At 52.3% G+C, this 139176-nt stretch overlaps 1 protein-coding gene and 1 non-coding gene across 5 annotated transcripts; one reads left to right on the top strand and one right to left on the bottom strand.

Annotated features, from left to right (window-relative positions):
- Positions 1-13244: 13244 nt before the first annotated feature.
- Positions 13245-13350, top strand: LOC130830702 (U6 spliceosomal RNA). The gene has a single exon (XR_009047869.1). It is a non-coding gene; the product is annotated as a U6 spliceosomal RNA (small nuclear RNA).
- Positions 13351-42064: 28714 nt separating this feature from the next.
- On the bottom strand, positions 42065-135062 carry PDE9A (phosphodiesterase 9A). 4 transcript variants are annotated; one of them, XM_057697916.1, is made up of 19 exons: positions 134955-135062; positions 106284-106354; positions 104691-104768; positions 98254-98297; positions 73888-73942; positions 72764-72834; positions 65488-65572; positions 59518-59599; positions 57925-57999; positions 53751-53837; positions 52847-52951; positions 52468-52550; positions 51126-51282; positions 47922-48035; positions 46957-47061; positions 46353-46481; positions 44518-44613; positions 42995-43067; positions 42065-42235 (listed from the first exon to the last, which is right to left on the bottom strand). In XM_057697916.1, the coding sequence occupies exons 1-19, from the start codon at positions 135021-135023 to the stop codon at positions 42222-42224; spliced, it is 1593 nt and encodes a 530-aa protein (XP_057553899.1). In that variant the 5' UTR covers positions 135024-135062; the 3' UTR covers positions 42065-42221. The 4 variants fall into 4 exon arrangements, with proteins under 4 accessions (XP_057553899.1, XP_057553901.1, XP_057553900.1 ...); XM_057697918.1 differs by having other exon boundaries at positions 42065-42232; positions 134955-135047; XM_057697917.1 differs by having other exon boundaries at positions 42995-43064; positions 134955-135047.
- Between the last annotated feature and the right edge of the window lie 4114 nt (positions 135063-139176).

Genomic DNA, 139176 nt, shown 5'->3' with positions numbered 1-139176 from the left:
ACGTCTGCGCCTTTTATGAAATATTCCGGCGACAGTGAACATGCCAGGGACGCGGTTCTAGGACACGGCAGACGCACTGCCTCATCCTGGGCACGGGCGGCTTGTTCTGCACAGCACACGGGGCAGACGGTGCCCTTGGCTTAGGATCACGTGACGATTTACCGCAGTTCTACAGCTTTCTCAGTCTGACCCCAAGAGCAGACGTAGCAGCCCTCCCCCCGCTGGCCCCGCACCCATGAATCCTGCCGGGTTCAGTCTGGCTGTGCAGCCCCCTGTGGTCAGGGCCCCTCTGCAGGGGAGCCCTGGTGTGAAGCTTGCTTTGAACCCTAACAAAGTTCAACATTCAAGAGACCCCCAAGCCACCAGCACAGCGGGGAGCAGACTTTTCTCTCGTAGGTTCTTGTTGGAAAGCGTGTCACTGTATGTGGTTAAATGAGAACATACGTTAGAAATAAATACACATGAGAACGTTGTTAAGGAACTACCCCAGAAACGCCCCAGGCCCAGACATGCACAGGGAATCCTGCGAAACTTCAGGGACCAGGCGGTCCCAGGGCACCGTAAAGTGTTCCAGTGTAGGAAAGGAAGGAGGCCTTCCTAACTCCTCTAATGAAGCTAGCATAGCATCGGATACTTAAACCAGGTAAAGACAGTATAAGGGGAAAAACCTGTATACCAGTATCACTCATGAATATCGGTGCAAAAGTACGAAGTATTAGCAGCTGTAATCTAACACAAAAATAATACGATAACATTACAAAAACAATACATCATGACTGAATGGGATTTATTTTAAGAATGTAAGGTTTGTTCAATATTAGGAACTCTATTAGTATCATACGTCACATTTTAACACCTCTAAGGAATAAAAAATTCATACTTCTCTCCCTGGATGTGTCTCGTACAAAATTCAGTATCATGATAAGAGAATAGGAATTGAGGGAAACTTTCTTTTTAAAAACATTGTGGTGAAATATACAGTACCTACAATATGCCAATTTAGCCATTTTTAAGTGTAGAGTGCAGCGGCATTAAGTACATTCACAGTTTACAGCCACCTGACGTGGTTCTCCTCAGTCCTAAAGCCAGTACTTTACGTTATGAAAAGACTAGAGGAATTTCCTGTTTTCAGATCAGGAACAAGGCACTGACGCCCGCTACCTTTTCTACTACCCTGCACGTATGAGACAAGAGTCAGAGGCATAACAATTGGTAAAGAGGTAAAACCATCTCTGCAGATGACATGGTAGTATATCTGGAAAGCCCTAGGGGATCGATGATTTGAAGAAAAAAAACAGTGAAGTAGCTGGATACAAAATTAACATTAGAAAGTCAATAGTCTTCTGGGACTTCCCTGGTGGTCCAGGGGTTAAGACTCAGTGCTTCCACTGCAGGGGGTATGGATTTGATCTCTGGTTGGGGAACTAAGATCCTGCATGCCAAGCAGTGCAGCCAAAGGAAAAAAAAAAAGTCAATAGCCTTCCTAGATGTGAACAATAAGAGACAATAGAGAAAAATTCCATTTACAATTACAGCAAAATTTGCTCAGGAATAAATTTAACCAGAAACATGCAAACATCTATAATGAACATTTAAAAGCAGTCTGGAAAGATACAAAAGTAGGCTTGAAGAAATGGAAAGACAGCTCTCCTTTTGGATGGGATGACTCAGCTTTACAAAGATGTCAGGTCCCCCAACTCTATAAATTCAAAGCAATCTGAGTAAATTAGCTATTTTACGGAGTTAGGCAAGTTGATCCTGAAGTTCATATGCAAAAGTAAACAAAAATGGCCAGAAAAACGTGGAAAAACTATGAGGGGGCTGACCCAACCAACATTAACACTCACCAGCAAGCCTCTATCATCAAGACTGTATTTAAAAAAACAAACAAAAACAAAAAACAAAAAACCCCCCAAGACTGCGGGGCAGGTGCATGAATAGAGTGCAGAAGAGGCAAGAAAGTGCACAATTAGCCCCAAGTATATGTGAAAGCTGAGCATGTGACGGGGGTACCTCAAATCACTCGGCAAAGATGAATTTTTTAGAAAATGTGCTGGGACAAATGGGTTGCCATTTGGAAAAAAGATAAAATTAGATCTACATCTCACTCCATACACAAGAGTGAAATCCAAATAGATCAGGAAGTGAAAAATGAAACCACACAAGTAATGGAAGAAAATACAGGTTGATTTCTTGTTATTCTTGGTGTAGGGAGGGTCTAACTGTGACTCAAAATCCAGAGGCAATAAAAGAAAATGGTTGATACATTTGACTATGTAGAAATAAAAAAATATGCATGACAGAGAACACCATAAACCAAATAAAACCTGAACTGACAAACTGGGAGAAAATGTTTGCAACGCAGACCAAAGAGCTGTCTCTTTGTCTATCCTTTTATAATATTACCCTCTAATGCATCAAGAGCTCTTTAAAAAACTGAGTGACAAAGGACTAAAAACCAGATGGAGAAATGGGATAAAGACATGCCCAAACAATTTACAAAAGATTAAAAAAAAATGACTCTCAAACATGAAAAAAAAATGTTCAAACTTACTCATAACTAGAGAAATGCAAATCAAAACGACAGATACTATTTCTCACTTACCAGATTGCCAAAAACTTAAATAAAATGAAGACACACTCAGTTGGTGAGGCTCTGGGGAGACGCCCTCTTGTACGTTGCTAGAAGGAGTGCAGATGGGCACAACCCTTTTGGAGGGAAATTTAGCAATAACTAGCAGAACCACACACTTGCACTCATGTTCTTCTCCTCCCACTTCTTGGGACCTACCCTGAGGATATGTGTCCAACAATATGAAAATACACACCCAAGGTTGTTTGTGGAGCATGAGTTGTCACTGCAAAATGTTGGAACCAGTGCAAATGCTCACATAGGGAGGGTTTAATAAACAGGGGACACCCACACAGTGGAGCCTGTGCAGCTGTACTCATGAATGAAGAGGATCTCTATGGACAGATGCAGAGCGATTACCAGGACATACTGTTACGTGTAAGGACAGCGTGCACAAGTGTGTCTGTAGCATGCTCCCTTCATGTAAGAAAGATGGGGACAGAAGAAAAGGCACAGGCACCTGCCCATTTATGCAGAAGAACTACAGGATAAACCAGCAACTGAAGGGGGTGGTTGGTTACCTACAGGAGGGGAGTGGGAGCAAACTTTGTCCAAGGATACTTTTGTTCTGGCCACCCCATATGGCATGTGGGATCTTAGTTCCTGGACCAGGGATCGAACCCATGCCCTCTGCAGTGGAAGCACAGACTCCTAATCACTGGACCGCCAGGGAACTGGATACTTTTTTTTTTTTTTTAAAGCTCCCATTCTTAGAACCATAGTAGTGCACATCCAAATAAACAATGAAAACCAGCAGCAATGTGTGTGTAGCGGGATGAATACAAACAGTAACAGATGAAACCGATGCTATTACAGTGAGTAATGAACCCCTGTGAAGGAGGTGGCAAAGGAAAGAACCAATGGAAGTCACTTTGGAGAAGAGTGTTTTGACAGGATAGATAGTGTTAAGTCTAAAAACAAAAAGGATACTGTTACGTCTGAAGGCAAAAAGAACTGGACAGAATACTGCCCTGTAGGCAGGAAATTTGTTTCACCCAGGGCTATGGGTTAGTAATGCTGAAATTACTCTATGTGTCAGAAAATACCTAGTGACAAAGGAAAATGAAAACAAATTTACAAATCCTGTGGGATGATGCAAGAGCAGTTCTAAGAGGGAAGTTCATGGCAATATAGGCCGTCCCCCAGAAACAAGAAAAATGTCAAATAAACAACCTAACCTACCACCTAAATGAATTACAAAACGAAGAACAAACGAAGTCAGCGGAAGGAAAAAAATACTAAAGGTCAGAGAGGAAATAAATAAAATAGAGGTGAAAATAATATAAAAGATTAATAAAACTAAGAGCATTTTTTTTTTAAGATAAAAGTGACAAACCTCTAGCAAGGTTCACCAAGAAGAAAAGAGAGAGGACCCAAATAAGCAAAATAAGAAATGAAAGAGGAGAAATAATAACTATCACAGAAAGACAAAAAATCATGAGAACACTATAAACAACAAATTGGACAACCTAGAAGAAATGGACAGGTTTCTAGAAACATACAGCCCACCAAAACCAAGTCAAGAAGAAACAGATAATTTGAACAGACTGATCACTAGAAATGAAATAGAATCTGTTCAAAACAAAACAAAACAAACAAACCCCTCCCCCCAAACTCCCTGCAAACAAGATCCAGGACCTGATGGCTTCACTGGGGAATTCTACCAAACTTACAAAGAAGAACTTATACTTATCCTTCTAAAACTATTCCCAAAATTTGAAGGGGAGGGAACACTCCCAAATTAATCCTATGAGGCCACAATTACCCTGATACCAAAACCAGAAAAAGACACTACAAAAAAAGAAAATTGCAGGCCAATATCTTTGATGAATATAGAAACAAAAATCCTCAACAAAATATTAGCAAAGCAAATTCAACAACACATCAAAAGGATTGTACACTGTGATCAAGTTGGATTTATTCCAGGTCACAAGGATGGTTCAATATATGCAAAATCAATGTAATACATCACATTAGCAAAAGTAAAGACAAAAACCACATGATCATCTCAATAGATGCAGAAAAAGCATTTGACAAAATTCAGCATCCATTCATGATAAAAACTCTCACCAAAGTGGGGTATAGAGGGAACATATCTCAACATAATAAAGGCCATTTATGATATACCCACAGGCAACATAATACTCAATGATGAAAACATTCCTGCTAAACTCAGAAACAAGACAAAGATGCCCAGCTCATCACTTCTTTTCAACATAGTATTGGAATTCCTAGCGACAGCAATCAGACAAGAAAAAGAAATAAAAGGTATCCAAATTGGAAGGGAAGAGGTAAAACTGTCACTATTTGTAGATGACATGATACTTTATATTGAAAACCCTAAAGTCTCCACACAAAACTACTATAACTAATAAATGAATTCAGCAAGGTAGTAGAATATAAGATTAATACACAGAAATCTGTTGTGTTTCTTTACACTATTAATGAAATATCAGAAAGTAAAAAAGAAAAGTCTTGTTTAAAAGTCGCATTAGGACTCCCCTCGTGGTGCAGTGGTTAAAAATCTGCCTGCCAATGCAGGGGACATGAGTTTGAGCCCTAGTCCAGGAAGATTCCACATGCCATGGAGCAACTAAGCCCATGAGCCACAACTACTGAGCCTGTGCTCTAGAGCCTGTGAGCCACAACTATTGAGCCTGCATGCTGCAACTACTGAAGCCTGTGCGCCTAGAGCCTATGCTTTGCAACAAGAGAAGCCACTGCAATGAGAAGCTCATGCACTGCAACAAAGAGTAGCCCCCACTCACTGCAACTAGAGAAAGCCTGTGCACATCAATAAAGACCCAACGCAGCCAATAAATAAATAAATAAAGAAATAAAGAAATAGATAAAATAAAATAAATTAAATAAAAATTACATTAGAATATACCTAAGAATAAACTTAACCAAAGAGGTGAAAGATCTATATGCTAAAAACTATAAAACATTGATAAAGGAGGGACTTCCCTGGTCATTAGTGGTTAAGACTCCATGCTTCCAATGCAGGGGGTGCAGGTTCAATCCCTGGTCAGAACCCACATGCTGTGAGACAAAAACAACAACAGAAAAAAAAAAAAAACAAACACAACCAAAAACATTGATAAAGGAAATTGAAGATGATTCAAAGAAATGGAAAGATATCCCATGCTCTTAGAATAAAAGAATTAATGTTGTTAAAATGATCATACTACCCAAAGCAATCTACAGATTTAATGCAATGTTTGTCAAATTACCCATGACATTTTTCATAGAACTAGAAAAAAATAATCCTGAAGTTTATATGTAAACACAAAAGACCCAGAATTGCCAAAGCAATCATGAAGAAAAAGAACAAAGCTGGAGATATAACCCTTCCAGACTTCAGACTATACTGCAAAGCTACAATAATCAAACCAGCCTGGTATAGGCACAAAAACAGACACATAGATCAATGGAACAGAATAGAGGGCCCAGAAATAAGCCCACACACATACAGTCAACTAATCTATGACAAAAGAGGCAAGAATATAAAATGGAGAAAAGACAGTCTCTTCATCAAGTGGTGTTGGGAAAACTGGACAGCTACATGTAAATCAATGAAATTAGAGCATTTCCTCACACCATATATAACAACAAACTTGAAACAGTTTAAAGACCTAAATATAAAACATGATACCATAAAACTCTTAGAAGAGAACATTGGCAAAATCTTCTTAAACAAAAATCGTAGCAATATTTTCTTAGATTCGTCTCCCAAGGCAAAAGAAATAAAAGCAAAAATAAACAAATGGGACCTAATCAAACTTACAAGATTTTACACAGCAACAGAAACCATCAACAACACGAATAGACAACCTATGGAATGGGAGAAAATATTTGCAAACAATGCAACTGACAAGGGGTCAATATCCAACATATACAAACACCTCATACAACTCAACAGCAAAAAAACAAACAACCCAATAAAAAAATGGGCATAAGACCTAAATAGACATTTTTTTTTCTGAAGAAGACAGGTGGCCAACAGGAACATGAAAATATGCTTAACATCACTAATTATTAGAGAAATGCAATCAAAACCACAATGAGGGGGGAAAAGCTGGGGGGGATGGGGTGGGATGAACTGGGAGATTGGGATTGCCATATATGCATTACTAATAAGAAAAAAAATCAAATTATACACTTTAAATATATGCAGTTCATTGTATGTCAATTATATCTCGATAAAAGTTATGCAAAAAAAAAAGCATAAAATAAAATAAAATAGATCGTAAAAAAAAAACCCAAAAAAACAGAAAAAACCACACTGAGGTATCAGTGCACTCTGGTCAGAATGGCCATCATCAAAAATTCTATAAATAATAAAAGCTGGAGAGGGTGTGAACAAAAGAGAACCCTTGTACACTGTTGGTTGGAATGTAATTGGTGTAGCCATTATGGAAACAGTATGGAGCTTCCTTAAAAAACTAAAAAAAAAAAGAGCTATCATATGAACCAGCAATCCCACGCCCGGGAAAAAAATGAAAACTATTTTGAAAAGATACATGTACCCCAATGTTCAAAGCATCATTATTCACAATAGCCAAGACATGGAAACAACCTAAATGTCCATCGACAGACGAATGGATAAAGAAGCTGTGATATATTTACACAACAGAATACTACTCAGCCATAAAAAAGAATGAGGTAATGCCATTTGCAGCAACATGGATGGACCTAGAGGTTATCATACTAAGTGAAGTAAGTCAGACAGAGAAAGACAAATACTGTATGATATCATTTGTATGTGTAATCTAAAAAATAATACAAATAAATGTATATACAAAACAGAAACAGACTCACAGACATAGAAAACAAACTTATGGTTACGAAAGGGGAGAAGGAGGGGAGAGGGACAAATTAGGAGTTTGGGATTAACAGATACAAACAGATACAAACATACATAAAAGAGATAAACAACAAGGATATATTGTATAGCACAGGGGATTATATTCAATATCTTGTAAAAAATTACTCCATGTGCACATTAGGACTGAATAGATAATTAAATACATGGTGGATAAGGAGGCCAGGATTCTCACTGTTGGAGGAAGACATTACAAATAAGGCAAGGGGAGCCCTTCAGGGAACTGGGTGGTGTTGGACTGTAATCTGAGAAATCGGTGTGGATCTATGGTTTTTAATATATGTGTATGTAGATATGTAGACACACAAATGCAGAGTGTACATATGCTTGGGTTAGCACATATACATGTCTTGTAGCTCTCATTGCTCAAAGGACAATGACATCTCAGTCACAGTGAGCTCACCTGGCCCCCAAATCTTGGTGTTTAAGCACCATTCTCCAATATAAGGAACCAAGGATTCTTGGAAAACTGGTTGATTCCAGGACTGCGGCAGGGAAATACAAGCTGAGCCTGAAACATCTTGTGGAACGAGAAAATAAGGAATGGTTTGAAAAAGAGGGTATTTTTTGGAAGGACACAGGAACCAACCACAGGAGTTCCCAATGACCAAAGCTAGGATAATCCAAACAAGTAAAGAAATGGCAATTGAGCTGGGTTATAACCCACAGCATAAAATAGATATCCACAAAGTCATATAAAGTACTAACTAACTAACTAACTAACTAAATGGTGGAGGAGAGACAGTTCTTCTTGCAGAAGAGTTCCAGTGAATAAATGTAAAAGGAAGGACTGACATTCAAAGTCACCACTAGGCACATGCCAGCAAGACCCACTAATAGATGCTCAGTTCAGAGGGCAAAAGTTCGGGGAGCAACAGAATAGTTGCACAGTTTCAAAGTACCTGGTCCTTCAAGGTATTTATTCATTACAAAGGGAAACTATACCTTTACAATGGGAAACCACAGCAGACACCCCCTAGCCTGGGGATCAAGGTCAGCCCCCCCTGTAATCAGGCATGCAGACACCTGCTGGTCTGATGCACTAAGAAAGACCTGACGTCACAGCTGCGGGGCCCCTGCCAACATGAGTAACCCGTGAAACAACATCAGACAAGACCTCACGGGAGGACGGTCTCCAGGACTCATCCTTCAAAGGCGTCCAGTAAGTTCAGACAGACCAGGTACAGCCTCAGCCTGGAGGTGACTGGGGACCCAGCAACTCTGGCAGTGTGGGGCCTGGCTTAGATCCTGAAACAGGAAGAGGACGTTAGTGGGGACACGTTTTAAACGTTAGTGGGGGCGGGGGTACTTGGACTGTGTGTGTTTCTGAGAATCAGCGGGCAGAGACGGGGCCGTTGATGAGAGGGGAGGGCCGAGGAGGGTGTCCATGGGAAGGAGAGCTGGTAGGACCCGTGGCTGCCTTTCCTGCCTTTGTGAGGTTGGTTGCGCTTTGGGGAGGGGGTTAATTTACACACAGAAAGATGGAGAGCTCCGAGATGCTGTTGCATGGGCACTGACAGTCCTGTACACCACATACCATCATTCTAACCAGGCGGAGCACTTCCGTCCCTGGAGACTTACCTTGGGCCCCAGCACTATGCTTGAACCAGGGCACGCGGGACCTTGTGCCTCAGAGGTGAGCTGACAGGTTTAGCAAATAAAAACACTTTGGGAATGCTTCCCAGGAGCCCCGCACCTTGAAGTGCCTCCCTTGGAATTTTCCCAGTCCCTCTCAGGCGTAGCTGAGCCTCCTCTTTTTTTTTTTTTTAAAATGAAATATGTTGCTCATTATTACTTTTTTTTAACATCGTATTTTATTTATTTATTTATTCATGTATTTTATTTTTGCCAGTGTTTGGTCTTCATTGCTGCGCACGGGCTTTCTCTAGTTGTGAGTGGGGGCTCCTCTTCGCTGCGGTGCGCGGGCTTCTCACTGCGGTGGCTTCTCTTGCTGTGGGGCACGGGCTCCAGGTGCACGGGCTTCAGTAGTTGTGGCGCACGGGCTTTGTTGCTCCGTGGCATGTGGGAATCTTCCTGGCCCAGGGATCAAACTCATGTCCTTTGCATTGGGAGGCTGATTCTTAACCACTGCGCCACCATGGAAGCCCCATCTTTCCCCCTTGGAGCACTCCCTGATCCTCTATATTCCCCACCTCCCGGGATCAACCAGTGCATCGCTCACCCATGGGCTGCAGCCGTGTGTGTGCGCGCACGCATGTGTGTCTGCAGGCCCAGCTTCTGCTCTCCCTTCCATGTTCCACCTCTCATGCAAAGCACCCAAGGGTGGCGGGACGGTGGGCGCCTCCTTTGCCCGGTGGGCCCCCATGGCTCTCAGCAGGCAGTCCTGGGAGTGGCCATGCCCATCTCCCCCGAGGGCTGTGAGACCCCTGCTCCCACACCTTTATCCTTTTGGCCTCCTATCCAGGTGATGATGTCAGGCTCACCCTGCGGGAAAAGGGATGGACCTTCCTTGTGCAGATGGGCCTCTCTTCTGGCTTCACCCTGGCCCTTTCCTGCCTCCCGCTGGTGGCGGCGTGGCGGGCAGGGGTGTGGCAACAATGAGAGAGTTCTGGGAGAGCAGTGATCACAGCTGAGGGGTGGGCAGCTGGAGACCAGGCTGGAAGACGCCTTGTCCTACATGAAATTCCCAGCAGTAAATCCACCATGGCCAGCAAACAAACCATCATTCACATTTGCATCTGTGGTCACCATCAACCACCGCCTGAGAGCCCTCCGGTGGCAGTGTGCATGGCGGAGTGATGGGTGGTACAACGCCCTGAGTGCTAGGGAAGCCAGTGTGAAGTAAGTGGCCTTAGGCAACTGGGCGGCAGAGAGATCTAGATTGTTTCCATGAAAACACATTCCCAAGAGCCACTGCACTGTGAGTAATGAGGGCACTGGTCCCATTCATGGGGGCTCCACCCCTCACGCCCTAATCACCCCAAAGGCCCCACCCCCTAGCACCATCACATCAGGCGTTAAGATGTCAACATACGAATTGTGGGCAGACACAGACATTCAGTCCATAACAGAAGGCTTCGATGAAATGCCAACCGATCGTGGGCGAGTTACATAACTCACCTCTGCCACAGTCTCATCCGTACAGGGAGGGCAATAGGAATACCCACATGCAAGAGCTGTGAAAACTACATGTATTAGAAGAAACGATGTATATTCATCTGTGTCTTGCTTAGAGCAGGGCTTGGCACATAATAAGCCCTTAATAAATGTTAGCTCATTAGATACAGAGTAAGAAATATGTGTGTTGCATGTATTGCTATATGTAAAATTGCAAACTGGAGAAAACTATATGAAATCACTGAAAATACAATCACTGAGCTCCCACTGTGTGCCAGCCTCTGAGGACACAAAGCTGGTCAGGAATACAAGCTTTTGTGTCCTTACTGCAACTCTAAGCCAGCTCTTACTCTACGTGCACTGAGGGAAGGGAGGTATAGGTCACAGGAAGTCGTCAAGCGGGGCCACGGACCTGCAGCAGCAGCGCCCCACTTGGACAGACCGCCCTGCCTCTTTCTCTGACCTTCTCTTGCTGAGCGTCGGGTTGGGGAGCGAGGTGGGGGATGCCCGGGTGACCACGGCAAACCTGCAGTGGGGAGGACAGTGATGCAGAGCTCAGACGTCACTCTGCTGAGCGTGCGCCGCAGTCGGGAATGGATTCTCATTTAAGGGCTGGATGTCTGGTCTACACCTGTTGTGAAGCACGTCACGCCTGTAGGACTTGTGTCTGAATCAGCCACCCGCGCCCTCGGGACTTCCCACGTCTGTGTGCCGGCTGCCTGTCCCCCCTCTAATTGTAGAGCCCGCGGGCATCCGTGGACGTCCCTCCCGGACCCTGCTGGGGCTCTGGGCAGCGAGGTTTGCTCTGGACATCCCAGCGGGTGTTCACCAGGAGTGCTGTGCTGGAATTCGGTACCGCACGCTTGGCCAAATGCTCTTGGCTTCTGGTCCAGAACAAACAGCCTGTACCCATCAAAACCTACCCCGGCTCTTTCTGTTTTTATTTTTTAACCTGAACGTGTAAGTTGGCCAGTCTTGCAGCACACGCCAAGCTCGATTTCTCATTCTCCCAACCACCCATCCAGTCCACTCCCAGTCAGCAACAGGGCACCAGCAGCAGAGAAGCCCCACCCTGGAGTCTCCTTGGGCTCACTCCCCTCCACTCACCCATAACCACAACGCTGATGCCTGACATCATATATTGCTTTTCCTTTTTGGAACTTGATGTGCATGGAATCCTTTATTATGTTCTCCATTGTGTCTGGCTTTTTCATTTTGCATCACGGCGTGCGATTCATCACATTGTTGGGGGGGGTGCCTTGCCTTGCAGCTGTGCTGGGTGGAGTGTTGGGCCATTGCAGCTGAACTGCTGTGACTGTTCCGTTCTTGTGTGTGTCCTGCCTGGTGTGTGAGTGAGGTCACGGCAAGATTGGAGGATGATTGGAGGATTGATTGAATGGATGGAGACCCGTGATTAGAATTTCAGGTTCAAATGTTTTGGAGCTTCTGTTTAGTTCCTAAGTTTTCCCTAACATTGTGCAGGTCTGGCTTGTCCCCTGGCAAGTGCAGGGCACACCTTTCCATGGGACCGCAGCAGGCCAGGGCAATCCGTTGTGAGCGGTCACTCTTTTAATTTTGAAAACGGTTTCCCCTCTGAGATCTTCAGATCTGGGGGAGAGTGAGTCTGAGGACTTTAGGGCTGTGTCCGTGGAGATGGGAAGAACATGATTTCCTGCGTGCTGACCTGCTGACTTGCTGAGCACCACGGGAGGCACTCTCAGGGGCCATTTCTATGAATTTTCACAGCAGTTACTGTCATCACCCTTTCTGGGTCAGAAGCCTGAGACTTGGGACGTGGCCAGGGTTACCCTGCTGCCAGCGCCAGAGTCAGGGGTTGCACTGGTTTTTCTGGGTCCAAAGTCCAACTTCTCCCATGTGTAGCTGTTGTCTCCCTGAGACAAGACACTGTTTTCTTCGTCTCTATGTCCCGAGCCTCATCTGTCCCCCACATGCAGGAGGCACCCAGAGTGATGTGGGAGGATTCTGGGAAGATGGCAGAGTAGGAAGCAGCAGAATCTGTCTCCCCACCTGGATCACTGCACTAGCAGGATCTGAATGATGTAACTATTTTTGAAATCTGGAGTCTGTTGAAGCCTTGCAACGTCAAGGGGGAAGGGCTGGGTGGTAAACTGCAGTTAATTTTGGTAAGATTCAGCTCTTGCACAGTAGCAGCTACCCAGCTCCCATCGCCAGCCCCTGGCAGGCAGCTTCAGTCTTGGCGCCGCCTGCGTAGACCATGGGAGTCAGGGTGGGAAATGGGACTCTGTCCTCCAGATACGGGGGAGCCGTGCTCTGGCGGCAGGTTGCTGCTTCTGATCACAGAGGTGCAGACAAAGGGGGTGGGTAGCCATAGTTGTACCTCTCCCATCGCTGCAAGTCCCTCCCCCTCAGGCTGAAGTGACTGCCAGGGGATTTAAAGGGCTGGCATCCTTCTTAATCCTCCTTTGTGTTTTGCTTTTTCCTCTTTCGGAGCCAGACGTTAAAGATTAGAACATCCGAAAACAACTGCATATATGGGGAAAACTAGAAAGTGACTGTATATATCCAGGGAAAGGCTCAGAAAAGACCCAAGAAAACTAAGTTTACACCTCAGGCACAGCATAGAGACAGCCTACAACAATTAAAAGAAACACAACACAAAAAAAAACAGTGCTCACTTCAGCAGCACATATGCTAAAATGGAAAAGATACAGGGAAGTTAGCATGGCCCCTGCACAAGGATGACACACAAATTCGTGAAGCATTCTGTATTTTTAGAGTGGACATATGTATACACGTGCCTGATTCAATTTGCTGTACAGTAGAAACTAACACAACATCGTAAAGCAACTATACTCCAATTAAAAAAAAAACCCAAGTATAGAAATCAACAACAAAACCCAGCAAATCTTGAGAAAGAGGGGAGAATCTGATTTTCAGAGCTACCACATTATTAGATTCAAATGTCCCAGTTTTCAAAAAATTACAAGGCATTCAAGGAAACAGGGATGTATGGTGCATTCAAAGGAAAAAACAAAATCAACAGGAATAGTCTCTGAGAGACCTGAGGACATAACTGCTAGACAAAGACTTTAGAGCAACTGCCTTAAAGATGCTCAAAGAACTAGAGGAGGATGTGGAGAGAGTCAAGAAAATGATGTGCGAACAAAATGGTAATATCAATAAATAGACCTAAATAGAGACCAATAAAGAAAACCTAAAAAGAAGCCAAAAGGAAATTCTGGAGCTTACAAGTACCACTGAAATGAAAAGTTCACCAGATGAATTCAAAGGTAAGTTTGAGCAGAAGAAAGAATCAACGCTATTGTAGATAAGACAGTTGAAATTATCAAGTCTGAGGGGAAGGAAGAAAAAAGATTGAAGAAAAATGAACAGAGCCTGAGGGCCCTATGGCACATGGTGTATAAAGATGTAATTTTGTGAAATTGACAAGGGAAAGGAGTGGGGATGGAGCTGTATGGGAGCAGAGCTTTTGTATGTTATTGAAGTTAAACTGCTACAAATTCAGATTAGAGTGTTATAACTTTAGGATGCTGAACGTAATCCTCATGGTAATCACAAAGAAGATAGCTATAGGATACACACAAAAGGAGATGAGAAGGGAATTCAAACATTTCATGACAAGAAGTCAACTAAACACAAAAGAAGACAGTAATGCAGGAAATCAGGGACAAAAAAGCTATAAGGCATATAGAAAACAACTAGCAAAATGACAAAAGTCCTGCCTTATCAATAATTACTTTGAACATAGATGGAGTAAACTCTGCAATCAAAAGACAGAGCTTGCCAGGATAGATGAAAATACACAATCCAGCTATATGCTGTCTATAGGAGACTCACTTTAGATCCAAAGATACAAATAGATTGAAAGTAAAAGGGTGGAAGAAGATATTTCACGCAAATAGTGACCAAAACACAGCAGGATGGCAGTACTAATATCAGAAAAAATAAACTTTAAATAAAAGATTACAAGAGGCAAAGGAAGACATTAGCAAAATGTTCAATACAGCAAGAAGCTATAACAGCTGTAAACATTTGTATACCTAATAACAGACCAGCAAAATACACGTGGCAAAAACTGACAGAACTGAAGGGTAAAATAGACAGTTCTACAGTAGGAGAGACTTCAACCCCCGACTCTCAATAGTGGATGGAACAACTAGATACAAGATAAGTAAGGAAATAGAGAACAATGCAGTAAATCAAGTAGATCTAACAGGCATATACAGAACACTCCACCCAACAACAGAATACACATTCTTCAAGCACACATGGGACATTCTCCAGGACAGACCATACGTGAGGCCACAAATTGTCTCAGTAGATATGAAAAGATAAAGAGTCACACAAAGACTCTTCTTTGACAGCAACAGGATGATGTTAGAAATTAATAACAGAAAAAAACTGTTAAACACCACAAAATTGTGGAAATTCAGCAGCACCCTTAATCAATGGATCAAAGAAGCCACAAGGGAAATTAGAATGTAACTAGAGACGAATGAAAACAAAACCATAACATACCAAAACTTATGGGACGCGGCAAAAGCCAAGGAGGAAATGTATAGCTATAAATGCTTACATGAAACAGCAAGAAAGAGCTCAAGCCCACACATTAGAAAGCCTAACTTTCTAACTTAAGGAACTAGAAAAAAGAACAAACTAAACCCAAAGCTACCAGAAGGAAGAAAATAATAAAGATTAGAGCAGGGATAAACAAAATAGAGAATAAAAAACAGTAAAGAAAATTCATTATACCAAGAGCTGGTTCTTCAAAAAGATCAACAAAATTGACAAACCTGGGCTTCCTAGGTGGCGCAGTGGTTGAGAATCCGCCTGCCAATGTAGGGGACACGGATTCGATCCCTACTCCAGGAAGATCCCACATGCCGTGGAGCAACTAAGCCCGTGTGCCACAGCTATTGAGCCCATGTGCTGCAACTACTGAAGCCCACATGCCTAGAGCCCATGCTCTGCAACAAGAGAAGCCATGGCAATGAGAAGCCCGCACACCACAACAAAGAGTAGCCCCCACTCACCCGCAACTAAAAAGAAAGCCCGCGCACAGCAAAGAAGACCCAACACAACCAATAAAATAAATAAATAAATTAATTTATTAAAAAAATTGACAAACCTTTAGCTTGGTAGACTAAGAAAAAGAGATAGAAGACTCAAATTACTAAAAGCAGAAATGAAAGTGTGGACTTGATTACCAATTCTACAGACATAAAAAGGATTATAAGAGAGCACTGTGAATAATTGTATGCCAACAAATTGGATAATTTAGGTGAAATAGGCAAATTCGTAGAAACACAAAACCTGGCAAGACTAAATCACAAAAGAAATAGAAAATCTGAATAGACCTATAACTAGTAAGGAGTTTGAATCAGTAATCAAAAATCTCCCAACAGTGAAAAACCTTGGACCCAATGGGTTAACTGGTGAATTCTACTAAACATTCAAAGAAATAATGTCAGTCCTCAAGGTTGTCCCAAAAAACTGAAGAGGAGGGAACACTTCCTAACTCATTGTGTGACACCAGAATCACCCTGATGCCAAAGCCAGAAAAGGAAACTGGAAGCAAAGAAAACAACAGACCAATATCCCTTTTGGACATTGATGCAAAAATCCTCCACAAAATACTACAAGACTGAATCCAGCAGCATATTAAAGGGATTATACACCATGACCAAGTGGGATTTATTCCTGGAATGCAAGATGGTTGAACATATGAAAATTGACCGATGTAATATGCTACACTAACAGAATGAAGAACCCCCCCTCATCATCTCAATGCAGAAAAAACATTTGATAAAATTAAACAGTCTTTTATGATAAAACACTCAACAAACTAGGTGTGGAGCAAAACTACCTCAACATAATAAAAGCCTTATATGAAAAACCCATGATAAACATCGTACTCAATGGTAAAAGACTGAAAGCTTTTCCTCTAAGATCAGAAACAGGCAAGAGTGCCCACTTTTGCCACTGTTATTTGACTAGTACTGGAAGTTCTGAACAGAGCAATTAGGCAAGAAAAAGAAATAAAAGTTATTCAAGTTGGAAAGGAAGAAGTAAAATTTTCTCTATTTGCAGATATATGGTGCTGTATTATAAGTAGAAAAACCTGAAGATTCCACAAAAAAAACCCAAACCCCACAACTGTTGGAACTAATAAATGAATTCAGCAAAGTAGCAGGATACAAAGTCAACACAAAAAAATTAGCCACATTTCTATACACTAACAATGAACAACCTGAAAAGGAAATGACAAAAACAATTCCATTTACAGTAGCATCAGACAGAATAAAATACTTGGGAATTAACTTAACCCAGGTGAGAGCCTTGTACAGTGAAAACTACAAAACATGTCTGAAAGAAATTAAAGAAGATATAAATAAATGGAAACACATTCCATGTTCATGGATTGGAACACTGAATATTGTTAAGATGTCAATAACTACCCAAAGTGACAGATTCAATAACTAGCAAAATCCCAATGGCGTTTTTTGCATACACAGAAAAACTCATTGTAAAATTCACATGGAATCTCAGGGGACCCTGATTAGCTGAAACAATCTCAAAGAACAGAGCCAGAGGACTCACGCTCCCTTATTACAAAGCTACAGAAATAAAAAATATTATGGTACAGGCATAAAGACAGACATATAGACTAATGGAATAGAATAACCCAGAAATAAACACTTGCATATATGGTCAAATGATTTTGATAAGGATGCCAAGACCATTGGACAGTCTTTTCAACAAGTGGATTTAGGAAAACAGGATGTCCACATGCAAAAGAATGAAGTTGGACTCTTACCTAAACCATATATAAAAATCAACCCAATATGAATGAAAGATCTAGATGTAAGACCTAAAACAATGAGACTCTTAGAAGGAAGCACAGGGGTAAAATTTCATGACGTTAGATTTGGCAATGATCTCTTGGATGTGACACCAGCAATAAGAGAAAAGGCATAGGGCAACAAAAGAAAACAGACAAAATTGACTTCACAAAAATTTTAAAAATTTGTTCTTCAAAAGACACTCTCAATAGAGTAAAAAGGCAATTACAGAATGGGAGAAAATATTTGCCAATCAAATATGTGATAAGAGATTAATATAAAACAAACAACATGATTCAAAAATAGGTGAAGGACTTGAATAGACATTTCTCTAAAGATACGTAAAGCTAACAAGCACATGAAAAGATGCTCAGCATCACTAATCGTTAAGGAAATGCACATCACAACTGCAGTAAGATACCACCTCACAGCCATTAGGATGGCTCTACAAGCAAAACAAAATGAACAAAGAAAACTGGTGTTGGTGAGGACATGGAGAAATTCAACTTGTCCCTGATTTGGCCAAAGAGAGCCTTCAACCTGGCTCCTGCGTCAATTTTTTTTTTGGTCATGTCCCATCATTCTTTGAGCACTCTCTTACTTTCTGGTACAAAAAGATGTCAGGCTTATCTTGTGCCTTCCCTCCCAAGCCCTAGCATCAGCCATTTCCCCAAGGAGCCCTGGTTCCATATATTGGAGAATGGCATTTAGAAACCAAGATCTGGGCACAGGGTGTGCTCCTCACTGTGGTGGCCTAGGCCCTCACAGGCGACAGAACAAGGAAACAGGTGCGTGGATACACACACCTGTACATGGATATATTTCTACATCTCTACATGTTGCAGACATGAGCTCACACGGTTCCTCCAGTCTAGTGCCACAGAGTTCATTCTCCTTTCCTCCCTTTCCACATTTGCGACTCCCTTTTCCAACAGTGAGAAATCTGGCTCCCACCATGTTACATATATTAACTATTGGATCAGTCCCCTGTCCCTACTGGGTCTCCCATGGATGACACCACCCCCAGTGTGGACGCCCTGCTCACCCTGCTCAGGCCCTGACACCCCGTGGGCCACCACCATTGTTCACTCCACCACCGTAAGTAAACCCTCCTCACCCCTGTCAAGGTCTGGAAGTCTGCACCAGGGTCCTACAGGGGCCAGACCCCATGACTTCCTCCTCATCTTGCTTGGGCTTCTAAACCCTGTGCCAGGTTGCTGACACCATGGGCTCACCAGCACAGACCCCTTCTTCCCCCGGCTGGTCCCTGGGTACTCTCCTGCCATCCGTGCCCCTCCTGCAGATCCCCTTAACACAAGGCTCCACCACTGCCTTGCCCAGTTGAATGGCTTTCAGACTCAATTGCTAAGGGAGGGAGGGGAAGTAACTGAGGATTTATTAATTTCGTCCTGTATTCTGGCTTCTTATACTTTGAAAACATTTACTTAGTGGCTCACAGCTTCAAGGTTTGTCTTTCCTAAGGAATTGTTGTTTTTTACTACCAAAGACTTTCATTATCCCTAGTAGTGCTCTCTGCTGCAAGGCATTTTTACTTGGTATAAACATTACAGTATCAGCTTTCTTTTGGTGAATCCTTTCTTGGTATGTTTCCCTCAACCCTTTCCTTAATCCTTTTGCTTCATTATACTCTAGGTAAGTCTCTTGTAAACAGCAGATGGCTGTGATTTTTTTCTACTCTGAGTAATCTGTCTTAAAATTGACAAGCCCAATATATTTATAAGAAATGTAATTACTGGCACCTCTGCACTGAGTTTATCCATCCTGTTTGGCGTTTTCTATTTACTGCATGTTTTTTCACTGATGCCTCCGTCCACCCCCTTTTCTTTTGGTTGATTGGCTTTTTACCTGCCCCCCCCCGCCCCTGCCCCCCATACATATACACACAATTTTCCTCACGCCACTGTTTTTGAAGTTATACATTCTATTTCTCTTCTTTCAATGCCACAATGTGATAAAACAAAGGATATTCATTACAGAAGGAAAACCGTGTTGGAAAACTACCTCTCTCTGGCAATGAGTCATCACTCAGTCAAAGATGAGGTAGACAGGTATGGCTGGGCCCAGCATCAACCAGCCTCTCCTACCAGGTGTGCCCCTCCACATGGGTGGGGGCTGGGAAAGTGTTTCTTCTGCTCTCCCTAAAGTCAGCCCTGGAAACTGAGCTGTGGCAGGTGGGATGGGCTTGTCCAGGGAGCCTGAGGCTGTGTGTGGGATGTGGACAAACACACTTGATGATTATTTCTCTGGCATAATCTCCCTGGGGAAGAAGAAACAAATGACTCAAGTGGCAAGATCTTGATAAAATGAAGATGGGAATTTGTCATTAAAGAAAAATTGCATTATTTAGTGAGATGAATGTTCAGCAGCATATAGTAAAATGAACGTTTCTCCTTGGTGATGGAATCCTGATTTAGCTGGTCGTGTTGCTGCCTAGTCAGAGGACTGAGTTTCCCAAAAGTGAGAGAAAATGTTGTGTCCTAGCCTCCTTCCTGGCATGCAGTCATGATGGCTGGTGCTCCAGCAGCCACTTTGGCCCATGAGGCACTGCACCAAGGATGGCAGAGCAGGAAGATGCTTATTTAATAAACACATATAAAAATTGTATGTCAAGTCTTGCTGTACATGTTTTACAAATATTAACTCATTTTGTCCTCATGGCAACCACACAAGGTCTGCTGTTCTCAGGTCCACTTGCCCCAGCTCCAAAGTAGCACAGCAAGCCACAGATAAGAGGAACATGACAGGCAAAAGCAATGAACATTCACCCCACACTGGCTCTCTGCTCATCACGCTGTCTCTTTCTATACCATCTTCTGTCTTTGTTTCTTTTCTGCTCCAGCCCATCCTCAGATGTGAAATTTATTTATCTATTATTTATTTATTTATTTAGCTATCTGTGCCAGATCTTAGTTGTGGCACTTGGAATCTTCGTTGCTGCATGCAGGACCTTTACTGCGGCATGTGGGATCTTTTAGTTGTGGCATGTAGGATCTAGCTCCCCGACCAGGGATCGAACCTGGGCCCCCTGCATTGGGAGCGCGGAGTCTTAGCCACTGGACCACCAGGGAAGTCCCCCAGATGTGAAATTCAAGTTCATTTCACACTTGGGTTCATCTTAAACGTCTCTTGCCTGATCTCTGCCTCACCATTCTGTTTATGGCTTTCCCGCTCGGCCCACGTGCTGATCTTAAATCATGCCAGAGAAAAGCTAAGTGGCCTGGGTGGTGATGAGGGGCTGATAGCTGATGTCTCAACAGCGCTGGAGACAGCGAGAGCATAGCAGAGCCAAGTGCTGAGAAAAAGAAATAACGGCCAACCTACGACTGTACTCTTGGCTAAATTATCTTTCACAAATTCACACAAAATAAAGACATTTTCAAACAAGTGAAAACAAAGGGAGTTTACCTTGAAAGGAGCTAGAGACAGCCAGGGGAAGAACGCTCCGATACAGGAGAGGTGAGCAGAGGATTTGGTGCATATACACAAGTATTGACTGTGGACAATAACAATAATTGGTTTCTTACAACCAGTTCTCCAACTCTGACACCAGCTGTCCTACAGTTCAATTCGGGTCTGACACCAACCAGCCGGAGTTAGGGCAGACCCCAGGGGTTAAGGGCTCAGCCCCCCGAGACAGCCCCCACTGTGGGTGGCAACCCCAAGGTGGGGGCCCCAGGTTCCCACGCTTTGTCTGACTTGGCTGCAAGTCAGGGGTCCCACAAACCCCACCTTGGGCTTGATAATTTGCAAGGACAGTTCACAGGACTCAGGGAAACACTTGACATATTTGCTGATGTATCATAAGGGATAAAGATGAATGGTCAGATGAAGAGGTACCCAGGGCAAGGTCCAGAGGGGTCCTGAGCACAGGAGCCTCTGTGCCCGGGGAGCTGAGGTGTGTCACCTTCCTGGCGTGTGGATGAGTTCAACCCGGAAGCTCTTCGAACTCCTTCGGTGGGAGTTTTTACACAGGCCTCGTTACGGAGGCCTGATTGGTTAAATCATCAGCCGTTGGTGACGAACTCTTGTTTAATCCTCACAACCAGATGGATGTAATTCTGACCCCTCCTTTGAAGCAGGGCAGCTGAGGCCTGGGAGGTTAGCAATATCGACCCTGAATTTGGACCTGGCTGCTTGGCTTCCGAGGCAAAGCCCATGGTCCCTGCTGGTCCAGCGGAAGTCACTGCCCCGTGGCTGCCTGGGTATCGGAAAGCCTGTGGCCGGTGCCATGGGACCCCATCTTTGCTGTCTTCCTCCCAAGTGCCCTCCTTATCACTACCCCTGAGGCCGCTTCTCACTCCAGGTTTCTCAATGAAATCACCACAAAGGCGGGTGAAGAAATGTGCTTTCTGGCCCTTTCCAGGTTACACAGTGATGGGGTCTCTTCCTCCCGAAGCCCTCTCTTGCCAGGTGCAGGCCGGTGTGAGCAGAGGCCTAATCCCCACTGAACTGTCAATGACATATCAACTCATCCACTTTTTAAAAAAATCTTAAAAAGCCTCCAGTCCAATATTAATTCTAAATACTCTTGCTTCCAAGTCTTCAATCAAAGCAGGACCAAGCGAGACGTTCCACCCCCTGAGGTTTTCCATTTTCCCTGTCTCCCAGGATTAGAGGCACTCTCGATTTTTTCTTTTGTAGTTTGGAAGTCACCCCTCAAAGCGTCTTCCTCCTTGCCATTTTGCATTTTAATGATAACCACTTCCTTAATGGAAAAAATAAATTTCTGGCGGAGGAACTGAAAAGAATTTTTTCTGTGGGAGGCTTGGTGCAGGAGGACCCTGTGTGGTCGCCGTGTTGGGGGGAAACTGAACTTCACTTGGGAGGGGCAGGTGGCGCTGAGCCAGGTAAGGTGCAGAGCAGAGCACACAGAACAAAACCGGAAAGCGCCCCCTGACCCCCTCGTAGCACCCGAGAAAATTGACAGCCCCGGGTAGGACAGGTGAACGCAGCGTACGTGCGCCGGTGGGTGGGTATGCGTGTGTGCGTGTGTGCACACGTGTGTTTGCAGCATCTGGACTCTTCACAGGGGAGGGAAACGCACGTAAGGGTCATTCTCGTTTCTTAAGAACTTAGGCTGCGTTGGATGGGAAGCTGCCTGCCCCGGGGGGGCTGCCGAGGAGGCTGTGACACCCCCTGTTTTGGCCCCTTTCCCCTTGTAAGGTGGTTTTTTCCCCAGTGAGGCTCGTCCTGCTTCCCTGGCTGCCAAGGGGCCCCCGTCCTAAAAGCACAGTCGGTCTCAAATGTGCAAAGGACTTATTTCCTTGCGTTTCTTCAGAATTTGGTCTCTCTCCTGAACTCAGATTTTTCAGCTTGAATTTCATTTCCTTGTTTCCAGAGGACATGAATTACCCACTTGAACGGGAGCGATTGCTGTGCAGTGGAGTCAACCTTCCAGCCCTTGGGTCCTCCCCTGAGCGTGGGGAGGACCCTCTGAGCCACAGGAAAGCCCCCAGGAGCCTTTGAAAGTCCCCTTCCCCCGCCAATCATGATGTGCTCTTGTGCTAGAACTCACTCATCGCTCTCAGGCAGTTGCTAGAAGCCAGGTCTCTGAAGAGTCAATTTGCCAAATGACCAATTCCCTGAATTTATGGTTTCTTGGAACTAATCTGTTACAGTTGAGCAGTTTTCAATTTGTGTTCATATCAGTATACTCAGATGGTTCTGTCTCTGCCTCAGTGCCCTGGGGATGGTGGGACGTGGAAGCGGGCCTTTTGAGAAGACACTGAGGAGTACATTTTAAACCTGTGACCTTGACTATGAAGAGTTCTGGTCAACCAGCTCTTTATTAATATAGAATAATTGTCATGAAACACATATTTCATATTGAAGAATACATTCAAGACTGTGCTCAGTGACGAGTTTTTCATAAATGTGACTTTTGGGTGGATTTATTCTGCCATTTTTTCAATCCAAAGGCATAGAAGAGGTTGCCAGTTGCCTGTCCTGTACCCATTCTCCATCTTCCCTTCAGCAGAAGGCCTCCTTGTGCCCAGCAAACAATCACATTTCCCTGCCTCCCTGAAGGTCGGGAAGATGGAGAAATCTAAGCAAGTGTATTTGGGAGGAACCTCATAACAAAAAGCCCTGCAAAGAGACTCACCTGGAAGGCACGCTCTTCCCCTTCTGCTTACCTTCTTTCTGCCTGGAATGTGGTCACAGTGGCTGGAACAACTGTGGCCATTTTGGGACTGTGAGGTGACCGGGATGATGTGTGCTGAGACACTGAGTGTATAAGTGGACAATGGCCAGGTGGTCTATAAAAAAAGAACTCTGACCCACAAGCTGTAGGAACCTGTCCAGGAAATCAACTCCTTATCTTATAGCCAGACTGCTTTCAGCAGACATGTAGGAATTCAGACTGCTCTCTCTAGTAACTGGTTTAGGAAGCCAAGTAGTGACCCTTGCAACAATTGGCCCATAGTGTCCAGGACTTGATTAATAACTGACAGCTTCTCTAGTTTTTGCTCCTGCTGACAACCTAAGACCAACCAGAGAAAGCCAAGTATGCACCCCTAACGAATCACACAGGACCCCCACTTCTAGTGAGCCTGCCCACAGCTTCCACACCAACGGCAAACCATCAGAGCACACCTGGAGCCTTCCTTTTTTTCCACTATGAAGCTTTCCCCCACCTCTATCTGCCTAGGAGTTCTGACCCCCTGGCTGCAGCCAGAGCTGAATAAAAAGCCTTTGCTTTCTCATTTGAGGGAGTTTCATTTATTTCCATGATGCCACATATTAAGGACGGTGAAGCAGAAACACAAAAGGACCTGGAGCTCTGATCAGAGGGGCAGCTGTTCTAGCCCTGGACGATGCTGGGGAAACAGAATGAAAGAAAAAAATCTCCCAGTCCAGAAAACATCTCCATAAAGATAGGAGAAAAAGAAAGCAATTTTATTATTGAACAAGCATTTAGCTACGATGTGTTGTGCATCCCAGATAATCTGCTACAGAGACTGCAAAGACAGGCATCTTTCTCTTGTATGTAGCTAAGTAACTACAACCCATTATTTTCGCGTTTCTAAGATGAAACTGTTCCATTTCCTCTACCTTTGTGACGGGAGGTAGGATTTGTGACATGGACTCAGGTGCCAGCTGAAGTTTGCCATCTCTCCTCCTAGGAAACTGGGAGATGGGGTATTATCCGCCTTGGTGATTGCATCTCAAAGAAACACTCCTGGGTCCTTGAGGAGTTGTGAAATTGGTAAGAGGCTTATTTCACGTTTGACCCACAACTCTGCTCTCCAGACTTCTTAATGTGATAGAAAATAAATCCCTATCATCTTTAAACCACTCATTTATAACTAGCTCAAAACGTAATACCCAACAAAAGCACAGTTTTGTACATTGTATTCCAAGTCTGGAAAATTCTCTCATCTTTGAATATTGCCTCTTCCGTGCCCTCTATTCTCTCCTTCTTAGAAAATATGTATTAGAGCTTCTTATTTTATCTTCTTTATCTAAAGTTTTCTTTAATATTTTTCAACCTTTATCTGCCTGTGTTACAGGTCTAGCTTCTGGTTCATTAACTCTCTCTTCAGCTGTATCTGGTCTACTGTATAATCCTTGTGTTAACTTTTTATTTCAATGAATCATAACAAATAGATCTAAACATTTTGTTTACTTTTTAAAAAATTCTGCTTCTTTAAAAATATTCTGTTTCCTGTGTTATGAGTGCTGTTCTCTATATGCTATCTAGAAGAAGCCATTTTAAGTATAAAGATAGATTAAAAGGATGGAAAAAAGGTATACCGTACAGATTAAAAAAAAGCTGGAGTGTCAATATTAATATCAGACAAAGTTGATTTCAGTACAAAGATTGTTACTAGGGATAAAGAGGGACATTACATAAAGATGAAGGGGTGAAGCTATCAAGAAAACATCACAGGGGCTTCCCTGGTGGCACAGTGGTTAAGGATCTGCCTGCCAATGCAGAGGACACGGCTTCGATCCCTGGGCCAGGAAGATCCCACATGCCTTGGAGCAACTAAGCCTGTGTGCCACAACTACTGAGCCTGCGCGCTAGAGCTTGAGAGCCACAACTATTGAGCCCATATGCCACAACTACTGAAGCCTGTGCCCCTAAAGCCCTCACACTGCAATGAAGAGTAGCCCCCGCTCGCTGCAACTAGAGAAAGCCCATGCACAGCAATGAAGACCAAGCGCAGCCAACAAATAAATAAATATTTATATATACATAAAAAAGACAACCTCACAGTCCTAAATGTGTGACCTAACAACAGAGCTTCAAAATAAATGAAGAAAAACCTGCAAGAACTGAACCTTGAAATAAACCACAATTACAGCTGGAGATTTCTGCCTGGTTTCTCTGGAATCAACAGAACAAGTAGCCAGAACTTCCTGGGCCTGGATGTGAGTGTAGCACTGACATAACCATGGTAACAACAAATCCAAACCAGCCAGGCTCCCGACCAGATGGTCCAGCGCCCCAAACCAAGGCCTGCAGGAGGCGAGCTACATAGTAGAAGTGTCAGTTCCTCCAACATGGGAAAACTGTTTAGAGCAATTCTTATCAAAACCTGAGCAATACTTTATATAGAAAAGTTATTCCAAAATTTATATGGGAATAGATGACTAATAAGAAAAAAACTATCAAATTGCAAAAAAAAAGTAAATAAAATTTAAATGGTAAGTTAAAAAAAACTAAATATTTTTGAAGAAAGGTAAAATGAGAGGAATCAGTCTGATTTTATGTTCCTTTTTTTTTTTTGGTGCACGGGCTTAGCTGCTCTGCAGCATGTGGGATCTTCCTGGAGCTGGGACTGAACCCATGACCGCTGCATTGGCAGGCAGATTCTTAACCACTGTGCCACCTAGGAAGCCCAGTCTGTCTGATTTTAAAACTTATTGTATTGAGACTGTGGATATCGGTGGAGGGAGAGACACAGAGATCAGAGTAGAGAACCCAGAAACAGACCCCCTCAAATATGCCCAGCTGACTTAAAAAAAAATTATTTATTTACTTTTGGCTGCATTGGGTCTTTGTTGCTGCGCAGGCTTTTCTCTAGGTGCGGTGAGTGGGGGCTGCTCTTTGTTGCGGTGCGTGGGCTTCTCATTGCAGTGGCTTCTCTTGTAGAGCATGGGCTCTAGGTGCGTGGGCTTCAGCAGTTGTGGCACATGGGCTCAATAGTTGTGGCTCGCGCGCTCTGGAGTGCAGGCTCAGTAGTTGTGGCGTAGGGGCTTAGTTGCTCCGTGGCATGTGGGATCTTCCCAGCCCAGGGACTGAACCCGTGTCCCCTGCATTGGCAGGCGGAGTCTCAATGACCGCACCACCAGGGAAGCCCACGCCCAGCTGATTTCTGACAATAGTGCAAAAGCAATTCCGTGGAGGAAGGGCAGCCTTGTCCACAAACGGTGCTGGAGCAACTGGATAAACAGAAGGAAAAAAAGTGAACCTCAACCTAAGCCTCACACTTTATGTAGAAGTTAACTCAGAATGGACCATGGATTAAAAAGTAAAACTGTAAGACTTTTAGAGAAAAAACAGAAGAAAACCTTCAGGATCGAGGGCTAGACAGAGAGTTCCTAGAATTGATGTCAAAAGCAAGATAGGTAAAAGGAAATGTTGACAAATTGGACTTCCTCAAAATTAAAGATGTTTGCTCTGTGAGAGATGATGTTAGGATGACAAGATAAGCTGCAGACTAGGAGAGAATATGTGTAAACTGCATATCTGACAGAGGACTAGTACCTAGAATATACAAAGAACTTCCAAAACGCAACAACAAAAACAATAAAACAGGCACAGGGAACTACACTCAATACTCTGTAAAGGCCTATATAGGAAAAGAATCTAAAAAAAAAAAAAAAAGGACTGGATATATGTATCAATGTACGTGTAACTGATTCACTTTGCTCAACACCTGAAACTAACACAACATTGTAAATCAGCTATACGCCAATAAAAAAAAACCCCAATGAAACAACAACCACCAAACATTTGAAAGTGGGCCAAAGACATCTTACCAATGACCATCGATAGAGCACAGCTTTTCAGATATTCACCACCTTAGCCATCATGGCCAAGCAAATTAGAGCCACAGTGGGCTCTCACAGAGTAAAACAAAACAGTGACCACACCAAATACTAGAGAAAGTGTGGAGAAACTGAATCACTTGGACCTTGCTAGTGGGGAAGTGTAGGTATAGCCATTCTGGAACATGGTTTGACTGTTTCTTATAAAAGTGAGCATACACAAAATGATGATGGTCAAAATTTAAGCTTATTTTTATTTACTACAGGCATGATAAAAACAGGTGTTAGTTACTTTTAGCGGCCTTTAAGATTAGAAATGTAGGGAGCAGTAGATTATTTGGCTAATTAGTCTCTGTTTCCATAAACTTTAAATGTATACTTATAGTCTTTAGTGGTAGCACATGGAAGGCTCAGAGGAGCTTTCCTGGATTAGGATGCACGTTGATGGGAGTAGGATGATAGGCGGCCGGGGTTGGAGGGTCTAGATCAACTATATTCTATAAGTAGTATTTGTATCATGAGTGTATTTCAATCAGTAACTACCTAGATATTTATAGAAGTAAAAATTAGAGCTCAAATTCATATAACATAAGGGGAAAAGAGAAATGTTTTTATAAGTGTTTTCTGATATTTGCATGCAAGAAAGCTCATTATAGATGACAAAGAAAGAATAAAGCAAGAGAGATGGAAGGACGGAAGAAAGAAAGGTATCTCATTTTTAAGAAACACGTAGTTTGTCTCATTTTAGAAAACATTACACACACAATTATATGTAAAAGCCTAAGTTGGGTGGATAGTAATTTGATTTTCGAAGAGAAATTAGGTTTTAGAATGTGCAATTGCTGTGTGACTGCTTTTGTAGACTATAATAAATGTTTACTATAAATAATTTACAAGTCAACCACACATTACTCTGTTGAATAGGCACTTGATAAATATTTATTGAATGAATGAAAGATTGGTACAACGGATCTTATTTCAAAGAGGATAAGTAAAATGGGAAGAAGGCTATGAAATCTATCTTACACGTTATTATCCTCATGTCCTCTCTTATCCTTCAGATAACATTTCACGAATCCTTTTATGGCAAAACAGAAATTAGATTCATTATTTTTTTAGTATTTTTACAGTAAAAAAAAGAACAGACATGGATTCCAAGTCATATCACGTTGGTTACTTAATAATAATAAAAAAGAAACCATCATATTCAACTGAAAAAAAAAAGTGCACATCCAATTGGCATATGACTTAATACATACACTCCTGTACCTTCATCCCAGAGAAGCGAGATGTCACATTCACACAACACCTGCTGTGCATGTGTGTAGCAGCTTTATTCGTAGGAGCTCAAAACTGGAATCAGCCCAGATGTCTTTCCACAGGTGAGCAAACTGTGAGCCATCCCACCGTGGAGCACCACTCAGCCATGAGGAGGAGCAGCTCCCTGAGGAGCACAGGCCATGGGTGAACCTGCAGAGAATGGTGCTCAAGTAAGGAAGCAGCCTCCGGGGGCCACATCCCGTGTGACGCCACTTACAGGGCTTTCACGCAATGGTGCAGCTAAAGAGATGGAGGACAGACTCATGATCATCAGGGCTTCAGGAGGGGTGGGGTGGAAAGAAAGGGGGTGTGGCTATCCAAGGGCAGCAGAGGACCCTCGTAGGGATGGGACCATCTGTGTCTAGCCTGATCAGTCAACAGCCGGGGGGTGATTCGGTACAGTGTCTGCACGGGGGGGATTCCAGGTAAGACTACCTGGGATCCCTCTGCGTTCTTTCTTACAACTGCATGGGAACCTGCAATTATCTCAAAATAAAAAGTTTGATTTAAAAAATGATCATTTTGGGAATTCCCTGGCGGTCCAGCGGTTAGGATTCTGCACTCTCACTGCTGAGGGCCTGGGTTCAATCCCTGGTCGGGGAACTAAGGCCCCACAAGCTGTGCAGTGGGGCCAAAAAAAAAGAGAGATCATTTTCTTGGTTGTAACATCAAAGAGACGCTAATTTCACAGAGTCCACATGATTCCCGAGCATCCCAGTGCTGGGAGAGCTCTCTCCCTGAGGCGGACCACTTCTGAATCCCTCTGGCCTCTCCGGGCACCTGCTGATGCAGTCAGGTCCTCAGCAGTCCAGGTTGGATCAGCCTGGAGCCAGACAAGCTCCCTGCAGAGAAAGCAGCTCACGTGTTGGCCCTGAAGGATGCGTCTCAAGACTTGGGAATGGGGGGGCAGCCCGTGGGCGGGGAGGGTGTCCCGGGGGGAGGACGGGCCCTCAGCTGGAGAGTGTCCTGGGGGTTTGGATGCAGCTTGTGGACTGGTTGGTCACTGAGGCCACCCCTGCCCCGGCTGTGATGACGAGGGTCTCCTTGTCGGGAATTTAAAGGCACCACAGAACATCCTGCTGGAGGGGCTGGTGGGGGCCAGGTCCACCCCGTGGAGGCGCCGAGAGCTATGGTGCTGTGTCCATAGCCTCACCTGGACCCAGGAAGGACTAGACCCAGGTGCCTCACCTTGAGTGGGGGGCTCCCTCCAGCTCCCCAGGAAGCAGCGCTTGTTGGAAGTGACCGATTATACTGGCAGCAAGGAGTCTTTCCCCGTCTGTCCTGTGGGCACAGCAGGTGACAAACGATGACTCCCAGGCCAGGCTGTGGTCATTGAGGTTGACACTGCTCAGAAATTAAGACACACAGCCTCGTGGGTTCACACCATCTCGTCCCTCTCCCCAGGGGCTTCTTGATCCCGCGGCCCCTCATTCATCAGCAGATGGGTGACAGCTGTGCAAGTGTGGTCGTGGGGTGCGTGGCGGCCTGAGCAGAGGCAGAGGAGCGTCCGCTTCTTTTAGCACCGCCTGCAGCGGCCAGGCTGCTTTTGCCACTGAGACGGCCCTTTACAAACAGCAGAAAACACCCTTTCTGATCTTTCTGCAATCACGTGTGCCTTCGTTATGTACCTTCATTTCTGAACAAAAGCAGATGTATTTTTCCTAAAGACAAACACATGGAGAATCTATGTAGCTTAAGCGGCAGACAGCTCATCACAGCAGATCGAGAAAATACAGCAAGTTTTTTTCCCAGGGGCTTTTGTAAAATCCGATCAGAATTGGGATTGCTGTATATACATTACTAATAAGGAAAAAAAATCAAACTGTACACTTTAAATATATGCAGTTTATTGTATGTCAATTATATCTCAATAAAAGTCCTTAAAAAAAAAAGACAGCATATATGTCTGTCATACAGAGTGAAGTAAGCCAGAAAGAGAAAAACAAATACTGTATGCTAACACATATATATGGAATCTGAAGAAATGGTACTGATGAACCCAGTAACAGGCAAGAGTGGAGATACAGATGTAGAGAATGGACTTGAGGACATGGGGCTGGGGTGGGGGGGAAAAGGGGAAGCTGGGACGAAGTGAGAGAGTAGCACAGACACATTTACACTACCAACTGTAAAATAGATAGCTAGTGGGACGTTGCTGTATAACAAAAGGAGATCAACTTGATGGGAGATGCCTTAGAGAGTCAGGACAGGGAGTGGGGGAGGGAGTCGCGGGAGGGAGGGGATATGGGGATATATGTATAGATACAGCTGATTCACTTTGGTGTACCTCATAAGTTGGTACAAGAGTATAAAGCAAATATATCCCAATAAAGAGTTTAAAAAAAAAGAGAGAGATGAGTGGTCTTACTTGCGGGGAGACCCATGTGCTTCCCTTCTCATTCGCTCTTCCAGGCTCCCTTTCAGTCACTTTGAACGCAATGCTAGTAGCGCTTTCAGCTGAAACTTGGGCAGTAGACGCAAGGAGTCCCTGGGTCAGCTGCATAAACAACATTCTGCCTTTTAGTTGTCCACTCATTCCCCCATCCACATGTTCATCAAGCATCCTTGAGCACCTTGCCTGCCCAGGCTGGGTACCACCAAGAAGGCGGAGGGTTTGCCTCCCTTGCACCTCCTGGTGCCCATCCTCACCCACCCTGGTTCGCTCAGGTGCTTTCTTGAGACACCCGTGAGGGCACTCACTTGCCGGAGATTAGCTTAAGAGAAAGAGGTTTTTTAAAAAGGTTCCTAATGCTTATGGGATTTTTTTTTGCAGTTCTAACGAATGTGCTGGCATGACTTGACCTAGAGGTCCCTAGTGGAATGTGGGGTCTGACACCCTTGCTTGTATCAGGCAGGTGCCGTGGAGACTCTCAAGGTCACGGGCAAGGTTAGCTTCCCAATGTGCCCAAGAGAATGAAAATACAAGGCAGTTATTTAATAAGCAAACTCAACTACCATGCTTATTCCCACAAACTCAACTTACCAGGTTCAAGTTCGTGATTGATTCTGAGTAATTAAACACCTAATTATGTACCAGCAATTCCCAATTGAATTAAGCCCTGATCTCTGCTCCCTAAGCATCATCTCATTCAGGGAGCCCCCATGTCTGCAGTCCCAGCGGGCAGCGTTAGGACTCCAGAGCCCCCGGGGTCTCCAGGGTGGGGCTACCAATGACCCAAGAGTGTAGCTGCTTTTACCTTCATGGGGGTGGGGTTTCTCTGACAATAAATGTAAAGAAAACCATTATCACCTGCTCCAAGCAGAGATGGCTTAGAGGTGCCTGGGACTAGCTAGGGCGCTGTGTACAGGGGCTGTGGTCCAACATTCCCAACTTCTCACCTGCCACCTGTCCAGCCTCTGAGCCTCAGTCATTGGTGTTGCTTTTTTGGCCAAGTTACCCCATCAAAATATAATATTGTTCATGGCTATCTGCCGATGAAAAAGTGATACACTTTCATTGTAGAAAATCAGGAAAATGTACTATTTCATCCAGGAACAACCTGTGAAATACCTGTTAACATTTTTCTTTAACAAAATTAGGATTGTAAAGTACAAACCATCTGTATCTGCCTTGCCCAATCTAACATTATTTAATGAACACTTTCTGATAAAATTAAATGTCCTGGAAACACACGGTTTTTCTGGCTGCAGCATGTCAAATCCTGTGGATGTTTCCTGGTTTATTTGAAGTTTCTCCCACCCATAAGACACTGTTATCCACCTACCTTATAGTTGCCTGAAAACCCCAAATCTTTGAACTTCTCAGAAAATGGAGGGACCCAGCCCTCCCATCATTTGAAAAGCCAAATATGACACTTTCTGTGAGCACTTAGAGGCTCAGAATAAAAGCTTGCAGTCATTTTTAAGAATCCCTTAATTACATGCTTTTGCTGCAAGGATAATGTCTAAAAATCCTTTAAACCTTTATTAGGTGCCTCTGATGGCTTGCTGCAGTAAATAAGCGTGAATAAAATCTAGTGAGGCAAACTCACACCAGATGTAGGAAAGTCATCTTTTGCCTGCTCACAAGCCTTGGTCAGCTGGGTGTAACACTCACCTGATTCCTGTGGTGGGACAAGGGAACCCATCAATACTGGGGGTGGGATGCGGGGGTGGAGGGTGTTGATAACAGAGTCTACGTGGACCTGGGGCAGCTGCTTCAAAGGACCATGGGAAGCATTCAAGAGCTTTATAAGCCGAAGCCCTTCAATGGATGTTCTAGGATCACAGCACCAGAATATGAAGATAACTTCTCAGCTGCTCTTCATAGTGTTGGCCATGTGCCTTCACATCTGAAATCAAATAACTCTTGGGAGAGTTAGAAAAACGAATGGGGTGGGGGCTTGGTTGTCAAGGAGGAAACAGGCATCCAAAGGAGACTGAAGAATGATGACAGCTGTGTTTATCACCACAGTCACCCCCACTCTGGTAGATGGCAAATGGCCATACATTCTTTGCAGCTCTGTCTGTCATGACATGGGCTCTCTTTTCCATCGCTTAAATCTAGGCTTGGCCAGGTGATTTGCTGTGGCCAATGGGACACGATGACTGTGGTGCTTGATCAGACTTGAGAAGTGCTTGGGCCCCGGGGGCTTACACTCTCTTGCTGCTGGGACCACTTTGCTACCATATGAACAAACCACATTTTATTAACCTGCCACACGACAGACACACACATGGCTGCAACTCTAGCTGATGACAAACACTGCCAGACATGTGGGCAAGGCTGTGTAGACCAACCAGCTCCAGCTGAGCTGGGCCAGACCAACTATCCTGCCCAGTCAGCCCATGAAGCCCTGAGAAATAATAAACATTGTTGTTTCAAGTCACTAAGTTTTAGGGTGTTTGTTACACAGCAAGAGCTGACTGATACACTCCCCATTCATACACAGATGGTTGAAGGCGACATTTCAGGTTGAGTTTGACCGAGCAGAGGGCCATCATTTGTTTTCCTGGATTCTAATGTCCAGACCATCCTTTTCCTTCTGTTCCATTTCTGTCATTCCTCCCTTTTTGAGTCACTTTGCATTCAGTGCCGGTCCTCTCAGAGAGACCCCGCTGGCCTGTCCCTGCCTCTGCATCTGCCCTAAGTCTGCCATTCTCCTTTCCTCACAGGTACCTGCCTTCTGCCTTCTTCAGATTCTGCTCCTTTGAGGAAGCCTGACCAAGAGAAGACACCCCCAAATAACAGAGAGACACCCCACCCCCCGCCCAGGGGATGTACATCACTGATGGCTTCCTGAAGTGATGCCTTAACCCACGGAGAGACACAGGCAGGCTCCTGAGGGTACCTGACATTGATGGAGAACTGGGTGCCAGGCCCCATGCAGAACACTTGGCATGTGCTAGTGACTCAACCCTCCCAACTAGACAGAGAGCTGGAAACAGACAGACGAGGAAGCTAAGGCTGTGAGGGCATAGGGGGTGAAATTGTGTCTAACCCCCAAAGATCGTAACCACTCGTACCTGTGACTGTGGCCTTGTTTGGAAATGGGGTCTTTGCAGGTGTCATAAACTAAGGTGAGGTCATTGGATCAGGCTGGGCCCTCATCCAATGGCTGGTGTCCTCATAAGAAGGAGGAAATGTGGGCACAGAGACCAGGGGAGAAGGTCATGTGACAGTGGAGGCAGTCACTGGGGTGATGCCCCCGTGAGCCAGGGATCACCAAGGGTCACCAAGGATTGCTGGCAGCCGCCAGTCCTGGGGAGAGGTGAGGAAGGATCCTCCCCTCGAGTCTCCAGGGGGAGCCTGGCCCTGACCACACCTTGACGTTGGCCTTCTGGCCTCCTGAACTGTGAAAGAATAGATTTCTCTTGTTTTAAGCCACCAAGGTTGGGGTACTTCGTCATGGCAGCCCCAGGACATGAATACAGGAAGTGGACCGTCCACGCAATCAGGGAGGGGAGGAATCCAGAGGGGTTGATTCCTTGCAGAACAGGCCGTGTCTGGACAATGGTCTGATAAATGGAATATTTATAAATGGAATATTTCCTGCCATATCAATAAAGGATGTCACAGTCCCCAGCGAGTGCAGCCCTCCAACGTGAGCCGGTGAGCTGAGGAGACTCAGGGCTGAAAAGAGGACCTGCCATCTAGCAGCCCTCACACTGCAGTCACTCCCTGCGGGGAGCTCCGAGGACACTCAGGATGTGAAGCTCAGGACACTGGCCCCAGATGGCTGAGGTGCGCACCAAAGCAGTGGTTTCCGTGAGCCCAGAGCTTGCATCTTCCCACACGGAGAAGAGTGCTAATTCCTTAACTTGAGATGTCTGGTTTTATTTAACAGTAATCTCTTGATGTTCCCAACTACCTTCTCTTTGTTTTGAAACGCCTGCATGACCTGACTCCTCCCCTCAGCTCCTCGCAGCCGTGTCTCAGAGCTCTCTGAAATGGGGTCTCCCAGGCTGCAGTCCTCATTCTGCCCCAAATAAAACTTAACTCACAACTCTCACACTGTGTGTGTGTATATACATGTTAAGCCAACAGCTCCATCCTGATGGCAGAAGCTGGACCAGTGCAGGAGAGAAGGAGCCGCCTGGCCTGGATGTCAGTGGAGGGGCTGCCGTTGGGGAAGCCGGTTTGGGCTTCTGGACGCCTCCCAGGGTTTCCATTCAGGATGGATGGGCTTGTCCGAGGGGAGCCGGCAACGTATAAACAGAGGAACGTTTCTGCCTGGTTCCTTCCCAACCAGTAAACTGTGGTTGGCACGGTGCATATATCAGGTCGGCAGGCAGCCTCAGCCCATGTGGCTGGCGGGCGTTTCCGCAGTGGTGGGAGCTGCGTGCCACAGTACCCGCTGCTGCCCGGGGTAAATCAGCATCGGTGATTTACACACACAGGCTCTTTAAGGGCAGGCGCCTCTGCACCTCATGGCAGCAGTGAGAACAGGCAGATCGGTCGTCGGCTACAGGCACCAACATCTCCTTCTGTTACGTTCTGATCGGCACGTCCAACACATTTTAAAGAGAACAGCAGAAATTAGTCCAGAGTTCTCATGGCCACAAATCATGGTGGGATGCCACAGGTTCAACACGCATCTCGCTGCCTTGTGAGGGCCCGCGGCCGCCTCGGCTGCCCCTCCTCACACCTGTCCCGTGTGTCCTTAACGCAGCCCAAATGTTCTCGTTTTCACTCCATTCACTGCCGGGTCTGAGAACCGCATCAAGGATGGATGCCTGCTATCTCTTCCTCTTCTGAGCATCCTTCCTCTCAGCTGGGAGTGAGGTGCACATATGCTCACAGATGTGCTCACATACACACTCACACACACACTCACACACACACTCACACCACACACACACACACTCAGACACACTCTCACATACACACTCACTCACACACTCAGACACACTCTCACACACACTCACACTCATACTCACACACTCAGACACACTCTCACACACACTCACACAACACACACACACACTCAGACACACTCTCACATACACACTCACTCACACACTCAGACACAGACACACTCTCACACACACTCACATACACACTCACACACACATTCACACTCATACTCACACATTCAGACACACACACTCACACACACTCAGGCACACACACACTCACACTCAGACACACACACTCACACACACTCACACACACTCACACAACACACACACACTCAGACACACTCTCACACACACTCACATACACACTCACACATACACATTCAGACACACACACTCACACACACACTCACACACACTCAGGCACACACACTCACACACTCAGGCACACACACACTCACACACTCAGGCACACACACACACACTCACTCACACACTCACAACACACTCAGACACACTCAGACACACACACACACTCTTTCTCTCACACACACACACTCATACTCACACACAGACACACACTCTCACACACACACTGTGCAGGATGCTTTCCCTCTTAGGGAGTCTCTAGCTTAGCGACCACAAACCCAGTTCGTTCCTCCTGTCGGTAAATGTCTGAGCCCCGACTGTGTGGTGGGCACAGGGTGGCCCCAGGGTGCCTGGGGTCCAGGGGAATCATTGTTCGCGGGGCTCTTATCTTTATAAACAGTGGGAGTCGCCCCACGTCACCAGGAGCAGCACGGGCCATGGGGCAGGCCCGGAGCCGGGAGGCCAGATGCCCCGCAGGGCCTGGTCAGCCTCGCATCCCCTCGGGGGTGATCGCAGCTGGACGTCCCCTCTGCCCCTGTTCTCACAACGGACCGCCCGTCCAGCCGGACTTAGGCCTGAACGGTCCCTCAGACCCCAGCTGCCTCTCTCCCTGGACGACGCGGCCCCAGCCTGCGTCCCTGGTGGAGCCCTGCTGCTCCCCCGCGCCCCGGAGCCCCTGCGGCCCAGGCCCCTGCCTCACCGGGGCCCCTGGTGGTCCTCTCCCCGTACCCCCTGGGCTTCCAAGCCCACAGCTTCTCCCGGCCTTGGGGCCTCTGTCATGCTGTCCCCCTGTCGTGCTGCCCCCTGTCGTGCTGTCCCCTCTGTCATGCTGTCCCCTCCGTCATGCTGTCTGTCCCCTCGTGTGGAAGCTGTGTCCCTGGCACTTCGCCTGGTTCACTGTGTTGTCACCCGGAGGACCCAGGGCTGCCTCCCCCAGAAAGCACCCAGCAAAGGCTGCGGCTCCCAGTCCACCCGGTCCGTCCGCCTGCAGGGCTCTCCCTCCCCTCCCATGCGCGCTGGCCTTGCAGGTGGTGACCCCTGCCTCCTTCCGAAGGTTCTGGGGCACCACGCGTGCCACAAGCAATGCACGGGACCCGTGGCTTCCCGACAGTCCTCCTCCCTGGTTTTCCCCGTTGGCCGGAGCTCCGAGGGGGCGGACCCCCAGCGTGGCACCAACGCCCATGGGCGCGTGGGAGAGGGTGGGGGGAGGTGCAGGTGGTGCCCGCGGTGGGTGGGGGGCTCAGGCCCGTCCTGCTGGTCCTAAGGATGTGAGGAAGGCCCGGCGTCAGCACAGGGACGGGCTCGGGCAGGAGGGCATCACATGTTTTCAAAAGAAAGAGCGTCACGTAATCCGGGAAAGGACTTTTTCCTACGTCTGAATGTGAAAGTTCGGAAAATGCAGGTTGGGTCCCCAGAGCCTGGGGGCGTCTGTGACCGCGATGATGCTGAGAGTCATGGAGCCGTGAGGCACTGGGCGTGCGCACGCGAGGCTTTGAGGTGGGAAGAGCTCACCTGCCCCCGACACCTCCCACCCCGGGCGCCCACATTTCCCCCACAGAGAGTCACGCCATTTCCACGTCCCGTTTTAAAAATAAAATAATATTTATTTATTTATTCTACTTAGAAAAGTAAAACCAGTCTCTGTGGAAAATTGGGAAACTACAGGAGAAATAAGAAGCCCCCTCCCCCCACCCCCACGTTTCAGCGGGAATCCTGACTCGGCCTCTGCAGCCGAGGGACTGAGCCTGAGGTTTGGTTTGGGTTCTTTGGCGGCAGCCGAGTCAGCCGTCCTTGGGCAGGAAGGTCTGGCAGGGTGGACACGGCCTTGACTTCCAGGCACTTCGGGAGGGCCTCCTTCCTCTCAGCGGGTCCACTCACGTCGCAGCGTCTGTCCTGATGCCGCTCAGGGTCCCTGAGTTCTGGGGGAATCCGGCAGGGGTTCCAGGGGGATGTAGTCTCTGCCGCCCCCGCCCAGGGGGACGCCTTCACCGAGGCCCCGGGAGCTGGAATGACCTCTGACCCGGGACGGGCAGCGTCCCAGAGAGAGGAGGGGCCCCTGGCCAGCTGCGGGTTCTCCTGGTGTCAGCCTGGGGGACCCCGCTCCACTCCTGTGCACCCTGGTGTGCTGGCCGCATGCTGGCCGTCCAGGGACACAGTGAAGAGGCTGCGTGAGGTCCTGGGGCAGCTGCATCACAGCCGTTGATGCTGACACGGGCTGGAGGCCGAACGTCCAAGATCCAGGTGTGAGCAGGGTTGGTCCCTCCTGGGGCCTCTGTCCTGGGTGTGCAGACGGCCGTCTCCTCCCGTGTCCTCGCATGAGTCCCTCTGTGCGTGTCTGTGTCCTAATTTCCTCTTGTACAGACACAGCCATCGTGGGTTAGGACCCACCCCAGTGACCTTATGTTAACGTAATCACCTCTTTAAAGATCCTGGCTCCAAAGACAGTCACATTCTGAGGTCCTGGAGGTGACGACTTCAAAGTAAACATTTTGGGAGACACAATGCAGCCGTGACAAGGGGCCTCACCCCCCCTCCCCCCGCCACCACCAGGACCTGGCTCCTACCTGAGGCACCCACCCACAAGCTCCCGAGACTGTGGGACCCGCTGCCCCTCCGTCTCCCCTGACACGGGCTGGAAGCCCGGCCTGAAGCTGGGAAGACCTGCCTGAACACACAGGGGACCTCGAGTCCCCACACCTCGCCGGCCCCTCTAGGCTACCGGTGGAAACAGGCCCCTCAAAATCCAGAGCCACGATTTTATCTGCCCCTCAGGGCAGCATGGGAGGAGCAGAAGCCTCTAGTCTAGGGCCCATTCCTGGGTGGGGGAGGGGAACCAGCATCCCCGCTGCCCTTGGGTGAGGTTGAATGTGGCATTTCCTGCTGCCACCAACCAGGGGGCAGCTCTGCAGGCCTGGCTCTTCTCTGCCGGAGGCAGCCTGCAAGCGGACAGTTCCCACCGATGGCTGTTTATCCAGGATTAAGTACTTAGTGTGTGTTCAACCCTCACACTGAACTGATTTTCCCGTGTGATTTGGTTAAAGATGTCGCACTGGCTTCAGATATCAGGGATGGAGGAGTGCATGGGAGGCGTCCGTGGTCTGAGACACAGTGGGCAGCATAAGTTGTGAGGTGGGGGCCTTCGGCCACGGGGACACCATCCGGACAGACATCTCCGCTTTCTTTCTTCTCAGCTGCAAGGTCAACGCTGAAGTCACAAGCAGCTGTGCTGCCTTTCTGAAGGCTCGGAGAAATTCTCGGGGAGGAAAAGCACAGAAAACAGTGCTGTCTTGTCCCCTGTATAAACACAAGGTGACGGAGGGGTGGCAGGGTGGCAGGATGGGGCTGACGTCTCGCTAGAACGCACTGCACGCGGGACAGGGCACCGCTGTGCGTCTACCGCCGTGAGGCTCGGCTCTGAGCCTTTAATCCTTCACTCTGACCTGACACTGAGATTGATGGCGGCCACCTCTGCTCCCCTCCCTCTGTCTCCTATGTGGTCCCTTAGTCAGCATGTGTGGCAACCCGGGGCAGGAGGCCTTCCAGGTCCCAGTGTGCAGGCTGACCGGGGTCGACGGGACCCTAATCTGTGGGCTCTGGGGTTGGTCTGTGCAGTGCGGGGGCGGGGCTGGCTTGTGGTTTCTCTGGAGCTTGAAGGCAGGGGCGTCCCTGTGTGAGAGGGGACTCAGGTGGGGCCTCCCGATCCCCCAGGGCTCAGCTGATGGGGTAGGAACCACCTGCACCTGCAGTGTGGAGACACTTCTGCAGCGGAAGGTTCAGGCCAGCACTCAGTGGCATCCCGTTGAGGGAAACCAGGCTGGCTACACAGGGCCCGGACGGCCACAGGCGCGGCCACAGGTGCGGCCACGGGTGTGTCCACAGGTGCTGCCAGGACGGTCTCGCCTCTTGTTTGTTGGTCTCATTGTCCCAGGACTTGGTATAACCTGACCCAGGTGTGGTAGATGTGTGTGTGTATACACGTGTACATGCGATTGCTTGGATCTGTGTGCACACATGTACACGTGTGACTGTATATGCATGTGTGTGGACACGTGTGACTATGTGTATACACAGGTGAGTACGTGCGCGGACACATGCCTATTGTCATCATGTGTTCACGCATGTGTACGCATGTGTATGTGTGACCATATGTACAGTGCACACAAGCATCGTGTGGGTGTGTGTGTGTCTGTGTGATAATCTGTGTACGGACACATGCATATGTGTGATTGTACATGTGTGCGTATGTGTGCATGTGCAGACACATGTTACATGCGTGTGGTGGCATATATAGGGAAGCATGTGTGGACACCTGTGTGGACACCTGTGTACGTGTCTGCAAGCATGTGTGTGCCTGTGTGTGATTGTGTGTATGTGCATGTACGTGTGTCTGTGCATGTGTGTGCACGGGTGTTAAATTCAATGATCACTGTGTGAGGTCTGATTGGGGGCAGGGCTCGGGGAGGCGGGCATTCAGCATAACCCGGCAGACAGAAGGCGCTGTTCAGAGTCCTCCCGCACCGACGGGGAAGGCAGGTGACAGAGCGTCTGTACGGGCTGATGTGCAGGCTGAAGGCGTGAATGTCTAAACACCTACTGAGTCTGGGGTGTATTTTAGCTAGAGCTGCAGTATGTCCTGGCTTTAGCAGGATGAAAATGAAAAACAAAAGCAAGAAGAGATGTGGAACCCACGCCCCCTCTCCAAACTGAACTGAATGCAAGAAGAGATGGAACATGTCACAACTCGAAAATGAATCATTCAAAGATAGGAAGTAACACTCTGGAATTCACCAAAAGGGAATAGATGCGCCAAGGAAACTGAACCAACACGCAAATGAAAGGTTCACAGAGCTCACGTTATGCCGACGGCCCTTAAAATCAGTTTTCAGAGCAGATGCTTTTTGGGGGGACAGAGTTGGAGCCTGCAGTCCCAAGAAGCACCGAGACGTCTAAACGCACGTGGGGAAGGGGTTCTGGGCAAGAGCTCAGGTGTGTGCGGCCTCGCAAATCTCAACGGTAACTAGCCTGGGGCTTGGGTCTCCCCTTGTGGACGCAGGGCCACCCAGAATGTCCCCAGTGCTTGTCCCTAAAACAGAGGCAGGAAGAGAGGGACAGCTTCATCCCCTGAGACGGGGACCCTGAAATGGGCTGAATAAATGCAGCTCCTTTTCCTATCTGCCGATTTAAATGTGGAATTCCCACTCTGGAGACAGGCTCCAGCCTGTGGTAGTTGATATTCCACGTGGATTTCTCGGGCTCACACAATCTGCAGTCTGACCGAGCCACCTCTGGCCCCACGTCCCCAAGCACAGCCACCAACATCCCCCTCACAGCTCACAAACAGGACACGCACGTCCCCGCACTCCGGGCACCGGTCTGACATTTAATGCTGAATTACACGGAAGCACGCAGCACATCACTCGGGCCTCTGCTCTAAGTCACGTGGGTGAGGAGAGCACAGGGTCCTTTGTCTCCATGGGAGGACGAGGGAGACGCCTGTGGTTTATCAGAAGCAGCCCGGGATACACAACGCTCCGAAGAAAAAGTACAGGACCCATTTCTGTATAAGAATATATTATTTAAAAGACAGTTTAAAAATAAAAATTCTGTACAGCATAGTGAAGTCCTTTTTTTTTGTATCAGTGAACAAAATGGTTCTTAGAAAACATGATCTCGTGGTGGCAGGTGCTCAGGACCACTTTTCTCAGCACGGACGATCCCGCAAAGCGCAGCAGCCCCGGTCCAGGACAGTGTCCCGTGCGGCTCTCTGCTTTCTTCAGGCTCGGTCTGCTTGGAGAAGGAAAAAGTTGGCTGGTTTGTGTTTGTGGGACGGGAAACGTGCGGGCATTAGGACAAGTGTCACGGGCTCACACTTAGACAATGAGCACTCCTGTCCCAGCACTCTGCTTGTCTAATGGCTAAAACAGGAGGGATGGGATTACTTCTAGTTTAGAGATTGGGGCTCTGCAGCTCCGAGAGGTGGAGACGCCTGTGGACGTCACTCAGCTTGTAATTTAAAAGCCTGGACTCAGAGCAAGGACTGTGGAGGCCGGGGCCTGGCTCTGCTCCTCTACGAAGCCAACCCAGTTCCCATGCCCCGAGCCTTGACTGTGCTATAACCGAGAATCTCCCAGGTGACCCTTATACATGTGTGTGGTGTGACCTTAACACGAGGAGGCCGAATGGGCTGATTTGCCCTCTACCTGGGCTAAATGAACGGCCAGTACACACACGTGCACCGGAAGTGCTGCAGTGATATAGGCTAAGACTTTGTTTTCGAAAAGCTTTAGAAAAGTACTTTCCCTCGTAAGTGGTACCTATGCTAATCATTGATCGTTTTCTATTAACTAAGGCATGGCCCCCTTCTTTCAGAGCCTAATTTTAATGATTGTATGCAAGGAAGAAATGTTTCACGTAAAAACATTCACACGTTCAGATTTTCTCCCTCCCTCCCTTCCTCCCCACCCCCTTCCTTCCCAGATTTCCACGCCGCCCACATTTCCATTGGAATCACCGTACGCACGGAGACATCGTTCAGAACAGCATTACCTTCGCTTTTTTTCCCATCTCTGGTTTTCTCTCTCGAGAAGGTGCCCACAGAGGTCAGACTCTCAGCCTTCTGCTGTAACCAGGACGGAGTATACAGAAGACAAAAATCAGTCTCCAGGAGACAGTGAGGGAGTGACTGCTTGTCTGCTCAGGACCTTCCAGGGACTGGAGATGCTAAGATGCGGGAGGAGACGGGGGTCTACAGCCTGGGGGAGCTTCCCAGACGCAACTCTGCCCAGCCGCCTTCCCTGAGGTCAGAGGCCTCACCACACACTGTCCACGCATTGGTGCTGGCCGCAGGCGCAGCCCCAGTGGGTGCGGAGTCTGAGGCCCTTTCATCTCCTCCGTGGGTCTGTTCTTTCTGGGGGTGGGAAGGGGCCTTGGAGGGTCCTAGCGGCCCTTCTGGGCAGCCGGCCTGGGACCTGGAGACTCAGGTCTCTGCAGCGATGGCTCGCAGCTGGCCCTGGGCAGTCACACCCCTTTCAGCCCTCCTGTTGGGAGGCTCGGCGGGGAACACCTCCTCTGACATCTGTTCTCTGCATCATTTGCTCTTAGGCTTTTGGTGTTTCGGGACCCGTCTGTGACTTCCTGGGAGAGGAAGCCAACTAGAGGAATCGGTTTCTGGCCTGGGTGGCCCGTCCACCCGTAAGCAGTTACCGAGCACCACAACGCGTGCGGCATGGTACACGGAGGAGGCCAAGGGAGATCAGAGCTGCACGGGAGGCTCAGCCGGGTACAGTGGGGGTCCCCGGCTGCACAGATGGAGTGGGGGCCCTGCCCACAGTGAGAACAGATAGCACAGGAGGGGGCCCTGGGGCGGGGGTGGGGGACACTGGACAAGGCCAGACGGGGACCAAGCCCGAGGCCGCAGGGAGAGGCCCTGGAGAGAGGGGATGGGAGGGTGGACAGACGGGAGGCCACAGCCGAGTGGCTGGACGTCATGGGGCGGGTCCCAGGGGTCCCAGGAGGCAGGGGCCCTGAAGCTGATCTATCTGCACACACTGGGGTCCTGCCTCGGCCAGACCAGCTCTGGGGCTTTTCTGAAAACCTCTACCCCAGCTCTGGGCCTGTGAACCGGACCCTCCCTGAAACACGGGATCAATCCCAATGGCAACCTAGAGCCAGACCCACACCCTCCTTGAGGTGCCATGCTGCCACGCGGGAGCCCCGTGGCCAGGTCGTGGCTTTCTGTGTGTCAGGGGGAGCGTCTCTTCCACCGCACCCCCCCTCCCCGAACAAGGTCAGCCCCGGGAGGAGCGGAGGGCCCGCACAGGGCCAGGCGCCGCTCTGAGGTGATGCAGGCAGCCAGGAGGCCGTGAGGCTCTCGAGTCCCCGTTGGCGACTGTGACCTCCGACCTCTGGGCACCGACACCCCCGCCCCCCGGGTTCTGTGCATTCCATGCCGCGAGTTCCCCGAGGACAGAGCCCTCTCTGGATGGAGCCCGACTTCTCAGTGGGACCGGAGGGGCCCCCTGGGTGGTGCGATCAGGCGGTGTGGCCCCGCGCCCTCGGCAGCGGCTCACCTCCTGCGTGGCGTCATCCATGCGCTTCAGCTCCTCATAGCGAGCCCGGGACTCCCACAGCGGCTGCAGCATGGGCTCCTCCACCACGGGGAAGAGCTGGGGGCACAAATGGCCCGTCAACAGCCTGTCACCTTCACAGGAAGCGCCTGAGCGGGACCAGGCAGGTCCCGTGTGTCCCGGGGGGACCAGCCGCACAGGAGACGTGCTTCTATCCAAGGCGCACTTTGGACCCGCCTGGGTCTCGGCTGCGGCGGATCCAAGGTCCCCGGGGTGTGACGCTGTCTGGTCAATGGCTCTCGGGAGCCCTCGGGGAGGAAGCCCCCCAACCCGCTGCCCGCCCACCCACCCATTCCAGGTCGCTGTTTCCTGCTCTCGCACTTTACACACACCCTTCCCTCTGCCTCCAGGAACCCCCAACTGTCCACGCTGTCGACTCTCATCTTCCAAACGCCAACCGCGTCCACTAGACCCCTGGCAGCCCTGGGGTGGGAGGAGTCAGGTCATGCCCCCAACCACGTGGCCTGGGACCCCCTCAGCTCACACCGTGCTCGGGCCTGCCCCTGAGGCTCTGCCTCCCTCCCGCGACTCCTGCCAAACTGGGTCTCCCTGGTGAACATCCTTCGTCTTTGAGACTCAGCTCCAAGAACCCCTAGTCCCAGGGAGGCGCGACCCCTGCCTCCCTACCCCATGGGGCCCTGTGCACACACCCACACTGAGATGCCTTCCCCCGAGCGCCCCCAGCCCCAGGGAGGCGCGACCCCTGCCTCCCCGCTCCACTGGGCCCCGTGCACACAGCACTCAGCCCCTTGTGCTTCCCCAGCCCCAGCCCTGCCCCTGCAGTGGGAGGAAGGCAGGGCCACCCTCACCCTGCTGCACCCCTGCACCTGGCGCCCTGGGGGAAGACCCCGCAGTTTGTGGGCGGAAGCTGTGGACAGGGAGGCAAGTTCTAGGAGTAATGGTGCTATAGGGCTTAAGGAACATGGCAATGAGCAGCCCTCGCACCACAAGGAAGAGTAGCCCCTGCTCTCCGCAACTAGAGAAAGCCCGTGTGCAGCAACAGAGACCCAACACAGCCAATAAATAATAAATTAAAAAAAAAAAAAAAGAAAAAAGAAGGGCGTGCTGAGATAGCTCTGGAAGGTTGCTGTGCAGGGCATAGGGCACCCAGGCCAAGGGAGGATGGACTTAAAGGTGGAGGCTTGCAGAAAGGTGGGACCAGGAGCAGAGAGCAGTCCTGCAAGATAGGAGTGCCCAGGAAGGCAGGGGACTGTGCCCAAAGAGGCAGGGCGGTTTGCCCTGTGCTGGGGGCAGCGGGGAGCCACGGAAGGTTCAGGAGAGAGGCAGAGACCGTCTCCTTGCTGAAGATTAACCTGGTGTAGCTGTGTGCTGGGTGGGGTGGGGGGAGACAGAGGTGGGGGCAGATTAGAAGGGTCTCCTGCAGGTGGAATTGAACGGCTGACAAGGCCCTGGCTGGCACCCTGGGGTGGGGGGCCTGGGTGGCTCCAGAGACACCCAGGAGGAGGGTCTCCTGGCCGAGGTGGCCGAGGAAGGGGCGGCTGAGGGGCTCTGCGGCTTTGCTGCTGGGTCGATGCCCGCGGGGTGAGGGCAGGAGGCCAGGCGGGGCAAGAGGAGTGTTTCAGACCCGAGGGAGTCAAGGTGGACCGGGGTGGGGGTGCTTAGGGTGGGTGTCGGGTATGTGGCCACTGCACTCATGTGTGTCCGTGTGCGTGTGTGTCTGTGTGCGTGTGTGCCTGTGTGCGTGTGTGCCTGTGTGAGTGTGTGTGCACACGTGTATTTCTCACTGCTGGGTCACCATCGAGGGGATGGTCACTCACCTTCGTCACCGTTTCAAACATTGGGATCAAGACAAACTTGATGAACCCGATTTGGGCCGTGGCTTTGGTCACTTTGTCCCGGTCCATGAAAGGGGCCACGGGAAGGCCCTCCGACTTCTCGCGGTCGCTCTGCAGGGGAGGCAGTGGACCCGACATTAAAGAAAGAAACACCCGTGGAATCTGGGAGCTTCAAGGATCACCGTTCTCAGAGGAAGAGAAAAACAGCTAATACGCCAACAGAAGTACCGCGTCACGCATGTTAGTGACCACGTGGGAAGACGGGGACGCTGTGAGTGCTGACTAGGTGTCTGCTGGGCCGCGGGGTTGTGCAGGGGGCCCGGGGGAGAGGGTTTAATTCGTGGTAACAGGGGCACTAATGTGGTAAGAATTTGACATTAGCTGTTCGTCCCTGTCTTTCATGTCTCAAATCACAACCCTGTGCGTGTCTGACGTGTGCCTGCTGGAAAGGCTTCTGGAGGCGGTGACACTGGCCACTTTGGCCTATCTGTCATGGTTCAAACCGGAACCCAGTTAAGGGGCCAATAAAGGGCCACAGGAAGCATGATGTTGTGTGATGGTGAGTGGTGTTGCGTGACACTCCCACCTGCATGAAATACTCCTCTAATAGACAGTCCACCCAAGGTTCCGCCACCTCTGTCGGCCGGACCTCGTTAGAGATGTCGCAGCATTTTATCAGAATCATCTTCAGCTGAAAGAAGAAATCTGGACTCAGCCGTGCAACACGGAACCCACCCCACTGCACTCTGAGTCTGGACTCGCCATCACCGCCCGGCAGGGATGGTGCGCGGGTGATGCTGCCAGGGGGACCTGAGCTTTGCCGCCCCCGCGAGGGTGTGCTTCCTGCTGCAGCAGGGAGAACAGGGCATCCCCACACCCCCGAGGATCAGCCTCTTTCCTGGAGGGGCCTGAGTAGCAGGAAAGCCCCTTTAACACACCAGTGTTTTGTCATACAAACTATACACTGTGAAGCTCAGGAGCGTCTTCTCCATGCTGAGAACACGTAAAAAATACAGACAGACGGCATCGTCTGCAGGCAGAGGCGGAGTGGAGAATGCTGGGACCCCCGAGCACCGAAGAGCTGTGTTAGAAACACAGGGGGAAGGGCACCCTACGGCCTGAAGAGCGGGGAGGGAGGCAGGGGTGGGAACCACAGTCCTGCCGGCTGGTCTGAGGGGCAGCGGAAGTGCAGGGAGGCGGGCACAGCCACACACACGTCGAAGGGGCCCTGGCTTCCGCCCTCTGCTCCACGCCTGGCAGCCCCCTGCGTTGGCCGGGCTCCTGCACGTGGGGTTGCCTTCACCCACGTATCACCTTCAAATCTGAAGGAGGTGGAAGACTGGGAAAGGGATGCCTTTACGCAGGAGGGGGGTCCCACGGGGGCGCGGGGCTTTCCCTGAGAAGCGCTGTGACGTTGAGAGCCGGCCCTACTGATGCCTTACTCCAAGGTGAGGCCACACATTTTCCTTTGGCTTCTCGGCTTGCAGTCTGAGCGGGAGGGTGGGGCTCCCTCACCAGCCCCCCCACAAAGCAGAAAACAAGCCCACTCACCAGGGTCATGTGCTCTTCGTTGCTGTAGTCAAAATTCTCCATTTTTTCTTTGAAGGAATCCATAATTTCTGCGTGTCTCGCCATGTCCGTGGCCAGGATTAACGTGATCATGCCCTGAGAAGAGAAAGCCAAGTGCGGACACGGGGCCCGACCCCGACAGTTACTCAGTGAGCGCCTGCAGTATGCGGCGCCCTCTGCTCCCATCCCTTGATCTAGGCCTCATGCCAATGCCATGGGCGTGTCTAAGAATCACCATCCTCGTTTTTATAAAGATATTTAGACCAGGAGAGGCTGGGGAGCCTGCCCTGGCCACAGCCGGCTAGTAGAAGGCGGGGGGTCCAGCCCAGGGGTGCCTGACACAGGCTGTGTCCCCGGAGAAGGCAGTGCGTTTGAGCCCGCCAGGACCATTCACCTGCAGAGGGCAGGCTCCGCACGTCTCCTCGCAAGAGTCCAGCCGCTTTCAGCCAAGGACAAAAGCTTCCCATCCATTTACTAATCCACATAATGGTTTGTTCCTTTCAGATCTTGTTGTTGGGGGTCAGTGACCTATTTTCCAAGAGTATTTTTTTCCTATTATCTAATCTGTATGTGATTATATGCGCGTATCTTGCTTGGGAATGGTCAAAGTCTGATCATATATAATAGCATTCTTCTATTAACAGATTTGTAAGTAAGGATGAAATAAGTTTTTTAATACAAATATTTTATGACCTTGTTAACCAAATATTGGTTTAGTAGAAGTAACATAATTCGAAACCATGACAATCCATCAACCCACTCATCCACCCATCAATTTACCTGTCTATCCATCCATCCACTTGTCCACCCATCCATCCATCCATGCCTCCACCCTTCCATCCATCCATCCATCCATCCACCCACTTTTCCACTCATCCATCCACCCATCCATCCACCCACCCATCCATCCATCCATCCCACAAACATTTACAGAACACACCTCTGTGCTGGGTATGGTGTTCCACTTTTCCAAGAAAACACCACCAAAAACATCACATTCAAACCTCAAATCCGTCAATACAGATAAAACACGTATTTTGGGGGGGCATCTTTGGCCTTTTGAATTGTGCCATTTCTTGGTAAAGATTTAATTGTGTTATTAGGGAAGGATCTATTCCCATGATGAGTTATCCCTCAAGTAGTCAAGGACGAAATACTATTAAAAATCGGGACAAAGGATTTTACCCTCAGAAAGGGTCAACATCAGTAAGGTGTTCGGGGCAAGACCCCTCTGTGTGTCCCCGTGGCGGGCGGCGTGAGGAAGCCCTGTCCACCGGGACGCGGGGGGAGGCTCCCCCAGCGGGAGGCGGGGTGCTGCTCTGACTATGGCACGCACGAGGGGAGCAGGCTGCTGGGATTCTCTGGGCCGAGTTCCTGGCGGGGCTCCTCAGCCGGCAGCCTCGGGGGCAGCACAGATGCAGGGTCCCTTCTTCAGGATGGGCCCCTTCGCCTGCTTCACAGAGAGACGCGCTACGGCTAATGGCAAAACCCGTAGCACGTGCCTGACGGGTGGTTAGATGCACGTGGAAGGGAGGCCAGAAGGCCAGCAGATAAAGGGGAGGTAACTGTACCAGGAATCAGTGACTCAGCAAGGCCTGTAATTAAGTCCTGGCTGAGCTCCGACTCCCTGGAAGCGGGAAGGACGGGGAACGAGGCTGCTGCCGTCTGATGAGGTGAAGCTGTCAGTCCCCCAGGAGGGAGACAGGGTGTCTCATCCTGGGCTCTAGTGCGTCTTTATCAGGTGCGTCTTGAAGCAAGGCTCCTGAGACACTGAATGGACGCAGAGTGTGGTTCCTTCCAGGTGGTGGACGCGGCTCCCGTTCGCGTCCCAGGGCTGCTGTGCACAGTGCCACACGCCAGGGGACAGGACAGCAGGAAGGCACCCTCTCATAGTTCTGGAGGCCGCAAGTCTTGAAACCAAGGTGTCCCCTCTGCAGGCTCCGGGGATGGCCCGTTCCCTGCCTCTTCCTGTTTCCGGGGCCCTGGCGCTCCCTGGTCTGGGTGCACATCACGGCAGTCTCTGCCTCTGTCGTCACGTGGCCTCGCTGTGTCTCTCCTCTGTGTGTCTTTCTTTTTTTAAAACATATATTTGCTTTTATTTTTTAGCTGTGTTGGGTCTTCGTTGCTGTGCGCGGGCTTTTTCTAGTTGTGGCGAGTGGGGGCTACTCTTCATTGTGGTGTGTGGGCTTCTCATTGCAGTGGCTTCTCTTGTTGCAGAGCGTGGGCTCTAGAGTCCGGGCTCAGTAGTTGTGGTGCATGAGTTTAGTTGCTCCGCAGCATGTGGGATCTTCCTGGACCAGAGATCTAACCATGGCCCCTGCACTGGCAGGCGGATTCTTAACCACTGCACCACCGGGGAAGTCCCCTTTGTGTCTCTAATGAAGACACCTGTTATTGGATTTTGGGTCCATGTGGGTAATCTGAGCTAATCTTCTCTAAAGCTCCTAATTTAATTATATCGCAAAGACTCATTCACAGGTCCTGGGGAGTCAGGAAGCGGACATACCTTTATTTTGGTTGGGGGGTGGCTATCGTTCAACCCACCTCACTCCTCCAAGAGCGCTCTGACGTCACGCCTACCTTGTACACACCGGAGGGTGGGGCGCAGGGCTGGATTCAAGGGGACCTCCTGTGTATGTGTGCGTGGTGGTGGGGGGGTTGCTTTTGGTGAGTTGGAAGCATCTGCCTCTAGACAGCTGGCAGCCCTCATCCTCCTCGCTACGTGCCCGAGGAGTGGAAAGGTCTCTTCCGAAATGGGTGGTGGGGTTGACTGGTCACAGGGCCGCAGGGGACAGGCGCAGGACAGCAGTCGGGGCTCTGCTGGGCTGGATGCCGCGGACGCGTCTGTCCAGGGCCTGCTTCCTCGGGCCAGTGACCTCGCCTGTGCCAGCCTCACTTTTCTGGGCTGCGAGATGAGAAAGGACTGACCTCAAAGGGTTAAATTAAACGCTGGCCATGACCTGCAGGTCCACGGAACACTGCGCACACGTGCCGAGCACAAACCTCTTCCTGCGGCACCACGTGGCCTCGGAGGAGGTGGGGAAAGAGGGCCGGACCCCCAGGATCCCGGTGGGGAACTGGGAGCGCTTGGGAGCCTCAGGCATGGGGAGAGAGGGCCTCTCCTCTCCGGTCGGGCTCACTGTCCCCCAGGGACCCCCTACGCCACAGTGCCCTCACCCTGCCCACCTGTCTGATCTGCTTGAAGCCCTCAGGGGGCACGTTGGAGAAGATGTTACACTCAGGCTGGCTGAAGATCTGGAAGGCCACGGCACAGTGGTGGTTCTCCAGGGGCGAGATGTCGTTGTAGCGAACCGCCAGCTCTGTGCGGGCGTTGATCTGGTACCTGGGGTTGGAGGAGAGGGCAAAGGGACCCTCGGGTACCTGCACCTGCGAATCAGGGCAGAGACGCTGCGGGGAAGGTTGGGGGGGGTGTATGGAGGCTGGAAGTGATGGGGCGGGTGGAGAGGACCGCACTCTGCTCGCGCCAGGAACTCACTTCTCCCGGCTCTCCCAGGTCTCCTCAGCCCCTCTAACTAGGACCCCCGCCCCAATGTTGCCGTCCTAACAGAGGATACCATCCATTAGCCTCAGCTCCTCCCCGTCACATGCCCTCAGAATGGTCAGACACCCTGCAAACATTTTCAGTATGTGGAGGAGGGTCAGGGTGCATTTTCACGGCAGATGCGGGCACGGCCTTGACCGGCCTGTGCTTGGGATGTCACCCGCGTGTGAACTGAGAAGGATGCCCATGGGGACGCCTCCTCTGAAGGGCACAGACGTCCACACCTTGGAATCCATTCTGGGCCTGACAGATGACGGCATGCTTCTCAGCACACCTGGCACCGTCACTCACAGTGGAATCCGACACACAAATCTGACAGAAGAACTGATGTGTCACCGTGAACACACGCCCGCGCCAGCCGGCCTGGACTCCGGCAGGTACGTGGGTGGAACGCTGTGCCTTGGCCCTGGAGGCGGCCGTGGATCACCGCTCCAGCGAAGCCTGGCCCGTGCTCCGGGCCCCGCGGCCTGCCCTGCACCCTCCCCACCTCCCGAGTGTCCGCACCCCTGCTCTCACAGTCACAGCCCTGCCTCTGCCTTGTTCCTGTTGAAAACGGGCCGAGGAGGCTGCCCATGGGGGCGTGAGATCCAGAGCCCGGGTGGGGGGGCTGCCCCTCCCTGCCCACCTGTGTGTGCAGGGCTCCCTCCCTGCTTCAAGGGGGAGAGAGGTTCTGCTGCTGCCGGGCTCTGCAGGTGCAGACGCAGACCTGTAGCCAGGACCACAAAGGCCGTGGCAGCCCCTCCGGGGTCTAGTAACCTGAGGGTCCTGCCCCAGGAGGCCCAGGCCCTGGACCAAGTCCCAAGCGGGCAGCCGTGTCCTAAGAGGTGGGGTGGAGCTGGGGGCTCAGGAGGCCTCCGCTGACAGCTCCAGCTTGGAACTGGCCGAGGGTTGACCTGAACAGTTCTCCTGTGGGACCCAGGGTGCCCTTTACAAGGAAAAAGAGAGCGAAGAAGCCCGCGTACGCACGTGTTGTTGTAGCCTGGGTGATCCAAGTCGTGGCAGATGGCCGCTGTCATCAGGATCAAGATGTCCATTTGGGAAAACTTCTCCTGCATCAGAGGGAGGGTGGGATGGGGTGAGGAGGGGCTGCATTGGGGTGGGAGGAGCCGGCCTGGTGGGGGGGACCCGCCTCTCCCTGGGGTGGGGGGGCGGGCACCCGCTTCCTCAGTGACAAAGCTGGGGTGGGGGCTTCCACAGGGGGCGGAGGAGCCAATGCCCCGAGGCGGCCCTCTGGGTGGGGGGCTCCCCTCTGGGTGGGGGGCTCCCCTCTGGGTGGGGGCTTCCCCTCTGGGTGGGGGTCTCCCCTCTGGGTGGGGCTCCCCCTCTGGGGGTCCCCCCGACCCACCTGCAGCCCACAGAGCCAGATCATGCTGTACATCATCTGGGCGACACAGAAGCAGTGCCGGAAGTTGTGGAAAGGGTTGTTGCGGTAGTTGTCGTGCACGCAGAGCTGTGGGGACGAGAGGGTCCAGCCTGTGCCCGGCTGCCCGCCCCTCCCCCAGCTCCCAGCACCTTCTTCCCGGTGCCAACTGCCCGCTCCCCGCCCGGTCCTCATCCAGCCGCACTCCCGTTTCCCGAGGGTGAGGACCAGGGGGCCCCGGCGCCTGAGGACGTCCGGGGGCCGCGCCACGGCCCCCACGCTCCCACCCCTGGGCAGGCATCCCCAGGGGAGCCACACGGGGCCGTGGAGCTGGGGGGGAGCCGGTGGGCTGCGTGCGGGGTGCTGGGCCCCCAGCCACCATCGAACCCTCCACAGGCTTTTAACCTCTGATTCTGAGCAGTGTTTTATTAAAAAGAAAGATGTGCTGCTAAACACACACTCACACACATACCCCTTCCGCACCTGCACGCATGCTCACACACATACACACACACGTATGCATGTACACACGCACACACGCATGCCCCCACAACCATGCAGGCACCTGCACTCACCCACAATCACATGCACGCCCCCGCCACGCGCACACACACGCACACACTCGCCCACCCACACGTGCTGGTTAGAGCACCCTGCTTCCCTCGACCCGCCCCGGTTCTTACTGTTTCCTCGCTCACCGGAGCAGGGGCCTAGGAGCAGAGTTGTGGGGGAGGGGCACAGGCGGAGACCGGCTGACCGTCCCCGCGGGACTCTCATGGAAGTGTGGCCTCTGTTTGTAGGAAGCCCGGGGCCATCAGGAAGGTGCCCACGGTCGACTCCCAGGAAACTGTGTTAACAGGGGCTGGGGGTGTTGTTGCCCAACACTCACCAGCCACCTCTTGAGGGTGATGGGGTTGATGCTGAAGTCTCTGACCAGGCCGAGGTCGTGGTACATGTGCTCCAGGCAGCTCAGCATCTGCAGCACAGGAGCAGAAGGCCTGTCAGTAGCACAGGCGGGCCCGGGAGATGCCCGGCTTCTCCAGGCCTGGCCCCAGGTGAGTCCTCCCCTCTGGGGGGGCCTTGAGGAGCAGAGCCTGTTGACTTGGGCATTTCAGGACCCCCAGAAGGGATGTGGGGCTCTGAAAGAGCAGTTGGGGTTCAGAAGTCAATGGAATTCTCTGCAGGAGGGGACAGTGACCATATGAAGGAATACTATACCCAAATGACGGCATCAGAAATGATTTTACTTATTTAAGGACACAAGCAACGGTCTCGGTGGGTCAGATTCCAGTCTGAGGTTCTGGGACACAGTTCCATCGACCGCAGACCCTGTACTTGCCTGAGGCTGGGAGATGGAGGAGCTTCGACGGCATCCATCCATCCCAAACCTGGCATCCAACCCAAACCCGACATCCGTCCCAAACCCGACATCCGTCCCAAGCCCGGGGGCCAGTGGGACAGACATGCTTTCTAACTCACTAACCATAGTGAGCAGAAGGCGAGCCTCGTTCTGGGGAGCTTCCCCTCCCAAACCTCATTTCACCGAGCTGTCTTCTACAGAAATCCCCGCTCAAGTTGAAGTTGATTTTGTTTTCAGTCCCAAAGATGATTTACAGTCATTGTTGTGATTTATTTAAATACCGCTCCAGAGCGTTGCAGCTCATCAAGCCAAGGAAGACGATTAAATGATTTTTAAGAAGTGAGAGTTCAACAAAGTGGGCTTTGCTTTCTGGGAAAGCAGGTCTTGGGTGAGATCCCAGGGAGACGGGAGGTCTGAAAAGTGGGAACGACTTAGAATCACCTGGGGGAGGGGGCGTGACACCACCCAGTGCTCCCCCATTCCCCCACCAAGAGCCCCACATCTGTGCCCCCTCCGTCCCAGCTCCCGCCCCTGCCCTGGTGTCTGCACAGGCTTCCCATCCGCCTCTGTTCACCAGGTGGCCTTCTCTTCCCCAAAGGGTGTGTTATGGACTGAACTGTATCCCTCAAATCAGGGTGCTGAGGCCCTGAGCCCCCACGTGACTGTGTTTGGAGCAAGGACCTTTAAGGAGGTAATTGAGGTTATGTGGGTTCACTAGGGTGGGTCTTAATCTGCTAGGACTGGCGTCCTTATGAGAAGAGGGGATTAGGACACAGACAGGCACAGAGGGGTGACCACGTTGAGGACACAGGAGGAGAAGGCCGTGTATACGCCCAGAAGGGAGGCCTCAGAGGAACCAGCCCTGCCTGCACTGTGACCTCAGACATCCGGCCTCCAGACCGTGAGAGAAGAGGTTTCTCATGATAACCCCCACCTGCAGTATTTGTTACGGCAGCCACAGCACCTACACAGGGCCTGCTTCCGAAAATCCACTTTTTCTTGTTGCACAATATATGAGACCAGGAAACACTGCAAGTCAGGTGAAGTTTTGCAAATCCAATCCTATAACGACGCGTCGAAGAGATGGCTGTGAAAGGGACATGTCTGGGAGCAGAGACTTCTGTGGCATCACAAAGACTCCATCTGGGAAACTGGAAACCACCCCCACCCCCATGCCCTGCAGTGGGAACCTGGGTGGATGTCCCAGGTGGAAAGTCCTTGAAGGTCACCACACACAGGTCTTCCCCAAGGGGACAAGCACAGACGCAGATTGGGCGCCCGCGTTTGGAAACGGGGGCCTTGAAGGAGCCCCTGACAGAGCGCTGGGAGTGCAGGGTCCCGGCGTGAGGCGGGGAGGGCTGGTGTCCAAGCTGCTTGGCCAGCCGCTGTCCCCATCGCCCCAGCTTTGCCAGCCGCACGAGCGCCCAGCCAGGGCCTCGCCATCAGAGCCACGGGTGCCCCCACCGCCCTGGACCAGAGGCGCTGTAGCTCTGACACCCCGCTCCCCGCCCCACTGGCCCATTCTTGGCCGCTGGCAACCCTGAGGGGCTGAAGCGTTTGCTGTGAAATCAGAGGCGGCGGAGGTGATCGGCAGACAAAACCACCCGGTGCCACTGATGTGGCGGCTTCGGAGCAGGAGCGACGCGTCTGGGCATCTGCTCCCGCGCTGGCAGCCATGGACGCTGCGGCGGGTCCGGGCAGGACAGCTGGATGATGCTGAGTGTGCAGGACGCGTGGGGTGACCGGTAGGCCTCGCAGCCTTCAAGCTGGCGCTCGGCAGACACAGCACGGCGGGGGGGGGGGGGGGGGGGGCAGCGCCCAGAGGCCAGCCCGCGAGCGCAGAGCAGCGGGAAGTCAGCTCCTCGTCTGGTCTGTGATCGGAGGACGCTGGGCTGGGCCCCTGGGGGGTGCTGGGTGCGGCACCCCTGCTCCAAGGGAGCGAGGTGAACCACCACCACCTGGGAGCCCTGATGTTCTTGGGGCTTGAGCTGCTTCTCGGGAGGCCAGATGCAGTTTTGGGGGCCAGGCGGGCTGCTGAAGCTTTCAGGTCTGTCCCTGTAGCTGTTCATCTCTGCTGCCTGCAATCCGAAACTCATGGCATCCCCAGAGGCCAGGGATCCCGTCTTTGAATACCTCCGGTTTGCCACCATGGGCAGACAGGTGCTCTTCAGAAGCACTGGAACCCCTCCCAGGGTCCCCCGGGTGGTGAACGTGTGCCGGCGAAGGCCCAGGCCGGCCCGCAGGGGGCTGATCCTTCCTTTCACCCGCTGCCAGCAGCTGCACATACACCCTGAGTGTGGAGGGACCACCCTTCCAACATGGAGGCGTGGAGCCTTCCATCTCTCGATGGGAGGGCGGCTTTCCCTCTCTGGCCACAGCTGCCTGTGCTTCAAGGAGACTGGAACAGGGGGTTCTGCCATCACAGCGCCAGCTTTGCTCTTCCTCCCTGTGGGCTGAGGGCAAAACGACTTCGGGGAGTGTGAGATGTGCTCGGTAGCAGGGCTCGTCCACCTGCTGGAAGCAGGCACGCGTGTTCCAAGCTCCCGTGGGTCCACGTGCCCGCGGACAGGCCAGCAGGGTCCCCTGTTCAGCAGGAGCCGTTGACACAAGAAGTCCTAATGCTGCTTCTGGAAGAGCCGAGTCTTCTCCTCCTGCCACGTCCTCTGCACCACGTCCCCCGCGCCACGTCCCCTGAGCCACTTCCCCTGAGCCATGTCCCCCGAGCCACATCCCCTGCACCATGTCTGTTTCTGATCATGCGCTTATCCGGCGGGTGACGGCTGCTCCTCCCTGGACTTCCGGCTCCAGTCCTGCGTGCCGATTGGCTGGCTGTTTTGGAGCACACGTGCCATCTAGTTCTTTTTCTCAGGGACCAGCCAGCACGGGGCTCTTCTCAGGGTACGCCAGGCGGGGTGGAGGCGGGATCTGCGCTTTCCTGGCCCCTCTTGCTGGGGCTTTTCTTGTCTTGGGAGACCACCCAGTGAAGGCGGTGCACGCAGGAGATCCCAGGCCCAAGCGCCAGCGACCTGGGTGGCAAAGGCTCAGGGTGCCACGTCCCTCTGCCGGACCCGCAGGGAAGCCGCTCTGCTGCTTCTGCCCGAGCGCTTGAGCTCCTCCAGGCAGCCCTCCTGTGCTGCTGTGCTACCATAAAGCTGGCCAGACCCTGTCAATTTTGGAGGCCCGATGTCCGTGTGGAGGGACTTTTTATTTTTTCGGGGTTCAGAGAGAGGAGGGTAGAACTGATGTTATTAGGTAATAGACTAAACAAACAAAAAGATCTCCATGTTTGTGTTTTCTCCGCACAAAGGAAATTTTAAAGAACCGTCTTGCTGTGAGATGTCACTCTTGGTCCCCGAGTCCTCGCAGCTGCCCAGGCCACCCGCTCGCAGCAGCACCTCCAGTAGAAGCGCCTTGCTGAAACGCTCCTCAGGCCCGGGAGGCCCGCGCCCTGCGGGCTCGGCAGCCGCCCCGGGGGACCAGGACGCGGTGGGGGCTCCGCGCAGCCAGAGCCCAGGCGTGAGGCCCCCCTGCTCACCTGGTCCCTGATGCCCCTTTCCGAGCCCACAGGGGGCAGTTTGGCTGCAAGCCTGGAAAAGCACGTTAAAAGACGAAGAAGAGAGAGAGGAAGCCGAGGAAAAGAGCGATGGGGCCGCCCCGTCTGGTCTCCGAGGCCGGTGCCGGCCCGGGTGGCTCCCGCACTCACCTCGTTGGGCTCCCAGAGCCAGACATCGAAGGTGGGCTTCCGCAGGGCGTCTATGGTCTCGGGCGACAGCAGGTACTGGAGGGGACAGGAGAGCAGTGTCAGCCGGCCCCGGGGCCTCTGGCCACGCCTTCTCCACGTCCCTCCTGTCCCCTCAGGACAGACACCTGGGTACCTTCTCAAAGGCTACACCCACGAGAATTCTGGAGGGGGCAAAACCACAGGGGCGGACGTCCCACCAGCGGTGGCGGGGGGGGGGGGGGGCAGAGCGACGGCGCCGGGAATGCCCGCACGGGGGTCGGGGGGTTGTCTGGGGGAGACAGAACGTTCACCCCTGGACCGCTCCCCACCTGCAGAAGGTGAACTTTACTGCACGCTAATGACATCTCGAGAAACCTGACGTTAAAAATATACAATAAAACCAAATCAAGGGAAAAAATTTTATGTGGCAAAAATTCAAATACTGGCTAAGAAGCTATTTTGAGGCTTGTTTTTGGAAGCGGTCACTGTATAGCCGTGGGCTATAATAGCACAGCTTGCTGGGGGAGGGGGAGGCTGGGTCTACGGAACACGGAGTTTAGGTTACATTGTCATAGGAAGCAGAAGATTTTAGACACAAGACAGTCACAGTGTTTCGGAATTAGATATAGTCGTCTCCTAGATCTTTCTGTTTGTTTTTTTAAAGGGAACCGCTGGGGAGGACTGGCGCCTTCTGTCTGGGACCCAGGCTGGGCCTCGTGACTCCCTGGGGCAGCATCCTGAGGTGTGGGGCCCCTATTCCAATGGAGGAGGGCACGCGCGTCCATGTGAAACCCTGGACCATGTTTAGCTTGTCTTGCGTATGGGAGTGGGGGAACCCCGGCAGGGAGGCTCTCTGCTGCTGTGGGGATGGCAGGGCGGTGGGGCGGGGGTGTTGCCCTCATGCACGGCCAGGCATCCTGTCTGCAGGATCCCAGCGGCTGCAAAGCCCAAATCTTCGTGGGGGAGTGTGTAAAAGTCAGCTGGGCCAGGGGCCTGCTCCGTCACCAGCTGAAGGCGTTGTGAGACGGGGACCGCCATCACGGACCCATCTTTTGTAGCTGTTTCAAGAACCCTACCCGTCCGCCCCCCACCCGCCATGGCACTGCTGCTGTAACAAGGGCCCGGGTCCTCTCGTCACTGAGAAATCCTTTGTGGCCCCAAGGCAAAACGTCTCATAATAACTACACATCGTTCAGGAACAGGAGATGCAGTGAAGCAGATTTTAAATAATGTAGTTAAAAATGAAAGTTCTTTCACGTAACATTTGAGTGTGAGAACCGTGCACCGCGTCAGCAGTGGGGGCTGGGCGGGCGCCCGTGAGGAGCACTGATCGCCCCGCACCGTAGGCTGCGGTCCGGGACCACTTCTGCTAAACAAACGTCACATAGGAAATACATTCTGCTGAAGAGTAACAGGAGCGTTATACAGCCCAGGCCCTGGCGGGAGCTGGTTTTACAAATGTGCAGGTGCCCTGGCCGGGAGGCCAGAGTGGCCGAGGATGGGGGTGGGAGTGGGGGTGGGCGTCTGTGCCCTGGGGCTGTGGACCCAGACGTCGGGGGCAGGATGCCATCTCACCTTGGGGTAAGCGGGGACGTCGCGGCGAGGCGTCAACTTCTTGTTGTTATCCGAAAAACTGAACTTACAGGGACAGCTGGTCCTGAAGAGAAAAGCAAAGATTATTTCTGACACTGCCGCCTCGGTCTTCGTGTCACCTGGGCCGTGGATTGTGGGGACCTCATCGGGGCAAAAACGAAGAAAAACCCCAAACCCAATCCAACTGGAACCCACAAACCCCTTTGGTCTCATTGGTTACAGAAGAATAAGTCATAGAGCCAGTGACACCTCATTGCTAAGCCCCGCAGACCCTGCTGGACCTCCTGAGATAATACTGAGCTCTCGGAAAACATGCGTCTTCATTTTAGAGAAGCTTCTAAAAATCATTTTTAAATGATGCGAGTAAAACATGTTTATTCTAAAAAATTCAAAAAACACAGAAGTAAAATAGGAAAGGTCCCCTTTCGCCCACTTTTTCCTCTAAATCTCACACCTGGAAATGACTTCTGTTCAGTTTGGGGTATCCTTTTAGCACTTTCCTGGGCATGGACACACATGGACAGCCCCTGGTCCGTTTAAACAAGGATGAGTTGTACCAGACTTGCTCTTTGGCAACTTGTTTTTCGCACTAACACATCACAAACGCACTGCTGCTGCTTCAAAGCGCTCAGCCTCGTCCAAAAGCACGTCCTCCTCCGTCCTCAATGTGGTGGACCGCAGGTCATCAATCACGCCTCCTGTGACGGACTTTCAGGATGTCCCCAACTGTCCACCTCACACACACGTGGGAGGTGCATTCGCTGTCTGACTCTGCTTTTCACTACTTAACATCGAGGCATCAGGAACAGAACAGAAGCAGTCTGGTGGTTTTGGGGGGAAGCCCCCTTCCGACATCAAGGGCGAGTGTGCTGGCCTGCGGGGTCACACCCGGGGGCTGCAGGTGGGGGCTGCTCTAGGAGATCTGGCAGCTCCTGGGGCCCCGGCCCACCTGGGCACCTGAACTCCTTGGGAAGGAACTCGCGGTCCCTCCTCCCCCTGAATCGGGAGCACGGTGCGCGGCGGTCTAACTCCCCGCCCCCACCTCGTGTGAGACTCCCAGGCTGTGGGGGCCTGCGCAGAAGCTCATGCAGTTTGTAAATAAAGTTCTATCTTCCGGGAGAGCAATTTACACGGTATTGTAAAAGCCATAAAGACATTCACATCCTTTATACTGCAAGGCTCCTCCTGGGAATGTATCTTAAGAAAAGAATTAGACAACAGCCATTCACCACAGCATCATCTGTTGCTGCAGAAACATAAAACCGAACTAGAAGCACCTGAATGTCCCCCAAATGGGACATAATTTGAACCATTATGGTACCTCAAGAGGGAGGACAATTATGTCATCTCTAATTATGAGTATTATGTGAAGCGAGGGAACTTTGGGTGAAAAGGGAAAAAGAAACACTGCCTACAGTATGTCCTGAAAGGTAATGATGCAAGGCAATTTACCATGGTAGGAGGAGAAAGGAACTCATTTGGTGGGTGAGGATGGGTGCTGGACCTCCGCCTTCTGGGAAAATGTCTGAGGCTGCATTTTGATCTATTGATTGTTTACAATGTTGTAAGTGAAAAACAATTACAACATAGTATTTTGTAGTTGTTTTTCAAAACCGGGTATCCGTATGCAGAACATCCGGGAAGCTCAGGACTGGATTTCGACCCGGAGTGTCGTGGTGGCTGTTATCACCGATGTGCTCGCCTCCTCAGTACAGTCTGGAGGTTTGAGAAGGAGGTTCACCCCTTGCAAACTCAGAGTAATACGCCTGCTTCCTTTTTGGAAAAAGAGGCTCGGTATTGTTTTCTCGGCCTGCTGCCATTGCCTCCCTTAACCCGACGCTTGTGAAAATCACCCGGGTGTGGCGGGGGATTTTAAGACAGATTTAGCACAAGACTAACAAAACGAACCAAGAAAACACACCAGCCAAGTGCTTTCCACGGTCGCCCGTGTAAACGAGAACTCCCACTGACACACGCCTCAGGACAGAGCATGGGTAGCATCGTCACTTTGTTTTCTGCTTTCATCCTCCTTTGTGCAAACACCCGCACACGTGCTGTGCAGGTCAGTCGTGCGCCTTTCCCAGGAGGGCTGTGTAAGCTTCCACCACCCAAGGTGGTTTGACTGCTGGAATCCAGCTGCTTCCTCGAAAATCCCAGCGTTGGGAGGTCCTGCCAGGGCTGCCCACCTCGGCCAGGCGCCCCCGCCTGCTCCCCCTGTGCCCCGTTGCCATGGGAACCAGCATCACCCAGCTGACAGAGCAGCTGGCATGGCACCTTTTCTTTTCTTCCTATTTGGGGCTGCTTTTTGCTTTCATTTTCTGTGCTCCAAGCCTCCCCTCTCCTAGGGCTCAGTCGGGTGGTCAAGGCCATCTGTCTGGGATGAAAGCGGAGATGACTGACCGCAGAGCCCTCAGATGCCGCCCCGTGTTCCTGCAGACCCCCGCCGGGGTGAACCAGCAAGCTCCCCTCTGCAAACATGTGCTCAGTGAGGCCGGGCCCTGCTCTTCGTGTAGGTAGGCAATCTGCCCTCTTTCCTCCTGGAGGAAACGCCAAGAGAAGCCCAAAGCCTGTGCCTCAGGGGAGTGCAGCCTGCTCCGAGGGTGTTTGTGGGCCTGTGCCCGGTCTGACCGGCTGCTATCTCTATTCCCTAGGGAAAGGCGGTTCTGGTCCACGCAGGCCCCCGGCTCCGAGGCCACGCTGGGGTGTGCTCTGGAGGGGTGAAGGTGGTCATCACTTCAGGCTCACTGGCCACCCGAGCGGGTACTGAGCTGGGCTCACCTGGGCTGGTGCCTTTGTTCCTCTCTCTGCTGCCTGACTCCCCTTCCCGAGGCAGGATCACTGCCCGGCTGGGTTGACATCGTCAGAAAGCACTGCCCAGCGGTGTGGTGTCCCCACAGAGGTCCAGCTGAAGCCCTAGGCAAGGAGCCTGGCCCCGGGAGGCTGCATGGCTGCGTGGCCCAGGCGTGACTCAGATGGAATCCTGCCGCCAGCAGAGACGAGGGGCTGTGCGAGCGGCTTCTCCTCCACCTGAGTTAATTTCTCCATAAAGAAAAGGGCAGGGCTGTTTGTATGGGGCACGGAGGGGTGCTGGGCTCCCAGGCCAGGGTCCCAGGTGGGTGACACCACTGTGGGTTAGCCCTGAGCCCAGGAGACTGGGTTTCTTTCTCCCAGTGTGTCCGCGCTGCTCGAGACATGACCCCATTCTGTCTTTGACTGAAGAGTTGCAATTACCCGTCTCTCACCTACGTGGGCTGCTGTGAAAACTGCCTGCTGAGAAGACATGGCTCTGGAAGCGGCTGGGGTGCGGGGAAGGCTCCTCTTTGGATTACAGCGCTGTGGGCTCCAAAAATGTATTGATGCTTCTTGCAGGGGGTGGGGGGGCACAGAAGAGGCTTCACTGCTTGGATGAGCCAGCTCCGCCCATTTGCCCTAAACGGGTGCCTGCAGGTGACATGTCATCTCCCACGTGCTCTGAAATCAGGTGGGTCTTCTCCACATGGTCTGTTGTGTTCCCGAGTCACATGTTGATGTTCTAAGCCCCAGTACCTGTGACTGTGACCTCATTTGGAAAGAGGGCTGTTATGATGTAATGACAAGATTGGCCATACCGTTAGTAGGGTGGCCCCTAATGGGACCGATGTCCTTTCAGAAAGGGGACATTTGGACACAGAGACAAACACACAGAGAAAAGGCCATGTGGAGACAGAGGCAGAGACTGGAGTGATGCTCTACAAGCCAAAGAACCCCAAGAATCGCTGACCACCCCCAGAAGCTGGGAGAGAGGCCTGGAACGGATTCTCCCCGAGAGCCTTTAGAGAGAGCCTGGCCTTCCCGACGCCTTCATTTCAAGACCTCCAGCTCTCAGAACTGTGGGAAAATAACTCCTACAGTTTTCCGCCCTCTAGTTAGTGGAGCTTTGTTACAGCAGCCACAGGAAACTAATACAACGTGGACGAAATGTTGTTTGTTCTCTTACAGCCTGACCTGCAAGGCAGTGCACGCCAGAAACCACGGCAGGAACGTCGCGTCGCCCCTGCCCAGCCGGGCTCTTACAGAAGGCGGCGGCGGAGGGTGTCTGTGACACGGCCGGCCGGCCAGGCAGGACCAGCAGGTGCGGCTTGTGACTCCCCCTGGCTCTCTGGGTTTCATCGTTTGAGAAGGGATGAGAGGCCACTTTATAAAAACGCCTCCTGCTTTTGAATCAGTATGTTGTACATCTGAAACTAATATAACAACACGGCAAACCGACTACATCTCAAAAACCAAACCCGGCCTCCTGCAAGTGCTCGGGTGAGGCGATCCCACGGGGTGAACGTGGGGGGATGGGGCCTGGAGGCATCACGCCCTCGTCGCAGCAGACGCAGCGCTCGGTCATGGGTAGCCCGTCTCAGGCTGGTGGCAGAGGGGCCGGGACAGGGCCCGGCTAATTGGCTCTCCTCCCCTTCTGGACTGGCCACAGGATGGCGGTCCAGCACGTGGCAGCCGGAGGGCTGGGCCGGGCCATGCAGATCTTGCGCCCGAGGGCCACACCGTGACCAGACGCCTCCTCCCAGGTGCCGAGCTGGAGCCCAGCCCTGGGGGCCCAGCTGTGGGGCTGCACCGGCAACTCCGGGGCTCTTACTGGGTCACACGAGAGACTGTCTCCTGACCCTGAAGAGCCTCCCACTTCGGGGACGGTGAGGAAGAATCATTCACTCACAATTTTGTGTCGTCGCAAACTCCTTTGCCCGACTCCCCCAAATCCAATGGGACGAAACATCGTGAAATCCAAAAGAGTTGACAAGCGCGTGTGACGTGAACGTGGCGTGGTCCTGGGAAGACACACGCCAACACGGCTCGGGGCCCGTCAGGCCAGTCCCCGAGCCCGCCCGGAGGCCACCAGCCCCGCCACACGCCTGGGACCACCGGCTCCAGCTCCCCCTCCTGCCCTGAAGGCCCTTGCATGCGGCCACACTCCGCACTAAGCAGGCTGCCCTCGGTTCCGAAGAGTCAGGGAATGACCTCCAAGATGTCAGGTGGCCTCGTAAGACAGGCTGGTGCATCTGCCCGGGGCTGTTCGCAGGTCACTGGTCCCGTTAAATCCCGCTGAGGCCCAGCTGTCACCTCAGCCTCCTTAGCGGCGTGGTGTGCTGGGGGTGACAGGCCACATCTTCACCACGTGGTCTCCTGGACCGGTGACCACAGCCGTGAAGCAACGCATGAGAGCAGGCGGGGGCGAGCTGGTCCCGCCAGCAGAGCACTCGGCACAGGCGCGCACACAGCAAGCGCTCAATGTGTGTGCAGCGCCCGGCATCGTCTCGCCTGACGTGGTACATCTCCGCCCTCAGCCTGAACGTCTGCTTTGACCACAGTTTCGGCAAAGGTTCTGGCTGTAGCCCAGACCCCACTTTCCAAAAAAGGCCTGGAGCATTTTTTTCATGGATTTCGGCAGCCTGGGCCTCCTCACCCTGGCTCCCCAGGGGCACGTGTGGAGGGACCCTTGTTCTGCGGGACAAGTGATTTCTGTGTCCAGAACGTGGCATCCCTCTCTTGACCGGCCGCTCTGTGCTGTGGGGACACCCACACGGGAGTGGGGCCTCGGGGGCAGCAGGACACTGGTCCCCTGGAAGCCAAAGGCCTTTCTCCTTTCATTGTCCCCCTTTCCAAAAAACGGATCCCAGCTTCATTCCGGCTGGGACGTGAATCCTAACACTTGGATCTGCAGGAAGATCACTCTCCTTTTCGGTGACGTCATCCTCCCAGCCTCCCTCTGCTATAAACTCTCTTTTACGATGAGAAAGCTGTGTCATTGAAAAGCAAATCCCAGACGGTGCGCACCCCAGCCAGAGCCGAACCAGATTCTCCAGCCTGACTCTTGGGGGAAGAAAAAGCCCAGGGCCCCCCTCCGCGCCACGTGGCCCCGCGGAGCTCTCCCCCAGCGCCCGCCCACGGCTCGCCCGGCGCGGACCTTACCTGCTGCTCCTGGCCGCCAACTCCTCCCTCATCTTTTTAATGTCACTCTTGCATTTCTCAATCTCCACCACTTTTAGTCCTTCCACTGGAGACCAAGAGAAACAAGGGGGTTACCATGGATACACATGGAGGATGGGGAGGCTGGTAGCTGGGGGCTCGCCTGCGGCTCCTGTGTCCCCAGGGGTGGGGGGGAGAGAAGCTGGCTCAGACACTGGTTCCCACTCCCACCCATGCCGCTGATTCTCAGGATCCCCCCTCACTCGGCTTAGCCACAGCCTGTGTACCACGTTCGTCCGTGGTCCCTCTAGGACGGAAGCCCCTCCCCCCCCCCCCGCTGCCTGAGTCTCCACTCCTCCCGCACCCCACTTCTTGCTTTCTCTCCATACGCCTAAGCACCAGCTGAGGACACGGGACAGAGAGTCTTTTATCTCCAAAAGGGGGGGACGTGTTCCCAGGGTATTAAAATGCAATGAAGGGCTCAGCGGGCAAAACCACAGCCTTCCCAGCAGGGAAGAAAATTTCATTAAGATAAAAAGCTTTGCATTTTAAGGTCCTCGACAGAGCAGTTAACCAGGACATGTGTTGACTTGAAGCAGGTGAGAAATGAACAGGCCAGGTGAAAGAGGAGCAGAACCTGGACGTGGCCACATTCCCGGGGTCCTGTGGCGGGGGCGGGGGTCCCCTAGGTCAGAACACTGTGGTTTTTTTTTCATCAAAGGATGAACTGGCATTTACGCCTGCCAGTGAGTATTCAACTTCAAGATGTTGACTCTGGCAGGTGCGTATTTAGCCCAGAAACGCTGCCAGCTTTGGAAAGACTTTCAGATTAGAGTCAGTTCATAAGAAATAAAAAAGATTAGCTTTGTTCCTTTGTAATCACACCTCGATTTTTATGCAGAAGGATACTACCCACGACGCCACTCATTCCCCTTTTCATCAAGCGTGGCTCTGAATATGGCTAAAAATAAAATGCGGGTGATTTCTAAAAGAAAAACAAAGCCACCCAGCGACTTCCGCTAATTTCCATCAGTTCCCTCCCACCCGAAGGAACTGTCAGCAGCTCTGGGGAAGCTCGCCCGGCGCCGAGCCCCAGGCAGCCTGGCGGGAACCACAACCTCCCCGGGCGGGTTTTCTAAACATTTCGGGGTCGGGGGCCAAGCGGGGGCAAGGCCACGTGAGACCACTCTTTCCGTCCCAGCGGCAGGAATCTGGAGGATCTGATATTCAGATCTGGTCCCGGTGACTGCTTCTGTGCTGTGCAGGATGCCAACGGGGAGGCTCAAAACCTGTCTCCTCCCTCTCGTACCAGGAAGTGGGGCCAGTGAAGCCAGGGAACTTGACGGTGGTACTCTGCACTCCCAGCAAGAGCCCACACTCTCCTTTGGGGTGGGGTGCTCTCTGCACTTTCCTGCCATCACGGACCCTGTTAGGAGGTGGATGAAACCATGGGTCTTCTGCCAAGAAAAAGCACATCAGCACGCACCCTTTACGGTTTGCATTTGGACCAGGAGTGCACAGCCTCCCGGGCACGTCTCGGCCTCCGTCCCAGTGCAGGACGCTCACCCCTTGGAGGAGGGGACCATCACGGAGCTGTGTCTGCGGGTCTGCCACTGGGACACATGGTAGATCCAACATCAGTGGCAGGAAGGAGCCCAGGAAGGGGTTGTTAACTCACGAAAGGCAGAAAATTTTGGAAAGTTGAGTAGATCTGGAGAAGAGACCTGGCATGTGGATAACTTGGGCCCAAAAAGTGAATCCATCTGGGGAAGAGATGGAGCATGCAGTATAGAGTCCAAACAGGGTAGCGGTGCCCTGCCAGTCACGGTCCACAGAAACTGTCATTAGGTTTCCAGCATCACTTGCCTCAATATGAAGTAACCTATGATGATTGCAGAAAATGCAGGAAAGACAGCTTCTCAAAGAAGAGTATTTAAAAATTTATCCATGATCCTATTGGCCCAGAAAAGAACTCATTTAATATTATAAACATTGGTGTGTATCCTTTCAGGCATTTTTCTCCCACCCCCATGCACTTTAAATATCTACTTATCTATCTGTCTATCTACTCTTTTTTTTAAAGGCAGCTGATAATTCAACAATCTTTTTTTTTTTTTAATTTATTATTTATTTATTTGGCCGTGCCGGGTCTTAGTTGCGTCATGAGGGAGCTTTGCTGCCAAGCGCAGAATCTTTCAGTTGCGGGATGTGAACTCTTTTGTTGCAGCATGGGGGATCTAGTTCCCTGACCAGGGATCAAACCCAGGCCCCCTGCATTGCTAGTGTGGAGTCTTAGCCGCTGAACCACCAGGGAAGTCCCCTGTCTGTCTATTCTTAATTTAAAAAAAGACAAAATTGGGATCACGCCGCAGTTTTCTCATTTGCTTTTTTCCATCATCAATAAGCCCCTGCCAGCAGCGCCTGCAGGCTCACGGTTTTCCGTGGGTGCTTTTCCGTGGGTGCCTGATGTTTGATCGCACGGATACTGGAATTGATGCAGATCAGATTCCTTGGCTATTTATTGCAGGGGATGTTAAGATTCAGCCTTTTGGGCAACATGGTATGATATCATTAACCCGAATCTCAGAGATTCAGAATTTATAGCAAAGATGTTTATGAAATAGAGCCTGGTTGCCAAGGAAATTGATAGTGAGTAACGAGGTGGCAAAAGTGCATTCATCAATGGAAGAGAAAAACAATACGCCAGACTGCAGGGAGGAAACCGGAGGCAGGGAGAGCGCGTGGCAGGTTCAGGCACCCGCAGACCCAGGGCTGCCACTCCCAGGCCCTGCTGGTCACCAGGCTGCCTTCTGGAAGACCCCAGGGGAGGGAGAAGGCCGTCTGAGCTGGGCCTCCCCACTGCAGTGACACAGGGGGGGACTCAGGGTTGAGACGGATGTCAGTTTCCCACATCCCGGCCCACTCGTCACCCCCACACTTTAAACGCAGGCGGGTACAGACCGGAACCCCAAACTAAAGAGGAGGCTCCCCAGCCCCAGGCTGACTGGCAGTGTGAGTACCACCTGGACACCGCTGGCCTCTCTCAGACTTCAGAGGGGGTTCTGTGGGCCTCTGCAGGTCACGGCTGCCCTGGAGGAGAACCTTTAAGAATGATTCTCTAAGAGGGACGCCGGCTTCGGGGATGGGGCCTCAGCGGTCAGGAGCAACAGCACGGTCACGGTCAGGTCAGGGAGCCGGCTCTGTCCTACTCTCTTCTCCCCCCACCCCGTTGGGCTCTCCTAAGAGGCCACCTGGGCAGGTAAGGCCCTCGTCAGGCTGCAGCGCTTTGAAAGTTGTTTACAGACATGTAGGAATTCAGCCTCGTGTTTCAGCACTTCCTCCAAGGACTTCGGTAAAGAACTTGAATAAAGCACATTTCGCGAGTGACAAAAAAGAAGGCAAGCTTTGGTTTCAGTCTTCTCGGTCGTTTGCATGACGCGGCCCTAAATGTTGCCCCACGGGGCCAGGTTTCGTGCCAGGCCTGGGCACGGACAAAGGCTGGACCGGAGCAGGGCTGCCCTGTGCCCACTGCCAGGTGCCTGGGCCCTTCCCGAGAACAAGGAAGGAAGAGAGGGTGGGGCACCCCTGGACGGTCCTTCTCCAACCGGGAAGCCAGGGAAGGCCGTGGGTGTCCTGTGTTTAGGAAACGGCCTCTCACCTAAGACCCCTGCCTCCCGAAGACGGAAAACATTTTATAGAAAAGGAAGGAAAGCTTTTAAGGTGAATTCAGAGCTGTGGCAGAATTTATATTTGATTCCAAAGAATTATACGCTTGAGAATCAGGTTAAAAAAAAAAAGCAGGAAATTCCATTTAAAACAAGTCAAACCAACGTAATGTAGTTTACAGATGGGCAGTTCTAGCTGGTGCCTCCTTGAACTTCAGAAGCAGAGAACAGCTCCCAACCACTCATACACACCAAAGTGCGTGTGTGCATTAGCGTGGGGTGTGCACGCGTGTGTGTATTTATATATGCATGTACGTGGGGTTCATGTATGTGTGAGTGTGTGTGCCTATGTTTCTGTGTGTGTCTATGTGTGTGTGTGTGTGTATCCATATCTGGCTGGGTCCCGCTGAGCAGACTGGCAGTCATGCTCCTGGCAGCCTTCCCAGGCCAGCAGCCCAGGCCGGCTTCTGGCAGCTGGGCAGGGTCAGGGCTGACCTTCTGAGTGGCTGGGATGACCAGCTCGCAAAGCGACTTTCGGGAGATGCCCGGCTGCAGGACCCCTGTCCTCAAAAGGCCTCCCCTGTCCACTTCCCAGGTCCCCGTGATGTCTTCGGGGGAGGCCCTGACTGCTGTGTCTGGGCGGCTCTCAGGAACTCATCCCCCTGGAGCTCAGCACAGGTGAGGTGACCGTGGCCAGCTCTGTGCTAACGTAGAGGCTGGTGGAGCTGGGGGGCGGTCAGCCATGAGCGCCAGGAGAGGTCTCGCCCAAAGCCAAGTGGGGTTCAAGGCGGACGAGAGCTACCTCCCAGGGTGCGTGAACCCCTGCGGCCATGTTCCTGTGTGCGGTGGGCAGCCGGTAGAGAAGGGGATGCCAGGGGCTGATGTGGGGATAGGTACCAAACTGGGGCTGTGGGGGAAGCCCGCTGCCCACAGTCCCCACCTGACCACCTGACCCTCACCCCCTCTTCCTCCTGAGAAACTCAAGCTCTCTCCATCCCACTCCTTCAGTGCCCAGGCCTCCGGTGCTGGAAATTAATACAACCCGTAAGAACAGTAGTAATTTTGATCCGTGCAGCGAGCTGGGGGACGAAGGGGTGATGCCATCTTCCGGGTAGTTTATGCGCACGTGCGTGAATTATGTGATTTACACAAGAGCCCCAGGAGGAGATGCGAGCTAGTTCTGGAGGATTTGGGGCAAGGACAGGCCAGGGGAGAAGGTCATCAGGGCTCCATCCTTTAATGGTCCTCAATCCACAAACCACTTGAAGGCAAAATAAAAACACTTCTCAGCCTGATTGCTGTCCCCACGGCCAGATCCCGGAAACCTCACAAGTTGAAGTCAACACAGCTCTCCGTAGGAGGTCTGAAAATTCATTCACGGCCTCTTCCACATGCCTGTTTACAAGGAAGCGCAGCGCTGGAGCCGGCTTCCACGCGGGGAGGGCGGGCCGGGCCGGAGGATGGAGTGGGAGGCACCCGCGGCCTCCCGGGCATCGGCTCTGCAGGTGGTCACTGCACGACTGTTCGTCTCTGCAACTGCAGGTGGTGACTTGGCAGTGAACGCTTTTTGTGTTCTTTGGCTGCACCCCTCCCCACGTCCGGGGAGTCCCTGCTCTACAGGGCTTGGTGGGAAGCTGAGCTCGTCTCCCACCGCAGGAGACGGAAGCACCAAATGCTCACGCAGCGGGTTGAGTTGTGCCCCGAAAAGACAGACTCACATCCTCACCCCCAGACCCAGAGTGTGATCTTGTTTAGAAAAAGGATCTCGAGATGAGATCATCCCGGGTGAGGGTGGGCCCGAAATCCACAGACAGGCATCCCGATAGGAGAAGGACGACCTGAACAGCGACGCAGGGGGAGAAGGTTGCGTGCAGGCGGTGGCGGCCGGCCATGATGCGGCCACACGCCAAGGCCCGCGGGCAGCCCGGAAGCTGGAGCAGGCCTGGGACGGATTCCCTTCAGGAAGAACTGATCCTTGCCGACACCTTGATCTGGGACTCCTGGCCTCCAGACTGTGGGAGAATTCATTTCTGATGTTTGAAGCGCCCCAAGCTTGCGGTGCTTTGTCATGATAGCTACAGGAAACTAACACTCGCTTTCTCTGGCCGTCCTTGCAGGGAGGGTGTGGGCACCTGGTCCAGCTCTGTCCAGACTCTGGATCTGTAGCTGGTGTACAGAGAAGCAGCCTGATGTCTGCTGCTGCAGTGCCCATGGGGGCTGTGGAGGTCCAAGCACAGATCTTGGGGTGCAGGGGGTTCTGAAGATCTGGGGCTCAGAACCACCAGATTGGCATCCTCACAGCATCAGCTCTGTGTGGGGTCTGGGGCATTGGTCCCACTGCAGAGCTACTGAGCCCTGGCCCTGAGCCTTCCCGGCACCCAGGAGAGCTCCCCCAAATCCCTTAAGGCAAAACCTCTTCTCTGCTCAATGCGGCTATGACCGGTGTCCACCGCTGCGGCTGTGAGTCCAGCTACCACAGCTGCTTTCTAACCTGCCTCCTTGGGCACCCCCCTGCCCCCCCCATCCCCCCATCATGGGAAAAGGTGATGGTGAGAGCAGCCCCACCAGGACTCCGGGACTGGTCCCAGTTTTATTTACTTTTCCAATTTGCTGAATGAACTTCAGCAGGTCAAGTTCATCTTAATCTCTTGGTGGCTCCGTCATCACTAACAGGGAAAATAAAACTGTTCTGAAGCTCCAGCGACCGACTGGACTTTAAAAAATGTTGCCACACTTTGAAAAGGGTAACTATAAATCACGATTCAAGTTATTTAGTTAAATCGGTTTTGGACATGATCCCGAGAATTTTTTCTTGGAAAAAATCCAAGCAATTCATACAAGACAGGAAAAGTGACCTTCAGTGAGTCAACCAGGTAGAATCTGTGATGCCGCGACCTGGACGGCCTCAGGTTTGGAGTTTGTTTACTCATTCCAGAAGTCAGTAAATGTGGTGCCCACAAGCCATTAACCTTGGCCTTGACACTGACAAAGAGCCTTCCTGTCGTGCCCTGAATGGGGAATTGTGGGCCACATGGAACTCAAGCACTGCTCCTGACTTTATGGATGGGACCAAAGGGTGAGTGACTAGAAGCTGTTTTCCTCCCAGAGTTTCAGCTGTTTGGTCACTGAATCAGGACCTGGTAATGATTTAGTAGACCTCCTCCCCACAAATGGTGAAACCACAGAGCATGGGTCGTGTACTCTCATTTATGTGAAAAGAGACACACAAGATATTCTGCAGAAGTTCTTCTCTGGAGGGGGCTAAGTCTGGGGGGCTCCTGGTTTTGCTCTGTGCTCTCTTGGAGCAAAGGGACCCTGTTCCCAGGGCTGTGCTATGATGACATGTACCATGTTGTAGGTTACTGCATACTTACAACATGGCACTTACAACATGTGTTATTGAGTTACTTTTAAGCTAGAAATAAAACACTTAAGATTCGTCACTGTCCTAGCCCTTGCTCACTTCAAAGGTAAGTTTTGAGCATTTCAGAAAGAGAGGGCATTCACCTTCAGCCTTGCCTCTCTTGCCATCACCACGCGCCGGGGTTTTAAGTGGTTCATTTAAACTGAGGTTAAAAGACAAATCAGCAAAAAGGAATCAACATGTCACTCACATTCGACGCGTTTCTCTAGCACTGCCAAGTGATTTGCAACTTCAGCTTTCAGCTCGTTGATTTTAAATGCTCTAGGAAGGAAAAAACAAAAAACAAAACAAAATGTAACTCATCAAATTCTCCAAGTTAAAATGGGTTCAGCCAACATCTGCTGACTCCCTGCCACGGTGAGTCCTATAGGTGGGCTGGTGAGGGGCTCGAACAGGGGAGTTGCTTTTTTTTCTTTAATGTTTATTTATTTATGTATTTTTATTTATTTGGTTGCGCTGGGTCTTAGTTGTGGCATGTGGGATCTGGTTTCCTGACCAGGGCTTGAACCCGGGCCTGGAGTGCAGAGTCTTAGCCACAAAAGGAGTCCCAAGGAGTTGCTTTTAAGGAACTCACTGGAGTTGCAGGGGGCGGTGGGGGCGGGGAGGAGGAAAAAGACAGACCCTTGAATTATCTCGAAGGTGTATTTTCCAAGACAAGGACGTACGGAGGGCATGTTTACTTCCCTATACCTGGGTAGCGAGCAGATGCTCTCTGGGGAGGACCCGGGTCCTCTCTGGCACTGCCCAGCCCCTACACCCTGCCCTGCGGGGCACAGACCACCTCAGGGGACCTGGTGTGCCCTTCTCTGGGCTCCAACCTGTTCACTTCAACAACTCTTGGGCTTTAAGAAAACACCCTGTGGCCTTTCCCAATTTTAACTACCCTCGGGCAGTAAGATGCCACAGCGAGGTAACTGAGAGATGGAAAGCACTGACTCTAGAACCGGCAGGAGAACTCAGAAGGAAGAGGAAGCTGCCTATCTACATAGGATCTCTGTGAAGGCTGTCAGTTCTTGTAGGTCAAAATCCTGGCCCTAGGAGAGCCAGCTGAGAAAATTCTCAGCAACAAGGGCTCTCATTCTGAAAGCACCCACTTGGCACGGTCTGTGGCACCAGGCGAGCGTTTCCTGGACCCCACCCAAGCTGGCTTAGGTACATAAGTCCCCAAAGGACTCCACTGGGGAGGCAGCTTCTCTGGGCAAGTGATGTATCCGAGCCCTCTGGCCAAGAGAGCCTCAGAGCAAGGGGCCCACCCCAGCCATGAAGAGAAAAAGCACCCAGCTCTAGAGATGACGTATCTAGAAGATTCTGTACCTTGAGAACTGCTCTGCCACCTGGGTCAGCATGTTCTGGATCAATTCTTCTTTCTCTGCAGACGAAACAAGAAAGGCCGATGCAAAAGAGCGTGCTCTGTGGACCACGGTCTGAACCCGCACGTCATGGGCAGTGATGCCAACGCCGTGTCAGGGAGCCTCCTGGGTACCTGGAAGGATGCTCTGGCCGCCTGTCAGCGGCAAGACCTCTCCTGGGCCCAGGGTTTCCAGTCCACCTTCAGATGCTGTCTCCCTCCGGGACTGCTCTCAGTGGTGCCTGGGCCAAGAGGCCAGGGCTGCGGTCCTTCCGCAGTCAGCACCAGCCATTAAAAAGCAGGCAGGACTGGGTCTCTAAATATGGGACATTTTCATGTAGTGCCCTGGTCCATTTTATGGGGGCAATTACTATGACAAAGAGAGTTCAGGGCATATTTTGAGTGCAAAGCGCAGTGTTCTCACGGCAGGTTCCAGAGAGAGGAAGTGGGCCAGGGTGAGCAAGTTCATCCCTTTGTTGCCTGGCACATAAAACCGGGCTGGGTGGCTGGTTTTACAAGGTTCAGGTCCTAGGCTGAATATAACCTGTCTGTTTTCCTGTTTCCTGACCGGGGCCAATGTGGGAAGCGGCATAGGAAGGTGTAGATTGCACGGCACTGTTCCTGCAACTCCGTGCTCTTGGGAAGGGAGGGATCGCCTCTTGGTTCCAGGTGGCCATTTAGTTCACATCCTAAAACACTGGGGACGTAAACAAGGCTTCCTCCTGACCTCATGTCATCTTCTATATTGACTCTAAAACCAACACAAATCAAAAGCAAACCAAGCCTGTCCAGACAAACAAAAACCCTCAATTATCCAGTTTGGCAACAGGGCTCAAAAGCTAAAAACGTTCATGTGCTCTGATCTAGTGTCTTCATTTCTAGGAAAAATGGTGCATGTAACAAAAGATGTTCATCACAATGGTAACAGTGAAAACTGTAACAGCCTATATGCCCATCAAACAGACACCCCTTATATTCTACAAATGATGGTGTATCTGTACTGTGGAAATGTATTCTGCTATTAGGAATAGCAGAATAGTATCTTAGAAAATGTTCATGTCTATTGTTAAACTAAAAAAAAAATTGTAGTACAGTGTGATCCCATTTCTGAAAACTTGAGAGGACACATGCCAAAATAATAATAATTATTATTTTTTGGTTGTAAAATTTTATATACACTTTTTTCCTTATTTTTGTTTCTCTATACCTAATACATTTCTATCATAAACGTATGTTAATTTCATACAAGTATTTTAAAAATTAATCTAAATTAACCTCTTGGACCTCATTTCTTTACCTGCCAAATGAAAGGGTGGACCAGATGACCCAAGGTTTCTTCTGGCTTTGGCATTCTATGACTTGATGAGGAGAAGAAAAATGATGTCTCGTTATATCTCTCGGAAATATAAGAGTAAAAATGTCAGCCAGGAAATGCCATTGAAGCACATGTTGAGCTTCTCTAAGTTCTATCCTTCTAGAACTTCCCCACACCTATTGGGGAAGAAAAATGGTGACTCCATTGGCAAGAACCACCAGTGAGTAGGTTTCACAGCCCTTCCCAGTGAACTCAGAAGGATTTAGATCACTTATTCTGAAATCTTTGGCAAAAGTAATGTATCACATAATCTTCAAGAGTTAGTGATCTGTCTCAAAGTCTTGAGGTACATTTAAAAGTCCATCGAAAATTGCGGAACAAAAATTCTTTTCAGGTCCCTATGAAGCATATACCAAAATAGGCCATATGCTGGTCCACACACACAAAAAAACTGCAACAAATTTAAAAGAACAGCAACCATATAGGGTATGGCCTCTGACCTTTAAGAGAATCAAACTAAAAATCAGTAACAGAAAGATAACAGGAAAATCTCCAAACACTTTGAAGCTAAACAACACACTTCTAAGTAATACATGGGTCAAAGAAGAAGTCTTAAGGGATATAAAAACAGACAATGAACTGAATGAAAACGAAAATACAACACATCAAAATTTAGCTGTGGGACACAGCTAAAGCTGTGCTAAGAGGAATACTTATAGCACTACATGCTTGCATTAGCAGACAGGAAAACTTTTAATTTGGTAATCTAAGAACCTAGAAAAAGAAGAGCAAAATAAACCTACAACAATAGCAGAAGGAAATAACAAAAGGCAGAAATCTATGAAACAGAAAAACAACGTAGAAAATCAATGAAACAAACAGCTAGTTATGTAAAAATATCAATAAATCGACAAATCTCTGGCAAGACTAAGAAACACAGAAGACACAGATCACCAATATTTGGAATGAAAGGGGGGGATAGCACTACAGGCCATGTAGACATCAAAAGGATAACAAGGGAACACTACAAGCGACTCTAAACACATAACCTTGACAAAAATGGACCAATTCCTAGAAAAGTATGAACTACCACACACCCAATATGAAACAGGTAATTTGAACAGTCTACAACGGTTAAGGAAATTGAATTTCTAATTAAAAACTGCCCCCAAAGAAATTTCCAGGTGCAAATGGTTTCACTGGAGAATTCTACCAAACATTTAAAGAAGAATGAATACAATGCTGAACAATTTCTTCTAGGAAACAGAGGAGGAGGATATACTTCCCGATTCAGTTTATGAAGCTAGTATTAACCTGATACCAAATCCAACAAAGACAACAAAAGAAGAAAACTACAAATCAATATCCTCCACTAATGTGAAGGCAAAAATCCTTAACAAAATATTAGCAATTATAATTCAGCAAAATATAAAAGTAAGACTAACAAGTGAGTTCAGCAAGGTCACAGGATACAAGATAAATATACAACATTGATTGTATTTATATATATATTAGTAATGACCATGTAGACACTGAAATTAAAATCACAACACCATTTACACACACTTAAAAAAAACTCAAACAATGTAAGTGTAAATATAATAAAACACATGGAGAAATTGTGTGCTGAAAACTATAAAACACGGGTGAAAGAAATAAGAGATAGGGACTTCTTAGGTGGCACAGTAGTAAAGAATCTGTCTGCCAATGCAGGGGACGTGGGTTCGAGCCCTGCTCTGGGAAGATTCCACATGCCATGGAGCAAGTAAGCCTGTGCGCCACAACTATTGAGCCTGTGCTCTAGAGCCCGTGAGCCACAACTATTGAGCCCATGTGCCACAACTATTGAAGCCCATGCGTCTAGGGCCTATGCTCCACAACAAGAGAAGCCACTACAATGAGGAGCCTGTGCACCACAATGAAGAGTAGCCCCCACTCGCAGCAACTAGAGAAAGCCCGTGTGCAGCAATAAAGACCCAACGCAGCCAAAAAATAAATAATTAAATAAGTTTATTAAAAAAAAGAAATAAAAGAGATATAAATGGTGAGACCTACCACTTTCATAGTTGAAAGACTCAACATAGTAAAAATGACACTTCTCTCCAAATTAATATATAGGTTTAGCACAGCTCCTATCAAAACCCCAGTAAGATTTTTTGTAGAAACAGACAAGATTATTCTAACCTTTTCATGAAAATGCAAAGGAACTAGGATAGCTAAAACTATCTTGAAAAAGAAGATGAAAATGGAACAGATCAGTCTACCTGATTTTAAGACCAATCATATAGCTAATAATCAAGACTGTGTGATATTCGTGGAGGGACAGACACAGATATCACTGGAACAGAATAGAGAACCCAGAACTGTACCCACACAAATATGCCCAACTGATGTTTGACCAATGAGCAAAAGCAATCCGATGAAGGAAAGATGGTCTTTCCAACAAATGGTGCTGGAGCAAGTGAACTTTCACAGGCAGAAACATAAGTCTGGAATTAAACCTCACCGTTTATATAAAAATGCAAAGTGGACCATGGGTGTAAAACAGAAAACTATAAAACTTTCAGGAAAAACAAAGTAGAGGAAAATCTTCAATTTCTTGGGCTAGGCAGAGTTTTTAGACTTGACACCAAAAACACAGTCCATGAAAGGGAAAATTGATAAGCTGGACTTCATCAAAAGTAAAACTTTTCCTCTGAGAAAAATCTTGTTAAGAGGATGAAAAGCTATAGTCTGGGGAAAAAATATTTACAAACCACATATCTGAGAAATACTTGAATATAGACAATGAATTGTCAAGACTCAACAGCAGAAAAACAGAACAACCCAGTCTGAAACTGGGCAGGACACACGAGCAGACATTTTACTGAAGAGAATATACAGATGGATGACAAGCACATGAGAAGATGCTGAGCTACATGAGTCACTGGGAAATGCAAATTAGAACCACACTGAAATATCACTGCACACATCAAAAAAGCTAAAATAAAAAAAAAAAAAAAAAAAACAGTGACAACCCCAAATGCTGGAAAAGATGTGGAGAAACTGGATTACCCACACGTTGCTGGTGGGAATGTAGAATGGTACAGCTACTCTGGAAAATGGTTTAGCAGTTTCCTAAGAAAAACTAAATATCCAACTACTGTATGACCTAGCAATTGCCCTCTGGGGCAGAGAAGTGACAAGTTATGTTTACACAAAAGCTGGTACATGATGTTCAGAGCAGCTTTTATTTTTTAATTGCCCTAAACCAGAAACAACCCAGATGCCCTTTAATAAGTGAATGGATAAACAAACTGTGGTCCTGCCACACCATGAAATATTACTCAGTAATAAAAAGGGTTGAACTCGTGATACACGTGACAACCTGGATGCGTTTCCAGAGACTTAAGCTGAGTGAAAAAAGTCAATCCCTAAACACACCTCCTGGATGAACGCATTTATAGGACATTCTTGAAATGAGAAAATTACAGAGATGGAGAACAGATGAGCGAGTGCTAATGGGTTAAGGAAGGGTGGGGGATAGAAGGGATTTGGCTGAGGCTATAAAAGGACAGCAGGAGGGCTCCTTGGGGGATGGGACGCTCTGTACCTGGACTGCATCAGTGTCAAGAGCCTGGGGATGATATCTCAGTATAATCTGAAAGATGTTACCATTGGGGGAGAAAGGGTAAAGGACGCCTGGGTTTCTCTGCATTTTTTCTTACAACTGTGTGTGACTCTATAATTCCTTTAAAAGGTTTAATAAAAAATTCAATAGAATCGAAAGAAAAAGTAAGTGGGAATTTTCCCTTGGACTTCTGAGGTGGGCTCTTTTGAGCATTACAGGTTTTTGATGCTGAAACATAATTTCCAGCCCAAGCAGTAATAACTTTTTGCTACTTCATCCCATGCCTTCCTCCTCCCAGCTCAGTGCTGGGCGCCGACATTCGTACTCCGGTCCACGTAATGGCCACACATCCGCCCATGTGCCACCCGTGCCAACAAACCCGCTGTCCTCGGAAAGAGCACAGGCAGAGGGGAGCTGGCAGAGAGCCCCAGGGTGCCGCTGCCCAGGTCGTGGGCTCATGCCACTGCCAACCACGTCATCTCGCCCTGAGCTGCCTCTGCAGCGACTGCGCAGTCTGCATTCTTTTGCAAGCGGAAAAGAGTGAAAAAATGCCTCTGTGCAAAAGGCCAGCCACACCCACACATCCATACACAGAGCCGATCAGGAAGAGGGTGCCTCCCCCGCCCCACCCCAGCACACTGGAATTCCTGCCGCGGGCCCCTGTTTCCTCCCAGGGGCGTTCCGAACCTAACGTGAATTGATTTAATGTGTGTAAAGTACTCAGGACAGTGCCTGGCGCAGGGCGAGAGCGCCCGTGGTCGCTGCTGCTGCTGCTGTTATAGCACAGGTGTTACTACGTCACGAAGGGTCCCCGACACCCACAGGTGTTACTACGTCACGAAGGGTCCCCGACACCCACAGGTGTTACTACGTCACGAAGGGTCCCTGACACCCACAGGTGTTACTACGTCACGAAGGGCCCCCGACACCCACAGGTGTTACTACATCACTAAGGGTCCCCGACACCCACAGGTGTTACTACGTCACGAAGGGTCCCTGACACCCACAGGTGTTACTACATCACTAAGGGCCCCTGACACCCACAGGTGTTACTACATCACGAAGGGCCCCCGACACCCACAGGTGTTACTACGTCACGAAGGGTCCCCGACACCCACAGGTGTTACTACATCACGAAGGGTCCCTGACACCCACAGGTGTTACTACATCACGAAGGGCCCCCGACACCCACAGGTGTTACTACATCACGAAGGGCCCCTGACACCCACAGGTGTTACTACATCACGAAGGGCCCCCGACACCCACAGGTGTTACTACATCACGAAGGGTCCCCGACACCCACAGGTGTTATTACATCACGAAGGGCCCCCGACACCCACAGGTGTTACTACATCACGAAGGGCCCCCGACACCCACAGGTGTTACTACATCACGAAGGGCCCCCAACACCCACAGGTGTTATTACATCACGAAGGGTGGCTGGCAGCCACAGGCTCTCTGACACTCTCTCTTGCTCTGAGTGCCTTCCCCAGTATGTGCACAGTCCCTGGGGTGATGGGCTGAGCTCTGGCGTGGACCACGTTCAGGCTGAGAAACGGCTGTATCCGTCCTACATTGTCCCGAAGGTGCTCTTCATTCCCCCAGTGTCTCTGGAAGCCTCAGATAGCCCTGTGACCCTGGATCTGGGGGCGACAAGCAAATATTTTCAATTGCAAATAATAGTCATTCCCAACTTTGGTGGCCAAACCACACCCTATCAGGAAGATTTGATAGAAACCATCTATTTCCTAGATGCTATGTGGCTTATATTGAATTTAAAAAATCAAAGCATATTCCAGTAATTTTGTTTTGAGAGTTTTTAAATAGCTTTAAGAATAACCAGCCACAGCCAGGGATGCTGGCGATTCAGGGTTGGACACGATGGGGTCTTTGGGGTCCCGCTGGACCTTGAAAAGTTTGAGAAAATTGGGAGAGCAGAAGTACGACTGACAGAGTGGCAGTCAGCAGAACCACTGCGGGTCCACGGGATGCAGGCTGGGGGGGAGCCGGCCCAGAGTCACGGGCGACTCACGTGTCTCCAGAGAAAACTGCTCCAGGAGAACAGCTGACTCACCATTGGAAATGTCCTAAATCTAGGGCATACTAGTGAGCAACAAGGCCACTACTCCAGGCTCACACCATTTACGCCTGGGCACCCGCGGCGTTGAGGGAGGCCAAATGGTCAGTCGTAAGCACAGAGGTCTCCGTAGGGCCGTCATCAGCCCCTTCAGGTCTGGGCTACTTTTCCCTGCTTACACCTGGACGGGCCTGGCTTAGATATTCTGGGGGGCTTGTCCAGCTGGCCTCTCAGGTGACGGGCCCCCCGACAGGTAAATGCTGGGGTTGGTAGATTCCCCCACATGTTACGGAAGAGCTTAGCCCAGTTCCAAGACAATCTTGGAGCCTGGCAGAATCTGAGTCCAGTTGTAAGGATGCTGCCAGGTCGGTCCAGCTGCTGCCTGTGGGTTCTGCACCAGGATGGCCCCAGGACCTGCCCCCGGAACAGAACCCAGGGGTCTGGAGCAGCCCACCCTGTGGAGATGGGCGCAGAGCTGTCTACTGGGTTTGTGGGCAGGATTCCGCCTGTGGGGTGGCAGGACGGGCACCCTTCCCCGTGGCGGTTCTCCAGCTGCCCCCAGGAGTGGCCAGGACGGCATCTACCCCTTGCCTCCCCCACCCCTGGTCTTGCCCTTCCCTGATGCCAGGGGCTGTGGCCTGACTCCGAGTTGGCCAGCCTTGGACGCTTCAAGGAACCTGCCTCCGCCTCTCCCAGCCCTTCCAGGAATTGTTTACTTGTTTCAGACAGATCCTGAGTCTCCGCAGCACAGAATGACATAACAATCTGGCTTAATTGATTGGCAGGACAGCCCAACCTGCTCATTCCTACAGATGAGCTGAAGGTGATGCCCTGATGGGCTAGGGCAGTCAGCTCACTCTTTCTACCCCGTGCTGGACAGAACAGTAACAGCCACGGTCATTCTTCCGTTCTCCGCACACCTGGGCTGGCTGGCACGTGTACCTTCCTCCCTGGGGGCAAATGGACGCAAACACAGCCCTAGTACCACCCTGGCCCCACTCCTGTGCATGCAGGGAGGGTGGCATGGGGACACCAACACGGGCACCTGAACCCCAACCCCCAGTGGTGCGATAAGGAACGCCCTGTGGGCAGGTGTGCACTGCCTGGAGTCCACGGTGGGTCCCAATCTCTCCTGATACGGCTGCAACTGTTGCACAATGTTGCCATTGTGTCTCCACGCTGTTAATATGCTGCGTGAGCTGTTTGACCTTATCCGTCTCACCAGAAGCCCTAGGCATCCGTCAAAAAATGCACACCTAACTGACACTCCCAATGCTTTTATTTACTATTTTAAACATGGCTATCCCTTCAGAAGGGGGTGTCTTGCTTTACATTAGGGAAAATCACCCCCATTAATTGGCCCAAAGAGACACCCCAGGGCCCTGGAGATTGGGGGTGCGTTTCATTTCCAGGGCTGTGTGTAGGAAGAGCCGGGAGGGGACTCCTTATCTGTCCCCTCCCGCCCCCCCTTCTGGGGGTGGCACTGCCCCTCTCCAGGAAAGAAGCGGGGAGGACTCACCTCTGCTCCACTTTTGCTCCCCTGGCCCCTCCAGCCAGCAAGGATGTTCTATACCTGGGTACAGTCATCGCAATTCACTGTTTATGGAGATCATAAAATAGACGTGCCGAAGGAGGACGTTTCCTTTACAACCCAGGAGCACAATAAAGTGACAGGATTCACAGTGACCTGGCCTCGCTCGTTAAAGGGACAGGCGCCCTTTCCACGGCCTGTCCTGCCGAGAAATCACCCTCATTTATTAGCAGCGAAAGGGATGTCCCAGGTGACCCACGGTGTGATTTCGATTAGATGCTTTTGTCTCCTGTGAGCCATCCAGACGTGACAAAGAAAGCAAAGTGGACCGAAGGGCCCTGGCGACCACATCTGACATTGGGAGAAGGTCTCGTAACTGTCCTGGCTGAGTCCCTGCGGGCTCACTGCAGACTCGACGCACCTCTGCGGCAGGGATTGGGTTGTTTTTTGTCTTTTTCCCCTTTTGCTTTTGGAGCTGGGATTCGTGCTCTGCTTGGTTGAGTCTGATCTCAGATGCCTGGTTACAATGCCTCTCTATGCCCTCCTCTGCCCTCAGGCTTTGTTTTGAGAAAAATGCCTCGGAGGGAGTAGCTTCCGGGACAGCTAGTGGTGCAATTTTTCTTTGCCGTTTTACGCACTGCAACAATCACCACAACCTTCAGGGAGCACTTCCCAGGTGCCAGGCACCGCCCCGAGGGGTCTGCGTGTGTTCATCACGGAAGCCTCCTGAGAGCCCGAGGCGGCAGCTGATGTGGAGAGAAAGGCACGCGCAACCCGGCCGAACCCACCCTGCCCCCCATCCCGCAGGCATGTTCCCACGTAGGGCTGCAAAGATGGGCAGTGCCACACTGACCCAGGGGGACAAAGATGCTCTGCACACGGACCTCCACCATGGCGTGATGGTAGGGTGGACTTTTCAGGAAGGAGGACATGGGTGTGACGTTCTCTTGAGGGTGCCCTCAGAGGAATCTGAATTTGAGAACTAGCAGCTGATTGACTATACATGCTGGCGGGACTTTGTCCATTATGTGATAACCTCGAATGTCTCGGCGACGGGACACCCTGTGGGAAAGTTTAATGATGGTGAAGCCAGAGGGACTCAAGCCGGGTTCACTGTGTCTGGGCTTCGATGGCGTGTCAAGTGACCCCAGAACACCAGAGTCAGGAAGAATTCTGTCAGGACCAAACCCAGTCCAATAAGGTGATCAGTGATGATTCAAGTGACAGGAGGACTCTTGTAAAACTCTATTAGGGACCGAGCCTCTCTTGGGAACCAAAGGTTTTCCTCCATCCGCAGACATTAACATGTCGCACAATTGTTGGAGGCTGCACAAGATAAATTAAAAATAAACCCTAGATGACACAGAGGGTGAAATGAGCATGAACTTATAATTGCTTTTCATGTGGCAGCTATAAGTACATCCAAAAACGAAAGAAAAAAATAATAAGCAGACAGGGGATCTTAAGAGAGCAATCTATGAATAAGAATAGGATGAAATTCTTGAATTTAAAAATATATCTGAAATAAAAAATTCATGGATGGGCTTATAGCAGTTTGGAGCGAGCAGAAGAGCCAGGGGAACTGAGGACCAATCATTAGAAATTCTCCAATCCGAAGAGCAGAAAGAAAAAAGATTAAAAATAATAGAGCCAGTCACTTGAGGGATAAGAGCAAACTTTCCAACATACACTTAATTGGTCTCAGAAGGAAAGGGGACAGAATGGTGCATAAAATACATTTAACAAAATAATAGCGGAAAATGTTGCAAATCTGATGAAAACAAATTTATATACCACGGAAGCTCGACAAAGGTCACCAAGCAGGATAAACAAAAATAAAACCAGGGCACGACATGGTGAAAGCGCTGAAGCCCAGAGATAAAGGACAAACGCCTTGAAAGCATCCACATGAAAAAAGACACCTTCTGTACAGGCAAATAATGATAAAATAAAAGCTGACTTCTCATCAGAAACAATGGAAGCCAGAGAAAAAATAATTGGACATCTTTAGCCCACTTTTAAAAAACAAAAACAAAACAAAGCTCTAAATGCAGCATTCTAAACCCTGAAAAACCATATTTCAGAACGAGGGCAACACAGAGACACGTTCAGAGACGCAGAAGCTGAGAGAATTAGTCACTAGCAGTTCTGCACGTCAAGAAACGTGAAAAGAAAAAAGGAACTTTTCAGGTTGAAGGGTTATAGCACCACTCAGGAGTTGGAATCAACAGGAAAAAAAATAACATCAGAACCGGCAAACAGGCAGGTAACCATAAAAAAATTATCTTTAAGTTTCTTTTCATCATTTTTTCAAAAGACAGCTGGCTGTTTAGAGTAAAAATTATAAGACTGTAGTACGGAGTTTATAATGGATGTAGATTGTCTTAGTTGTTCTGTTTGCTCTAACAGACGACCAGAGACTGGGTGGCTTGTAAACAACAGAAACTTATTTCTCACAGTTCTGGGGGCTGGACATCCAAGGTCAAGGTGCCAGCAGATTCAGCGTCAGGTGAGGGCCCACTGCCTGGGACATAGATGGCCATCTTTTCACTGCCTTTACACAGCAGAAGGGGCGAGGGAGCTCTCTGGGGTCTCTATTATAAGGGCACTAACCCCCTTCATGAGGCATCTGCTGTCATGACCTACTCACCATTCCAAGGCCCCACCTCCAAATGCCATCACGTTGGCGGTTAAGATCTCGGCATGTGAATTTTTTTGGGGGGGGCACACAAACATTCACTGTATAGCACAGATGTAAAGTGTACTGCAGCAACAGCTCAAAGGTTGTGGGGAGGGGGGCTTCCCTGGTGGCGCAGTGGTTAAGAATCCGCCTGCCAACGCAGGGGACATGGGTTCCATCCCTGGTCCGGGAAGACCCCACATGCCGGGGAGCAACTAACCTCGTGCACCACAACGACTGAGCCTGTGCTCTAGAGCCCTTGAGCTGCAACTACTGAGCCCACGTACCACAACTACTGAAGCCTGTGTGCCTAGAGCCTGTGCTCCACAGCAAGAGAAGCCACCACAAGCAGTCAGTGAAGACCCAACACAGCCAATAAATAAATAAATAAATTTAAAAGAAGAGAAAGGTTTTGGGAAGGAATTCTACTGTTGCAAAGTCCTTGCTTTTAATGTGAAGTGGTACAATATTAATTTTAACTAGACTATAAAAAGTTAAGGATGATTTAAAAATGGGCAAAGATCTGAAAAGACACCTCAAGAAAAAAAGAAACACAGATGGCAAATAAACATATGAAAAGATGCTCAATACCATTAGGGAATTGCAAATTAAATCCACAATGAGATACCTATTAGATACCCTATTAGAACGGCAAAAATCCAAAACACTGACAACACCAAATGCTGGTGAGGACGTGGAGCAACCGGAAGGCTCACTCACTGCTGGTGGGAACGCAGGATGGTGCAGCCACTTAGGAAGGTAGTTTCGTGGTTTCTTACGAAATTAAATGTACGATTCAGCAATTGTACTCCAGGGTATTTACCCAAAGGAGTTGAAAAGTCATGTCTACACGAAACCTTCACACAAATGTTTATGGCAGCTCTGTTCATACATAACTGTCAAAACTTTGAAGCACCTAAGACAGCCTTCAATAGGGGAAGGAATAAATAAGCTACAGTATATTCATACAATGGAATATTAAACAGCACTAAGAAGAAATGAGCTAGGAAGCTATGAAAACGCATAGAGGAACCTTCGATGTATACGACTCAGCAAGGGGAGCCAATCTGAAAAGGCCGCAGACTGTATGATTCCAACTATGGACATTCTGGAAAAGGTACCACGATGGAGACAGTTAAAAGATCCGTGGTTTCCAGAGGTCTGGGGGAGGGAGGGATGAACAGGCTGCAGCTCGAGGATTTTTAGGGCAGAGAAACGGCTCTGTGTGGCTCAGAAGGGGCGGATGCGGGTCATTACACATCTGAGAGCCCGCAGACTGTAGGGACTTTGGTAGACAACGACGTGTCAGTGTTGGCTGGCTGATTATAACAGACGTAAAGCTCTAAGGCAGGATGTTGATGGCGGGAGAGGCTGAGCCAGTGCATACGCAGGGAATATGTGGGACCTTCTGCACTTTTCACTCAATTTTGTTTTTTTATTGATCTCTAAAAAATAAAGCCTGTCATTAAAACAAAAAAAGGTTAAGGATGCACAGTGAACTATAACAGCCAACTAAAAGCAATGCTAAGCAGTAGAGGTACATGTCAATAGAAGAGGGACTTCCCTGGTGGCGCGGTGGTTCAGAATCCGCCTGCCCGTGCAGGGGACACGGGTTCCATCCCTGGTCTGGGAAGATCCCACTGCCGCAGAGCAACTAAGCCCGTGCGCCACAACTAGCGAGCCTGCACGCTAGAGCCTGTGCGCCACAACTACTGAGCCCATGCTCTACAACTATGGAAGCCTGTGTGCCTACAGCCTGTGCTCCACAACAAGAGAAGCCACAGCAATGAGGAGCCTGTGACGGCAAGAGAATAGCTCCTGCTCACAGCAACTAGAGAAAGCCCGCGAGCAGCAATGAAGACCCAATGCAGCCAATAAATAAATATTTTAACAAAAATCCAAAAACTAACACAAGTCTAAAAAATGCACAAAATGCTTGGAATAGACACTTCACAAAGTAAGATACTCATGTATCCAATAAGCATAGGAAACCACGCTCAACAATTATTAAGTTATCTGAGAAATGTAAATTTAAACCATAATGAAATATGATTTTACGCCTACTTGAAGGTATAAAATTAAAACCGTCGAGAATGCCTGGTGTTGGGCTGGGTGTGACAATGGGATCACTCACACATGACTGGTGGGAACACGAAATGGTACAGCCGCCTGGGAAAACAGCTTGGCATACGAACCAGCAACATCACTCCTAGGTGTTACCCGAGATAACTGACAAATACATCCATGATAAGACAATGCTTACTCTAGTTTAACCCCAAACTGGAAATGTCCAGCCACAGGAGAATTATGTGACCAGCTGTGGCGTGCTCATGAAATAGACTGCTACTCAGCAATACAGAGTAAATAAACGGCACACATGAATCTTAAATACACGATCCCGAGCGAGAGAATGCAGACACAAAGAGCACACTCTGTGGGACTCCATTCTCACGAAATTTGAGAACAGGAAAAAGCAATCTGCCGGTGGCAAAAGAAGTCAAAGCAGTGGTTTCTCATGGCGTGTGGGAACCGACTTGAAAAGGAGCACCAGGGAACTTTTCTGGGGCGATGGAAACATTCTTTGTCTTGACTGGTGAGATGGCTACACGCGTGTCCACTTTCATGCAGGTTCATCAGACGGTACCCTTTATGTCTGTGCATCTCACCGCTCCGTTAGATGGGACATGGATGTGTGTGGCGGGGGGAGCCTGGTTTTCACAGATGCCCAGAGGCAGAGAGCAGTTTGAACGTTTGCTTCCTGGAGGTACGAAACAGTTGTTCCTCGGTATCGCAGGGGATTGGTTCCGAGACCCCCGCCTCCGAGGACACCAAAATCTGCGGATGATTTTGGTGCCCTTAATTGGCATCTGCGGGTGTGGGACCCGCGGACACCAAGGGCTGACGGACCAGATTCCGCGGTCATCACACACAGATTCTGTGTTCGCGAGTACCGTCTGCCACCCACATCCCTGGCAGTGATGTGCTCAGCGTTCCTGCTGTCGCCTAGACCACCCCAAGGAGCGGGTGAACACGCGAGTCCATGAAGCCACAGAAGACAGAGGTGCACCGAGCCCCCCAGAGACATCACAGGAGAATGGGAGCTTTTCATTTTATACACTGAACCCTTTTGGTTTTCAAAAGAATGCAAGTAAAGATGACTAGGGCTATGAAGACCACGCTGCGGGCATGAAATGGCACTAAAAGTAGAAAATATTATTAAGAAGCCGAATTATTTCTCCTAAGCAACATGCTTGCGCTCAAATGTCAACATTAGCTTGACCAGCAAGTGAGAAGGGAGCCCGCCCTCTGTGCGTGGTTTCAGACCTTAGGAAGCAGTCCTGCTCTATTAAAATCCAGAGAGAGGCAGCTTCAGCCACGCAAACACGTCCTCTAGGTCATTTTAAACGACAGCACCGTTTAGCGAGCACTCCCCAAGTGGCAGGCACCGTGCTAAGCATTCTGTATGAATTCCTTCATTTACCCTCGTAAGAACCACGTGGGTGTGTATCCTAATTCCTACTTCGCAGGGAAATTGCGGTGCAGCCCGGTCAGTCACTTTCCTGAGGCCCCTTCACCCAAGTGACAACTGAACGAAGGCAGCTGGACGGTCCCTGTTTCTTAGGTTGGGATCTTCCAAAGCCGACCCGGAGACAAGGAGTCCGGTGCCAGCAGGGCACCTGGACGTGAGCCCAGGAAAGCTGGGGGAAGGGGCAGGGGGAGCAGAGGAAAAGTGGGGAAGTGAGAGCTGATGAGCAGGGTACCGCGGGGCCGCTCAGCGCGCCAGTCTGAGTCTCTCTGGGCAACTGTGTATTCGATGGGTGAACTGCCCCCCTACCCCCGCCCCCACCAGGGGCAAGGAAGCCAAACCCTTGTCCGCTGCACCCCCCTGGCAGAAGGACCATTCTCGGGGCATCAGCCCTCAGAGCTCACGGTCTGTCCCGCACAGAGGAAGTCCACAGCTTGGAGGAGGAAGCCCTTAGTCCGCATGTGCTTGTACCTTAGACCTTTTCTCCAAGGTGGCTGGGTGCTTCTGTTTTTTTAACTGAAATATTTTCTCTAACTCAACGTATCTCAAAAATATCTGATTTCAGCGCGTATCATTCCCAGGAAAATCTGCCCCTACGTGTTCACAGCACCATCATTCGCTTTAGCCAAAAAGTGGAAACACCCAAACTGTCCATGAGCTGATGAGTGGAGAAACACCACGTGGCTCTTCCATACATGGGACTAGCGCTGGCCTTCGCTGCAACCCAGGGGAACCCGGCCAACGTCAGGCCAAGTGCAAGAAGCCAGGCGCAAAGGGCCTCCTACTCCAGACACGACACGTCCACGGCAGGCCGCCCACGGGGACAGAAGGCAGAGGAGTGGCTGCCAGGGAATGGGGGTGAGCGGATGGTGGGGCTTCTTTTGGGGGTGATAGAAACCTTCTGGCATTAAAGAATGGTGATGGTTGCACAACGAGGTGAATACCCTATAAACTACTGAATTTGGGCACTTTAAAATGGTGGATTTCATGCTGTGTGAATTACATCTCAATAAGAAAACATGAAATATAAACATTATTCATGAGATATCTTACATTCCTTTTCTCCATACTGAGTCTTCGAAATCCAGTGTGTATTTTGCATCTACAGCACATGTGCATTTGGTGTTTGTTTGCTTTGTTTTTTTGTTTTTTGGCTGCACTGGGTCTTCGTTGCTACGCGTGAGGTTTTTCTAGCTGTGGCGAGGGGAGGCTACTCTTTGTAGCAGTGCACGGGCGTCTCAGTGCGGTGGCTTCTCTTGTTTCAGAGCATGGGCTGTAGGTGCGTGGGTTCAGCAGTTGTGGTGCCCGGGCTTAGCTGCTCCGTGGCATGTGGGATCTTCCCAGACCAGGGATCGAACCCACATTGGCAGATGGATTCTTACCCACTGTGCCACCAGGGAAGTCCAGCACACCTGCACCTGGATGGTGGCTGGCCTTCTGATACACGTGGTTCTCTCCTGGTGGCTCATGCATCCTGGGGGCAGCTCCGGGGCCCCACCCCTGAAGCCCTTTCAGCTGCGGTGTTCTGTGGTGTTGAGACCGTAGCCATGACTCGGCCACAGTGAGTCCCAGGCACGAACTGGGACCTGTGTGTCTTAAGCTGTGGGGCTCAGGCATGGAGTTAAGTTTTTCTAAGAGGCCCTAGCAGCCACAGCACCTGTGGAAAAACACACACAGCCCTTCTGGCCTGGTCTCTTTGGGTCTTGAGACATAAGGACCTCTAAACCAGGGAGGGCATCTGTAATGGGCATCTGGAGCCCTCCCCAGGGGAAAAGGGCAGGCATGTGCCTGGGGGACAGCGCTGCGTGTCCCCTGCTGGAACTCCGGGCACCGTTCACTGTGCAGCCAGACACCCCGTCCCTCCCTGCTGGCCACCTGTCACCTCTGACGGGCAGACGCGCAGCAGAGGCTCCTGTGCACCCTTAGGGCTCCCCTTTCATCATCCACCTTTGAGAACAAGGACAAGGAAGCTGTTGGAAGCAGGAAGGCTTTGAGTCACCACGGTCTCTGTCCAGGAGACAGGACAGCACAGGACAGAGCAGCCACGCTTGGTGGAGCCAGGAGACCTGGGCCGCGTCTCCTCGGATGAGAGGCTAGTAGGGGTGCGGCTGGGCAGGGTGCCGGGTGACACGAGATGCTATCCTGGTCCGGGAAGGACAGGGATGGAGGGAATGAGCAGGGCTGCGTCCCCATGGCAGGTGCTATTTTAGTCCTACGGCTGAAGATGCTTTCCATTAGGTAAAGTGGCTCTGGGGCTGAGAGCTGGGCCGCCAGAGAAAACAGGGAGAGCGCTGGCTCTCCTGGATGCGTAGCTGCCGCGGCGCCCCTGCCCGTGAATGTGGGCAGGCTTCCCCTTTCAGTCCTGGCTTCAGCAAGGAGCAAAGGCGGTCTTGGGTCAAAAAGGGAAAAGGCAGCCTTGATGCGGCACAGTGAACACAGACTGAGCTCCCATCACTTGCCCTGCCGGCTGGGGTGGGAGTGGGGCCAAGGCCAGGGGAGGCCCGCCTCCCCTCCAGGGACCCCTCCTCCCCCTTGGAGCTCTGATCACGGGGCCTAATGAATGGTGCGACTGTCACTCCGATGGTTATCTTTCATCGGAGATAAGCAGGCCCCTCCCGGCAGACAGGGGCATACGGGAGGTGCAGTGTACTGGCTGGAGGCTGAAGTCATGTATTCGACAGTTAGGAAAAGCCCACTGTTTGAGCCTGAGCTGCTCAAATCATATAAAAATGACAAACGATTGGGTGGTTTTCAAAAGAATCAGTGCTGTCGTCATAAAAAAGATGCATGGAAGTTTTGCAGTTGTTGTTAACTTTTATTTCCCTCATAAAAGGGAAAAACAGTCTCTGCGTGACTGTCTCCCAAGGATAATATTTTAGAGAATATTTTTCTCAAATAGTGTTTGGTAAACGCGGACTTTCCCAGTTTGCGGGGGTCCTGTGTGTCCTCTGTCCTGGAGGAACGCAGCTGTTCCACTGCCTCTCTCTGTGGGGGCTGTTTCTTGCTCCTAGGACGGCTCTGCAGCTCCCAGGGTGTGGGGGCTGGGCCAGGACTGGCCCATCTTTCTCTTCTATGACACGTCACGTTTTTCACAATACTCTTCTTTTCACTGTTTCCTAATATCTAAATAGCAAAACGGCAAGATTCTGGGGCGTTTCTGCACTGCCCTGCTCCACCAGGACTGTTAGGAGTGAACACGGTGGGGCCCCCAGGAAAGGCCAGGCCCAGAATCCCTGGCAGCTGCACATAAGTCTGGACACAAGGCTCCTACGTCTTCTCCTGAGGTTCTTTTTCCCGCCATTGTGAACGTGGCCTGGTGATGGCAGGGCAAGTGGGGCTCCTTACAGGCCCTGCCTCAGGGCTGCGTGGCCAGGACCGGTTATCAAGCTGGGGTGAGGGTTGAGAGGGTGATGGCTGGGAGATGGAAGCCTATTTCCAGAGAGACAGAAGCTCAAAGAGTTAAAGACTCCCATGAGCAATTTCCAAAAGGGCAGAGAGTCGCACAAAAATCCCTCTTTCTTCCTCCAGTGACAATCTTGCCAATATATGATCATGCTGCCATGGCCCCCAGTCTTCCTTTCCTGAAGCTCATCCCTGTTCTGTCCACCTGCTTGGCTTGTTTTTCTTTTTCCTTTGTTCTTCAATCAAAGGGCCCCTGTTCTGGGTCCTATCAAGTAGCCAGCGTCCTTCCCAGGGAATCCTGCCCGCAGCGTGGGGTCCCAGGGCTCAGTCCTCAGTCCCTCCCTCCCTGGGGAGCTCATCAGGCCCATGGCTGCAAACACCACCCACACTGACGGCCTAATGTCACATCCCCAGCTCAGGTGTGGTCCAATGTCATATGCCCAGCTCAGGTGTGGTCCAATGTCACATGCCCAGCTCAGGTGTGGTCCAATGTCACATGCCCAGCTCAGGTGTGGTCCAATGTCACATCCCCAGCTCAGGTGTCATGGCTCCTCTAGACACATTCACCTGATGCCGATGTCCAACAGGTGAACCATACCCCCCTCCCGCTGCAAGCCCATGTCACCCTCAGCTCACACCCTTATGGGGCTGCTGTTCCATCCTTTCCATGGCTCAGGCCAGACTCCCAAGGCTTCTCCAACTGCTCTTTCCTTATATCCTGCTTCCACTCAGTCAGGAAATAAGCTTGGCTCTTCCTTCAGAACACGCTGGAATCTGACTGGTCCTTACCACCTCCGCTTCCCTCCCCACATGGGAATCATGGCAGTAGCTCCTCATGGACCTTCAAGGTCCCACATGACCTGCCCCCAAGCACCCTCCAGCCTCATCTCCAAATATCTGAGCTCTGAAGAGCTGGAGTGAGGAACACTTGGTGGTTACCAGGAGGTCAGTGGAGGCCCCATAGGGCTGGTGCCTCAGCTGCAGGACAGAACTCTTCCTGGAGTACAGGTTCTCTAGAACCGACCTAGCAAAGCTAAAAAAGAGGTCTCAAAGGCATCAAACTGACTTGTAAGTAATGTAATTGTCTGCCAGGACAGAGCCCAGGCTCTTTAACGGAAGAAAACAAGATCCAGATGATCTACAAGACAACAAAGATGCAAACATGGATACACAAAGACATGAAGGAAAAATATAATTGACTGTTGAAAGCAAAAATTGATAACTGTGTATTATGGGGTTTAAAACATACGTAGGAGTAAAATGTATGACATAAAGCACAAAGAATGAGGCAGGAGAAGTGGAAGCTCACTGTTCCGAGAGTCTTGCATTATTGTGAAGTGGGGTGATGGAATTTAAAGGCAGGTTGTGACAAGTCGATGCTACACACTAGAACACCAAGAGCAGCTACAAAGAGATAAAACAAAGAAGTACAGCTCATAAGTCAAGAATGGAGAAAAAAATGAAATAAAAAAATGCTCAGTATCCAAACAATGCAGAAAGAGAGGAAAATATCAAAAAAGAATAATAAGACAAATAGAAAATGAGTAACAAGGGAATAGATTTAAACCCAACCATATCAATAATTACATTTAATGTAAACAGCTTAAAAACCTAATTAAAAAGCTGAAATTGCCAGCATTGATAATGCTGCCTATAAGAAATCCACTTCAAATATAAAGACATTAAAAGTAGAAGGATGGAAAGGGATATAACATCGGAGCACTAAGCACAAGCAAGCTGGAGTGGTTAATGTAACACGAGATAAAGGAGACTTGACAACAACAAGGAATAGTACCAAGGATAAAGGGCAAATTTTCTTAAGAATAAAGGAGCTGATACATCAAGAAGACATGACCATCCTAAACACGTATGCACCCAATAACACAAACTGAAAAGCACAAAAGCAAAACCAGAGAGAACTGAGAAATGAAACAACACATCCACAACAGAGTTGAATATTCCAATACTCATTCTTCAGTAATCAATAGAACAAGAAGACAAAAAAGTAAAGGTACAGAAAACTTGAACTATACTATCAACTAACTTGACCTCATTGACATTTATAGAATCTTTCACCCAGTGACAATAGTACTCATTCTTTTTTATGTGTACATGGAACAGTCACCAGATATACCATGTATCTCAATAAATCAAAAAAGACTGAAGTTATACAGCCACAATGGACTGAATAGAAATCAATACCAGAAATATAACTGAAAATACCCAAATATTTGAAAATTAAATAATACACTTCTAAATAATAAATGGATCAGAAAAGGAATCACAAGGTAAATTAGACAATATTTGAAGGTGAATAAAAATGAAAACACAACACATCAAAATTTATGAGATACAGCTAAAGTATGTTTTGAGGGAAATCTCTAGCTTTATATTATTATATTAAAAAAAGAAAGACCTAAAATCAATGATCCAAGAAAAAGAAGAACACATTAGATCTGGATGAATAGAAGGAAAGAAATAATAAACATAAGGGAAGAAATCAGTGAAATAGGAAGCACACAATAGAGTAAACTAATGAAACCCATTTCTTTGGGAAAAGAAATTAGTATGATTTATAAATCTCTAGTTAGACTGATCAACTTAAAAAGGGAGAAGATATAAATTACTAATATCTTGAATGAAAGGGGGAATTTCACTGCAATCCCCTAAAGAGGATAACAAGGACATATTTCAAACTATATCATACCAGTAAATTCTTAGATAACTCTTGGGTGGAATGGACACACCTTTCTAAAATTAACCCCAAATAAATAGAAAACTTGAAGGTACCTATTAAATTGAATTCATAATTTGAAAGCTTCCCAAAAGAAACTCCAAACACAGATGGATTCACTGGTGAATTCTATTAGACATTTAAGGTAGAAATAATGCCAACCCTATACAAACTCTTCCACAAAACAGAGGAGGGTGGAACACTTCCCAGCTCATTTTATGAGGCTAGATGAGCATACTATAAGAAAAGAAAACTATGGACCAATATACCTCATTAATATAGATGCAAAAGTCCTTCACAAGATATTTGCAAATTTAATCCAAAACGAGAAGAAAATATGCCATGGCCAAATGAAGCTTATACTAGGAATGCAAGGTTAGTTCAATGTTTTAGAATCAATCAGTAAAATGCACTACTAGTGGGAGAGAGGAACAAAACATGATGGTCTCAATACAGGCAGAAAAAGCATTTGACAAAATCCAACAACAATTTGTGATTAAAACTCTTAAATTAGGAATAGAAATTAAAAAAAAAAAATCCTCAACCTGCTAAAGGGCATCTACCAAAAAACCTTACAGCTAATATCAAAAATGATGTTGAAGAACTTCATACACTCCCTCTGAGATTGAGAACAAGGCAAGAATCTCCACTCACACTTTCCATCCTTCCATTGTACTAGGTATCCTACCTGGTACCATAAAGCAAGAAGAAGAAACAAAAGAAATAAATGGCATCAGATTTGAAAGGAAGAAGCAATTCTCTTTTTGGCTATGTAGATCACATGAAATTTACTAATAGGTACTAGACCTAATACATGAGTTTAGCCAGGTCATACACACAAATGCCAGTTGCATTTGTATAAACTAAAAAGTATTAGATATTGAAAAATTAAAAAATCCACTGACAGTGGCATTAAACCTATAAAACAGTTGGTGATAAATTTATCAACATACATTCAAGAACTTTACACTGACAGCTATAATACACCAGTGAGAGACAGTGTGGCCTTGGGTAAGGGTGGACATGTCTACTAATGGAACTGGATGGTAAGACTCACACACACACGGTCAGCTGACTTGTGACAAAGGTGCCATAAGAATTCAATGGGGGAAGGATCGCTTTTTCAACAAGTGGTGCTGGAACAAATGGACATCTGTACAGAGAGAGTGAACCTCAATTCTTCTCTCCTTCACTTGAAGGTGGGCAAGACGTAGGGACTTGCTTCCAAAGAATCGAGCAAGGAAAGGGGAAAGTAGTGACTTTACAGTGAAGAAGGCAGTGATTCTTGTGGGTGTCACGGACCCCAGGTATTCCTTCCAAAAATCCACACCTCCAGACTGATCATGAGAAAAGTGTCAGCCAAGCCCAGATTGAAGGGCATCCTACAGACTCTTAAAGACTGCCAAGGTCATGACAACCAAGGGACGTCCGAGACACTGTCAGCCCAGAAGTGACTGCGAAGGCATCACACGTAAGTGTGCACTGGATCCTGGAAGAGAGAACGGACCTCAGGGTCCGGGATCTAGTTAAGAACAATGACAAGTAATAAACAGGTTTATCACTTAGTCAAAGGCTGGATAAGCTTTTCACGTGAAAAACTTATTTTCATACTAAAAAAAGTTGGAACTCAGATTTTATTCTAACATCTATCACCAAGAGAACTGAATTAAGAGTTTTCATAAAGAGCTACTCAGGCATAAAAATATTTAAAGCAACCAGAGCTCCCAGGTAAACACTGTCACCTGAAAGATGAGACCCTGAGACACAGAAACGTCGGGGCCTTCCTCACACACTACCCAGCACAGTATAGGTGGCATCAAAATTCTATTCCATAGCCATCAATCTTACAAAAATTAAAATTAAATTAGTATTAAAATTTAAAAAGAGAAATAAACCTCAACTTTTGCCTCAGCCCATACACAAAAATTAACTCAAAATGGGTCACTGACCTAAATGCAAAACCTGAAACTATAAAACCTGTAGAAGAAAACAGAGAAGAAAACTTCACAACTATGGGATAAAATAAGATTTCTTTGGACACTAAAAGCACAAACCATAAAAGAACAGAATTGATAAACTGGGCCTAATCAAAATTCAATCCTGGTCATTGACATACACTCATAAGAAAATGAAAAGGCATGTTACAGATCAGGAGAAAATATTTATAATATCTACCTGACAAGAGCTGTGTATCCCAAATATACCAAGAACACCTGAAATTCAAGAATAAGAAGGAAAACTACCCTCTGCCACCGCAACCAACAAATCAGAAAGGGTTTGAAGAAATACTTCATAAAAGAAGATTTATGAATGGACAGTAAATACTTTGAGATACTCACCATCATTAATCACTAGGGAAACACAAATTGAAACCAAATGCAGTTCCACTCCACTCCCAATAGAATGATTCACACAAACGAGACTGACAATATCCAGTGCTGCCGAGACCGTGAGGCAACGGGAACTCTCGTACATTACGGGTGAGGGTGCGAGGTGTGCAGGAAGACCGCCTGGCAGTATTTCTTATAAAGTGAAACATACACTTAACCATGGGACCCACCAACCCCAGTCAATCCCACTGACTCCAAGGGAAATAAAAACATGTGTCCCTGTAAATGCTTGTACTTGGATGCTCGTAGCTGCCTTATTCATAAAAGCCCCCAAATTGGAAATAACCCCGATGTCCTTCAACAGGCGAAAGGGTAAACAAACGGTGGTCCAGCCATACCTGGAATGTTACTCACTAATAAAAAGGAGTCACCGACACACACACAGCACGTGGACGAGTCTCAAAACACCAGGTCGCGTCAAAAAAAGAGCACACGTTATGCAACTTCTTTTCTATGAAACTCTCGAAAAGACAAATCTCATCTATGGTGTCAGAGAGCCGGTTGGTGGCTGACAGAGGCCAGGAGCGGAGGGACGGGGGTTACGTGGGAAGAGGCACGAGAACTTTTTAAGGTAATGTAAGTGTTCCTGGTCTTTGTTTTGGTGGTAGTTAACAAGGATGTATAAGACTTTCAAAACTTATCAAGATACACACTTAAACGGGAGCATTTTATTACGCATAAATCATACATAAATAAGAGTGGTCAAAGACCCACAAGGAAATGGGATTGTAAGATAACAACATCCCTGCCTGCATGAGGCATCCTGAGGGCTGGCCTTCTGGCCTCACTGTCTGAATAGGCCGGACAGGCACCGGGCCCAGGAGACAAGGTGGGGTGTCACCCAGTGTCTGCTACATTGTCAGGACCGTGTGGGAGGGGGTGGGGCTGGGCATCCTGGGGGTCGTCGGGGGCAGAGTACAGCTGTCTCTCCAGCAGTATGTAGCTTTAGACTCTGCAACAGTGCTGGGCTTCAGAGTCAACGTGTAACTCATACATATTCAATCACAGGGGCAGCCTGGGGCTTTTTTTTTTTCCTTTTAATTTAAAAAATGATAGCAAGGCCTTACCAGAGAGTTGCTTGATGGCCACGGGTCTCACTTTGTAGGGAGTGCTGCAAGAGAGAAGGCAGTTCCACTGTAAGATGCTGTCAAAGACGTTCGCACACAGCTGGTCCGAGAGATAAGCACGCAGGCTGAATTAGAATTCAGTGAATTAGGTCTTTTAAAAATGAGTTTCTTTGGCGGGTCTAAGCTTCCTCATTCAGAAGAATTCTAAATACTTTAAATATATCATTTAAACGATGGACCTCCTCTATAATGTTCATACTCGGTTAATAAAATACACATGCTGAACGCAGCTGGGGTGGCGGAGAATCGCCCTGGTCCGTCCTGACACCTGACGGATGCACGAGGCTCTCCCGCTTTTGCTTGGTTTGAGCTCCTGGTGACCGCACCCCCCCAAGCACACAAGACAGGATGGTGTTAATAACTCCGTCAAAAATGCACGGTACCTGGGCTGCCACGGTAATCATGAGACCCACGGAGGTGGGGAGAGGATACTGGTGATGGGGAAGACAGAGTCAAGGTCACTGTCCCTGACGTACAAGGACCTCTGGCAAAGGTGTGTGTGGGGAAGACGAATAAGTCAATGGAAAACGGGCAAAGACCAAGAACAGGCAATGGTTGGTGACAGTGTAAAGAGAGGGACCTCAGCAAAGAGGCTATTTTTTTACCCAGATTTTAGAATCTGATGACAGGAGTGCTACAAGGGCACAGGGACTCAGGCTCTCACAGGTCTTGCCGGTGGGGGTCCGGATCCCACCACCTTGGGAAAAGCAACCTGGCAGCACTGATTCAAGTGTAAGATCCTTTGTCTCCGCACGTGAACCTGGGAACAAAGGCATGAACTCCTGTTATCTCACACGGGGGTGCCTTCCTCTGTCACTCGTGCGTTCGCTCACTGAGCACGTGTCTGGCTGAGTGCTCAGGGTGCGTGGGTTCTGGTGGCACAAGAGTGAACCAGACAAGAACATCCTGCCCTCACGGATCCGAAGCGCCACGGCCAAGTACGCATTGAAAGGACGTGACTGCTGCCACTTGAATGGCCAAGACACACGCGGGCCCCCTCCACCGGGGATGGGTGACACATTAGCCGAACTGTGGAGTGTCACTCCGGTGTCAAAAGGATGAGGTGAGTGTGCAAGTACTGACGTGGAGGGATGCCATGTCTCGTTAGGGAGACACAGCAAGTTACAGGGTCACAGACAGACAACCAGCTTCGCGCTGGAGAAAGTACAGAGACTTCGGAAGGATTCACTTCAAACTCTTAGCAGTGCTTCACTGGGGGTCATACCTGCGGTTTAATGGCGGTAGGCCACATGCAAAAATTTTTACAATTTAGAACGCCAACGAAGGACAAAAATAACAACTGTGTGGCACTATGGGTGATGGACAGACAACCTCACGGTGATCTCGAGCCCGCCTCCCCACGAGGGGTTCCTCCCGGTGGGTGAAGCCCATGAGGCAAGTCCACTCCCACCCATCCCCCTCAGGAGCACCCTGTCTAGGGAAAGGCCCTCTTCCAAAGGTCCCCGAAAGCTAGTTATTTGGGACTTGGGGTACTTTCTCTACAGAGATTTTGTCATGACGGTGTTTGGGTCCTGGCAGATCACAGAACACCTTGCTCAGAATCCACAAGGTTTGAAGTGTGGCCCCACCGTAGAGCAGGTGAGCCACGTGGGTGTCACCAGGCTGGGGTGGGCTCCGCCAAGGTGGTACTAGCGGCCTCAGTCATCACACTGACAGCCGAGCAGGGCGATTCCATCTCCGCCTCCGACCCTCCCAGCAGCCAGCAGCCTCGCCAGCTTGCAGGTTCCAGGAGCCAGAGCTCAGGGAGGGTGGGTACCTCACTGAAACCCACCCAGGGTGTGTGGACTTGACTTTGAACCAGATGTGCGTCTAGAGGTGGTGCTCTGGGCCACGAGTCGGCACCGCCCAGGAGAGGAGCAGGGGTCTGGGGCCGGGGCCACGTGGTGAGGGGCGCAGAGAGCCAAGGGGAGGTGGCCAACACCTCCCCCGTCTCCTCCTCCCTCAGCCCCCCTCCCCCCATAAGCAGCACGGATGCTGGGGCAGTGGGTGGAGAGACGGGATCCCAGGCCTGAGGGGGGCAGGAGGGGGCCTCCCCTCCCTCCCCCTCCCCTCCTCTCTCTCCCTCCTCTGCAGCCACGAGGACTGTCTCTCCTCCCCGCCTCCCCGTAGGCCGATGCTGGTGGGGGAGGCGGTGGGGACGGCGCAGATGGAGTGCGGGAGGCGGGTGGGAGTGGAGGCCTGCGTTGGCCCCCGCAGTGTGGGGGAGGGTAGGGAGAGCTGCAGCGGCGTGTCCCAGGGACCCGCACGTCAGAGGCGCTGACGACAGCTGGCCCCCCAAGATCACTCTCGGCCCCCCATCCTTAATCCTCTTGGCCGTCAGCAGCGGGGTGTCCTCAGAACCAGCCACGTTGCTTCCATGACGGGACGAACGCCCGCCTCGGCCTAGAGTCAGCTGCGACTTCATCACTTCCTCCTCAACGACGGAACTCAGATAAACCACTTTCCGCGTGCCTTGAACTTGTATTTGCCTTTTTCCAAAAGGTAATTGCCTCTTTCTAACACGTGGGGCGGGAGCCACGCCAGAATCCAGGAGGCCCTCCTCCCCAGCCAAGGGGACGGCCGCGCACGCCATCCTGGCAAGAGCGCGGCCCTTTCATCCGCTGGACAGCTTCACGTGCCACAGCTTGGCTGAAGTCGGAAATCCCTCTCTCCACACGCCCTGCTGCACGCCCCATCTTTTCTCGTACTTCTTAAGCATCCGTTTGTCTTCTTCGACACGCATCTCGACGCAGCAGTGGCAGAAAGGAAAGGGCTGTTGAGAAGCAGCACGCCGGTCACCAAGGGATCCGGAAGGAGCACTCGGACCGGACGCTCAGTCCCTCCCAGCAGGATCTGAACCAGGCGGGATGGGTCTCCTCTCATCCACTGGTCTTTAGGAATCAGGGCTGATGAGCAATCAATCACCTTTCCTAGCAGCTTCAAAAGAGAGAGGAAGCCACTCAGCCCATTGCTAGATGAGAGCCCCTCTGACTTAGCTCAGGATATTCCAGGTTGTTTAAAATGCTGGGCTGAATGTTCTCTGATAGGAAGGCAAGACGTGTTTTGCAGGAAGAGTCAGAAGGTCATGAGATTTGGTTTGCAACGAGCCCAAAAGTTTAGTCTAAGAGATGGGGCAACTGGGACCCCGACTTTTTTTTTTTTTTGTAAATTTGTTTATTTATTGGCTGGCTGCATTGGGTCTTCGTTGCTGTGCACGGGCTTTCTCTAGTTGTGGTGAGCGGGGGCTACACTTTGTTGCTGTACAGGGGGATTCTCACTGCGGTGGCTTCTCTTGTTGTGGAGCACAGGCTCTAGGCGCATAGGCTTCAGTAGTTGTGGCACACGGTCCTAGCTGCTCCACAGGATGTGGGATCTTCCCGGACTAGGGCTCAGACCCGTGTCCCCCTGCATTGACAGGCGGATTCTAAGCTACTGAGCCACCAGTGCAGTCCTGGGACCCCATCTTTCGATTGGTATCCAGGTGGTCAGTCAAGAGCCCTTGGAATTTGGAGAAGAGGCTGTGAAAATGCACCCTGTGAGCGTGAACTGGGCAGAAAGTGGGTGAGGTGTGCGATCTGGTGCCCCCAGGTGAGCCCCTCCCGCAAAGTGTTTCCTGGATCTGAGGCGGGGGGAGAGGCACTTACGAGGCTGCCCTGAGGGGCTGCAGGGTCTTTAGAGGTGGAGGAAGCTGGAGGGACACCACCTGACCTGACTGTCTTCTGGGAAGAAACAAAATTCGTCCAGCCCTTTCCGAGAAGGGGAAACCCTGCGTCTGGTAGACGTGACCGTCTGGTCACTGGTGGGCTGAGCACCCTGCTGGGGTCAAGAGCAGTCTCCTAGGTTTTCCCCCCTTTACACAGCGATTCTCACCCATGCTGCATATTGGAATCACCCGGTGAGCTTTAAAAAAATCCCTCAAAAATCCGCATTTACTGGGTCCCAGTGGGGAGTCTGGTCGTCAGCGCCTTTTTGACGGTCCCAGTGGTTTGAACCTGTTGGCAGGGCTGACGGTCACTGGTTTGGTTGGACTAGTTTATACTGCGCGTGTTTAGAACAGGCAGGACCCCAACGGCAGCTGGAACCGTGGGACCGGCGCGCTGGAGGCCAACGGAGCAGATTGGAGGCCTTGCTGGGGGCTGGGCGTGACCGGGGAGGGGGAGGTGAGAGGGATGGAAGAAAACCTCGCAGAACACGGCCTTTAAACAGGGCGGAGAGCAGGAAAGCAGACACAGACGGGGAGAAGCTGATGGAGGCGGCGGCGGCTCCAAAAGCGGAAAAGGTCCACAACCTCAAACGCAGGGAACCGCCAGTGGTGGTTAAGGGGGTCCAGGCCAACACCACCACCACCTGGGAACCTCAGAGATGCCAGTTCTAGGGCCCTACCCCAGACCTGGCGCAGCAGATCGAGGGGGTGGGGAGAAGGAGGGAGGGGGCTCTGCTTCAACCAGCCCCCGGGGATGCGCGTGAGGCTGGTGGCCTGGGGGACGATGGGCAGCTCTGTGAAGAGAAAGCCTCGGGGACCACATACACCGCTTCTCAGCCTCGGCACCTCTGACACTTGGGCAGGTGAGTCCGGGGTGGGGCCGGCCCCCAGCACCGGGACGTGCAGCAGCCCTGGTCTCGGCCCACCGGGTGCCAGCGACCCCATCCCCCGGCACGGCAGCCAAAATGCCTCCAGACTTCACCAAGCATCTCCAGGGGAACAAAACTGCCCTCCGCTGAGAAGGGCTGGCACGGAATAAAGTGCCAAACAAGATATGATGAAGTGACAAACAGGACAAACTACAAGCTGCTTTAATTAACTCAGGAAAAGTGCAGGTTTGTTCCATCAGAGACCGCCTTGCACAGACAGGGCACGTCCCCTTGGCTGACATCGTTTTATCTTGTGGATGTCACGGGTGACGGGTCACTCCTGACTTTCCTTATGAATACAGATCTGGGTCAGGCTGGAGCTTGTGCTGCAATTTTACAACAATCTTCCTGGCGTCTTTGGGGATTCAATTAGCATCGCTCCTTCCGGGGAGCCCGGAGCCCTTCATCAGAGCCTGATCAGAGCCAGAGCACGTGGGGGCAGAAGCTCCAGATGACGGCACAGAACACTCAGCAGCCGGACGGACGCAGCGGGAGGGGCGTGGGCCTGGCAGAGGCACCCAGGTGCTCGGGGAAGGACCGTGCTGGCCGCTCACCACTGAGCTGGAAGGACAGCGGAGGCTGTTCAAACGTCCGAGGACTTTGTATGTTCCAAGGGTTTGTTACTTGCCTGGCTTTCTGCACCAAAGGCTGGCAGTCCTCACAAGGTCTGGAGCCTTTGCCCGGGCGGGGCATCCTGCACCCAGGCCCGCGTGGATGGCTGACGGGGGGCTTCCGGGGACAGAGGAAGAAGAGCAGCTGCCCATCCCTGGGCGCTCAGGTGTGCACGCACCTTGGGTTGGGGGAACCCTTTGAGCGCCTACAGCGGACATCCCAGGGACCCCATCACAGGAGCCCAAATATTCCCACGCTGCCATCGGGTGGCCAGGGCCCCTCCCATGGCTGCGACATGCAAGGGGCTACCTGGGCACAGTCTCTCCTGCGCGCTGGAGCAGTTGGCCTGGTTCAGTTGGGCAGCACACCCCGATGGCCAGACTGACATGGGTCCCTCGGAGGGGGATGCACTGAGGGGCAGGAGCAACAGATGGGGGTCCCCAGGGGCCCCCTGCACCCAGTAACACTCCTGCTTCTGGCCTCGCAGGGAACACAGTTTGGATTCTGCCTGGCCCCACTGCAAACACAACGTGGAGACCGCTGGGGCCTTTGCTGGCCGCTGGGCAGAGGGCTGGGCGTGGGCGGGAGAGGCTCTGCTCAGAGTTCTAACCTTCCCTCTGGCCACGCGGGGCCGGGCTGGTGTAGAGATGTTCAGAGGTGCGTTTACTGCCTGAGCCTCTTCCTCTCCAAGCCTCTCCCGGTTCTGCTCCTCCAGCCCCCAGCTCCCACCCCACCCCGCCCGCCCCATCCTGGGCAGAGTAGCCAGTGGGCAGTGTTTGACAACTCCAGGACTTGCCCCAGGGGCTCTGGTCAGGGAATCTCCTGTGGCCCTTCTCAGTGGACAGAGGGCGGCTCTGCTACTGTCACTCAGTGCCTCGGTTTACCCATCTGTAAATGCCCCCTTAGAGGGCTCTTGGGGAGCCTCAGAAAGGTCCCTGCCATGCTTAGAGCTGCTACTTTCTTGGAAAGTGACAAGCTGTGCAAAGGAACCAGCAGCTTACTTCACAGACCTCCCCCATCTTTGGTTTAAACTCAGATTCTCCGGCAGCAGTAAACCAAAAAAACAACCACGGAGACCCCACCGTGCTTGCAGAGAGCTGTCAGACACACCCTGAAGGCCGCCAGCCGCTTACCGTTCAGAATTGGCGGGCATGGTGGGGTCGATGCAGACCATGGCGTCGTCTGTGGTCAGGAGGGAGATGGTCGTGTTCCTGGAAGACAGCAGAAGCCGGTGTCCCCACCCCGATGCTGTCCCCTGGGCACACACTGAATCTGGGGCTCCCATGAGGTAGGAGCCGGGGTACCAGGCCCATCCCACCCAAGGGGCTGTGAAGAGCTGTCCTCAAGACACTGGCCCTCAGCTTGTAAACAAGTGAAGGGCTGTGTGTGTAGTTCTACGTGCTCCGTGGATGTGTAAGTAACTTAAAATGGGAATTGGAGAAAGTCTAACTTGCTGAGTTGGGAGATTCAATTAAACTGTGGTAAAGTAGAAACGAACGTTTCCATCAGCAGGTGGTGAATTCAGCGTTTCCCTTTCTGCTTCGTTTCCTGTGGGAGTCCATCTAAACCGGCAAAACGCTCTCCTACCAAACAGTTTTAAGTGGATAAGTTCAATCTTCCTCCAACCTCTCATCTCCGGGGGCCTCTCATGCGAGGTGTTGCCTTAACTACGTGACAGCTCTCTGGTCTTCAGCTGTGTATTTTCAAAATCTGTGCAATGGGGGTAACACGTGAATCCCAGGGTTGTTGTCAAGAATAATATATATTTATTTCTCAGCACGGTGCTTAATAAAAGATGCCCCAAACTGTGGGCTATTTCTTGCTGCTACAACCTGCCACTTCCTGTAATTTCAGGAGTGTCATCTCATCCCTGACTCTCCTTTCTCGCACCTGACTTTGAAAGGCCCCTACTGTCCTCTCCCATCCTGCTTGACCTCGGCCGAAACTTTATAGTTAACTGCAGGCCAAAGCCACCCCTGAGCACTCTCTGCAGTCGGGGAGTTAGGACAGAAAATCCACGTGCTCAAACGAACTGTTGATGGGGGGAAATAACTCTTCCGGAATTCTTATGGTTCTATAAGGTAGATCTCTGGTCTTTTCAATTTATTTTTTTTTATTAAAGATGTTTTTTGACCTGGACCATTTTTAAAGTCTTTATCGAATTTGTTACAATGTTGTTTCTTTTTTATGTTTTGGGTTTTTGGCTGCGAGGCAGGTGGGATCTTAGCTCTCTGACCAGGGACCAAGCCTGCATTGGAAGGCGAAGTCTTAGCCACTGGACCTCCAGGGAGGCCCCTCAACTTATTCCTGACATCAGTCTTTTCCTAAACCTTGATCTGTGATAACCTCCCTCCCATCCCCGCTGGATCGTTTGGGGCTGGGGGACCAGAGCCTATGTACCACCATCCTCCTTTACCCTTTCTCTCAAAGCAAAGGAATAAATGAAAAAAGGAAACTCTTAAGACAGTAGTTTCTGCCTAATTCCCCCCAAAGGCTCCCTCCATGTAGCACAGCGGTGGCCATTAGCGGGCGGCAGGCAGCTGTGCCTGAAACCTCCAGGGACTCATCCACTGATTCGAAAGGTCCCGCGTGCAAGGTGCAAGGTGACCCCATGGGCCCTTCCACACCTCCCGTCCCCTAGACTGGGCCACTTGCCCTCCCGGGTACCTGCCCCTCCAGGTGAATTTCAAGGTGTCCCCCTGGCGAGGCAACTCTGGGGCACTCACCGGGGCAGGCCAGTGGCAATGCAGAACAGGTCCATGATGTCACTGGAGTTGCAATACTTGCTGAAGATCACCTGCAAAAAAGAAGCACGAGGCCGTGAGGGGCGGCAGGAGCTGGCAGCCGGTTTCCACGGTGACGTCCGATTCCAGCGCTTTCTCTCCGGTCCCGACCTGCAGGTTAGCTTTTACAAAAAAACCCAAAACAACCCTGGGCACTGGAATGCATGTGCAGGTGGAATGTTACAGGCACGTCTTTTCATTGAGTCGATTTCTACAGGTTGAGAAAAACGTCACTCTTTGGTTTGCTGAGAAGAGTTGTGAAAAACAATACTATCACCCACGTAAGGACACCTGCAAGTGACACGGCTGCCACGCGCCCATCATGGTGACGTTTGATGCACCATGGACATCTGCTTAGTGATATCACAAGAAATTTAAGGTCATTAGCTTAAAAAGAAAAGACTGCCTTTTAGGATTTGGGGGCTGAGGTTGTAGGACCAAAACAAAGAAGGAATCACACTGAGAAAGGATCTGACTGGAACCATCCGCCTGCTGGGTGAACAAATTTCACAGAAAGCAATTCTGCACACAGCCTGGGGGTCCCATCCCTGCTGCACAGGAGAGAAACAGGGTCACGTCAGCATCTTTGGTCTGAGAGGTCCCGATCGTGGGTCTGGGCTCCGGGATCTGTCCCTGGGAGAGGGGGCTTCAAGCACAGCAAGGGGCGCTGTTCTCCGAGGCTGGACAGTGCACGGGGCCGTCTATGCCAAGGCTCCCGTTTTCACCACAACAGATGTTTTCCTTCAACTTCTCCCCTGGCTGACTGCTCTGAGGCCCCCCGTGCTCACCAGCAGAGTCCGTGGGCAGGGGGAGGGCCAGGTGGAAGAGAGTGGGTATTTTTCAGTGCCCAGAGCACCATTTTTTCAGCCAGATCACTTTGCATCTCTTTTTAATTGGAAACCATGCAATAGAGTACGCAGATCCTTTTCCCGCGATCGTGACTGCGCCCTGACTACCGCGGCCTCCTGGGCGCGCTGGCCTGGCAACGCCCAGACAAAGCCGGCTCCACTGCCCGGGCTGCCCGCGTGCCCCCCGGGGCGGCCTGTGCACCCTTGGTGATGGGGGCCATCGATCGGCACTGTCACCTGGCGTGGCTCCGCGCTGGTCCCACCTGGACGCCTGCGGCAGCCCCCACACGGGCCCTGCTGGGTCTCGCCCCGGCACCCGGCCTCGGTTTCTAGAACTCAGACCTGGGTGTGCCCCTCTTCTGGGCAGAAGCCTTTGCTGCCCCGCAGGCCCCTGGCACCTGGGGTTCTGGGGTTTGTCTCTCGAGGCTGTGTCCTCACTGAGCTCCCATCCCCATCTTCACTCCCCGGGCCCCCTTCTCCCGCCCTCTGCTCTGTGCTTCCGCTCCGGGGTCCCCCCCTTCCCGGAGACCCTCCCCTTCCCGTCACCCCAGCCCCTGGGACTCAGGGCCAGCTTCTCCACACGGCCTCCCGACCCCACTGCCAGAAGAGTCTTGCCTTCATCTGCCCACGTTTTCACAGCGGTGCCTCCCCAGCCCCAGCACAGGCCTTAGTTCCCGCCTCGGCTTTTGGGGCTGTGCTCACGGGGGGTGTGACGTGGGGTCCTGGCCATTCGCCTACTGACACAGGACCATTTCTGACTTTCCTACTTGAACCTTTGTGAAGTTCATGTCCACCTGGTGCAGGCTGACTTTGTGGGTTTATTCCACACCCCGGGAAAGGGCAGGGGTGGGCTGAGGCAGAGGGTAAGAAGCTTTGTCTGAGAACATTCCATCTGCCCGGAGATTCCAGGACAGGGCGAGGTGGCTTGCAGGTCATGACCAGACGCTGGTCAGGAGCTGAGTGTGACTCCAGGAAGTTACTGCTGACAAGGCCCTGCCCAGGGAGGGAGGTGGGAAGAGAGACCAGGATCTTGGCATATCTTGGGGGCCTTGACAAGAGGTGAGTTTGCCCAAATTTATAAGCACTGCAGATGAAATCTAGAGGAGATGGCTTCCTAGCCTCGGGAGAGCAAATAATAGAAGCTTTAAAAAGTCCAATTATGAAGGCTTCCAGCGAAACAAACCCGGGAGGGCCCACAGGGCACACGGACACGCTCGCTGCCCCTTTGTAACTGATCCAGCCCAACCCAGTGAGGAAGGCAGCCTTCTTCTGTGTCCAGAACAGTCCTCGAGATTATTTTTGACAACAGGCTGAGGGGCTGGAAGGAAATCAGGAAAAAGCAAAAGAGATGACACTGGGTGTCCTCCATCACCATGGAAAGCCGTGCTGTGTCCATCTGTAAATCCATCCCAACATTCCTCTACTGTACACAAATGCAGCGTTCTTTGGTTTCATCTCTGAACTGGTTGTAACATCTTGCCAGCTCCCTTGTTCAACTAAGTGAGATAAAAATCTTTGACGCATGGCCATTTTATATCTGTGCGAGGGTCAGGCTTCTGCCTTATTTAGTTAACGAGCCTTTAGCGCGGCCAACACAGGTGAGAGGCTGGGGTGAAGCAGCACGTGAACCCTAACATCGGAAGTGCTTGGAGAGCCTAGTTTTTTGCCGGGTGTCAGGAGACGCTTCCAGCCTAGATGGGCTGTCCCTGGTGTGGGAGACCAGCCCCTGCAGCACAAATGCTTGGTTGGCCTGGGCAGAACCCCGCCACCCTCTACCCAGGCAGCCTGGTCAGAGAGGCACAAGGCTTTCTGTTCCCATGCTGAATCATTCTGCAAATCCTTTATCCCTGATGCAGAAATAAACAGCGGGGGGCAGGGGGGAAGCGTTGGTGAAATGAAATTTAAACGTGAGATGTGCAGGCCGCAAGATTAAGAGAGGAATAAAGCTTGATGCTGCCCTCCAGCTGGAGGCAGAGCGGGGCTGCGGTTCACGGGTGAGTGCGGCAGGCGCCCCAGACCCTCTCATGTGGTTTGGTCGGTGGCACCGTGATGCTAAAACAAGACGAGAGAAACAAACGAGGATCCAGGGCCTCTCCTCGGCCGGGTCCCTGCTCATGTTCACCTGGGACCTGTGACTGCCAGCGGGAACCTCGGTGTCCGGAGCCTGCCTGCTGTCTGCAGCTGGGATGACAAAGACGTGTGAGACCAGCCACCGCCAAGCCGTGCTCTGAGGGGCCCCCGGGGAAGCGGCACACAGAGCTGGACGAGGCCCCCCAGGGCCCAGCCAGAGAGTGGCCAAGGAGTCAGCATCACAGCCCAGGCCTCCCTCTGTCCGGCGCACACGCGTGGCCCAAACAGCTCCGACGCCCAGGCTCTGCCTGGCACCTAATGTCTGTATTCAAACCAGCCTCCCCCAGTGACGGTGTTGTGGCAAGAGCAGGGGGTCCTGTGCTTAACCTCGTCCCCGCCGGTTATTCTTTTATCTGTCAGTTTCCTTCCACTGCCCCCCAGCCCCCTGCCGTTGTGGGCAAGACCGTCACCACTCGTAGCCTCAGTCTGCCTTTCTGTAAATGGGGTGGATCATGCCGGCTGCACCTGCCTCTCAGGTCCAAGACGAGCGACACGTGAGGGAACGTGTTTGAACAGAGCCCTCAAGACGCTGTTGCTTTAACACGAAATTCAGTTTCATACCATCTCTGCTGCCTGAGAATGTCCTGGTCCCCACTGGCTCTAAAATCCTGACTGTGGATGGCAGTCTCCAGGGTTCTTCGAGTTGCCAAACGCACCCAAAGTGACTTTTGGCCCTACGTTGTTTGGCACCCAATTTTATTTTAGTAGGACTTCACATTTGCACCCGCAGGATTTCCAGAGCCGGATGAAAGGCTGCTCACCCAGCCCCTCCATGTGCCCTGTTTCTTGGTGGGGGGAGCCCGGGACTCCAGAAAGGCAGGGGCGGAGGCCAGGGCGGGGGCTCCAGGCCGCCACCTCTCCGCAGGACGGTCCTGGGGCTTTGCTGGGAGTGACCAACAGTCCGTGCTGACGAGGAGGAGAGGGGAGTGTCACCGGCGCACACGCGTGTTGACTGGGCTTTCTGGTTCAGTGCACAGTTGGGACCGGCCTTGACCCAGCCCGGTCGGGCAGCCCAGGAAGCAGGCCCAGGGCTCTGGTCAGGGCTGTGCCCTCCCGGCTGGGTTGCTGGTGGGCATTTTTCCGAAGATGTCCTCTGGACCTATCCTCACAGGTGGGGACTTGGGAGTGAGACCCGGGGACTGCGGCGGCCCAGCCACACCCCTCACACCACAGGGCGCCCCCCCCAGAGCCCTGGTCCCTGGGGACCCTGCCCCTCCCTGCGGTCTGACCTACAACTGTTGGGCCAGCACACCATCTCCCTTCCTTGTGAGAACCTCACTAAGAGATTCGGAGCTGGTGGCAACTGGGGTGAGTCACAGGGTCACAGGGAGTGCGACCTGGGTTGACCACACCGGGCCACCCACGAGACCACTAAGGAGGAGCAGCCCCCCGAAAAGGGAGAGGAGGGAGGCTGGATCACGGGTCACAGCGGGCAGGGCGGATGCTGCGGGGGGGTGGGGGCTGAGGACAGGAGAGCCCAGCGCCTCCAGTTGGCACAACCACGGTTGTTTCTTGGTATCAAAAGCACCTCCACGGACACACTCCGAGACCAGGGCTGGAAACTGTGGAGCAGATGGCGAGAGCACTGCCAACCCGCGTCCAGGAGGCCTCGGTGTTAAAGAGACAGGATGGCACTTTCTAAAGGCCTGGGGGTGACGTCTTGTCCATTCTGAGTCCAGAGGCCTCTTCCAGGGATGGGATTCTATTCTGTTTTCCTTTCTCCCCCGGACGCCCCATTCAGAGGCTCACGGAGGGGAGGACGCAGGAAGTGGCCCCCACGTCCCTGTGTTCCAGCCAAATGCTGCTGTTGGCGTGTCAAAAAGCAAGAGGACGGATGGTCTCCAGGCCACCAGGCAGCTCGGATAATCGATAATCGAGTTTCCTGTTATGAGGTTAGGAGGATGGAAATTTGATCATGGCCCAGCCAGGGCTCCAGGAGGGCGCTCTGTGGTCTTCGGCAAGCCAAGCCAGCATGAAAGGGCTTCCATATTCCTCAGGACGGATTCCAACCAGGACTGTTCACCTGGAGATGTGGCGAGCGGAAACTGATTCCGATGGGCTGTGCACCGGGCGGGAAACAGGACACAGGCCACCCAGCAACGGTGGGGCGGGACTCCAGGCTTCAGCAGGATCAGCAGAGGCCCTGAGGTGTTCGCCCACTGGCACGGGGCAGCCCCACCTGTGCTGGACCTTTTCTGAGAGGGTCTTCCACCTCCTGAGAGGGCCCCGCACCCGGCTTCCCCACCCTCGTCCCGCGGGAGCTTCCAGGGCTCTTCGAGTCTGCCTCTCCATTTAGGCGGCAATCTGGCTCACCTGTCGTGTTTTTGTGACTCTAAAAGATGCAGAATGAAGCCCGATGCGCTCCAGTTTCCAGGCTGGAGGGGCCGGTCCCGCGAGATACCTCTGCTGACCAGTCTGTCAGTTCCGCAGCAGACTCCGCTGCGGGGAGGCTGCCCGGACGGTGACACACACGGTTCCACGCAGCTCAGGCTCCACCCCCCTCCCCCCCCCACTCCACTCCCAGCCCCCGTCTGTGCGTCCATGACCATGGCACGTGGCCGGCCAGCACCTGCTTCCACGTCCGCCCCATGACGGTCGTGGCTGCCACACCGGTCGGTTTTCAGACCTGGAGGCTGACTCCTGCTCTGTCCGTGGGCCCAGAGTCTGGGGCAGCCGGCCTGGGGGGGGGGGTGCCCGGGAACGCTGGCTGCTGGTGCAAAGATGCTGTGTTCCCTCTTTGCCAGGCGTCAGCTCTGATTTTTGCAGCATGCACCTGACGGCTATGCCCCCGACACCCACGACTTGAAATCCACGTGTGAATTCATACCGGTGAAACTTCTTAAAAGAAAGTTTCAGAATACGCTGGTATTAATGTCTATCACCTGCTCTCCTCTGCCTTCCCGCCTCCCCTCTCTGTAAGGCGGTGGATGGAGGAGTCGTGACGGGGGTGTCTACTGGCGCTGGGCTCCCCGTGGTCCAGGCACAGGACAAGCCTGGCCGCCGGGGGGGGGGGGGTGGGGGGGGGAGAGGGCCACCCTGGCGTGGGGGGTGGTCAGGCACAGGAAAGGTTTCCAGTAGAGCATCCTTCTCATGTGGGCTCCACGGGTGAAAATGACTTGTCATCGTCCCTGCCCCATTTGGCCATTTCAGCATCTATTCAGCCCAAATGTGGTCGGCAGCGGCTGCTGGGGACACTATTTCCTCTGCTGAATAACTGGGAGCCTGCACAGGAGGGGCAGTGAGAGCAGAGCAGAGCTACCCAGAAAGCTGAGAGACAGCCAGCCCCTCCTCCCACCCCCCCGTGACGCTAAGCACCCTCGGGGACCGGGATGAGTGCCCTCTGCGCCCGGACTCGGAGTAGAACCCGAGTTCGGTTTCCTATTTCTATGCGAGGCACTTCCTTGCAGCTGCTGGGAACACTTCTTGCTGGGTTTGTCATATTTTGGTTTGGACGGGCATGGAGTCAGCAACCACTGGAAGCTGTGGGTTTCTCATGCAGACATCTGTGGCTCTAGGTTGTGAAATGTTCCCAGTCCTCACCAATAAGATAACCAGACAGCAGTTTAGGTTTGGGCTGAGTTTTGCAGGCTGGGAAAGACAAAAGCCACCACTCTCGCAAAAGAAAAGTTCAGTGTGCGGATGTCGGGAGGGAACCAGGGGCCGGGCAGGGCAGGGGACGGTCGGAAGTCTCCCGAGAAAGCAGTGCGGCCCCGGGGATTTTCTCTGCGAGGCCGGCTACAAACTCTCCCACCAGGGGGACACCTCACGAAGCTCGTAAACCAGGATGGCATCAGTTCCCTTTCAAAACCATTAAGAATAACCCACAGGTCAGCTGTGCTTTTGGGGTTGGTTGTTGTAACACGCGCAGTCACGTTCATTGTCTGGCTGTTACGTTCGCACCGAATGTGAAATTTTTCATGTGATTGCCTTAGCAACAATTTTCACAGAGCGTCCTTGAACTTGGAGCAACACATCTCAAGTAAAATTTTCCTGATTATAGTTCTTCTGCAGTTTTCCCCCGGAGTGATTTTAAACGGCTACAGCTGAAGATGAGAGCCAGGGTGTGTAGACACCAGGATGCCGAGGTCCCGAAGCAGGCAGGGAAGAAAGGCACGTCTCCTTTCCCAGCAAGCATCCTTCCCGAGGGCACATGGCGAGCTCTGTTCCTCCATGCGGTACCTGGCTCCGCTTCCTTCCTCCGTCAACTGGAACTGGACATTCACGCTGGCCACCTCCTCGCTCCATTGATCTCAGCCCCCAGCATCTTAAATCTCAGCACTGACACTTCGTCACAGTTGTATTTACTCTTGTAACTAGATGATGAATTATACATGTCACTCTGACATCAGAAATCTCCACCCAACCAAACTAGGGTACTGACTTCTAAAAAGAGCCATACTGGCCCTCCAAGAAATGCAAGGCAAATCATCACACTGGCAAGAATGGAAAAGTGACGGAGAGCCCAGATCTGGAAGCAACCCAGATGCCCTTCAGTGGGTGAACGTTAAACAAACTCTGGTCCATCCACACTGCGGATGAATTATTGATCTACGCAGCTGAGACAGATCCCAAGGGATTTATGCTGAGTGGATAAAAGCCAACCCCAAAAGGTTACACACCGTATGATTCCACTTATGTGACATTCCTGAAATGACAAAATTATAAAGACAGAGAACGGTGTTAGGGACGGAGGTGGGGGGTGGGGGGTGGGGGTCTGGGTGGAGGAAGGAGGTGGGTGTGGTTATGGAAGGGCTGGGACCGTCCTCTACCGTGACTGTGGTGGTGGATACGAGACCCTACACATGTGATTAAACTGTACAGAACTCAACGCACACAGTCAAATGAGCACAGCAGAATGGGGGCAGTCTGAACAGGGCGGGGGGTCGTCGTACTGTGATGTCCTGGCAGTGACCCCCCTGTATTGCAACTCTGCAAGACGTTCCCCTGGGGGGAGCTGGGCGAAGGGTAGGCAGATCTCCCCGTAGTACCGCTCCCAACTACATGCTCATCTCCAATTATCCCCAAGAGCTTCTCTGAATAAGGTGAAAGCACCAACTCCGGCTGCGAGTGGGGACAGGGATGCCTTTGGAGGAACGTGTGTCCGGGTAGCCCAGCTGGGAAGCAATGTGGACATGCGTACCCTTTGACCCGGAACCCCATTTCCAGAAACTGCTCTTAAGAAAATAATAACAAGAGGAAAGCGGGGGGTGGGGGTGGGGTGGGGTGGGATGAATTAGGAGGTTGGGATTGCCACATATACATTAGTAATGAGAAAAAAATATCAAATTGTACACTTTAAACATATGCAGTTTATTGTATGTCAATTATATCTCAATAAAAGTCCTTAAAAAAACAGAAAACAACAGCAAACATAATAATAAGAGCATTTATTAAGTGCCAGGCAGTGTTCTAGTCACCTCTCAGGCTTAGGCCCAAACCACTGCCCTGCACGGCCCCTTTACAAGCAGAGAACTAGTTGGAGGTGTTCCTTTTGTGTTAGTTACTGAAGAGAAATGGAATTAAGCTAAATATCTCAAAACGATGAAATGATTACATCTGAGTAAGTCTCCACGATGGAACATTATATAGGCACTAAAATCGTGTTTTTGAGTCCTGCTGATGTGATGCTGAGCAACCGTGGTCAAAATAAAAAATTATGTGAAAGAAAACGATCCTCTCTCCCTCGCTCTCTCTGAAAAGACAACACCAGCAAGAGAGGCCTTGAAATGTTAGCAGCAGTTTCCACTGTCTGCTAGAATAATGGGTTATTTTCTTTTCTTTTTCACACTTCTCAGTAGTTTTCAAATATTCTATGATGAACAGGCAGGGCTTTTATAACCCAAAGAAAAGTTATCTAGATCTAGAAGCTGAGGTTAATAATTGATAACAGAACTGGCTTATGAATATTTCCTCCTAATAGCAGGCTGCGCTGTATTTACATAAGAGTCTTAGGAGAGGGAAATAAAAGGTCTTTACCATTTTTATTTGGAAAGAATACTCTTTGGCTGTAAGCCAAGCGGATGAGAAAATTAAATGACAGTTAACCAGAGGACAAAAATCAGAATGTAAATAGCATTTGGCTAGGAGTGGGGGGAGCTGGTGCGTGAGCCGGAGGTACCAGGAGAAAATCAGAGGCAAGGGAGAGGCAGGGACCCCGTGGGTGGGGGACAGGGATGCATGGAGAGAGGGGATGACCCGGGTGCCTCCTGGGACGGACGAGGAAGCAGGTCCCACGGGTCTGCGCCGGCTGCACGGACACAGGCTGACGTGTGGCTGGAGGGCTCGGCCGTGACCCCCAGGGGACCCGAGGCCGTGCAGACGGAAGGGGCTGCAGAGAAGCTGCCCCTCACCCCCCCAAGGCCCCAGCTGCTCTGAGTCCTGAGACTCACCGCCCACACGCCGGGATGTCTTGTTAAAGAATTTCTGAGTGCAACAGTTTTGCATCTACCAAACCCAAATTCCCAGTCCAGCCCTCTCCCTATACTTCAATTTAAAAAAAAAAAAAGATAACAGAAGAAAGAGAATGTCTACAGCGTAAGACCCTAACCTAATGAGCCTCACGCCTATGCATCTCCCCAACCCACCCACGTGAGACTTTCGGCAACCAGGAAAGGTGCGGGGTCCCCCTAGGGGGCTGCGGTGAGCCTGGGCAGTGGCCCCGTGGGGTCCAGACCAGCAGGCAGGGTGAGACCGGCTGGGTGGTGGGGTGGAGGTGAGGAGCCACACCCCAGACACCGGAAGGCGGTCTGGATGCCCAGCGCTGCCCTGGGGCGGGGGTGGGTGGCGGTGGCTGGCCAGCACAGGCTTCAGCTTCCCTTTCTTCAAGTAGGTCAATGCAAACTCCTTCAGACACTAATTATAGAGCGAGTACTCAGCTGTGATAACCTCAGTATGGACGCATCCGAGCAGGGACACGTCATCCTTGGGGTCGGTACCCACGAGGCCGCCCACGACTGCCGTCCTGAGACCTGAGTGTCTCCTACATGCTGGCTGGCGGCGAGTCACAGGGCCGCGCTGCCCAGGCCTTCGGGCCGGTCCACGGCTGCAGGACCGTGCAGGCCAGGGCCCGCCTCAGGGAGCATTCTGGGGCCAGTGAAACGAGCTGAAGGCAACTGATGCTGAGGCCAGTGCGAGCCTGCGGCTGCCATCCTGAGCCCCAATTCCAAACGCAGTGCTCACACAACGACCCTCTCTGTTCCCAGTAATTCTCCAGTGGGTTGCTGCAGGTTTGAATTTATAGGATAAATGGGTACTAACGCATGTCACTTAACTGCTTGCATAAGCTGTATATAGGGCTATGCGTAAAATTTTTTGAGAGAAAAACAGTTCAGTTGCTAAAGTTATACAAATCACTGCACTAAGTCTTTGGCCATCAGGGCGAGGGGTGCCTGGCAGCGAGGAACGTCAGCGAGTGGCTGCCCTTTGTGGGCCCTGGGTTGGCTGGAGCCCCTGAGGTTCCCACTGTCTCACATCCCGGGGTCGCCCTTGGCGGGTGCCAGGGGTGTGCACTGCTCCAGGCACGTGCAGGGCAGAGGGGTGGGTAGAGAGGATTCGGGGAACTGAGCTCATGTCCCAGCCCCCTTCCTACCAGCTTGACCCAGGACAGGTTTCTTAACCTTTCTGAGGCTCTGATTTTTCATCTGCAGAGTGAGGGTTATCGTACCAAGGAGAAGGTTTCATCAGGACATACCGAGGGCCTGGTACCCAGGAAGTGCTCAGTTGAGTGGCAGCTGTGATTACAGGAGGGCCCCTTGAAGCTCAAGGATGCCTCCCCTGGAGACGGAGAGGCTCCTCCGCGACCCTGTCCAAGGCCATTTTCATGAGCAAGAGGCGGTGAGGACGCATAGCCTTAACTTCACCATGTCGGCATCTCTGGGCGGCTCACGTGCCAGGACATCGGGATCCCTTAACTGGGGAAGGCGGCCACAAAGCAGGCTCTGACGCGCTCACGGACCCTCCAGTGCTGATTATCAACCTCGTCCAGCTACACACAGAGTGCAGGGGCAGCCAGGATTGCGCAGGACAAATGCGTGTTAGTCAACAGGATCACCAGGTAGGATTCAAAACACTCTGACAGGTTAAATGATCGATTCGACCTCACTCTGCCGAGCGTCAGGTTTCTTCTGTTAAACACGGAGGGAAGTCTGTGGAGGGTGAGGCCCTTGTGGGAAGGACCCCCGTCAGTTCCTCTGTGTTCCCGCTGTGAGCACAGGGCCTGTCCACAAGATCAGGGGACACTGGTGCCCAAGCCTCCCCCTGTGTGAACAAGCTGAGGCTGAATTCTGCATCTGCTGGTTTTAGATGATGTCACTAAGGATGCCAGTTCCACCACCACCTCCACCATCACCTCCACCATCATCACCACCACCATCACGTCTACCGCCAGCAATTAATGAGACTGAACCCACGACTGGGTCAGAACCTCAGCCAAGTGTCTTATACCCTGTGACCCTGGGTCCTTAGAAGGTCCTCACAGAGGAGAACTGTGAGCCACAGAGAGAGACCCCGGCCTGGCTGGGTCCGGGTGGTCCTGGAGGCGCACTCGACCCACCTGGCTCCAAGCCCAGAGATGCGTGCAGTGCCTGAGATGAGACCTTTAATGCTGGTCCGGATGGGAGCTGGAGGTGGTGTCTGGCCCCTCTGCCACTGTCACTCTGCTCTAACGGCGTGCGCATCCTTTGTTTGCCTTGTTCCCAAATTACTGATGTTTCCACTGATGCGTACTTGGGACCAGTATTGATTTGGACCCCATACGTGGAGGAAAGTAAACCAATCCAAATTCCTTTTTCTTTGTCTATCAGATCATGATTCATGTTTTAATAGCTTTTATAAGCTATTAAGCTTTTACAGGACTTTGCCCCCAAAGCGAACCAGAGCGTTTCAGTCTGGTCCCCGGTCTCGTGCTCCAGGCCCACGAGCCAGAACCCACCGGACCAGCTGTCCGCACAGCCAAACCCAACTCAGAAGTGGTTCTGCAGCTCCACTATCTTTGGGGAAGCTCAAAGCTGATTTTCTACTGCCTTTTTGGCATCTGAGAATTACAAGTGTTTAATATATAAAACAAACACGGTAAAAAGAAACCAAGACCCAAATCCCACATTTTACTGCTTTTCACTATCACTCAAGAAATAGGTACGTTTTCACCAAAGAAAAGATGGTAGGCTATCTCCCCATCCATCCACCCACCCATGTATACCTGCAAGTCGTCTGCAATTCACCTCTAATTATAAATCCTATATACAAATGTAAGCATGTTGTTCGATCTGTCCAGCCCCTTGTTTCTAGAACGTGTAACAATAACGTCACGTTCAGAACGGGTCACTCCTAACTACCAAGCAGGCAATCACAGCTCCTTTGTCTGCTAAGATAAAATCTGAATTAGGCCTTATTTCTCTTTCCAATTTAAGAGGTATTTTTCTGGCCCTGTCATTTGAAAAGAATATAGAGTAATAATAACAAAAACTATCATTTATTACTATGAGCCAGACACATTACATACTCTCTGTAAAAAAAAAAAAAAAAAAGGAAAAAAAGACCTTTTGTGTAACAGAAATGCTCCAACGTCTACAAAATCAGGAGGCCTGGCATAATGGACTTCACTCCCCACCCCCCGGCGTCCACAGCTATCTACACGAGACCTCCTGCACCGTCCGTCCCCCGACTTCTCCCTCCACTGGGGCTATTTTAAAGCTCATTTTTGACATCATATTATTTCACGCATGTATTTCAGTGTACATCTCTACAATATAAGATCTCTTTCTTATGGTTTAAGATAGCCACAGTGTGACTGTCACACGGAAAGAAAATTGACAACAAGCTCCTTTATCATTTCTCAGACTGTCAGATATCTATCTTTAGGGTGTGTTTTGAGGACCAGAAGTAATATGTCTTCGGCAAATAAACGGCAAGGAATGTAAAGGCGACGAAACAAATGGGTAGAAAGATACCAAGTTAGCGAGCAAATGCACCGTGTGGGCTCTGTGTGGGTCCTGACTTGAAAACACGCGTGTGTGTGTGTGTGTGTGTGTGTGTGTGTGTGTGAGAGAGAGAGACAGAGAGAGAGAGAGAAAGAGAGAGAAATGGTCCCCTTTTCTTGCCATTTATTTGTTGAAGAGCACGCATTATCTTTGATCTTTAAAGCAAGCTTCAAAGGTGGGGACGGGTATTCCTATTTTGCAGGTATTAAGGCTCAGAGAGTGGAGGCACTCTTCCAGGGTCACACAGCCAGTGAGCGGGAATGAAAAGGAAGGGATGGGCGGAGGTCCGGGCGCAGGGGAAGAGGGAGGAGCTGGCAGCTCAGTGCCACAAACCATCTTAGATGGTGGAGACCAGGTGTGCATGAAGCCAGGCACTGTGGACACGCTTGGGGGCAGTACACGTGCAAAGCCTCCTGAAACTGCGGGAGGCTGAGTTTGAGGCAGATGCAGAGAGAGGCCCTAAAGACTAATCTCACTGCCCTTGCAGAGCTCGTAAGGCTGTGATGAACCGGCCGAGGGAAAGCTTCTGAGCTGGGCTTCCGGGACCTGACTCTGTTCCTTCTCTAATAAACCGCGTGCGTGCCCCAGGCAAGTCTCCCGACGTCTCTGGTCTCAGACGTCTCATCCTCAGAGTGGACGACGCCCGCGTCATGGTGCTGTGAGGCTCCCCTGGGCGGCGTCTGCCCCGAACCCCAGCTACTGGAGTGACCACCTCGCCCCACGGGTGGCCTTCCTTTTCCGAGAGACACGTTCATGGCAGGGAGCCTGAAGCCAGTCCTCCTGTTCAATGCCCAGCTCAGCCTCACAGGGACTCTGGGCTGGTGGGCAGATTGCTTGCCCGCTTCACTGCATACTTCTCTCATCTGCAGCCTGGGGAAGAGACAGCCTCTATAAAACACTCCCCAGGACGTCTGGGATGCGCTGAGCACGACCCGAACGTCTGCCAGGCAGGTGCGAGCCCCATTCACAGATGTGGAAACTGAGGCCCAAGATTCGCAGCACGTGGCACTGCTGGGGGCAAACCCCAGTCTGCCGATTCCAGGGCCGCTGGATAAGCAACCGTAGGGAGGGGTGGGAGAGAGCTGAGGCTGCTGTTCGGAGGCACACCGCGGCCTCCTGAGAGTCTTCTCCCCTCCTGCACCTTTTCTGGGGTCCAACACACAAGAGGCATTGGACAAATGCCTGTTAGGAGACAGGGGTTGAGAGGCACATTTGGCTAGTGGGGGCACGAGCTACTTCCATCAAAATGCACAGCGAGATCTGGTGGGGGAACCGAGAGATATCTAAGATCCAATTGTAACACGTGTCTGGTGGTAGAGGAGGCTGTGAAGTCCACGACACACACGAAAGTAAAGGCAGACGGGACACATCTGTGAGGGAGGGCCGACCTGGAGGGATGGAGAGGCCACAAGGAGCGCGGTGCATCGGGCTTGAGGTGAAGAGAAGGTGCAACCCCCTCGCTCCGCCACCCACATTCCAGACCCACGATCCCACGGGGGTTTGGGACACAGTGACTATGTGCAGAGAGCCTGTGGAGCCAAGGAAACGTGGTGCGAGCTGAGGCTGGAACCAAGCCTCATTTACAACCAAGTGGCTGAGAGCCCTGTAGGCCCTGAATAATGCCCCACCCCCCAAAGTTGCCCACACCCTAACCCTGGGAACCTGTGAGTACCATCTTCTGGGGCAAAGTCTCTGCAAGTGTGATTAGATTAAGGTTCTTGAGATTATCCCGGATAATCCAGGTGGGTCTAAATGAAATCACAAGGTCTCAAGGGAGGCAGAGGGAGCGCTGACAACACATGGAGGAGAAAGTGACGTGAAGCCAGGGCAGACAGAGATTGGAAGATGCTGGCCTTGGAGAAGGGAGGGATGCAGCCACAAGCCAAGATCTGCTGGAGCCCCAGGAGCTGGAAGTCAGGGAACGGACTCTCTCCCAGGGCCTCTGCCGACACCTTGATTCTGACCCCAGGGATACTGATTTAGGACTTTTGGCCTCCAGGGAAAGAATACATGTCTGTTGTTTTCACCACGAACAGCGATCCTTACAGTAGCTCCAGGGAGCTAACATACCATTGACCTCCATTCTGAGAAGGCTGGAAGCTTTTTCGCAGGTGATGGGAGTCCTTGAAGCTGCATGAGGCATGGTGTGTATATAGGACTGGGACCAAACTGCAGGACGCGGCCAAGGAAGGACGGCTTAGAGAGGAGACACAGGAGGCTCGGGAGCAGGTCAAAGGCTGCGACTCACCCCATAAGAGCTGCTGTGAGGCTCGGGGACGGGGAGGCAGGGCGGCTGGAGGGGAACAGCCCGGCAGTCCAGTCGTGGGAACTGTCCTGGGCAGGGATGTCCACCCGCAGGACACGGCCACCCAGCCTCTGTGAACACCCGCTCGCTTGGGCTCGAGGCTGCCCTGAGGTTCGGTGGGGTTTCAGGGCCTCCTCCGCACAGAACCCATGTGTCACGTCTCATCCACGCACCGCTCCTGCCATCTCTCTGGGTTGCTTTGTTTTCTGTTTTTTCACTTCTGGTGTCTGAGACCAAGCTCCAAGGTTATAAATAATGGACTACAGGGGACTGAAAATGTAGAAGGCGCAGAGCCGAAAGAATAAGAGATGTGCTGAGCCGAGCTCGACCCAGAGGGCTGCCGGATGCCAGGACGTTTCTCTCCACTTCAAATTCCTTTTAGTTCTTGAGACGTGACCCCAGTGAGATGCAGCTCGTGCTCCGTGACCCCTGTACTCCCCTCGCCGGGCCCTCATCCCACTCTCCTGCCCACGCCTCTGGGACCTGTCTCATCCCCGGCCATCAGGACTCCGAGGGTGGTCCCAGGCCACCCACCCTGGGGCAGGGCTCCTGGGTGCAGGAGAGGAGGTGCTGGGGAGGACCTGGGGCCGCAGCCCCTCAGGGACCATCCACGGGGTGACCTCCCCCAACATGCAGCCCCTCCGGCCCGGTTCAAGGCAGAATGTGAGAATGGTGAGTGTCGGGCAAGGGCGAAAAGACAAGATGTAGAAGAAATCGTGTGAAAGTGAGACCTGGGACCGGGAGGCAGAGAGGGCCCCTCTCTCCAGCTCAGGCCAGTGAGGAGCAAGTCCGGGGAAGCAAGCATCCGGGTGCCATCATCACTGCCCAGTGGGAATGAACCGGGCATCCGTGGAGTCTTGGGGAGCTGTGCCTTCCAGCCCTTTCCAGGGACGGGTCAAGGCTTTCAGCGGAGGACTGTATTTGGAGAAAGTCTTCAAAGGGGTAAACAAGTTAAAATGAGGCAATTGTATGAGTTTGCTGGGGCTGCCGTAACAAAGTGCCACAAATGAGCAGCTTAAAACCACAGAAGTTTGTCTCTTTCTGACTCGCTTCACTCTGTATGACAGTCTCCAGGTCCACCTGAGTCTCTGCAAATGGCACTATTTCATTCCTTTTCATGGCTGAGTAATATTCCATTGTATATATACACCATATCTACTTTATCCATTCCTCTATGGAATAGATGAACTTATTTGCAAAGCAGAAATAGTCACAGATGCAGAGAACAAACTTATTGTTCGTTACCCAGGGGGAACGGGGTGGGGGATGTGTGGGATGAATTGGGAGATTGGGATTGACATATATACGCTACTATGTATAAAACAGATAACTAATGAGAACCTACTGTATAGCACAGGGAACTCGACTCAATGCTCTGTGGTGATCCAAATGAGAAGGAAATCCAAAAAAAAGGGGACACACGTATACGTACAGGTTATTCACTTTGCTGTACGGTAGAAACTAACACAACACTGTAAAGCAACTATACGCCAATAAAAATTTTAGAAAAACAACACAGAAGTTTATCCTCAAGGTGGTGGTGGGTTTGGGTCCTTCCGAAGGCTCTCAGGGAGGGTCTGTCCTGTCTCTCTCCAGCTTCTGGTGCTGGCCGGCAACCCCTGGGGCTCCTTGGCTTGTGGATGTCTCACCGCAGGCTCTGCCTCTGCCGTCTGTCTCTCGTGTGCACATTTCCCTCTTCTTAAAGGACACAGTCATGTGGGATAAAGGCCCCTCCTCAACTAGCATGACCTCATCTCACCTTGGTTACATCTGCAAAGACTCTATTTCCAAACACAGTCCCATTCACGGGTACCGGGTGTTAGGATGTGGGCATATCTTCTGGCGGAGGGCGGGGGGACATAATTCACCCCAAACCGTGGGGACCCACGGCAACAAAGGCAGGACGAGGTTCAACGTGGGCAGGCAGGAACCTGCCAGAGGAAGCTGGGGCCGTCACGCGGACACCCTGGCCAACAGCGGAGCGTACCCCGATGGCAGGACTGGGAGGAAGGCTGACGGGCTGAGTTGGCCGTGGGGCGGGGTGGGGGCGGGGGAGCCGCGGAGCTTCCATCTGCAGCGGGGAGAGGCCTTCCTTCCTCCCCCCATCGCCTCCTCTATTTCCTTTTCTTTTTATTGCTTGAAATTTCATTAGGAAAACTGAGCACTGTTTTCCTGCCAGAAAAGAAATGTCTCTGGGTGTGGGTGATGGGGACCCCGAGCGGGTCCAAGCGCCACCGTCCCGCTTCTCACCCACACAGAGGCCGGCGTCCACCACCAGGAGAGGAGCCCCGTGGGCATCCTCTATGACTGCTACAAGTGCCTCCAAAGTTTGGGGTTTCTGCTCAGTGTTGCTGCACTTTCAGGGGTGCTTGTCCCCGATGTAACCTCAGCCGGGGGCCGGGTCTCTCAGGCCACGCTGAGGGCCGCACGGTCCCACGTTGCACGGCACCCGTGTCACCCGGCGTGTGGAGCCCGTGTTGCCCGTGCAGCCTCTGCACTGAACCGAACAATCCCTCTCAGGCTCGCTATTTTTAGTTTGATGCCTGGGGCTCACCGCGGTTGGCTGAAAGCCGCTAACCCCTGGCTCCTTCTTCCAGAAGCCACGCCTGGCGCTTCCGAGGGGGTGGGAGCTGGAGGCTTCAAGGGGCCCCGGGGTGTCTGGACCCGACCGGAGTCCTCTAGGTGCTGCCTGAGCTGCTCCTCTGGAGCACGTGAGGAGGGGGCACTACAGACCTAACCAGAGACCCCAGACCCACACGGGGCCCCGCTGCTCCAGCACCGACACCCAGGAGACCCAGGGTCCCCCCTCCCTAGAGACGCCCTGGGCTCTGGGGAGAGGCCTGGGAGGGAGACGCTGTGCACAGGATGAGTCGGAAAAAATAGGGTGTGGGGCTCGGCACGCTGTCACGTTCTGGGGGAAACGTGGGGGTGCAGGGAGTGGGGGGGCAGGTGGGACGAGGTCTCGACGTATCCACAGTTTAGAACATCAGCCGTGTCCCCTGGTGCACGCAGCCCACACCCTCCAGACTCACAGACAGGAACCCTGAGAATCGGGCCCTGGTGACAACGGTTTAACGCCGTGGGCGCCCAGGACGGGTGGCCGCGTCCGACGCTGGAGGGCGGCCCTCGCCCTCTGCCCACCCGCTTCGTCACCCACGGGGCTGCTGCCGTGCCTCCACCACCCAGGCACCACCCTCACTGCGTGTCCCTTTAGTCCCCCAGGCTGTGACTCATCTCAGCCACCCTTCCTGCCGGGTGCCACCCGCACTGCTTCGAGAAATACTCCCGGAGGAACGTCACTGCTCCCGACGTGCCCCCTTTATAACTCTGCCACAGGAAGTGCCCCTCCAGACCCTCACCCCGGGAATATTCTGGGCTGTCTTTGCCAGGCGTGCACAGGTGCCACCTCCCGTCTCTGCTCTTTGGGGCTCAGCCTTCAAAACACCACCCGCGAATTCCCTGGTGGTCCAGCGGTTAGGACTCTGCACGTTCACCCCTGAGGCTGCGGGCTCAAGCCCTGGTCCGGGAGCTAAGATCCCGCAAGCCAAGCAGCGTGGCCAACAATGAAGGGAAAATAAAAACGGCTGACAGAACACCATCTGCAGAATGGGTCTCCAATAGATGCTGGACCGCAGCTCTGCATCCTGGGGGCTCCAGGGGGGCATCTTAGACCCTCTCTGAGCCACGTGTCCCACTGCTTCTTGCATGTGCTCTAAGAGCTGGATTTTCCGTCATTAATAGTGACGGTGAGACGTCTGAGGCTGACATAAGACGCTTCACTGAGTGATTTCAGAGTAGGGACGACCACTAATTGTGAGCCTTTAAGCACGGCTCACACCTTCACTTTTCCCCAACTCTGAGTGCAAACACTCTGGGGGCCACTCCCCACAGCGCTGTGGGACCGGTGCGCACGGCAGACGGGGGCTCCAGACGCGCCGCCAGCCACGCCGGCTGCTTCTGCTCACCGTCAGCCTTTACGTAAGGATGCTCTGGGTGAGCTGTTCTTGCAAATGGAAATTGCAGGTGGAGAGATGACTGAAGATCTCTAGACAAGCATGTCAAAGGCACTGCCTCTTTTTCTGTTATTTGTAAGGCTGTAAAAGTAAAAACAAAAATATCCCCAAGGCAGAAGCTGTGAGGATAAAGGCAGCCTGAATCACTGGGCTCCGCTCGCTGGTCTGCTTACAGAATGAATCAATGCACCGTGCAGCTGGCCCGGGCGATGCCTGACCCCATGTGGACAGCACCCCGGTACCTGGGCCTGCAGCCGGGCAGGGGCGGCTAGAGGGCGGTGGCCGCTTTTCCTCGTGGCCGTGTTCTGTCCGGGCCGACGCGAGGAGGGTCTGCCTGTGACAGATCGTCCCAACTGCTGCCCCTCCGCGGGCGGGCTCTGCCTCTCCCCAAAGCTCCCCTGGGCCCCGGCCCCCGGGCTGAGGGGCTCTCCCAGGCTGCACACAGGCGGCTGAGGGCCTGGGGGCCGCAGAGCCAGCGGCCAAGGGACAGAGCCAGGGGAGCGCTGCCGGGGCGGCAGGGCACAGCGGCCCGCCGGGCACGCTCCCAACACAGCTCGCTTCCACAGCAAGGCTTATTTCGCCCGTAAAATCATGACGTGCTTGTGGGTACAAACGCACCAGGAGCCTGGAAGCCCCGATGCAGCCCGAGAGCGTGCGGGCCTGCGGGCTGCCCTCCACCGCGGTCGGGGCTGGTGGTCCTAGCGCATCCAAGCCCAGAGCCTGCGCTGGCTGGTCACGTCCCGCTCCCCCGCCCTCCCTCCTCACGGCAGTGCCGCCTCCAGAACAGTCGGAGGAGAAATGAAAGGCATTTGTGGTCTTCTCTCTGCTGGGAAGAATGGGGGAAGGGGAGAGGTTTGGGGGCCGGCCCGGGGAACACGGTCGCCGGGTATCACGGAGCTGACGCACCCGCGGAGCTGGGCTGGCCCCTCGTTCCACAGAGCACGCCTGGACACACAGCCCTGTGCCCGGAATAAGGATACATAAGGCCAGGCGTCTCGGGAAGGTCCCCCCGACCCGACACGGAGATCCGGCGGCTTGAATGCATGACACGGATCAATAGTAAACAAGTAAAAACCACACGACCTTCCGGAGCACACACAGAAACCCTGTGAGGTGGCCGCTGGCTCCCCGCCACTGCACAGGTGCAGACACCGAGGCACACCACCTGCCCGCACACTCCCAGGTGCAAACGCAGACAAGCCCACCCCAGCATCGGTGCTCTCGACTGTGATGTCACGCTGCCGGTAACTGAACCTGAAAAGCATCTTTCTTCCCTGACAGTTTAGTTCCGTCCCCGCCTGCAACATATCACTTCAGAGCCCACACCGCACACACCCGACCCTGGATGAACGCAACCCGGACCAGGAAATGGGGGAGGGCTTTGGGAGCACAACGTTTTCCAGGAGACACCATCATTCACGATTGCAACAGACCTACGCTGTGCAAACGGAGGAGATAAGAGCAGAAACGATTCACATTTAGAAGACAGCAGGCAAACTCATCCACAGATAAATGGAATGTGGTCCGTCCACACAACGCAACTTTACTCAGTGCTGAAGAGGAAGGACGTTGTGACACCTGCCACGACACGGACCAGCCGCGAGGAAACTGGCTTAGTGGAATGAGCCAGTCGCAAAAAGACGAATACCGTCCGAGCCACCTACAGAGGTCCCGAGAGGAGGCAGATTCACAGAGACGGAAAGGAGAGTGGTGGGCACCAGGGGCTGGGCAGGGGGACTGGGGGTCAGTGTTTAGTGGGGACAGAGTTTCACTCCATTTGGATGGTGGCGATGGTTGCACAACCGTGTGGATGCACTGATGTCACTGAGTTGCACACTTAAAATGGTGAAGATGGGGAAACTGTATGGGATGTGTGTTTCCCTACAACTTTTAAAAATGAAACAAATGTGAGGCAGGGAATCTAAAGCCAACCGAACAGAACGTTCTGGATCTTCTTTACTTGTGTCGAGACCGCGTTTTCAGAGGTGCTGTGAGTTTCTGTTCAGGCAAAAGCTCCTATCGGGTGATCCGCTTTGGGAACTGAGAAGAAGATGTGCTACCCGGTGGGGTGAAGCGGGGGGACAGGCAGGCAGGGGTGCGGCCGAGGCAAAGAACCACACCGTCAACTGCAGGGGTTATTTTTTTGAGATTGAAAATGTTTGGCGCCTTTTCCCAGGTAGCTGAATGCACTGCACAGGGACCCACGGCCCGGCTGTAAACCTGGTGCCAGGGAGAGATGGGTGCACGTTTTATACTCCTGTGGCTGGATCTTTAGGCGTGCACTATGTTAGAATATGTTTTTCTCAAAGAGATTCAGGACCCTGGAAACGCAAACACTTGACCACAAAAGCAGGAGGAACCATCCCATGAGCCGAGCAAGAGGCCGTGGCTGCATCTCAACGCCTTTCGAGCTGGACCACTGACATGCCCCGCCACTGGCCGCGGGCCGCCCCCAGGTTGGAGCCCAAGCCTCTGCCGCACCCGGGGTGGCGGGCTGCCGGGGGCGCCCTCCCGTCTCATGGCCTGTCTGGCGGGGGTGGGGGGATGGGAGCACGGAGGACTGCTTCATGGGGGCAGGACTGGGCTGTGGCTGTCTTGTCCATGTGGACACCTGAGGTCCCTCTGAGTCCCCTGGGGATCCTCTTAGCCCTTCTTGCCAAAGACCCCCCCATCCCCAGGAGTGCAGCCTTCCACCCCCAGACAGCAAACCCAGGACAGGGGTACCGGGCCCCAGCCTGCAGCGACCCAAGGCTACGTGTCCATCCAGCCCCCACTGCCCGGCTTGCGTCCGGGTCCGCATGGCGGGCACAGGGCTCAGCGTCCTGGCCGAGCATGAGAATGCAGGTTCCCAGGCGCTGTCTGATGGGGCGCCCTGCCCCTGCACTCCTTCCCTGATGCTCAGAGCTGCATTCTGCACGTTTCTGAGGCCAGGCGGCCCCTCAGCCCACAAGGGCTCTGGCGAAGTCACTGGCCCCTCGCTCAGGCCGTGAGGTGGCCCTGCTGCCCACAGGCGTGGCCTCTGCCGGGTCGGAGAGGGAGGTGCCCCGGGCAGTGGCCCCTGGCTCGACACCGCCCCCTCCTCGAGGTTGTCTGTCACCGGGGGCTCACAGAGGTACGAAGCCGGGGACACCGAGGCACTGCCAAGGCTTCTCCCACAGTCTACGCGCGGACAGGGCGAGGGAGGGCGGGGCAGACAGGACGTGCTTACTGAGGCTCCTGGGGGCCGGCTCTGCCCTGGGCTCTGCACGTGGGCTACTCAGCGCCATCCACATCTCCCCGGGGAGCGCCAGCATCACGCCCTCCTCACCGAGGAGAGGGTGACCTTCCCACGGCAGAGCCGGGCACCGGGAGGCTGTGTGTCGGCACTACGGCCTCCGCCCCTGCCCGTGACCGCCGAGCGCGGCCCCAGCCCCCCGCACTTAGCTGCAAGGTCTCCATGTCGTTACCCGTCAAGCCCAATGGCATGAGTAGGGGTCAGGCCTCCAGCCCACCCCCTCCTGAGGCCTCCGGATGTCAGAAAGTGTCTGGTTTAAGAGCACAGCGAGTGGGAAGGAGGAGGCAGTCCTGCCACCTCCTGAGTTCTCCTTGACTGCGGGCTAGAATTGGGAGAGACCAGTGCTTCCAAGAGCTTTTATTTGGAAGTATCTGCTACAGCATCTCAGGAGTCAGGCTGATTCACTTTACTGGCTGATCTACTTGCTGAAAAAGAAACTGAAAACGGAGACATATCACAGCTCAGCTCGGCCCAGCTGGAGACAAGAGGGTCATCGCAGGCGAGGGCCGGGCTCCCCCCATCACGACCAGCCCTGCCTCCATTTACACTGAAATCCCGAAGGGTGTGCAATGACCCCTCTCTCCAGCTTCCCTTGGTCGCAATTAATTTATGTTGCTATTTCAGTATCTTTTTAAAGCTCTTACATTATGAACATTTAAAGGAAGGGAGGGACTTCCCTGGTGGCACAGTGGTTAAAGAATCTGCCTGCCAATGCAGGGGACACGGGTTCGATCCCTGGTTCGAGAAGATCCCACATGCCGAGAGCAACGAAGCCCGTGCGCCACAACTACTGAGCCTGCGCTCAGAGCCCGTAAGCCACAACTACTGAGCCTGCGCTCAGAGCCCGTGAGCCACAACTATTGAGCCCATGTGCCACAACTGCTGAAGCCCATGCACCTAGAGCCCATGCTCCACAATGAGAGAAGCCACTGCAATGAGAAGCCAGTGCACCACGATGAAGAGGAGCCCCCGCTCGCCGCAACTAGAGAAAGCTCGGGTGCAGCAATGAAGATCCAATGCAGCCAATAAATAAATACATTCATAAATACATAAATAAAGGAAGGAAGTTAAATGACTTTGCTGGGACTGCGAAGGGTGACCCAGGGCGGTCGCTGTCCACCTGGCAGTGACGCAGGGAGCGGACAGCAAGAGCTGAAGCCCCGAGGACTCTCGCCGGGTCTGCCTGGCCGGGACGCACATCCCTGCACAAATGAGCAGAGGCCCTTCCGGTCGGCTGGAAAGGGATGCTCTGGGTGTGGGGCAACGCAGGGGCACGCGTCTGAGGGTGAAAGGGCATCTCCACGGGGCTTCACCAGGCGGCCGGACAGACATTCCAGGAGGGGAAAGAGGTTCCACGAACCAGGGAGGGACTCCAGGCCCAGCCACGCTGACCGCACTGGACCAGACCGGGCAGGTGCACCCTGCGACAAAGAGGACAGGACTGCCCTGAAGACGAGCAGCCAGCTGTGTCTGTGCCAAAGGCAGAGAAGCGAGCAGGGCCGGAGCAGGGAGGGGGGCTCAGGGAGGCCCAGGCCAGGCAGCGCAGGGCTCCCAGCGCAGGGAGGAGGGCGGGCCTGAGCCCTGCAGAAACCTCTCGGGAGAGGACGGCGGGCCGGGCCCCGCAGGCCCGTGGGGGCTGAACGCCGGCTTCCAAGGAACCCACGGCACAGCCTGGGGCCCCAAGTGGCAACAGGACCAGGCTGGGGGGAGGGCGGCAGGGTGGAGAGGAGGCCCGGCAGATGCAGACGGGGGCTTAGCCCCAGTGGGGAAGGGGACAGTGACGGGGAGGGGGAGCCAACCACGACACGCCGTTAGGAACTGGGAACAGCCTTCTGTGGACATTTTCGCCACTTTCCAAGGCTCTAACTGCTCTTCCTTTTGGATTTTTCTCATTGGCTCCATTGTTTTAGAGCAGAAACAACTTAGCAGAACTCAAGTGGCTGATCGTCTATTAAGACCCGGGTTCCAGCTGCAGAGCGAGGTGGGGACACGGACGTGGCAGCTCAGAGAGGCCGAGGGTGGCCGGGCAGAGTGCCTGCTGAGGGCTGCCCCGCAGGGGGCCTCTAGGCCAGGGCGATGCACCAACAGGCGGTCCCTTCCACGGCACTTACAACGGTCTTGCCCAGACGAGGCTTCTCACCAAACCCAAGCCCCAGGCCAGGCCCGGGGGTCCCACGAAGGCTTCACTCTGCCTCTTTCAGAAGGTGGGCAAACCCACGCCCGGACGTGCCACCAGGCAGGAGCCCCTCAAGCTCCCGTCATGCCCCGGGCAACCCAGCCAAGCTCAACCTTCCTGCGGATGCAGGTGGGAGAAAGAAGCCGGTTCCAAGGTCAGGGGAAGCTGCGGAGAGAAACAGCAAACCCTCTGGGCAGCCGTAAGACGCCTCCACTCCTAGAGGAGAGTCCTCGGAGCAGGGGTCCCAGGTCTCTGGGTTTGGAGACTCCTACTCCCTCCTCTAGCACCTGGGACCTGGAGGTGCCGGGTCCCACCTGCGTCCCCTGGCAGGTGGAGGAACAGGTGACGGGGACAGGTGTGCAGAGGTGCCGCTGACCGCATGAGGCTGCAGCCCTGGCCACTCGGCAGCCCCCGGCCTGGGTCCTCCTGAGGCCACCCAGTCTGCGAGAAGGGCTCCTTCCCCACAAGGCCGGTCTTCCCCAAGGAGGGAAACCTCTTCATCGGGCCCCACGTGTGGCTGGCATCACAGCCCCTTCCCACCAGCCAGGAACCACGGTGTCCTGTCCGTCATCGGGTGCCCTGCAACACTGCCAGTTCACTATCTGTCCCTCCCGGGGGAAGCGGGGGGGGCAGAGGGGCCATGGCTCGGTGGGCCACACTGAGCATCAGGAATGTCCCACTCACACTGGACCTCAGCTCTCAGCACACAGCAGCTGCTCTCAACTCGTCTGAGTAACAGCGACTTGCCCTGTCTGCTCTGATTCCTACAACAAGCAGCACAGCTGGCATCCTCACGTGGCGGTGGAGACATCTGGGCAGAGAGAGGAGGGACCTAACCCGAGGTCGTGGGGAGGGACATGGAGGCCCCAAGGACGGGGCCGCAGTCTGGCTCCCAGCACGGCCCTCGGCCACCTCGGATGCTGCTTCCATGTAGACCCAGGAAGGACCCAGACCCGGGAAGATAAGCCACGACTGCCCTCCGAGCCGGCTCTGCCCAGCCTCTGCAGGAAAAACCCGCGGGTGGAACACGGATCCCTCGGGTGGACCCCGGGACCCCAGGTCCCCGTGGCGGCCTCCCACTGGGCAGGTGATGTGACTGTGTGTGCTGGAGTCTCCTTCACACCAAGGAAGCAGTGAGCCAGCCACCCGGGGGCCACTGAACCTGGAATGCCTACGGTACGGTGACTACGGGTATGTCCTCAGACGGGGACGCTGGCTGGCTGTCCCTTTGGACAACTTTAGGTCCACACCCCAGGCTTTGCTGCAGCAGATACCGTCCGCAGAAGCCACCGTTCTGACTGTTATCTTCTCCCTCCCCACTGGGGCCCTCTCTGTGGGGAGCGTGGAAGGACCAGGAGCCGGGGAACTGGAAGGACAGAGAGCAGAAACGACGCAGAGGGATGACGGCCGGACAGAAGGACACAGGCGCCAGAAGCAGCACCTGCCCCATCCCCTGCCTGCAATCCCCCAGCGCTCTCCCCTCAAGAGTGACCCTTTCTGGAAAGGAGATGGGATGGGGATGAAAGGGAGACCTAACCCGACTGCCTGGGAACTTTCGGAATTAATCCAGTGCCTGGGACTTTAAGAAAAGAAACTGCAGCCGCTGAACACACTGCTGTAGGAGCTCCCAGCCCAGGATTTAAAGTCCCAACAGTGCTGCTGGGTGACAGTGCTGCTGGGTGTCGTGAGCGCGGGGTTCAGATTTCCCAGCATGTGCTTGGAACCCGAAACGATCCGGCTCTCCCCCAGGGCTGAAGGTCCAGCCCGGAGCCCTCGACAGCGCTGGCAACAGAGGGCGCAGGGCAAGGCCAAGGGGCAGTGGCACAGACGGCAGAGGTCCGAGGACCACGGTCTGCCTCCTCCCATCTATCCGTTACAGGGCATGGACGGAACAGAGAGAGAGCACCACGCCTGCCGTGTTCCAGAGTGTTCTAGGTACTCCGTCTACGTGGCCGGCTTCACTGCACGTGACAGTCTGTAGAGCACATGCTTCCGTCCCACTTTACTGCCCAGGAGGCCAGCTCAGAAGAGCCAGGGGTTAGATGCCCAGGATCACAGAAAGCGGTGGAGCGGGCACTCAGCACCAGATCTGGCCCCTCCCCGGCGCAGGTGCCCGCGGTCTCCCAGGGCCGCCTGCATGGCTGCTTTCGTGGAGGTCACCCAAACCTCAAGTATCTCAGCAGCAAAATGCCCACCATGCCAGCCTAGCTGAGCCCGCCACTCCGCGCTCACCTCCCTCTCCGCGCTCACCTCCCTCTCCGCGCTCACCCCTCTCTGGAGCCTCTCTTACACTTTTCACCCACGACCCATGGAATTTCTCCGGGAAACCTTTGGGAAGTTCTTGGGAAGGAACTGTCACTTCTGATGGTGACAGCATCTCATCGCACATCTTTCCGAAGATAAAAAGGGTGGATCTTTGACAGTTCTCCTCTGCTGGGGTAGAAAGTGTGCACGCTGTGTACACGTATGAATGTTGGCTGGTGTGTGCACACGTGTGTCTGCGCTTGTGCATTTACGGGTGGCACGCGCGTGTGTGCACGTGTGTGTGCACGCACACATATTTTTACGTGTACGTTGTGTGTGGATGCATGTGCGCACACGTGTGCGCACACGTGTGCATGTCTGTGCACGTGTGTCCATGCTGGAGCAGGGGAGCACTCAGCCGAGGGCCCTTCCTTCCTTTGGGGAGGCTGTTACATTCCTGTGCAGGCACAGGTGCCCAGTTCTGGATGTCAGGGGACCGGAGCGGGGAGTCCTGCATCAGGTGACCACCTGCCCTGATGAGACCAGAGGGGTGGACCACCTGCCCCTGCTTCAGATGTTTTCCGTTCCCCGTTATCTGGTTCCAATGAAGTGGGCTCTAGTGGGGGGAGGGGAGTCCGTACTTCTCCTTTCCTGGGATCAGGCAGGGGACGGGGGCGAGAGCGAGGCAGCTGGCAGGCACGTCTGAGAACCGGAGCCCCCCGAGCCCACTCCGCGCCTGGCTGGGGCATCTGCCCTGCTTCCCAGCTGCAGGAGTGCCTTGAGAAGAGCAAAGTGAAGCTCCGCGGCCCCTGCAGGGCTTCCCTGAAGCGTCCAGCTGAGATGTGGGAGCGCTTCCCTCACTGTGGCCTTCCCCCATCCCCCGCGCCCAGGACCTCAGGGGGAGCTTAGAGAAGCCCCCCTCCAAGCCAGCGCTCATTGTCTCTCTCTGCCAATCAGAAGCAGGAGACGTTCCGAATGCAAAGCCGGTCCAGAGGGTTGTCCAGGCTCTCTGCAGGCCCGGAGGTGGAGCAGCCCCTGGTCACCCCTCCGCGCTCAGAGCTGCCCACCTGCTGGGATGGGTGACTGAAGAAGGCGGGGGATGTGCAGCCCCTGCTGAGCCAGCCGCCGCCGACACCCCTCCCCAACCTGCTCCCCGCTGGCCAGGAAGCTGTGCCGGTCCCCACGGGGGCCGCGAGCTCCAGGCACCCCCCCTGTCTGGGGACTCTGTCCCGCGGGTCTGCCCGCGGGCTCCTGGGGGGAGTGTTCCAGGGTCGCTCCACCGGAAATAAAAGGCTTGATGGACCAGCCTCAGAACGTAGGAACTCAGCCTAATCAGATCTGCTGCCAAGAAAGCTCTGCCCACGAAATGGAGAAACTACCCCCTTGCAGTAGCCCCTCTCCACGGGGCCGCGCGTGGGGACCCCCGGCGCCGCAGAGCCCCGCCGCCCCCGGCCCGCGCTGTCAGAGGCCGCGGCCGGCTCCAGGATGCCGGGACGCTGGACCGCGGCCCCCTGCCCCGCCGGCGCCCCCTGGCCGGCCCCCACCCGCCTCCGCGACCCCGCGCGCTCCCCGGGGAGGGGCCGCCGGCGGGCTGGCACCGCGGGGAGCGCGCCCGGGCCGGCCTGGCGAGCCTGGGGAGCGGGCTACCTTCTGAATGCGTCCATCGATGTCCAGGTAGATGGCCTTGGGCCGGTAGCTGGAGGAGCCGGTTCCCATCTTGCCGAGCGCTGCACTTGGACTTTTTACTGTACTTTCCCGACGCCAGCCGCCGCGGGGAGGGCGGGGAGTGGGAGGAGGGGGCGGGCGGCGGGAGGACGAGGGCACCAGCCAACCAGCGCCGTCCTTGCCGCAGGCTCGGCTCCTCCTCCCGCGCCTCCCTCCTCCTCTCCCTCCTCCTCTATGCCTCCCTCCTCCTCCCCCTGCCCCGCCTCCTCTTCCCTTTCCCCCTCCCCCTCCCCTCCTCCCACGCCTCCTCCCTCTTCTCCTCCTTCCTCCTTCCCCATTCCCTCCCCCTCTCTCCTCTCTCCCTTATCTTCACTCCCTTCTCCTCCCCTCCCGCATTAAGGCACACCCCCTCATCTTCCCTTTGACTCCAGACGCCTTGCGGACAGGGCCAAGTGGGCAGCCTGTCTCCAAGTGCCCTCTGGACAGGTGCTCAAAGCGAGTGACTCCCTCTGGCTGCAAAGCCTGTCACCTCCCCATGTGACCAGATTCCCATAGCGACCCCCTCTGGCATCAGGGCTGGTCCCCTCCCCACGTGGACACTTGCCCACTGGGACTGCTTTGCTGTAGGTGGATACTCAGTCACCAGCATGGGGCCCTAAGCTCTTTGTGGTCATGACCTAAACCTCAAGCACCACTTAACACGAGAACTCCCCTGGCTTTCAGCTCTCCCTGCTGTGAGTGCCATCCTCATTTAATTTCAATGGGGGGGGGCGGGGGTAGTTCTTTCTCCTTCATGTACCTCCTTCCCTAAGTTTTCTGTACATCCTCGAGAGTGCAAGTCTCTCCCAGCTGCACCCGGAGCTGAAATGGCAATTTTATTTCTGTCCTGGATGCAGCCAGAGTGAGGATTACCCAGCCACCAGCTATTTGCTGGTTTCAGCACTGTTCTGGTACCCACCCCCCTGGTTAATTGCTACGGGGAGTGTGGGAAAAAAGGGAGGGAGTGTAGGCAGCTCTTGACCTGCAGATCACAGTGGGGGCCTTTGCGGCTCCCCAGTTCTCTGCGGGGTGGGAATGAGGTTTTTTTTGGGGGGGGGGTGGTGATGCTGAATGGTGCTCACTGCCTGTTGCTTTTGGAAGCCAGCGTCAAAACCAAACAGAGAATGCACTTATTGTTTGGTTCTAAGAGAATTCCAAGCCACGGCTTTCCATCTGTTGAATGTCTGGGGTGTGCTTACAGAGAGAGTGTCTGGGGCACACAGGCTCCTTCCTCCCTGCTGGTCCGCCCCAGCCAGGCTGCCCACGGCCACGGCCAGTGGTCTTAGCGTTTCCTCCCCTGGCCATCTGGCCTCCACCTGGTGGACAGTCACTGGCTTTCCGCACTCCTCCTGGCCGCCTGGGGCATTGGCCAGGCTGGAGCCTGGGGGTGGGGGAGGGGTGAGGTAGCCTCATCTTTAGGGAAGCGGTCTTCCTCAGCCTTTGGACGGTCCAGCGCGTGTCGCTGCTCTGGGGTGGGCTGGGGGCCTGATGGTCGCTCAAAGAATGGGGACAGTTTTGCCCTTGCCTCCAGCGCAGCACCGGGACCACGCCAGAGTCTGGGCACCGCGAGATTTGCTTTATATGTGTCTGGGGGGCAAGAGGAGGCACCAGGAGGCCTTTGGGGTGGAGGGTCAAGCCCGCTGGGGGTCACGGTTGGCCCCCTGACTCACGGTGGTGAGAACGTGTCCCCAGAAACTTGCAGGGAGCACGGTCGTTACAGCTCGATGTCGTTGTCGAGCGCTCCACTGTGCTTTGGGCTCATCGGTGACTGCTCTGCGGAGCTATTGTGCTGCCCAGCGTGGAGACCTCACCGCCCGGCAGATGGCTCGTTAGCTGGGTACTTATTTATTCTCCGTGTCTTATTGTCATCTGACCTTGCTCTCTCAGAGCATCTCCTTCGAGCACTGGAACACCGAATGCAGCTCTGCAGGGCTGTTTCCCACGGATCGGAGGGTGAGGTGCTGTGACAGGGCATCCCGCACCACAGTGGGGCGAGGGGTGGGGGCGGGTTCCTTACGCTGCCTGGCTGATTCTGCGTTCAGAGTAATAGTCGCCCCATGAGTATTTGACCGACTAGGCTGCTGTTCAGTTACTCCATCCCTGAGCCAGCGGACGGCACCTTTACCCCGCCCCCCGGGAGCCCCCGCTTCCTTCTTCACCAGCGCCACCCTTGCTGTCTGTTGGTGCTGTGCTGAGTCCCGGGCATTCAACGGAGAACAAGCAGAAACCCTGGGCCTGGAGGAGCCGGTGTTTTAGTGGGAACCAGACGAGGTGGTGTAAATAAATGCAACATGTAGCATGTTGGAGAATAATTAGTGCAAAGGAGAAAAGTCGGGTGAGGAAGCGGGTGTGCACTGGAGTGTGCAGAGCTGGCATCGAGAGGGTGGCCAGGCAGGAGCACACAGGGGTAGAGAGGGAGCAACCTGTCCATCAGAGGAAAGAGCCTTCCAGCAAAGGGAGCAGCCTCAGGCCGAGGCCCCTCCCGCAGGAGTGAAGAGCGGGGGTGGCAGGGGCGGGGGTGGGGGTGGCAGAGGACGGCCTGCAGGGGGTGTGGGGTCAGAAAGATGAGGGGGTGGCAAGTCCCCTATAGGCCATACCAGGGACGTGGTTCCACTCTTTTGGAGGAGGGAGGTGGCTCTCGGGTTTAGTCGCCGCCGGGTGGAGATGCCCTGATGGGAGGGGCGGGGAGACCATGGTCTTTGGAAAAATGATGGTGGTTTGGGCCATGCTGGCGAGAAGCTGTTGGATTCTGCATCCAGTTTGGAGACTGTTTGGCGCTTTTATTAAGGCTCAGTGCATACGGTGACATTATTTCTGCATTTCGCTCCCCTTCGCTTCCATATAGCAGGGCTCTGCCTGAATTCGTGCTTCTCCATCCTGCACGGTCAAGGGATGCAGGTCAAGGAGTGCATCCTTGACCTGCATTCCTGATCCTGGCTTGGCCACCAGAAATTGCAGCTGATGTAAGTTTCCAGAACCAAGATTAAACGGAAAGAAACCGCCTGCCTCTGCCAGGTGAGCTGGGGGCCAGGATGAAGAACCTGGGTGGAGCAGGTGGCCTGGGGGTCTTTGGGGAACTTGGTCACTGAGTTTAGAGTCCCAGGGGAGTTCCAGGGAGGGCAGTGTCCAACTGTCTGTTGTGTCAGAGTGTGAGATCCTGCCAGAATCTCTCAGGGACAGGGCAGAGGTGATGGAGCTCACAGAGGTGCAAAGCCAGCCCTTCCAGGGGTCCAGCCTCCATCAGCTGGCCCCTGTGTGGGCTGACACTTCTCGTACCGTACAGCCTGCACACGGGCTCATCCCTGAATGCAGAGCCCACCCTTTAACTGCCTTAAAGACCTCATCAAAGAAGAATTTCAAATTAAGGCATCAGAGCTGAATTGCAGATAAGAAGGGCCGAGACTGTGGCCTGAGGAGCTGGACGCTGGTTTCCAGGTCTCACGTCAGCTCTTCATCTCTGACAAGAAGGAGCGAAGCCGCCGTGAGGAGGGAGAGAAGGATCGGCCCTGTCCCTCCAGAGTGGGCGGCCTCCAACAAGGATGCAGAGATGGGGCAGGAAGTTCAGAGGACTCACGAGAAGTCCAGGGGGTGTATCTGTCAGAGGGAGGAGGCGTCCATCCAGAGTGGAGGGGCCAGGCCAAGCAGAGCATCTTCCCCCGCGGCCAGCAGCGCCCCCAGAGCGGGTGGTCCGGCGGGTCCGCGGGCTCCTGCTGATCCAGCCCCCAGGGCATCCTCTGCCTGTTCTCGGGTCTAACTGGTGTTTTTAATGACTATTCTGAAAATCATCCAATCGCTTCCTGTGCCGACTCTCCTGACGTTGGGGCCGGGGACCACAAAATGAATTTGTCAAACAAGCAAAATGCATTAGCGCCTACTGCATACGAGGCACCGAGCAGGCCTTGCCAAAGAGGGTTGGAGCCTGTTAAAGAGGGCCTGGAAGCACCATGGGAGAAGATCGACATTCCCGAACTGCTCAGAGGTAAGACGCTTTACATTCTGAAAGTTTGGCCATCAGCCTCCTGGAGGAATCAGCCTGCTTCGTGCATTTATAATGAACCAAACACCCCATAAACTGCTCTAACCTTCTGGGAAAGCCATCTGGCAGGAGGCACCGCGGGCGAGAGGAGGGGTGTGCCCTTTGTCCTGTCTGCCCCGAGCTTTCGTG

This window comes from Hippopotamus amphibius, chromosome 10 (genome assembly GCF_030028045.1).
Source record: "Hippopotamus amphibius kiboko isolate mHipAmp2 chromosome 10, mHipAmp2.hap2, whole genome shotgun sequence".
NCBI lineage: Eukaryota > Metazoa > Chordata > Mammalia > Artiodactyla > Hippopotamidae > Hippopotamus > Hippopotamus amphibius.
This window is presented reverse-complemented; position numbering and strand designations above follow the sequence as displayed.

Excerpts from the sequence above, each read along its gene's own strand:
- PDE9A (XM_057697916.1), bottom strand. The coding sequence starts at position 135,023 with ATGGGAACCGGCTCCTCCAGCTACCGGCCCAAGGCCATCTACCTGGAC. Across the intron at positions 52,551-52,846 it reads TCTGGCTCTGTGGGCTGCAG|GAGAAGTTTTCCCAAATGGA; the intron begins GTGGGTCGGGGG and ends CCTCTGATGCAG. Across the intron at positions 47,062-47,921 it reads ACGAAGAGCACATGACCCTG|CTGAAGATGATTCTGATAAA; the intron begins GTGAGTGGGCTT and ends TTCTTCTTTCAG.